This window comes from Ranitomeya imitator, chromosome 2 (assembly GCF_032444005.1).
Source record: "Ranitomeya imitator isolate aRanImi1 chromosome 2, aRanImi1.pri, whole genome shotgun sequence".
Lineage (NCBI taxonomy): Eukaryota > Metazoa > Chordata > Amphibia > Anura > Dendrobatidae > Ranitomeya > Ranitomeya imitator.
Genome location: NC_091283.1, coordinates 258,060,754 through 258,204,932, shown reverse-complemented (window position 1 = coordinate 258,204,932; position 144,179 = coordinate 258,060,754). Strand labels below are relative to the sequence as shown.

General features: G+C 46.6%; 1 protein-coding gene across 2 annotated transcripts; it reads right to left on the bottom strand.

The window, feature by feature from the left end:
• Window positions 1-34,178: 34,178 nt before the first annotated feature.
• On the bottom strand, window positions 34,179-136,564 carry LOC138662981 (oocyte zinc finger protein XlCOF6-like). Of its 2 annotated transcripts, XM_069749008.1 has the most exons (7): window positions 136,520-136,564; window positions 56,599-56,748; window positions 56,290-56,469; window positions 56,084-56,207; window positions 55,903-56,000; window positions 55,614-55,704; window positions 34,179-35,753 (listed from the first exon to the last, which is right to left on the bottom strand). In XM_069749008.1, exons 1-7 carry the CDS (start codon window positions 136,544-136,546, stop codon window positions 34,306-34,308), a joined length of 2,118 nt encoding a protein of 705 aa, XP_069605109.1. In that variant the 5' UTR covers window positions 136,547-136,564; the 3' UTR covers window positions 34,179-34,305. The 2 variants fall into 2 exon arrangements, with proteins under 2 accessions (XP_069605109.1, XP_069605110.1); XM_069749009.1 differs by lacking the exon at window positions 136,520-136,564 and having other exon boundaries at window positions 34,179-35,750; window positions 56,599-56,742.
• Between the last annotated feature and the right edge of the window lie 7,615 nt (window positions 136,565-144,179).

Sequence of the window (144,179 nt, the reverse complement as noted above, 5' to 3'; positions counted from 1 at the left end):
AAATGCAGACCTTGACGAAGTTGATGCATGACAACATGACACAGGCTGATCAGAAGCACTGGTAAGACCAGAATGCCCTGGGAGCGGACCTACCACATGGTTCTAAAGGTGTGGGTGCTGGTCCCGTACCAAAGGATAAGCTTCAGGCAGCCTGGAAAGGCTCGAACGTTGTCCACCAACAGCTCAACCCGGTCACCTACGTGGTCACGCTTGACCACACTCTAGGTAGACGAGAGGCCTTTCATGTCAACATGATGATGGCTCATCACAAATGTGAAGCTTGCGTCCTACCAGTCTGCAGCCTGCCCGAAGACAGGGAGGAAGACCCCCCTCCTGGACATGCTGGCCCAAGCCAAGGCTGGGGGTCCATTGAGGACGTGGAGGTAAGCGCCTTATTAACCGAACCTCAGCGGTTGCAGTTGCGGACCACGCTGGAATCCTTCCGTGCCGTGTTCTACAACCAACCTGGAAGGACCATGTTAGCGGTCCACGAGGTGGACACCAGGAATCATGCCCCACTCCGGCGAACACCCTATCGGATCTCCAACTAGGTGCAGCAGGTTATGCGCCAGATCGATGAGATGTTAATGCGCCAGGAGATCGATGACATGTTACAGCTAGGGGTGATTCAACGGTCAAAGAGCACGTGGGCCTCACCTGTAGTTCTCGTGCCAAAGAAGGATCGAACCATGCGGTTCAGCGTGGACTACAGGGGGCTCAACGCCATCACAGCCTCTGACGCGCACCCAATGCTGCACATCAAGGAACTACTTGAGCTGTCAGCTGGCGCAAAATATCTGACCAAAAATGGATCTGAGTTGAGGATACTGGCAGAGTCCCCTGAGCCCCGAGGCGCAGGAGAAGTCAGCCCCTTCGGACGGTATGAGTCCACGGTAATGCCCTTCGGCATCCCCTGCCACTTCCCAGCGGATGGTCAAGCACCTGCTTCAACTGCTTCAAGGACTGGAGAAGTACGTGGTGGTGTACCTGAATAACATCTTCAGTTCCTCCTGGGATGACCACCTGCAGCATCAGCAGGAGGTGCTCAGGCAAATTCACTGAGCCGGTCTGACCATCAAGCCGGGAAAGTGCCAGATGGGCATGAGAGTGGTCCATTACCTGGGCACCGGGTAGGTGGGATGTCCATAAAGCCAGAACCTGGGAAAGTGGATGCGATCGCGTCCTGGCCCACCTGTTGTGAATTCTGCTTTTGGGCTCCCTCCGGTGGTTGTAGGTGGTAATGCAGTTATCCCTGGGCTGCAGTCTTGGACAGGTGTATCTGCTGATTGCAATTCTGACTGGGGTATTTAGGTTTGCAGGACTCATTAGTCCTTGCCAGTTGTCAATGTTTCTTGGGAAGTGTTGGACCTCTGTCTGGCTTCTCCTGCTTAGCTGCCAATTCAGCAAAGATAAGTGTCTGTTTCTTTTTCTATGGGACACAAGCTGTGTGCTTGTTTTTTTTTTTATTGTATTCCTTCTCTGTGTGTAGTAGTCTCTGGAGTTGCAGATATACGTTCCACGTCTTTAGTTAGATGGAGGAATTTTTTGTATAATCTGCTGTGGATATTTTTGGAAGGGTTTTAATACTGACAGCACAGAACTCTGTCCTATCCTTTCCTATTTTAGCTAGAGTGGCCTCTTGTGCTAAATCCTGTTTTCTGCCTGTGTGTGTCTTTCCTCTCCTACTCACAGCCAATATTTGTGGGGGGCTGCCTATCCTTTGGGGTTCTGCTCTGAGGCAAGGTAGAATTCCTATTTCCATCTTTAGGGGTATTTAATCCTCCGGCTATGACGAGGTGTCTAGGGCTTGTAAGGTACACCCCACGGCTACTTCTAGTTAACAACTGTAAAATATTTTTTGCTCTGAGACCTCGATCCTCTGGTGATTCCATTCAGCAGGTTAAAATCGTCATCTCCCTGCTGCGTGGCGACCCGCAGGATAGGGCGTTTTCCCTGGAATCTGGGAATCCGGCTTTGCTTAATGTAGACTCCTTTTTTCAGGCTTTAGGATTATTATATGATGAACCTAATTCTGTGGATCAAGCTGAGAAGACCTTGTTGGCCCTGTCTCAGGGTCAAAAGGCGGCAGAATTGTATTGTCAGAAATTCAGAAAATGGTCTGTGTTGACTAAATGGAATAATGATGCTTTGGCGGCAATTTTCAGAAAGGGTCTTTCTGAATCCGTTAAAGATGTTATGGTGGGGTTTCCCACGCCTTCCGGTCTGAGTGATTCTATGTCTCTGGCCATTCAGATTGACCGGCGCTTGCGGGAGCGCAGAACTGTGCGCGCTGTGGCGTTGTCCTCAGAGCAGATTCCTGAGCCAATGCAGTGTGATAGGATTCTGTCTAGAATGGAAAGACAAGGATTCAGACGTCAGAATGGGTTGTGTTATTATTGTGGCGACGCTTCTCATGTCATTTCAGTCTGCCCTAAGCGGACAAAGAGGATCGCTAGTTCATTTACCATCAGTACTGTACAATCTAAATTTCTGTTATCTGTGTCCTTGATCTGCTCATTGTCATCATTTTCTTTCATGGCATTTGTGGATTCAGGCGTCGCCTTGAACTTAATGGACTTTGAGTTTGCCAGGCGTTGTGGTTTTCCCTTGCAGCCTTTGCAGAACCCTATTCCTTTAAGGGGCATTGATGCTACACCCGTGGCTAAAAATAAACCCCAGTTTTGGACACAGGTGACCATGCGCATGGCGCCAGCCCATCAGGAAGATTGTCGATTTCTGGTGTTGCATAATTTGCATGATGCTATCGTGCTGGGTTTTCCGTGGTTGCAGGTACATAATCCTGTGTTGGATTGGAAGTCCATGTCTGTGACTATTTGGGGTTGTCAGGGGGTTCATAATGATGTTCCTTTGATGTCAATCTCCTCTTCTTCCTCTTCTGAAATTCCAGAGTTTTTGTCTGATTTTCAGGATGTATTCGATGAGCCCAAGTCCAGTTTCCTTCCACCGCACAGGGACTGCGATTGTGCTATTGACTTGATTCCAGGCTGTAAGTTTCCTAAGGGTCGACTTTTCAACCTGTCTGTGCCTGAACATACCGCCATGCGGAGCTATATTAAGGAGTCTTTGGAGAAAGGGCATATTTGGCCATCTTCTTCACCGTTGGGAGCGGGGTTCGTTTTTGTTGCTAAAAAAGATGGGTCCTTGAGACCCTGTATTGATTATCGCCTCTTGAATAAAATCACGGTCAAGTTTCAATACCCTTTACCTTTGCTTACCGATTTGTTTGCTAGGATTAAGGGAGCTAGTTGGTTTACGAAGATTGACCTTCGGGGGGCATATAATCTTGTTCGTATAAAGCAGGGTGATGAATCGAAAACTGCATTTAACACGCCCGAAGGCCATTTTGAATACCTTGTGATGCCATTCGGGCTCACTAATGCTCCATCTGTTTTTCAGTCCTTCATGCATGATATTTTCCGGACTTATATTGATAAGTTCTTGATTGTATATTTGGACGATATTTTGATTTTTTCCGATGATTGGGAGTCTCATGTGGAACAGGTCAGGATGGTATTTCAGATCCTTCGTGACAATGCCCTGTTTGTGAAAGGGTCTAAGTGTCTCTTTGGGGTGCAGAAGGTTTCTTTTTTGGGCTTTATTTTTTATCCCTCGTCTATAAAGATGGATCCGGTTAAGGTTCAGGCCATTCATGATTGGATTCAGCCCACATCCGTGAAGAGCCTTCAGAAATTTTGGGGTTTTGCAAATTTTTATCGCCGTTTCATTGCTAATTTTTCCAGCGTGGTTAAACCCTTTACCGATTTGACGAAGAAAGGCCCTGATGTGGTGAATTGGTCCTCTGCGGCTGTTGAGGCCTTTCAGGAGCTTAAACATTGATTTACTTCTGCTCCGGTGTTGCGCCAACCGGATGTTTCTCTTCCGTTTCAGGTTGAGGTTGACGCTTCTGAGATTGGGGCAGGGGCCGTTTTGTCTCAGAGGGATCCTGTTGGTTCCTTAATGAAACCGTGTGCCTTCTTTTCCCGTAAGTTTTCGCCTGCTGAATGCAATTATGACGTCGGCAATCGGGAGTTGTTGGCTATGAAGTGGGCATTTGAGGAGTGGCGACATTGGCTTGAGGGAGCTAAGCACCGTATTGTGGTCTTGACCGATCATAAGAATTTGATTTACCTCGAGTCTGCCAAATGGCTGAATCCTAGACAGGCTCGATGGTCCTTGTTTTTTTCCCGTTTTGATTTTGTGGTCTCGTACCTTCCGGGTTCCAAGAACATTAAGGCTGATGCCCTCTCTAGGATTTTTTTGCCTGATTCTCCTGAGGTCTTAGAACCGGTCGGTATTCTGAAAGAAGGGGTGGTCCTTTCTGTCATTTCCCCTGATTTACGACGGGTTCTTCAGGAATTTCAGGCTGACAAACATGACCGCTGTCCTGTGGGGAAACTGTTTGTTCCTGACAGATGGACTAGTAGAGTGATTTCTGAGGTTCACTGTTCTGTGTTGGCTGGTCATCCTGGCATTTTTGGTACCAGAGACTTGGTTGGTAGGTCCTTTTGGTGGCCTTCTTTGTTGCGTTATGTGCGTTCTTTTGTGCAGTCCTGTGGGACTTGTGCGCGGGACAAGCCTTGTTGTTCCCGTGCTAGTGGGTTGCTTTGCCATTGCCGGTCCCTGAGAGGCCCTGGACGCATATTTCTATGGATTTTATTTCCGATCTTCCGGTTTCCCAGAGGATGTCGATTATCTGGGTTGTTTGTGATCGGTTCTCTAAGATGGTTCATTTGGTGCCTTTGCCTAAATTGCCTTCCTCTTTGGATTTGGTTCCGTTGTTTTTTCAGCATGTGGTCCATTTGCATGGTATTCCGGAGAATATTGTGTCCGACAGAGGTTCCCAGTTTGTTTCTAGGTTTTGGCGGGCCTTTTGTGCTAGGATGGGCATTGATTTGTCTTTTTCTTCCGCGTTTCATCCTCAGACAAATGGTCAGACCGAGCGAACTAATCAGACTTTGGAGACTTATTTGAGATGCTTTGTGTCTGCTGATCAGGATGATTGGGTGGCTTTCTTGCCATTGGCCGAGTTTGCCCTTAATAATCGGGCTAGTTCGGCTACTTTGGTTTCGCCTTTCTTTTGTAATTTTGGTTTTCATCCTCGTTTTTCTTCTGGGCAGGTTGAGCCTTCTGACTGTCCTGGTGTGGATTCTGTGGTTGACAGGTTGCAGCAGATTTGGGCTCATGTTGTGGACAATTTGGTGTTGTCTCAGGAGGAGGCTCAACGTTTTGCTAACTGTCGTCGGTGTGTTGGTTCCCGGCTTCGGGTTGGGGATCTGGTCTGGTTGTCTTCCCGTCATGTTTCTATGAAGGTTTCTTCTCCTAAGTTTAAGCCTCGGTTTATTGGTCCTTATAGGATTTCTGAGATTATTAATCCGGTGTCTTTTCGACTGGCGCTTCCGGCCTCTTTTGCGATCCATAATGTCTTCCATAGATCTTTATTGCGGAAATATGTGGAGCCCGCTGTTCCCTCTGTTGATCCTCCGGCCCCTGTGTTGGTTGATGGGGAGTTGGAATATGTTGTTGAGAAGATTTTGGATTCCTGTTTCTCGAGGCGGAAGCTTCAGTACCTTGTCAAATGGAAGGATTATGGCCAGGAGGATAATTCTTGGGTTTTTGCCTCTGATGTCCATGCCTGTTATGATGCGGTGGTTTAGGAACAACATGGAACGAGCTCTGAAGGAAGTGGTATCTGTACTGACCGCAGTCCCTAAGCTCAACACCACACTAGAAGTAGCCAAGGGATGTACCTGTCACTCCCTAGACATTTCGACACAGCCTAAGAGCTAACTACCCCTAAAGATAGAAGCAGGAAAACTATCTTGCCTCAGAGAAAATCCCCAAAGGATAGATTAGCCCCCCACAAATAATGAATGTGAGTGGAGAGGAAAAAGACATACACAGAATGAAACCAGAATGAGCACAGGAGGCCAGTCTAGCTAGATAGATAGGACAGGATGGAATACTGTGCGGTCAGTATAAAACACTACAAAAATCCACGCAGAGTTTACTAAAAACTCCACACCTGACTAAAGGTGTGGAGGGTAAATCTGCTTCCCAGAGCTTCCAGCAAGACAGAATTAATTCATACTGATAAGCTGGACAAACATAGAAAACACAGAACGGATAAGTCCACAATCTGTGGACAGAAAAGCGCAAGCAAGAACTTAGCTTAGCTGAACTGGTCAGGATAACAGGGAAATCCAAAGAGATGTGAATCCAACCAGAAACCATTTACAAGTGGCACAAGCTGAAGGAAAAGCCAGGCTTAAATAGCCGAGAAGAAACGACGATCAGGTGGAAGCAGATGAAGACAGCTAACTCCAAGGAGCAGCCATTGTTAGGGCTAGCGGAACGCACCGAGTAGAAATAGATATTTATTATAAATGGTGCGTTCGCAGCCCGGGGTCCACCGTACAGGAAGAACCTGCTGCTAGTGAATGGTGGCACAATATGGCGGTATAGACTAGCTCTGTTACCTCACAGAGCAGCCGCGAGAGGAAAGTTCTGCGCCCTGTTAGCCTCACAGGAGCACAAGCTTACTGCCAAGCTGATAGCAGTCTGTGGTTAAGCAACATGCAATCTCCTCACCGGAGAAGCCGGTATTCTAGGGGCTTATTTCAGCCGGGTCCCTGAACACTCTCATACAATCTCCTCACCGAAGGTGCCGGTATTCTAGGGGCTTATTTCAGCCGGGTCCCTGAACACACTTATGCATAACCACACTGGCGCAAAGCACATATGACTTGATACTAGCGCATGGCCGTGCGGCCATGCGAGCCTTAAATAGTTGCAGCATGTTTAGGACCTTTCAAAGAAGGACCAATGTAGTGCTGCAGCACCTGAGCATGTGACCCTAGATCTCCACTGAGAGATCTCGCCCTGGGCATGCTCAGAGTGCAAAGCAGGATTTAGTCCTAGCAGCTACAAGGACCTTAGCTGCAGTATCTGATCATGTGACCCTCGATCTCCACTGAGAGACCTTACTCTGGGCATGCTCAGAATGTGAAAAGCAGGACTTAGCCCCAGAAGCGTCCGCTCGCCGCTGCCCAGCACTGACTTCAATGGCAGAAGCAGGAAACGCAGCAGTAACTCTTAGCACAGAGTCAGACTGAGCGAGACGCTGGGATCGACGTCTCCGCTGAGCAGGCTCCACTGCGGCAGGAGAAGAATGGGAGACCGCAGCGGAGATGGCCCGAGATTCCCCCTGTGCAGAGGCAGGAACTCGACCCCTAACATTACCCCCCCTCCTAGGGCCCCCCCTCCTTGGGCCTCGCTACGTTCGAAGGCAGCAATAAGCTGCGGAGCCCGAATGTGGTCAGCAGGCTCCCAGGACCTATCCTCAGGGCCGTAACCCTTCCAGTCCACCAAATAAAATTTTTTGCCACGTACCACCTTGCACCCCAAAATAGCGTTCACCTCGAAATTGTCCGTAGACGAACCCGATGTCTCGGCAGATGACTCAGAAAACCGAGACATGTATACGGGCTTAAGGAGGGACACATGAAAGGTGTCGGTGATACCAAGGCGTGGAGGAAGGGCCAGACGGTAGACCACAGGGTTAACCTGTTCGAGGACCTTGAAGGGACCCAAGTAGCGAGGTGCAAACTTAGTGGACTCTACACGCAGCCTGATGTTACGGGCGGAGAGCCACACTAAATCGCCAGGAGCAAAGGTCGGGGCAGGGCGCCGATGTGCATCGGCGGAGGACCTCATTCTCTCCTTTGAGGCCCGAATGGCATCTTGAGTGCGGTCCCAAATGTCCCGTGCCTCCACTGCCCAGTCTGCCACCCTGGAGTCAGCAGAGGACATGGGCATAGGCACAGGAACCCGCGGATGCTGGCCATAATTAAGGAGGAAAGGAGTCTGACCGGTGGAGTCGGCTACAGCGTTATTAAGGGCGAACTCTCCCAAGGTAATAAAGATGCCCAGTCATCCTGCCTGGCAGAAACAAAATGTCGTAGATATGTGACCAGAGTCTGATTGGCCCTCTCTACCAACCCATTCGTCTCGGGATGATATGCGGAAGAGAGATTTAATTCAATGCTGAGAAGACGACAAAGCTCTCTCCAGAACCGAGATGCAAACTGGGGACCCCGGTCACTGACAATTTTGTCTGGCATGCCGTGTAGGCGGAAAATGTGTCTTATGAACAACGCTGCCAAGGCCCGTGCAGAAGGTAACCGTGGGAGCGGCACCAAATGCACCATTTTCGAGAAATGATCGGTAATAACCCAAATGACTGTACAGCCGCGAGACTTGGGCAAACCCACTACAAAGTCCATCCCGACCATCTCCCAGGGCCTGTCTGCCACCGGCAAGGGATAGAGTAACCCAGACGGCCGTTGTCGAGGAGACTTATTTTTGGCGCATGAGACACACGCCAGAACGTAATCTCTGACATCTCGGAGCATATGCGGCCACCAGTACGTCCTCGCCAGCAGCTCAGATGTCCTTTTTGTCCCAAAGTGTCCACCCACCCTGGAGGAATGAGCCCAAGAGAGAACCTCCGGTCGCAAATTTATGGGCACAAAAGTCTTGCCCGGAGGCACAGACTCAAGCGACACCGGAGCCACGGTTCTCAAGCTCTCAGAAGGAACAATAAGCCGAGGCTCTCCTTCCTCCTCCTCAGATGACACAACAGAGCGAGAAAGAGCATCAGCTCGAATGTTCTTCTCCCCAGCGAGATAATGGAGGGTGAAGTGGAATCGGGAGAAGAATAAGGACCATCTGGCCTGGCGAGAATTTAGCCGCTGGGCTGTTTGCAAATATAGCAAATTTTTGTGGTCTGTAAAAACTTGAAAGGGAAAACGAGCCCCCTCCAAGAGATGTCTCCACTCTGAGAAAGCCAATTTCATCGCTAGCAACTCCCTGTCCCCGATGGAATAATTCCTCTCCGCTCGCTGGTGTGAAGGTCTTGGAGAAGAAGAAGCACGGATGCTTCCGACCTTGAGCATCCTTTTGGAAGAGGACTGCTCCAGCACCAACGGAAGAGGCATCCACCTCCATTATAAACGGCTTATCGACATCGGGACGATGTAGGATGGGAGCGCTAGCAAAATGAGACTTAGTAGAAGAAAAGGCCCTGGAGACCTCTTCAGACCACACTTTGGGATTTGCTCCCTTCTTGGTGAGGGCTACCAAGGGAGCTACCAAAGTTGAGAAATGGGGAATGAACTGGCGGTAATAATTAATGAACCCCATAAAGCGCTGCACCGCTTTAAGTGAATGGGGTTCTTGCCAGTCCATCACAGCCTGTAGTTTGGCAGGATCCATAGCCAATCCCTGGGCAGAGATGATATAGCCCAGGAAAGGTAAAGACTCCTGCTCAAACACACACTTCTCCAACTTTGCGTAAAGAGAGTTTGCCCGTAAGAGGTCGAAGACTCTGCCAACATCTCTCCGGTGGGAGTCAATATCTGGAGAGAAGATGAGAATATCATCCAGATAGACTACGACCGAGGTGGAAAGCATATCCCGGAAGATGTCATTGACAAAGTCTTGGAAAACGGCTGGGGCATTACAGAGCCCGAAGGGCATCACCAGATACTCATAGTGCCCATCTCTGGTGTTAAACGCCGTCTTCCATTCGTCCCCCTCACGGATGCGAATCAGGTTATAAGCTCCCCGCAGGTCTAATTTGGTAAATACCTTAGCTCCCCGTAGCCTATCAAAAAGCTCAGAAATCAGGGGCAGCGGGTACTTATTCTTAACGGTGATGGCGTTAAGACCCCTGTAGTCTATGCAAGGACGCAATTCTCCATTCTTCTTCTGTACGAAGAAGAACCCTGCCCCTGCTGGTGACACTGACTTCCTAATAAACCCTCTTGCCAAATTCTCCTGGATGTATTGGGACATAGCCTCCGTTTCCGGGAGAGAGAGGGGATAGACACGTCCCCGAGGAGGTTCTGCTCCAGGCAAGAGATCTATAGGACAGTCATAGGGACGGTGAGGCGGAAGGGTCTCCGCAACCTTTTTGGAGAAGACGTCTGCATAAGACCAATAGTATTTGGGGAGAGTAGAGAGATCTGCGGGTATCTCAGTGGTGGAAACCTGAACGCACTCTTTCACACATCTGCCCTTACAGGATTCACTCCAACCCAATATCCTCCCAGAGGTCCACTCAATATGTGGGGAGTGGAAACGGAGCCAGGGTATTCCCAGCAGAATCTCATCCATTCCCTCGGGAAGGACAAGAAGGGAAATAATCTCCTGGTGGGATGGGGACATGGCTAACGTGAAAGGGACAGTCTGATGTGTGATCTGTAACGGAAATGTCGACCCATTCACCACTCTAACGGTTACTGGTTTGGCAAGCATAACCAGAGGTATTGCGTGGCGCAGAGCAAAAGCAGAAGACATAAAATTTCCTTCTGCTCCTGAATCCACACAAAGCTCTACTGTAAGAGTGGATGTGCCTAACAGGATTGTCCCTTTAAAGGACAATTTGGAGGAAAATGCCGCTGTGTCCAGTGAACCTCCTCCAATGGTCACTAGACGCGATCGTTTTCCCGACCGCCGTGGACATTTATTAGCGTAATGTCCCGGTTGCTGGCAATTTTTACACACCACAGGTACTCGAGCGGTCTGAGACCTAGGTCCCGCTCGAGAAACCTCCATGGCCTCATGGGAGTCGGACACCATAACAGGAGATTCTAGAGGTTTGGCAAAGGTGGGAGCCAGCCGAAACCTCTGCCTACACTGGGTCCGCTCCAACCTCCGCTCGTTAAAACGGAGATCGATGCGGGTAGCTATAGTAATAAGCTCCTCCAGTGTGGCGGGAATCTCCCTGGTGGCCAAGGCGTCCTTTACATGATCTGCCAATCCTTTCCAGAACACCGGAATAAGGACTTTATCCGGCCATTCCAGCTCAGAATCTAGAGTCCGGAATAGGATGGCGAACTGGCTGACCATGGACGAAGCCTGAGTAATTGCCAACAATTGGAGCGCGGTATCGTGGGTGACACGGGGTCCCAAAAAGACCTGCCTCAGAGCGTTCAGGAAGATAGGAGCACTCTGTACCACACGATCACCACGTTCCCAAAGCGGCGTTGCCTACTCCAACGCCCTGCCCGACAAAAGAGACAAAATGAATCCCACCCTTGCCCGTTCCGTAGGAAAACGTGCAGCCAGCAGCTCGAGATGTATGGAGCACTGGCTCACGAATCCCCGACATAGCTTACTGTCACCAGCAAACTTGTCTGGAAGCGGGAGACGGGATAAGGTCGGAGCAGGGGTGGCAGCGGACAAACTGGCTGCAGCTGCACTTGCAGCCTGAACAGCGACAGCAGTAACGTCCACAGCTGAGGTTGCACGCTCTAGAGCCGCCAACCTACCCTCCAACTGCTGGACGTACCGCTGTAGACGCTGACCGTCCGCCATTTACTAGCCAGACCCTGGCGCTAGTATTATGTTAGGGCTAGCGGAACGCACCGAGTAGAAATATTTATTATAAATGGTGCGTTCGCAGCCCGGGGTCCACCGTACAGGAAGAACCTGCTGCTAGTGAATGGTGGCACAATATGGCGGTATAGACTAGCTCTGTTACCTCACAGAGCAGCCGCGAGAGGAAAGTACTGCGCCCTGTTAGCCTCACAGGAGCACAAGCTTACTGCCAAGCTGATAGCAGTCTGTGGTTAAGCAACATGCAATCTCCTCACCGGAGAAGCCGGTATTCTAGGTATAAAACACTACAAAAATCCACGCAGAGTTTACTAAAAACTCCACACCTGACTAAAGGTGTGGAGGGTAAATCTGCTTCCCAGAGCTTCCAGCAAGACAGAATTAATTCATACTGATAAGCTGGACAAACATAGAAAACACAGAACGGATAAGTCCACAATCTGTGGACAGAAAAGCGCAAGCAAGAACTTAGCTTAGCTGAACTGGTCAGGATAACAGGGAAATCCAAAGAGATGTGAATCCAACCAGAAACCATTTACAAGTGGCACAAGCTGAAGGAAAAGCCAGGCTTAAATAGCCGAGAAGAAACGACGATCAGGTGGAAGCAGATGAAGACAGCTAACTCCAAGGAGCAGCCATTGTTAGGGCTAGCGGAACGCACCGAGTAGAAATAGATATTTATTATAAATGGTGCGTTCGCAGCCCGGGGTCCACCGTACAGGAAGAACCTGCTGCTAGTGAATGGTGGCACAATATGGCGGTATAGACTAGCTCTGTTACCTCACAGAGCAGCCGCGAGAGGAAAGTACTGCGCCCTGTTAGCCTCACAGGAGCACAAGCTTACTGCCAAGCTGATAGCAGTCTGTGGTTAAGCAACATGCAATCTCCTCACCGGAGAAGCCGGTATTCTAGGTATAAAACACTACAAAAATCCACGCAGAGTTTACTAAAAACTCCACACCTGACTAAAGGTGTGGAGGGTAAATCTGCTTCCCAGAGCTTCCAGCAAGACAGAATTAATTCATACTGATAAGCTGGACAAACATAGAAAACACAGAACGGATAAGTCCACAATCTGTGGACAGAAAAGCGCAAGCAAGAACTTAGCTTAGCTGAACTGGTCAGGATAACAGGGAAATCCAAAGAGATGTGAATCCAACCAGAAACCATTTACAAGTGGCACAAGATGAAGGAAAAGCCAGGCTTAAATAGCCGAGAAGAAACGACGATCAGGTGGAAGCAGATGAAGACAGCTAACTCCAAGGAGCAGCCATTGTTAGGGCTAGTGGAACGCACCGAGTAGAAATAGATATTTATTATAAATGGTGCGTTCGCAGCCCGGGGTCCACCGTACAGGAAGAACCTGCTGCTAGTGAATGGTGGCACAATATGGCGGTATAGACTAGCTCTGTTACCTCACAGAGCAGCCGCGAGAGGAAAGTACTGCGCCCTGTTAGCCTCACAGGAGCACAAGCTTACTGCCAAGCTGATAGCAGTCTGTGGTTAAGCAACATGCAATCTCCTCACCGGAGAAGCCGGTATTCTAGGGGCTTATTTCAGCCGGGTCCCTGAACACTCTCATACAATCTCCTCACCGGAGGTGCCGGTATTCTAGGGGCTTATTTCAGCCGGGTCCCTGAACACACTTATGCATAACCACACTGGCGCAAAGCACATATGACTTGAACCTAGCGCATGGCCGTGCGGCCATGCGAGCCTTAAATAGTTGCAGCATGTTTAGGACCTTTCAAAGAAGGACCAATGGAGTGCTGCAGCACCTGAGCATGTGACCCTAGATCTCCACTGAGAGATCTCGCCCTGGGCATGCTCAGAGTGCAAAGCAGGATTTAGTCCTAGCAGCTACAAGGACCTTAGCTGCAGTATCTGATCATGTGACCCTCGATCTCCACTGAGAGACCTTACTCTGGGCATGCTCAGAATGTGAAAAGCAGGACTTAGCCCCAGAAGCGTCTGCTCGCCGCTGCCCAGCACTGACTTCAATGGCAGAAGCAGGAAACGCAGCAGTAACTCTTAGCACAGAGTCAGACTGAGCGAGACGCTGGGATCGACGTCTCCGCTGAGCAGGCTCCACTGCGGCAGGAGAAGAATGGGAGACCGCAGCGGAGATGGCCCGAGATTCCCCCTGTGCAGAGACAGGAACTCGACCCCTAACAGCCATACCACTAGAAACCACAAGAGGGAGCCCAAGAGCCGAACTCACAAAAGTGCCACTTACAACCATCGGAGGGAGCCCAAGAGCGGAATTCACAACACATGCCTCTGATTTGGCTCATGCATTTCATCTGGCTCATGCTGATCGGCCTGGGGGCTCTGGTGAGGGTTCGGTGACCCCTCCTCAAGGGGGGGGGTACTGTTGTGAATTCTGATTTTGGGCTCCCTCCGGTGGTTGTAGGTGGTAATGCAGTTGTCCCTGGGCTGCAGTCTTGGACAGGTGTATCTGCTGATTGCAATTCTGACTGGGGTATTTAGGTTTGCAGGACTCATTAGTCCTTGCCAGTTGTCATTGTTTCTTGGGAAGTGTTGGACCTCTGTCTGGCTTTTCCTGCTTAGCTGCCAATTCAGCAAAAATAAGTGTGTTTCTTTTTCTATGGGACACAAGCTGTGTGCTTGTTTTTTTTTAATGTATTCCTGTTCTGTGTGTAGTAGTCTCTGGAGTTGCAGATATACGTTCCACGTCTTTAGTTAGATGGAGGAATTTTTTGTATAATCTGCTGTGGATATTTTTGGAAGGGTTTTAATACTGACTGCACAGAACTCTGTCCTATCCTTTCCTATTTTAGCTAGAGTGGCCTCTTGTGCTAAATCCTGTTTTCTGACTGTGTGTGTCTTTCTTCTCCTACTCACAACCAATATTTGTGGGAGGCTGCCTATCCTTTGGGGTTCTGCTCTGAGGCAAGGTAGAATTCCTATTTCCATCTTTAGGGGTATTTAGTCCTCCGGCTGTGACGAGGTGTCTAGGGCTTGTTAGGTACACTGTTATGATGCGGTGGTTTAGGAGCAACATGGAACGAGCTCTGAAGGAAGTGGTATCTGTACTGACCGCAGTCCCTAAGCTCAACACAACACTAGAAGTAGCCGTGGGATGCTCCTAACTCTCCCTAGGCACCTCGTCACAGCCTAAGAGCTAACTACCCCTAAAGATAGAAGCAGGAAAACTATCTTGCCTCAGAGAAAATCCCCAAAGGATAGATTAGCCCCCCACAAATAATGACTGTGAGTGGAGAGGGAAAAGACATACACAGAATGAAACCAGGATGAGCACAGGAGGCCAGTCTAGCTAGATAGATAGGACAGGATGGAATACTGTGCGGTCAGTATAAAACACTACAAAAATCCACGCAGAGTTTACAAAAATCTCCACACCTGACTAAAGTTGTGGAGGGTAAATCTGCTTCCCAGAGCTTCCAGCAAGACAGAATAAATTCATAGTGATAAGCTGGACAAACATAGAAAACACAGAACGGATAAGTCCACAATCTGTGGACAGAAAAGAGCCAGCAAGAACTTAGCTTTGCAGAACTGGTCAGGATAATGGAGAAATCCAAAGAGATGTGAATCCAACCAGAAATCATTTACAAGTGGCACTGGCTGAAGGAAAGAGCCAGGCATAAATAGCCGAGCAGAAAAGACGATCAGTGGAAGCAGCTGAAGACAGCTAAATCCAAGGAGCAGCCATACCACTAGAAACCACAAGAGGGAGCCCAAGAGCAGAACTCACAGAAGTGCCACTTACAACCACCGGAGGGAGCCCAAGAGCGGAATTCACAACTGTACACCCCACGGCTACTTCTAGTTGCGATGTTAAGATCAGGATTTGCGGTCAGTATAGTTACCACCTACTCCAGTGAAAGTTTTCATGCTGCTCCAAGGTCACCGGATCATAACACCCACCCCAGGACCAAGAAACAGGTGATATCCTTCTTGGGCACTGCAAGGTACAATAGGTCCTTCGTACAGAACTATAGTAGCCTGGCAAAACCCTTGACGGACCTCACCAGGAAGAAGCTACCCCACATAGTCAACTGGACCAATGGCTGTGAGGGGGCCTTCCAGGCGTTGAAAACAGCCCTGTGTAATGCTCCTGTGTTGAAAGCAGTTGACAGCAGTCAACCGTTCTTGGTGCAGACTGACGCCAGCAAGTTTGCCCTCGGTGCTGTGTTCAGCCAGGTCAACTCGAGGAACCATGACCAACCCATCTTGTAACTGAGCTGGAAGCTTCTGCTGAGGGAAGTGGCCTATTCCACCATCGAGAAGGAGTGCCTGGCCATAGTTTGGACCCTACAACGTTTACAGCCCTACCTGTACGGGTGCACCTTCACTGTGATGACGGACCACCACCCTCTGCACTGGCTACAAGCCATGTGTGGAACCAAAGGAAGGTTGCTACGCTGGAGCCTTGCCCTCCAGCAGTACGACTTTACAGTCACACACAAAATGGACAGGGGGCATAGCAATGCAGATGGGTTATCCCGCTTGGGAGAACCTGCCGAGGTGCGCATGGAGATGTACTGAGAGGTCCTGCCTCCGTAGCGCAGTCCAATAATAATAATAATAATCCTTATTTTTATATAGCGCTAACACATTCCGCAGCGCTTTACAGTTTTGCACACATTATCATCACTGTCCCCGATGGGGCTCACAATCTATCAGTATGTCTTTGGAATGTGGGAGGAAACCGGAGTACCCGGAGGAAACCCACGCAAACACGGGGAGAACATACAAACTCCTTGCAGATGTTGTCCAAGGTGGGATTAGAACCCAGGACTCCAGCACTGCAAGGCTGCAGTGCTATCCACTGAGCCTCCGTGCTGCCCTACCAAAGGGGAGGTGTCAGGAACATGAGGTAGTGGATTGTCTATTATCGCGCAGTGAGCTCTGCCACATCCAAGAACAGAGAACAGTCACCCGCTGCATGTTCGACCTCCCTTCTCTGCTGGCAGCACATTGGAATTCAAGCCACTCGTTCCCCGCTCCCTTCCCCCAGGAATGAAAAACGAGGAAAAAGATTGGAGCGCACTTACCCAGGTAAAATAGTCACCACTTTATTAGGACTTTGTACAAAAAGCAGGGAAGGGAGTGGATAAAGATCGGACGACGGCCGTTTCGTGCAAAGTGGCACTTCAACGGGTCCTACGGCTGAATGAATGCAGGGAGGATTTTATAGGCAAAAAAAAAAAAAAACTCCTCCCTGCACACAGCACATGGGTGGGAGTAACCACCACTGATAGAAACATGAACAAAGGTGCAATAAAAACAACAAAACCAATTAAAATCAAACTCTGAGAGCTACACTTGAAACAACACTGAACAGAACCTATAGTACAATTAACTATCTACAAGAACACAGACATGTCTAGCTTTTCATTCATACCAAGCGGTCCAGCTGCGTCTGCACGAAGAATCCATGTGGCCTCCCTGCGTAGTAGGAGGCGGTGCAGATCTCCTCCCCCCTCTGGCAGAGTAACCTGTTCTAATCCAGCGAACCGCAGCACCTGCACATTGCCTGCGTGGTAAGTCTTGACATGGTCTATTAATCGAGGAGCCCCCTTGCCGGTCCTCACAGAGTTAAAATGCTCTCTAACCCGTATGAACATTGGCCAAATAGTCTTGCCAATGTAAAAGAAGCCGCAAGGGCAGAAAATGACATAGACTACATACGTAGTTCTACAAGATATGAAATTGCGCACTGCGTGTTGTATGTGCCCCACTGTAATCATACTACCGACATGGTGATAAATACAGAAATTGCAACGCCCGCACTTGAAGTTACCTTTTGGTCTATTAAGAGACAGCCAATTGCTGCGATCTGATACAAAACGATTGCGGACCAAACAGTCCTTAATATTTTTGCTGCGGCGACTAGCAAACAGTGGTCCCCTATCCACTATTTCTTTTAAATCGTTATCTTGTCTGAAGATCTGCCAATTTTTCCGAACAGCTGCTCTAATTTGGTTATCTAGTGGTCCAAATTTGAAGCTAAACACAAATTTTTTCTCATATGTCCTCTGTCTAGGAGATTTTAAATCCGCTGCGATTGCTCTATCGTGGGCTTTATTCAGAATTGAACTGGGGTACCCCCGCTTCCTAAACCTATCAAACAGCTTGACTGATTGTCGTGCAAAACCCTCTGGGTCACTATTAATTCTTTTAACTCTCAAGAATTGACTGTATGGTAAAGAGCTTTTAGTATAAGAAGGGTGGGCACTGGCGAAATGTAATAAAGAATTTGATGCCGACGGCTTACGGTACACCTCAGTATAAATACTATTGTCCCTCACTTGTAGTTTGACATCCAAGAACACCAAACTGGCTCCTCCAAATTGCGAGGTAAACCCCATATTCATGGTGTTTGCCGTCCCCAGGTACTCTACAAAATCTGCAAAGGTATCCTGGTGCCCGTCCCACACCATGAATATATCATCAACATATCTAGCATAAAGCTTTATATGCTTGAGAAATGGGTTATTTGAGGAATAAATATATTCTTCTTCAAACCTGGCAAGAAAGAGGTTAGCCAGGGTACATGCGATGGGGGTACCCATAGCGGTACCCACCGTCTGCAGGTACCACTGGTCATCAAACTGGAAGGCATTGTGCTCAAGAATGAACGCCAAGCCTTCACAAATAAACCTGATGGTATCGGTTCCAGTGGGTGTATTACCCAAAATCATTTTGACGGTATCCACCCCCAATTTTTGAGGGATTCTCGTGTACAATCTTTCTATATCTGTAGACGTGAGGGCAAAGGTGTCCTGCCAGTCAAAGTGCTTTATTATTCTTCAGAAATCTCCTGCATCCTTTAAATATGATGGAATATTCTTTAATAAGGGACGTAACAGCCAGTCGATGTAGGATGATAGAGGTTCTGTTAGCGACCCCACCCCTGACACTATTGGACGACCGGGGGGGGGCTACCGCAGATTTATGAAGTTTAGGTATGTGATACCAATGCGGTTTTCTAGGATACTCCGGTAGCAGTTTTTCTGCCTGCTTATGAGAAAAAACCCTTTTCTCGACATACTGTCTCAAAAGGGAGCGCAATAGGTTCTTAAATTTAGTGGTGGGGTCCCCTTTTAATTTTTTATAGGTGCTTTCATCTGATAGCTGTCTCAGCGCCTCTTTTTTATAATACTCTTTAGACATTAGGACCATATTGCCGCCTTTATCGACTCCCCTGATTATAATGTCAGACCACTCCTGTATCTCCTTTAATGCCTTTTTCTCTCTCAACTGTAAATTTTCAACCGGACGTTCGTATATTAGTGCTTCCACATCTTTTAGCACCTGCATCTCAAAAATATCCACAGGATTCCCTGGGGATATAGGGGGCATATATGTGGATTTAACCCCACCTGAGAAATGTGCGGGCAAAGCATCACTAGTATGGATATTAGTGGTCCCTATATTGGTAAGATCAAGAAGCATTTGTGTTTCGGCACGCACATCGTCAAATGGGTCCTCCGTGACAAAAAAGCCCAGGGGACCCACATGACAAGGCGCGTTACCGGGCAGAATCTGTGCGGGGTTCGCTGTAGCTGCGCCTTTATTATTTGAAGCAAAAGATTTAAACAAGTGAATCTTTCTGATCGCTTCAAACAAGTCAATCTTGAAATCAACTATATCGAATTTTTCTGGTATACAAAAATTTAACCCTCTAGACAAAACTGAGAGGTGCGCTTCTCCTAGTGTTCGATCCGTTAAATTAACAACAGTTATTTCATCGGACGCCACGAGACTTGTTTCCTTTTCTTGGCATTTCTGTCTGCCGTTCCGCCTACTCCCTCGGCGCGTCCTGCGTCTAAAGGGGACGCAGCGGCAGTTGTTGATTGTAGTGGGGCTAGAGACGCTGTCGACTCTCCAAGGTCCTCTGTTGCGCTTGAATCGGAGTCAGTTGTGAGATAATCCCTTTTATTCCTGTTATCAGCCTTTCTCCATCCTTGTCTTTTAGTCTGATTTTGTTTCTTTTGATGTTGGCGATGGTTGTATGACAGATCCGTTTTGTTCCAAGTAAATACTTTTCCGGACTCAAAGTCACTTTTGTCTCTAATAAACTTATCTCTTTTTCTTTGTTTGATGTCATTTTGCAAAATCACCAATTTAACATCCAGTTTTTTGTCTATAGTAGTCCATTGTGTTTCTGACAGTCTAGTCTTTAGTTCCTCTTTAGTTTTAATCAATTCAATTTTGGCTGCCTCGTAGTTAATAATGTTTTGCTTTAACACCAATTGTAGCAAGTCCCGAGAACATTGCAGCAGGATTTTCTCCCACTCCTTAATGAACAAATCATTATCCTTAAACTGGGCCATCTCTTTCATGACGCGCAGACCGCGCGGTACTCGGCCGCACTCCACATAGGATTTCAAAGAATTATTCGTCCAAAACAAATTAACTTCTCTCTCCGCAGCCACAAATAACTTGTGTTCAAGTGTTCTGGTACTCAGAGAAAAAATGTCGTCATGCAGTTCACATTCCGAAAAATATGAATCCACATTTTCCCTTCCCGCTAGTAGTCCATGTGACAAGGAAACAGCCTCGGACTCCATGTAATGGAATCACAGCAGGTGAATAATCACCACTGCCTCGATACAGCCCAAAAGTGGTAAGTGGGGGTAATCGACTTGGCATGCTGGAAATATGCAAAAAACGTCTAGTTTATTGAAGTCACAGGGTAAAAGAAAGTTCTACTTCCGCAGTGCCCCGATAATCTGACCCCAATGTGCACAACAGCAAAAACCACATGCAAAGGGCGTATATGGCTGATAATTTCCTTTTCATTACCAACGGGGTGCTGCATCCAACAAAAGCACACAGAGTTCATAAAGGAAAAACGAGGAAAAAGATTGGAGCGCACTTACCCAGGTAAAATAGTCACCACTTTATTAGGACTTTGTACAAAAAGCAGGGAAGGGAGTGGATAAAGATCGGACGACAGCCGTTTTGTGCAAAGTGGCACTTCAACGGGTCCTACGGCTGAATGAATGCAGGGAGGATTTTATAGGCAAAAAAAAAAAAAACGCAAAAAAAAAAAAAACTCCTCCCTGCAGGGAGTTTTTTTTTTTTGCCTATAAAATCCTCCCTGCATTCATTCAGCCGTAGGACCCGTTGAAGTGCCACTTTGCATGAAACGGCCGTTTTTTTTTTTGCCTATAAAATCCTCCTTGCATTCATTCAGCCGTAGGACCCGTTGAAGTGCCACTTTGCACGAAACGGCCATCGTCTGATCTTTATCCACTCCCTTCCCTGCTTTTTGTACAAAGTCCTAATAAAGTGGTGACTATTTTACCTGGGTAAGTGCGCTCCAATCTTTTTCCTCGTTTTTCCTTTATGAACTCTGTATGCTTTTGTTGGATGCAGCACCCCGTTGGTAATGAAAAGGAAATTATCAGCCATATACGCCCTTTGCATGTGGTTTTTGCTGTTGTGCATATTGGGGTCAGATTATCGGGGCACTGCGGAAGTAGAATTTTCTTTTACCCTGTGACTTCAATAAACTAGACGTTTTTTTCATATTTCCAGCACGCCAAGTCGATTACCCCCACTTACCACTTTTGGGCTGTATCGAGGCAGTGGTGATTATTCACCTGCTGTGATTCCATTACATGGAGTCCGAGGCTGTTTCCTTGTCACATGGACTACTAGCGGGAAGGGAAAATGTAGATTCATATTTTTCGGAATGTGAACTGCATGACGACATTTTTTCTCTGAGTACCAGAACACTTGAACACAAGTTATTTGTGGCTGCGGAGAGAGAAGTTAATTTGTTTTGGACGAATAATTCTTTGAAATCCTATGTGGAGTGCGGCCGAGTACCGCGCGGTCTGCGCGTCATGAAAGAGATGGCCCAGTTTAAGGATAATGATTTGTTCGTTAAGGAGTGGGAGAAAATCCTGCTGCAATGTTCTCGGGACTTGCTACAATTGGTGTTAAAGCAAAACATTATTAACTACGAGGCAGCCAAAATTGAATTGATTAAAACTAAAGAGGAACTAAAGACTAGACTGTCAGAAACACAATGGACTACTATAGACAAAAAACTGGATATTAAATTGGTGATTTTGCAAAATGACATCAAACAAAGAAAAAGAGATAAGTTTATTAGAGACAAAAATGACTTTGAGTCCGGAAAAGTATTTACTTGGAACAAAACGGGTCTGTCATACAACCATCGCCAACATCAAAAGAAACAAAATCGGACTAAAAGACAAGGATGGAGAAAGGCTGATAACAGGAATAAAAGGGATTATCTCACAACTGACTCTGATTCAAGCGCAACAGAGGACCTTGGAGAGTCGACAGCGTCTCTAGCCCCACTACAATCAACAACTGCCGCTGCGTCCCCTTTAGACGCAGGACGCGCCGAGGGAGTAGGCGGAACGGCAGACAGAAATGCCAAGAAAAGGAAACAAGTCTCGTGGCGTCCGATGAAATAACTGTTGTTAATTTAACGGATCGAACACTAGGAGAAGCGCACCTCTCAGTTTTGTCTAGAGGGTTAAATTTTTGTATACCAGAAAAATTCGATATAGTTGATTTCAAGATTGACTTGTTTAAAGCGATCAGAAAGATTCACTTGTTTAAATCTTTTGCTTCAATTAATAAAGGCGCAGCTACAGCGAACCCCGCACAGATTCTGCCCGGTAACGCGCCTTGTCATGTGGGTCCCCTGGTCTTTTTTGTCACGGAGGACCCATTTGACGATGTGCGTGCCGAAACACAAATGCTTCTTGATCTTACCAATATAGGGACCACTAATATCCATACTAGTGATGCTTTGCCCGAACATTTCTCAGGTGGGGTTAAATCCACATATATGCCCCCTATATCCCCAGGGAATCCTGTGGATATTTTTGAGATGCAGGTGCTAAAAGATGTGGAAGCACTAATATACGAACGTCCGGTTGAAAATTTACAGTTGAGAGAGAAAAAGGCATTAAAGGAGATACAGGAGTGGTCTGACATTATAATCAGGGGGGCCGATAAAGGCGGCAATATGGTCCTAATGTCTAAAGAGTATTATAAAAAAGAGGCGCTGAGACAGCTATCAGATTTAAGCACCTATAAAAAATTAAAAGGGGACCCCACCACTAAATTTAAGAACCTATTGCGCTCCCTTTTGAGACAGTATGTCGAGAAAAGGGTTTTTTCTCATAAGCAGGCAGAAAAACTGCTACCGGAGTATCCTAGAAAACCGCATTGGTATCACATACCTAAACTTCATAAATCTGCGGTAGCCCCCCCCCCCGGTCGTCCAATAGTGTCAGGGGTGGGGTCGCTAACAGAATCTCTATCATCCTACATCAACTGGCTGTTACGTCCCTTATTAAAGGATATTCCATCATATTTAAAGGATACAGGAGATTTCTGAAGAATAATAAAGCACTTTGACTGGCAGGACACCTTTGCCCTCACGTCTATAGATATAGAAAGTTTGTACACGAGAATCCCTCAAAAATTGGGGGTGGATACCGTCAAAATGATTTTGGGTAATACACCCACTGGAACCGATACCATCAGGTTTATTTGTGAAGGCTTGGCGTTCATTCTTGAGCACAATGCCTTCCAGTTTGATGACCAGTGGTACCTGCAGACGGTGGGTACCGCTATGGGTACCCCCGTCGCATGTACCCTGGCTAACCTCTTTCTTGCCAGGTTTGAAGAGAAATATATTTATTCCTCAAATAACCCATTTCTCAAGCATATAAAGCTTTATGCTAGATATGTTGATGACATATTCATGGTGTGGGACGGACACCAGGATACCTTTGCAGATTTTGTAGAGTACCTGGGGATGGCAAACACCATGAATATGGGGTTTACCTCGCAATTTGGAGGAGCCTTTTTGGTGTTCTTGGATGTCAAACTACAAGTGAGGGACAATAGTATTTATACTGAGGTGTACCGTAAGCCGTCGGCATCAAATTCTTTATTACATTTCACCAGTGCCCACCCTTCTTATACTAAAAGCTCTTTACCATACAGTCAATTCTTGAGAGTTAAAAGAATTAATAGTGACCCAGAGGGTTTTGCACGACAATCGGTCGAGCTGTTTGATAGGTTTAGGAAGCGGGGGTACCCCAGTTCAATTCTGAATAAAGCCCACGATAGAGCAATCGCAGCGGATTTAAAATCTCCTAGACAGAGGACATATGAGAAAAAATTTGTGTTTAGCTTCAAATTTGGACCACTAGATAACCAAATTAGAGCAGCTGTTCGGAAAAATTGGCAGATCTTCAGACAAGATAACGATTTAAAAGAAATAGTGGATAGGGGACCACTGTTTGCTAGTCGCCGCAGCAAAAATATTAAGGACTGTTTGGTCCGCAATCGTTTTGTATCAGATCGCAGCAATTGGCTGTCTCTTAATAGACCAAAAGGTAACTTCAAGTGCGGGCGTTGCAATTTCTGTATTTATCACCATGTCGGTAGTACGATTACAGTGGGGCACATACAGCACGCAGTGCGCGATTTCATATCTTGTAGAACTACGTATGTAGTCTATGTCATTTTCTGCCCTTGCGGCTTCTTTTACATTGGCAAGACTATTCGGCCAATGTTCATACGGGTTAGAGAGCATTTTAACTCTGTGAGGACCGGCAAGGGGGCTCCTCGATTAATAGACCATGTCAAGACTTACCACGCAGGCAATGTGCAGGTGCTGCGGTTCGCTGGATTAGAACAGGTTACTCTGCCAGAGGGGGGAGGAGATCTGCACCGCCTCCTACTACGCAGGGAGGCCAGATGGATTCTTCGTGCAGACGCAGCTGGACCACTTGGTATGAATGAAAAGCTAGACATGTCTGTGTTCTTGTAGATAGTTAATTGTACTATAGGTTCTGTTCAGTGTTGTTTCAAGTGTAGCTCTCAGAGTTTGATTTTAATTGGTTTTGTTGTTTTTATTGCACCTTTGTTCATGTTTCTATCAGTGGTGGTTACTCCCACCCATGTGCTGTGTGCAGGGAGGAGTTTTTTTTTTTGCCTATAAAATCCTCCCTGCATTCATTCAGCCGTAGGACCCGTTGAAGTGCCACTTTGCACGAAACGGCCGTCGTCCGATCTTTATCCACTCCCTTCCCTGCTTTTTGTACAAAGTCCTAATAAAGTGGTGACTATTTTACCTGGGTAAGTGCGCTCCAATCTTTTTCCTCGTTTTTCCTTTATGAACTCTGTATACTTTTGTTGGATGCAGCACCCCGTTGGTAATGAAAAGGAAATTATCAGCCATATACGCCCTTTGCATGTGGTTTTTGCTGTTGTGCACATTGGGGTCAGATTATCGGGGCAGTGCAGAAGTAGAACTTTCTTTTACCCTGTGACTTCCCCCAGGAATAACTTTGTTTGGTGAAGCCAAAACGTAAAGAGTGGAAAGAAGAGTGCATGCCATAACTCAACCCAATCAGTGATGTCACGACGAGGGCATATCATTGATAATTATTATTCCCGCCTGTGTGGGAGTAGTTATATCGCCCTCGCTGCAGCGTGCCCAATAACCAATGCATAGCAGGCAGCCTTTCTGGTGACTAATTACCCTAGATGCAGTACCCTGACTGACCTGAGGTTAAGGGGGGTGCCAAGAGAGTTGCAAGTTTCAAAGCTGAACTGGGAAGTGGGATATAGATAAATCCCCTTCAGAAGGAACGAGGGGCAACCAAAAAACCCCGGTTCATGACAAATTGGTGTGAGTGGTGGGGATGATAAAGGTATCTTCCACGTAAACCTTGACAGAGTGGTGGGATCCCTGACATATCCGGTGGGATTCGTGACATATTGGTGTCAGCACGGTGGGATTCATGACTGCGCCTACATCTGCATGCATCCTACATACCCTAATTTTAACATTGGGTACGCAGGCCATGCAGATGTATGCGGATGCCTCCGCATGTGTCGTCTTGACGCTGCGCTGACCTGCATCAAACTCCACATGTTGCGGTCATTTCAGCTTCAAAACGATGCATGCAGAAGCATCTGCATACATCTGCATGGCCTGCGTACCAAATGTTAAAGATAGGGTATGAAGGGCGCATGCAGACATAGGCGAAGCTGAAGGAAGAGAAGCGGCAGTGGGCGGGGCTTCACGGAGTTAGTAGGCTTTCATTCGCAGCCCTGCCGAATGCTAGTGTGAAACTAGCCTAAAACAATCCCTTTTAACCCCTTTCCGACATCAGGCGTAAATGTACGAAGATGTATGACTCCCTCCCTTTGATGTTGGCTCCAGCACTGAATCCCATCTTTTCTGGCACATGTCAGCAAGTGGACCGGAAATCCCGCGCATCAGTGACCCCGTCACATGATCGCAGGTTACCAATGGGTTGGCATGACAACCAGAGGTCTCCAGCAGAAATCTATGGTTGTCACTGCTGGATTGCTATGAGCGCCGCCCGCTAGCCGAAAAGGCATGAACCCAGGGATCATCTCGCCAAACTCCTGCTCTCCTTTAAACATGGGCAAAACGCTACTCAGGCAACACAGGGTGAGAGTAAAACAGTGTGGCAATGCTTTATTGTACCACAAAATAGGCAGATAACACAGAACTGTCACAGCACAGTACCCAAGATGGTAAACATTAGAGTCTCGCCCTTCCGCTGACTCACCTGGAAAATAGCAGCTGTGACTACAGATCTTCCAGGGTCACTACCTCACCTGTGGTACCCACACAGAGGAGGTAACGACAAGCGTAGGAAGATGCCAGTCCATACAAGGCCAATTGATACGAGGATCACAATTTAGCTTCATATTCCAGGGTTGGTTACTCCACCTGTGGCACGCACACAGACAAGAGGTAACGACAAGCGTAGGAAGATGACAGTCCATTGAGTCCGTACAAGGTACAAGGCCAGTTGATCTGAGGATCACAACCTGGCTTTTCCAAACATATCCATGGTTCAATGATGGTCTATGGAGCAGATCTGTATTCTTGCAACAGAGGCTGAAAACCCCTAGGCTGTTTTCCTATGGAATGATAGATCCGTGTCCCTCGTAATGGAGCCATGATGTAAAATGGCTGCTGTCCTGTCCTTCTCATGTCTTATGATTGCACACATCCCTAGCCTTTATAACGATATTGCATTCCTTGACAGACCGCAGCATGGCCACTAGTTAGAAGCTGCTATTGATCTTTGGAGCAGGTAAGTTTTCCGAGTGGTACATACAGTGGGGCAAATATCGTAGTTACTTACCGATAACGGTATTTCTCTGAACCCATGACGGCACTAACGAGAGAGAGGGATCCGCCCTCAGGGACAGGAAACCCACAGGTTAAAAAGGCGGGACCTCTCCTCCACCTCAGTTGGTTTACAGAGCCTTGCAGGGAATTTCTGCTGTAACTTAATTGGTTATTTTTACACAACAAAATATAACTGTATAACTTATATAAGCTCCTCTATATATATACACATTTTTTTTTTTTATTTTTTTTTTTATGCACACCTCGTGACTTAATTTATAAGTAGTGTGGACACCCATACGTGAAGGGAGGGAATATACAGGTGCCGTCATGGGTTCAGAGAAATACCGTTATCGGTAAGTAACTACGATATTCTCTTACCCCATGACGGCACTAACGAGAGAATTTCAAAGAATGAAAAATTTTAGGGTGGGACTACTGCCTCAAGAACTCTCCTACCAAAAGTTAAGTCTGAGGGAGAAGATAGATTAAGCTGATAGTGCTTGAAGAATGTAGAGGGGGAAGACCAAGTGGCTGCTCTACATATTTGATCTATTGATGCTCCACCACGTTCAGCCCAAGAGGTTGCCACCGACCTGGTTGAATGAGCCTTAATTGTGTCCGGAGCTTGTTCTCCGGAAGAGGTATATGACATCTTGATGGCATCTCTTACCCACCTCGCCAACGTGGCTTTCGATGCCTTGTGACCCTTATTTGGTCCCTGAAAGCAGACAAACAGAGCCCTCCCTTTCCTACACTCCCTTGTGGCTGATAGATAGTGTGTTAGACATCTCTTTACATCTAGAGTGTGTAGAGCCTCCTCTTTTTTGTTTTTTGGATTGGGGCAAAAAGATGGTAACGCTATCTCTTGAGATCTGTGGAATTTTGACGCCACTTTGGGAAGGTAAGAAGGGTCAGTTTTGAGGATTACTCTGTCATCTAATATTTGTGTTAGAGGTGGGTAGGCTGATAAGGCCTGCAGATCACTAATCCTGCGAGCTGAGGTTAGGGCCACCAATAAACAGGTTTTCCAAGATATTATTTTTAGTGAAGCCTGAGATAAAGGTTCGAACGGCGCTTTAGTTAGTGCTGAAAGGACTAGGTTCAGGTCCCAGGGAGAAGCGGTGAGATGTATAACTGGTCTGGACCTAGTAGATGCTCTAACAAATCTTTTTACCCAGTGATTCCCCGCCAAATCCTGGTTGTAAAGGGCACCCAATGCTGCAATCTGAACCTTCAGAGTATTTGTTGCTAGGCCTTTCTCTAAACCTTTTTGAAGAAATTCTAAGATTTCCTGAATTGGCATCTGATTTGATAGGATAACTCCTGACGTGGAGAGGAACTTTTTCCAGACTTTGCCGTAGGCTCTGGTAGTTATAGGTTTTCTACTGGCCAGCAGGGTAGAAATTAGATTTGAAGAAAACCCCCTTTTTGTTAACAGTTCCCTTTCAAAAGCCAGGCCGTCATGTGCAAACTTTTTATTTGAGGGTGATTCACTGGCCCTTGATGCAGAAGGTCTGGGATATCTGGGAGTACCCATGGATCCGCTATGGACATTAGGCGTAGCCATGGGAACCATACTCTTTTCGGCCAGAACGGAGCTATCAGTATCACTTTGGCTCTGTCTTCCCTGATTTTCTTCAAGACTAAGGGAATTAGAGCTATCGGAGGAAACACATAAGCTAGATGGAATTTCCATGGAATTAACAACGCGTCTACGGCCACTGGACTCCCCCGAGGATCTATCGAGCAGAAGGCCTCCGTTTTCCGATTTTGATTGTTTGCAAATAGATCTATATCCGGGGCCCCCCAAAGATCCACTATGCGTTTGAATATACTTGTATTTAACTCCCATTCCCCCTGTTTTAATTGGGTTCTGCTTAGAAAATCTGCAGTTTGATTTTCTGACCCTTTTATGTGAAGGGCTGTTAGGGAGGACAAGTTGGCTTCTGCTTGTGACATGATGAAATTTGTCACTTTCATTAGGGATTGAGACCTCGTCCCTCCCTGATGGTTTAAATATGCTACTACCACCCTGTTGTCCGTCAGTACTCTCACGTGGTGGGAACGGAGGGAAGTTAAAAAATGATTGATGGCGTACTGAACTGCTAAAAGCTCCTTCATGTTTGAAGTAAGGTCTTTTTCTTCTACTGACCAAGGACCTTGGGCAATTTGCCTGTTTAGGTGGGCCCCCCACCCCCCAAGGGCTTGCGTCTGTGGTCAGGATTATCGAGACCGGCCATACCCATGGAACCCCCCTCCTGAGATTGGACGGGTCTGTCCACCAAGCTAAGGAAGTTTTTGTCCGAGAGGATATTTTTAATTGCTTTTCTAAATTTCCTCCTGCGTGGGATACCGCCTCTAGTATTTCCCACTGGAGATCTCTCGAGTGGCTCTGAGCCCACTGTACCGCTGGGATACAGGATGTCATTGACCCCAGTATGGACATGGCTCTCCTTAGAGAGATCAGAGGAGAGATACTCAACTGATTCACTAGATGTATCATGTTGGATACTTTTTCTTCCGGCAGACGACACTCTTGCTTTGTTGAGTCTATTAATATCCCCAAGTACAACTGTACTTGAGATGGGATAAGCCTGGATTTTTCCAGGTTCAGAAACCATCCTAGATTCGATAGGGCTACCATCACTCTGTTTAGTTGCTGGCTGCAATGTAGAGAGGAACTGCCCATCACTAGGAGGTCGTCCAGATAAGGCACAATCAATATGTTTTGTTCCCTTATATGGGCCATTACTTCCGCCATTAATTTTGTGAATACTCTCGGGGCAATGGCTAGACCAAACGGAAGAGCCTTGTATTGGTAATGTTTCAGTTCCCCTTGTATCATTACTGCAACCCTGAGATATTTCCGGAAATCCGGATGGATTGGCACATGATAGTATGCGTCCTTTAAGTCTATAACAGTCATGAAACAAGACGGGATAAGGGATCTGACACATGATTTTATTGTCTCCATTTTGAATTTTTCTATTACCAGGTATCTGTTTAGTTGTTTTAAATTTATAATTACTCTGAAAGTTCCGTCCGGTTTTGTTCGAAGAAAGAGTGGAGAATAAAACCCCCTCGTCTCTTCCTGTTGTGGAACTTCCTGTAAGACTTTCTTCTCCAGAAGACTGAGAACTTCTCTCTGGATGCTCAGCTGCTCGATCTCTGACTTTCTTCGTGGTGTGACCACAAACTGATTGTGTGGCATTGTGTGAAAGCTTAGTTTTAGGCCCGTCTTTATGATGTTTAGAGTCCAGGCACTTCCAGAAATTTTTTCCCAGGTTGGAAGAAAGTGGGTTAGTCTCCCTCCTACCTGGGGCACACCCTCATTGTGGCTGTTTTTTATTATCCGGCTTGTTGAACATGAAACCTCCTCTTTTGAATTTTCTGTCTTCCCACCCCTCCTTTTGATTTTTTGGGGGGCGTCTTTGTGTGAACCTCCTTCCTCGAAAGGGCCGCCTATAAGATTGATTTAGGAATCCTGGAAAGGCTTTCTTTTTATCAACCGCTTTTTCGAGGACATCGTCTAGGGTGGGACCGAACAAATATTCACCTTCACACGGAATGGAACACAACTTAGCTTTAGTTTGCAGGTCCCCCGGCCAGCACTTTAGCCATAATGCTCTCCTAGCCGCATTTGAGAAGGAAGCCGATCTTGCCGTCAGTCTAACTGAGTCTATTGAGGCATCTGCTAAATATGCAGCGGCCCCTTTCATCGCTGACACGGAGTCTAGTATAGACTCTCTCGGGGTTTTATTTTTTAATTGAGTCTCTAAATGATCCAGCCAGACCATTAGTGCTCTAGCTGTACACGTAGCAGCTATACCGGGTTTTAGCCCCCCGCTGGCGGCCTCCCAGGACCCTTTTAGGAAGACATCGGCCTTTTTATCCATAGGATCCTTGAGGGTCCCCATATCTTCAAAAGGCAGAGCGAACTTTTTAGAGGCTTTCGCGATGGCGACGTCTAATTTTGGCGCTTTTCCCCATGAGGCGCAGGCTGGGTCATCAAATGGGTATTTCCTTTTGGGTGTTAACAGTACTTTTTTGTCTGGCCTTTTCCACTCCTTTTTTATAAGGGCTTGAATTTTTTCATTTAATGGGAACACTCTGTACTTCTTTTGTTCCAGGCCACTAAACATAAGATCTTGTACAGATTTTTTGGAACGAGTATCTGCCAGACCCATTGTCGCCCTAACCATTTTCACCAACGCATCCGTTTCATCTATTGGGAAACAGTTGCGACCGCTTTCTGAAGATGCGGAGGAGGATGATGAAGCTGTCGAGCTATCAGAATCCCCACTCGTACTATCTCCCTCGCTGGAGCTGTAATCTGGAGATTTTTCTTTATGTTTTCTTTTACGGTTTTTTACGCTTTTTAATGCGTCTGCTACTTGGGTTTTAATTAAATCTTTTAATTCAGATGTGAAACTTGGTGCCTCCTCATCAATGGTGTTCTTAATACATGACGCACAGAGTTTTTTAACCCACGAATCTGGCAAATCTGCTGAACAAAGTGGGCACACTTTATGTTTACTTTTCCCTTGGCATTTCTTTCCCTAGGAAACAATAAACCCCTATTAGAATATACACTTTCACGGAGGTCACTTACCCTCCTAATGTGAGGAAGATACCGGCTGTGGCTTTGAGGATGCCTCCTCCACTTGAACCACCGTCTCCCTCCTGGATCCACCAGAGCCTCTGCTGCGCTGGGATCCTGAGCTGCTGCGCTGCGTAGGTTTCCGTGACGAATGGCGCTCCTTCGGATTCTTTGTCACAGGGGCCTGTGAAATTTCTTCCACCGACTGCTCTATTCCACTCATGGTGGTAATTACTGAGCAGCGGTATGCCCCTTTTTTTCCGTTTTTTATGCTGACAGAGCGGCGCCAGGTAACTTCCGGATTACCCAGAGGTACCTTGCGCCGACCCCGGAAGTGACCCCAGCGCCTGCGCAGTGAGTTGCCGGACCTCGCGCGCGCGCTCACTACTTGCCGGCTCACAGGAGGGACGGAGCTTCTGCAGCCGCCGCTGCAATCTGCGTCTTGCCGCTTGTCGGTGACCGGCGTCACCACCCCCTGTGCGCCTCATGGACCGGCGGAGGAAACCTCCAGGTAGCCGCCGCTACCTATTACCGACCACTCCATTGAAAAGAGAAGAGGCAGGCTCGGTAACCTCTTCACTGCCTCCCCTCCGCGCATATCCACGAGGCCCGCCGACCCCGGAACGCGCCTTCAGGGAGGAATCCACCTGAACCGTGGCAGGGCCCCCCGCTGCCTGAACTCGGCCCGATGGTCCCTGGACTCCTGGATGGTGAGTTGTGGGATCCCCGTCGGGGACAGGAAACCGAACTGAGGTGGAGGAGAGGTCCCGCCTTTTTAACCTGTGGGTTTCCTGTCCCTGAGGGCGGATCCCTCTCTCTCGTTAGTGCCGTCATGGGGTAAGAGAAAAAGTATTTAGTCAGTCAGCAATAGTGCAAGTTCCACCACTTAAAAAGATGAGAGGCGTCTGTAATTTACATCATAGGTAGACCTCAACTATGGGAGACAAACTGAGAAAAAAAAAATCCAGAAAATCACATTGTCTGTTTTTTTAACATTTTATTTGCATATTATGGTGGAAAATAAGTATTTGGTCAGAAACAAACAATCAAGATTTCTGGCGCTCACAGACCTGTAACTTCTTCTTTAAGAGTCTCCTCTTTCCTCCACTCATTACCTGTAGTAATGGCACCTGTTTAAACTTGTTATCAGTATAAAAAGACACCTGTGCACACCCTCAAACAGTCTGACTCCAATCTCCACTATGGTGAAGACCAAAGAGCTGTCAAAGGACACCAGAAACAAAATTGTAGCCCTGCACCAGGTTGGGAAGACTGAATCTGCAATAGCCAACCAGCTTGGAGTGAAGAAATCAACAGTGGGAGCAATAATTAGAAAATGGAAGACATACAAGACCACTGATAATCTCCCTCGATCTGGGGCTCCACGCAAAATCCCACCCCGTGGGGTCAGAATGATCACAAGAACGGTGAGCAAAAATCCCAGAACCATGCGGGGGGACCTAGTGAATGAACTGCAGAGAGCTGGGACCAATGTAACAAGGCCTACCATAAGTAACGCACTACGCCACCATGGACTCAGATCCTGCAGTGCCAGACGTGTCCCACTGCTTAAGCCAGTACATGTCCGGGCCCGTCTGAAGTTTGCTAGAGAGCATTTGGATGATCCAGAGGAGTTTTGGGAGAATGTCCTATGGTCTGATGAAACCAAACTGGAACTGTTTGGTAGAAACACAACTTGTCGTGTTTGGAGGAAAAAGAATACTGAGTTGCATCCATCAAACACCATACCTACTGTAAAGCATGGTGGTGGAAACATCATGCTTTGGGGCTGTTTCTCTGCAAAGGGGCCAGGACGACTGATCCGGGTACATGAAAGAATGAATGGGGCCATGTATCGTGAGATTTTGAGTGCAAACCTCCTTCCATCAGCAAGGGCATTGAAGATGAAACGTGGCTGGGTCTTTCAACATGACAATGATCCAAAGCACACCGCCAGGGCAACGAAGGAGTGGCTTCGTAAGAAGCATTTCAAGGTCCTGGAGTGGCCTAGCCAGTCTCCAGATCTCAACCCTATAGAAAACCTTTGGAGGGAGTTGAAAGTCCGTGTTGCCAAGCGAAAAGCCAAAAACATCATTGCTCTAGAGGAGATCTGCATGGAGGAATGGGCCAACATACCAACAACAGTGTGTGGCAACCTTGTGAAGACTTACAGAAAACGTTTGACCTCTGTCATTGCCAACAAAGGATATATTACAAAGTATTGAGATGAAATTTTGTTTCTGACCAAATACTTATTTTCCACCATAATATGCAAATAAAATGTTAAAAAAACAGACAATGTGATTTTCTGGATTTTTTTTTCTCAGTTTGTCTCCCATAGTTGAGGTCTACCTATGATGTAAATTACAGACGCCTCTCATCTTTTTAAGTGGTGGAACTTGCACTATTGCTGACTGACTAAATACTTTTTTGCCCCACTGTATTGGGTCGTCTGAAAACTGAGTTTAGTCCAGGACAATTTGTCTGCACTACTAATTACCAGCTGTTACAATACCAAACTGGGGCAGTCCCCATAGGAGAAAAAACACAAGAATTATACTGTACTGTATTTTCACAAACTATCTATTCTGGACACTGCAGTGGCTTATAAACTTACGAAGTATATAGCTTGAGGTCTGGGATCTGCCAAAATGTGGCTGGTTTTCTGACTGTTTCGGATAACATGATACATTTTTTTTGTCTAGTCTCTCTTGAATATAGGTCAATATTAAATAGTCTCCTGTTGAGTCGCCGTTGGTGAGGATGATGAAACACGTAGAAATGAGAGGCTTGGAGAGTGAGTGTTTATATGTCACCTCACCCTATATACTGAACTGTGAGGTACATGTTTTTTCTATTAGTTACCTACTGACTAACCTTCAAGGGGTGAATTATCGGTATAGTTTTACATTTGGAATTAATAAAGTTTAGTTTTACCCTTTTGTCAGCAAACACGAGGAATAACAAGAGACAACCCATTTAACAAGATTTAATTTTGGTTCAAACTTTTCCAACATTATGAACATAAAAAAGGCTTCTCCCCTATGTGACGTCTCTGATGTTTATTAACATTTGATTTTCAATTAAATTATTTCCCACATTAAGAAAATGAAAAAGGCTTCTCCTCTGTGTGACTGCTCTGATGTCTAACAAGAAGCACTTTCCATTTAAAACATTTCCCACAATCTGAACAGGAAAAAGGCTTCACCCCTGTGTGAGTTCTATGGTGCCTAACCAAATCTGATTTTTGGATAAAACATTTCCCACATTCTGAACAGGTAAAAGGCTTCTCCCCTGTGTGGCTTCTCTGGTGAGTAACCAAATCTGCTTTCCGGGTAAAACATTTCCCACATTCTGAACAGGAAAAAGGCTTCTCCCCTGTGTGGGTTCTCTGGTGAATAACAAGATACCCTTTCTGGTTAAAACTTTTCCCACATTCTGAACATGAAAAAGGCTTCTCCCCTGTGTGGGTTCTCTGGTGAATAACAAGATTCCATTTCTCGATAAAACTTTTCCCACATTCTGAACATGAAAAAGGCTTCTTCCCTGTGTGAGTTCTCTGGTGACTAACAAGATTCCTTTCCTGGTTAAAACATTTCCCACATTCTGAACAGGTAAAAGGCTTATCCCCTGTGTGGGTTATCTGGTGAGTAACTAAATCTGCTTTCTGGGTAAAACATTTCCCACATTCTGAACAGGAAAAAGGATATTCCCCTGTGGTGTGGGTTCTTTGGTGAATAACAAGATACCCTTTCTGGTTAAAACATTTCCCACATTCTGAACAGGAAAAAGGCTTCTCCCCTGTGTGCGTTCTCTGGTGAATAACAAGATTCCTTTTCCGGTTAAAACATTTCCCACAATCTGAACACGAAAAAGGCTTCTTCCCTGTGTGAGTTCTCTGGTGACTAACAAGATTCCTTTCCTGGTTAAAACATTTCCCACATTCTGAACAAGAAAAAGGCTTCTCCCCTGTGTGGGTTCTCTGGTGACTAACAAGATAAAATTTATGTGTAAAACATTTCCCACATTCTGAACAGGAAAAAGGCTTCTCCCCTGTGTGGGTTCTCTGGTGAATAACAAGATACCCTTTCTGGTTAAAACTTTTCCCACATTCTGAACAGGAAAAAGGCTTCTCCCCTGTGTGGATTCTCTGGTGAATAACAAGATTCCCTTTCTGGATAAAACTTTTCCCACATTCTGAACAGGAAAAAGGCTTCTCCCCTGTGTGGATTCTCTGGTGAATAACAAGATTCCCTTTCTGGTGAAAACATTTCCCACATTCTGAACATGAAAATGACTTCTTTGCTTTAGGAGCAGTTTGTTTTTTGTTGCCTCTTTTGTGACTTTGATTTTCCTTAGCAGTCAGTAATGAATCAGAAGATGGGACCTGTTTCATAGGATCAGATGACAGATCTTTGGTGTGAATTGATGATGATATATCTGGAGAAACAGCAATCACTTCAGTTGTATCTTGCAGGATCTCAAGATCATCAGATTTAAACATTGAAGATGTCAACTGTCCCTCTGATCTCCTGGTACAGTCATCTGCTAAGATAAACAATTTTTTTTAACACAATATCCTTGAGTTTTATATTATTGAACATTTCTGCTTAAACTGTCCATACAAATGGCAAGCTATGTACAACTTTATTTACTAAGACAATGACTGTTCACAGTCTAATAGAAAACCTTGTTGGATGAACCAGTGGTGTGTGGTGTTCAACTGTTTGTTCATTCTGCCTTCCATATATCGAATAAAAAGAAACCAATCAATGTTATGTAGGCAAAAATAATACCAGTTCTCATCTCACAAAAAACAAGTTCCCACTCAGGTTCATCATCGGTCAATGGAAAAACAGAAGTTTCCACACTATTAGTGGCTCAAAGGCTGTTGAAAAGGAACAGAGTTTCTATAAATCAATCCAGCAAAATCCGCTCTCACTTCTGAGTCTTGCAGTGTGCTCAAACAACATTTAGGGCTTGTGCACACGTTACGGTTTTTGCTGCGGATCCGCAGCGGATTTGACGCTGCAGATCCGCAGCAGTTTTCCATGCGGTGTACAGTACAATGTTAGCCTATGGAAAACAAAAACCGCAGTGCACATGATGCAGAAAATTCCGTGCGGAAACGCTGCGGAAAAAAAGAAGTAGCATGTCAATTCTTTCTGCGGATTCTGCAGCGGTTTTCAACCTGCACCAATAGGAAAGTGCAGTTGAAAACCCGCAGAGGAATCCACAGAAGAAACCGCGTGAAAATCCGCAGTGAAAACCGCAGTGATTTTGCACTGCGGACTTTCCAAATCCGCTGCGGAAAAATCCGCAGCAAAATCCGCATCGTGTGCACATAGCCTTAGGATCCCTGTATTTAGCAATATTATATAGTGAGAAGAATCCACTTAATTTGCGGTGTGTGTCTCCTGGAGCACAATCTGTGCTGGGTAATACAATGGCAAATGTGTAATTTTCACTCTCCAACATCCACTGAGTCTTAATTTCCAGAAAATGGCTGTGGAGTCAAAATATTCACTCCTCCTACACACTTGGTCAAAATTGTTGGTACCCCTCGTTTAATGACTGAAAAACCCACAATGGTCACAGAAATAACTTGAATTTGACAAAAGTAATAAATGAGAGATCTATGAAAATGAACAAATTAAAGTCAGACATTGCTTTTCAACCAGGTTTCCACACATTTAAAAAAAATAAAAAAAATAAAACTCATGAAATAGGCCTGGACAGAAATTATGGTACCCGTAACTTAACCGCTTTGTGACCACCAACCGTAGATAAACGGTGGCGTGCACAAAGCCCTGCTAGCGCCGGCATTTAGCTACCGTTTGTCTACGGTCGGCGGTTTTGTGCTCATCGGGACCCCCACGTACCTTATAACGAGGGGATTCCGGCGCACAACAGTTCCTGTGTGACACCCGACCTCATCAAGACCTGATTGGTTCAGGTCCTGATGACGTCAGCGTCACACCAGCCAATGAGACAAATCACTAGGAAAGTTTGTTGTAGCAACCAACTTTCCCGGGCGATCTGCCTGATAAAAACGCTGTTTCTCTTCACATCTTTGTCAGTGAGAGATTAAAGGAGAAACAGTGTTACAAGTGCTGCTGGCAACAGCTGTGTCAGTCAGCGATCTTGTTATAAAGTTAAAAAACAGATAAGGCAGGTTAGGGTTAGTGCTATAGTTAGGGTTACTGTTAGGCTAAAGTTAGGGTTCATTCTAAAGTTAGGATTAGGCTAAAGAAGTAGGCTTTTCTCAATTGTCTCCCCAATAACTTGGTCACTTTAGAGTTTTCTATTAGCTTGCTAGAGCACACTGTCCTACAAATAAATGTATATGCGTCCCAATTCATCAGCCAGAATCCAAGATCCTATTACATTTTTAGGACTTATATTCGCTATGGGGCTTATTTAAAAAAATGAGCATTCGGTCCTATTGGTCCAACTGCCCTGTTCAAGCCACCCCAATGTTTTCTGCCGTTCTTCCTAAGACCTGTTATGAAATGCTCATGAGATTTTGGCATTTTAATGACAAGAGTCAATGCCTGCTTAGAAATGCTCCAGAACATGACAGACTATTGAAAATCAGACCCATCATAGAAGACTTGACAGGAAAATTCTTAAAGCTTTATACCCCAACAGAAAACATTTCCATTGATGAGTCCCTCTATAAAATGTGTGACAATTCAACAGGATACACATCAGCTTTTTGAATTTATGAAGGAAAGATAGCCAACTAAACCCACCAGGATGCCCTACTTATCTGGGGACATCTGAAAAAACCGTTTGGGAGCTGATAACTCCATTATTACAAAAAGGCTACAATCTGTATCTTGTCAAGTACTACACCAGCATACCCCTATTTACAAGTCTGGTTGAACATAAAAGGGGCTTGTGGGACCATTCGCAAAAACTGTCAGGGGTTTCCACAATCATTGGTCAACGAAAAGTTCTGAAAGGAGCAGATAGGGGCTTTACACAATGGAGAACTGCTTGCCCTTAAGTATAAGGATAACAAAGATATTTTTATCCTGAGCTCGATCCACACAGATGCCACAAGGGCCACTGCAGACCAACAGGGATCCACTACTCCAAAACCTGTGTCTGTCATTGACTACAACAAATATATGGGGGGTGTGGACCTTGCAGATCACGTTCTACAGCCATACTGGGTATCAAAAAATCATATACCTGGTATAAAAAGTTAGTCATTTATTTGTTTCAGGTGGCCTCATATAATTCTTATGTGTTATACAAAAATGCCGGAAATTGCAGATACTTTCCTTGTCAGGAAAAGGTAATTGAAAATCTTTTTGAAAATGTTGCCCCCGCCAATCCTTTAGAATCTGAAGATGTCAGAAGACTCACTGAAGGACATTTTATTGCACTCTTTCCAGCAACTGAAACAAGAAAGGACCCCCAGAGAAGATGTCGTGTATGTTCCAAGAGAGGAATGAGGCATGATACCCGCTATTATTGCCCACAATGCCCATCATTGCCGGACTTATGCCTCCATGACCGATTTATAATCTTCCACACAGAACCACGTTTTTAAACTGTTTTGACATTCAAGCATTTGGTTTATTTAGTGACAGACACATCTGAGTAGAGCTGACTTAATTTCCGGGGGTAGGTGGGGGGATGTCTCCAGAGACACAAGCTGGGCACAATATATTGGGCACTATAATGACATTTTTGCTCTAAAACTTCTACTACATGTTTCTGGAAATCATCCATGTAGTGGAAATGGTCACTACATCCATAGAAGAATTCCCAGAGGGGTGTCATTTTCCATAATGGGGTCACTTCAGGGGAGATTCTGTTGTTCTGGCACATAGCGGCTCTCAAAAGTGCCATAACAGAAGAATCCCCCCTGAAGTGACCCCATTTTGGAAATGACACCCCACTGCGAATTCAACTGTTGGTGTAGTGACCATTTACGTATCTACCTATTTTCCAATGTCAATACCACCAAGAAGAAGAATAAAGACCGACCAGAAAGTCCAAAGAATATATTTCAATATTATTATCATATGATTTTATTGTTAAATAACAGGTTTAAAAACAATGAGATAAAAAAAATAGGGATTTTTGTGTGTACTCACTGTAAAATCCTTTTCTCCAAGCCACTCATTGGGGGACACAGGACCATGGGTGTTATGCTGCTGTCACTAGGAGGCTGACACTAAGCTGAGACAAAAAAAGGTTAGCTCCTCCCCTGCAGTATACACCCTCATGCTGGCTTCCAGAGTCCCAGTTCAGTGCAAAAGCAGTAGGAGAATAATAACAATATATCATGTAACATTAGAGTATAACATGTCAAAGAAAGACAAAAACCGAAAAAGGTAAAGAGCCGAACAGGCTAACAGGGTGGGTGCTGTGTCCCCCAATGAGTGGCTCGGAGAAAAGGATTTTACCGTGAGTACACACAAAAATCCCTATTTCTCCTTCGCCACATTGGGGGACACAGGACCATGGGACGTCCCAAAGCAGTCTCTGGGAGGGGAACAATACAACCAAATAACTCCGTGTACCATCTGACTATAAATGCGCAAAGGCCGCTTGCATAATACGTCTGCCAAGGGTCGCATCCGCAGAGGAATGAATGTGGACATTGTAGTGCTTTGTGAAAGTATGCAGGCTGGACCACGTTGCGGCCTTGCAAACCTGCTCCGCCGTTGCCTGGTGCCGGATGGCCCAGGAAGCACCCATCGACCGAGTGGAGTGTGCTCTAATCCCCGCCGGGATAGGTCTACCCCTGACCCGATAGGATTCTTGGATAGCAGACTGAATCCATCTGGCTATTGTGGCTTTAGACGCAGCCAAACCCTTTCTGTGACCCTCCGGGAGAACGAAGAGGGAGTCCGATTTTCGGAAATGAGCCGTTCTGGAAATGTACCTCCTAAGGGCCCGTACCACGTCCAGGGTATGAAGGGCTTTTTCGACCCTGTGTTTTGGCTGCGGGCAGAAAGAGGGAAGAATGATGTCCTCGTTAAGGTGAAAAGTTGAGACCACCTTAGGGAGAAAGGCCGGAGATGGGCGTAGGACTACCTTGTCCTGGTGGAAGGCAAGAAAAGGAGCCCGGCAGGATAAAGCGGCCAATTCTGAGACCCGTCTGATAGATGACACAGCTACAAGGAAGGCAACCTTCCAGGAGAGGACAGTTAGCGGATGTCCTGAAGAGGCTCAAACGGAGGTTCCTGAAGAACCCCCAGAACCAAGTTGAGATCCCAGGTCTCTAACGGCATTCTGTAGGGGGGTACCACATGGGAGACTCCCTGAATGAAGGTCTTGACTTGTAGGTTGGCAGCGATCCTACGTTGAAATAACACGGATAACGCTGAGATCTGACCCTTGAGGGAACTCAGCGCCAAGCCGGAATCCAAGCCGGACTGAAGGAAATCCAAAATGCAAGGGATTGAGAAAACGAGCGGAGGGCGACCTCGGAGCCTGCACCACGAGAAGAAGGTTTTCCAGGTGCGGTGATAGATGGAAGCGGAAGACGCCTTGTGAGCACTTATCATGGTGGGAATGACCTGCTGAGAGAAACCAGCTCAAGTTAGAATCCAGGTTTCAACAGCCACGCTGTTAAACGTAGGGCCCCTGAGCTCTGGTGGCAGATCGGCCCTTGGCGAAGCAGATCTGGGCGGTCTGGTAACCGCCAGGGGACGTCGGATACGAGCTGAACGAGCTCCGCGTACCAGGCGCGACGTGGCCAATCCGGGGCGACAAGAATGACCGGAACCCCCTCCGTCTTGATTTTCCGGATCACCTTCGGCAAGTAAGGGAAGCGGAGGGAACACGTACGGGAATTGGAACTGATGCCACGGGGATATCAGCGCGTCCACTCTGATAGCCTAGGGATCTCGAGAACGTGCTATGAAATTGTGAACCTTGGCGTACAATCTGGACGCCATCAGATCCACGTCCGGGGTCCCCAAGCGAAGGCAGATTTGCCGGAAAACCTCTGGATGGAGTTCCCACTCCCCCGAGGCAAGGCCCTGACGGCTGAGAAAGTCCGCTGCCCAGTTTTCGACGCTCGGAATGTGCACAGCGGAAATAGTGGAGTGGTTGGCTTCGGCCCAACGAAGAATGTGGGAGACATCCTGCATCGCCACCCTGCTGCGGGTACCCCCTTGATGGTTTATATATGCCACCGCTGTGACATTGTCCGATTGGACTCGAATTGGGTGACCCGCGAGCAGGGGGTAAAAGCGTCTCAGGGCGAGTCTGATCGCACGAATCTCCAGGATGTTTATAGGGAGCCTCGACTCCCGAATTGTCCAACGCCCCTGGGCAGAGTGGTGAAGAAACACCACTCCCCAGCCGAGGAGACTGGCGTCGGTAGTTACCACTAGCCAGCGGATCGGGAGAAAAGACTTCCCCTGGAGGAGAGATGGTCCCAGGGTCCACCAAGTGAGGGATTGCCTGATCCGCAGGGAAAGAGGGCATGGACGATCGAGGGATAAGGGACTCCTGTCCCAGTTGTCCAGCAGAGCCTGTTGTAAGGGGCGGAGATGGAGTTGAGCGAAGGGGACCGCTTCTATTGCGGCTACCATTTTGCCCAGGATCTTCATGGCGAACCGAATGGGTCGTGGGCGAGGATGGCAGAGCGTCCAAGCTCCTTGCTGAAGCTCTTGGGCCTTGGACAGAGGAAGCAAGACCAGTCCCCTTGAGGTGTCCAGGATCATTCTTAGGAAAGAGATCTGTCGGGAAGGAACGGGGGAGGACTTGTCCGAGTTGATCAACCAGCCCAGGCGCGAAAGAGAATCCAAGGTAATGCGGGCGCTTGCTTCGCAGGCCTGATAAGACGGACATTTTATGAGGTCGTCTAAGTAAGGCAACACGACCACTCCTCGAGAGTGAAGAATGGCCATGACAGCCGCCCCATGACTTTTGTGAATACCCTCGGCGCCGTGGCAAGACCGAAGGGTAAGGCCGTGAATTGGAAATGGTCCTCTAGGATGGCAAAACGGAGGAACGTTTGATGTGGCGGGAATATTGGGATATGAAGATAGGCATCTTTGATGTCTATAGATGCCAGGTATTCCCCTCTCTCCATCGAGGAGATGACCGACCAGAGAGATTCCATCCTGAAGTGCCGTACTTTTACGCACTTGTTTAGGAGCTTCAGGTCCAAAATGGGGCGCACCTTCCGGTCCTTTTTTGGCACGACGAAGAGGTTTGAGTAAAAGCCTCTGAACCTCTCGTGTTCCGGAACCGGAACAATGACCCCGCTTTGGCGGAGGGAATGAATGGCGCAATGAAGGGCGCGAGACTGAGCCCCCAAACTCGGGAGACGAGAGGGAAAAAACCGTGCTGGAGGGAAGGCAGAGAACTCTATTTTGTAGCCAGACGACACAAGATCCCTGACCCATTCGTCGTGGACGACGGAGAGCCAGGCTTGCTGAAAAAGAAGCAGACGTCCGCCTACTTTGGAGGTGTCGACTGGAATAGTTCTCGAGTCATTGCGAAGGGAATCTGGCAGGCCTGGACCCTCTGGTTCTGGGTTGCCTAGGCTTTCCTCGCCAGGACTGATTCGGCCTGAAAGAGGGTCGAGAGTCTCTGTCTGAGTGGATCGGTCTGATCTGGATGAGGCAGCAGAATTGGACCAGGATGGACTGCTACGAAAGGGCAGAAAGCGGAAATATTGATGGAGCTGAAAAGCAGCTTTGGGCTTATGTTGGGGGAGGAACCTGCTCTTTCCTCCCTGTGGCGTCGGAAATAAGCTGGTCTAGCTTTTCTCCAAAAAGACGCCCGCTCTGAAAAGGAAGGGAAATCAGAGACTTTTTTGAAGAGGAATCTGCGCGCCACTCTCTGAACCAGATAGCTCTTCTGATGGTGATGGCGTTCGAAGCCGCAGTTGCTGCACAGTCCGCTGCATCGAGAGATGCGTACATCACGTAATCTCCAGCCATGGCAATCTGTTTGGCAAGGTCCGCCACCTCAGACGGGAGATCCTGTTCCTGAATGGATTTTGCTAGGGCATCTGCGCAGGAAACCATTGCCTTGGCAACCCAAGCCGTGGCGAAGGAGGGAGATAGGGAGGAACCTGAGGCTTCATACACTGAGCGAGCTAGGGAGTCTGGCTGGCGTTCTGTGGGATTCTTAATTGAAGCACCATCCGGAACGGATCTAGGCGCGAAATCGGAGGATCTACTAGTGGGGATTCCGTCCAGTCTTTAACTAGATCTGCGGAAAAGGGATACTTCGATTCCAGGGCCTTTTTGCCCATGAAACGCTTATCCGGACGCTCCCTGTGTCGCCTGACTATATCCAGGAAATCTGGGTGAGAGGCGAACGTCTTATGGAGACACTTGGTTCTAGTAAAGGAGACTGAATGGTCCGGAGCAGAATTAGGGTCATCGACCACTTTAAGTGCGTGATTGACTGCCTCAATGAGGGAGCATCCGGGTCTAAGGATGCATCAGACTCATATTGAGAGTCGTGATCGCTACGAGCCCCTAAAGAGGGTGAGCGAGAGGTGGAGCTACCAGAGGCTGACTGACGTGGTGAGTGCTCAGGGGAGGTGGTGCGGATCCGTTTTCTGGATGACCGAGCCTCTTTCCGGAGAGAGCGGCCCCTGCTGGCCGACGATTCCCCTGTTACGGAGGGATCTCTTAAGCCATGAAAAGGATTGCCCCGCTCCCCAGAGGGGTCCTGAAGGGATTTAATAGCTTTGGCTAAAGAATCCACGGACTGTGACAGTGATGCGACCCACTCAGGGGTACTAGATGCACTGGGGTCGGCGGCGGTGGAGGGCTTCTGGGCACTTGGGGCATCGCAGGCTGAGCAGAGGGGGGAACTCTGAGGCCGAGGAAGTGGAGCCTGGCAGGTGGTACACGCAGAAAAAAATGTAGTATGCACCTTTGAGGACTTTTTGGTCTTTGACTGGGACATGATGTACCCTAATGTAAGATAGACCACAGGGTCTATAAACTAAGGAAGCGAGGGCGACGCTGCAAAGGAGAACCTGACGTGGTCTCCTTACCAGTGGTCCTGTGTCCCGCAGAGAGAGAGGCGGCGGTGCTGCAGGGGCGACAGACGGCGTTCAGAGCGCTGCACGTGGAGGAGTGGAGCTGCGGCTGGGAGAGTTGGAGCTGCGGCGTGCAGAGAAGGAAGAAAGATGGCCGCCGGGAGTTGGGAGGGTATTCTCGAAGAGCAAGAAGCGCCAGGACCGGGGGGCGGAGCCGCAAAATGATGCGAAAGGTGGGCAGAGCCTGTCGGGATGCGGCCTGTACTAGGCCGAAGCCGGGGCCTATATTTGCGGCTTCGGACCGGCGCGCAGCCACTGAGCGCTGGAAACTATGGGGACCCTGGAAAAGCGCGCCGCTGCTAAGAGGGAGCCCTCCGGAACCGCAGAACCGCTTCCCCCTGTGGCACTTACCCCGAAGGGGATCTGCAGGAAGCTTCTTGGTGAGCTGCGCCCGGGGTGAGCAGGACGGTGCAGGGTTGGGGAAGCCTCTATCCACCATCCCCATGAGAGGGGGGTGGAGAGGAATCGTCCGCCTCCTTCCATCATCCGCTTTCTCAGTGGTGATGCAGTGGGGGCTGCACGGACGCTACAATGCAGAGTGCCTATGAGCAGCCGAGGGAAAACCTGGTGGGAAGGGCAGATGTATGGCAAAAAAGACCTGGCTGCAGAAGAGGATACGTGGAGAACACTCCATGTGCTTGTCTGTAAGAAGGGGGGGGAGATCGGACCCTAGAAAGGGCCCGTCGCCCCCAAAAATCAGCTCAGGCAGTGGTATCCCACGTCGCAGGAGAGGATACGGAGAGGTAAACTCCCGTGCTCGCCTGTTGTTGTTTCGGGGAGATCGGAGCCTTGAAAGGTTCCGTCGCCCCTTCGTCCGATAAAAAAGGGAAAGAATTAAATCCAGTGTGCCTCCTACGGACACTAAGCTTGAACTGGGTCTCTGGAAGCCAGCATGAGGGTGTACACTGCAGGGGAGGAGCTAACCTTTTTTTGTCTCAGCTTAGTGTCAGCCTCCTAGTGACAGCAGCATACACCCATGGTCCTGTGTCCCCCAATGTGGCGAAGGAGAAATATATATCCATAATAAAGAATGATGGTACTTAAAAGTCCAGTTCATGTAAAGACAGATAGATAGATAGCATAACCTCAAATTCAAAATTGTATGTGACTAGAGACTCAAACACACATACATGTGGTACACAAACTACATACATGTGTTAAAAATATGATATATACAATAATGCTCAAAATGCAAAAATCCAATTTAAAAAAACATTATATATATATATATATATATCTATATATCTACTATATAATTGTCTAAGTGTCACTTCCGCCTTTCTGTCTGCCTGCCCTTCTTTCTGTCACGGTTATTCATTCGCTGATTGGTCTCGCCAGCTGCCTGTCATGGCTGCCGCGACCAATCATTGACAGGCACAGTCCGGAAGAAAATGGCCGCTCCTTACTCCTTGCAGTCAGTGCCTGTCGCCCGCATACGCCCCTCCGGGACCGCGTTATGCCGCGGGTAACGCACTCAGTTACCGCCGCTATTAACCCTGTGTGTCCCCAACTTTTTAATATTGACGTTGCCTATGCGGCATCAATAGTAAAAAATGTAATGTTAAAAATAATTTAAAAAAAATAAACCTGCTATACTCACCCTCCGTAGTCCGCTGAGCCGCTCCCGCTGGCCGCCATCTTCCACCGCAGTTTCCGGTGGCAAAGATGGTATGGCAGAAGGACCTGCCATGACGTCACGGTCATGTGACCGCGACGTCATCACAGGCCCTGCACGCGTGCGCTAGAAAGACCTGCCATGACGTCACGGTCATGTGACCGCGACGTCATCACAGGTCCTGCGCTCTGATACCAACCCTGGGACCGCAAGCTGCCGTGGACTACAAGGGGCCTTCGGAAAGGTGAGTATATGTTTATTTTTTATGTTTTAACCTGTGACAAACCTGGCTGGGCAATATACTACTTCGCTGTGCAATATACTACGTGACTGGCCGATATACTACGTGGCTCTGTGCTGTATACTACTTCGCTGTGCAATATACTACGTGGCTCTGTGCTGTATACTACATCACTCGGCAATATACTACGTAACTGGGCAATATACTACGTGGCTCTGTGCTGTATACTACGTCGATGTGCGATATACTACGTCACTGGGCAATATACTACGTCACTGGGCAATATACTACGTCATTAGGCAATATACTACGTGGCTCTGTGCTGTATACTACACCGCTGTGCGATATACTACATCACTTGGCAATATACTACGTAACTGGGCAATATACTATGTGACTGGGCAATATACTACGTAACTGGGCAATATACTACGTGGCTACGCAATATACTACGTAACTGGGCAATATACTACGTGGCTGCGCAATATACTACGTCGCTAGGCAATATACTACGTGGCTGTGCAATATACTACGTCGCTGGGCAATATACTACGTGGCTGTGCAATATACTACGTGACTGGGCAATATACGTCACTGGGAAATATACTACGTGGCTGGGCAATATAGTACGTGGGCTGTGCAATATACTACGTGGCTGGGCAATATACTACATGACTGGGCAATATACTACATGACTGGGCAATATACTACATAGCTGGACAATATACTACGTCACTGGGCAATATACTATGTGGCTGGGCAATATACTACGTAACTGGTCAATATACTACGTCACTGGGCAATATACTATGTGGCTGGGCAATATACTACGTCACTGGGCAATATACTATGTGGCTGGGCAATAAACTACGTGGCTGTGCAATATACTACGTGACTGGGCAATATACTACGTCGCTAGGCAATATACTACGTGGCTGGGCAATATACTATGTGGCTGGGCAATATACTACGTGGCTGGGCAATATACTACGTGGCTGGGCAATATACTACGTGGCTGGGCAATATACTACATGACTGGGCAATATACTACATGACTGGGCAATATACTACATAGCTGGGCAATATACTACGTCACTGGGCAATATACTGGGCAATATACTATGTGGCTGGGCAATATACTACGTCACTGGGCAATATACTATGTGGCTGGGCAATATACTACGTGGCTGGGCAATATACTACGTGGCTGGGCAATATACTACGTGGCTGCGCAATATACTACGTCGCTAGGCAATATACTACGTGGCTGGGCAATATACTACGTCGCTGGGCAATATACTACGTGGCTGTGCAATATACTACGTGACTGGGCAATATACTACGTCACTGGGTAATATACTACGTGGGCTGTGCAATATACTATGTAGCTGGGCAATATACTACGTCACTGGGCAATATACTATGTGGCTGGGCAATATACTACGTGGCTGCACAATATACTACGTCACTAGGCAATATACTACGTCACTAGGCAATATACTACGTGGCTGTGCAATATAGTACGTCACTACGCAATATACTACGTCACTAGGCAATATAATACGTGGCTGTGCAATATACTACGTAACTGGGCAATATACTATGTGGCTGGGCAATATACTACGTAACTGGGCAATATACTACGTGGCTGTGCAATATACTACGTAACTGGGCAATATACTACGTAACTGGGCAATATACTACGTGGCTGCACAATATACTACGTCACTAAGCAATATACTACGTCACTAGGCAATATAATACGTGGCTGTGCAATATAGTACGTCACTAGGCAATATACTACGTCACTAGGCAATATACTACGTGGCTAGGCAATATTCTACGTGACTGGGCAATATACTACGTGGCTGGGCAATATACTACGTCGCTGGGCAATATACTACGTGGCTGTGCAATATACTACGTGACTGGGCAATATACTACGTCACTGGGCAATATACTACGTGGGCTGTGCAATATACTACGTAGCTGGGCAATATACTACGTCACTGGGCAATATACTATGTGGCTGAGCAATATACTACGTGGCTGCACAATATACTACATCACTAGGCAATATACTACATCACTAGGCAATATACTACATCACTAGGCAATATACTACGTGGCTGTGCAATATAGTACGTCACTAGGCAATATACTACGTGGCTGTGCAATATACTACGTAACTGGCCAATATACTATGTGGCTGCGCAATATACTACGTCACTGGGCAATATACTACGTGGCTGGGTAATATACTACGTAACTGGCCAATATACTACGTGGCTGCGCAATATACTACGTTACTGGGCAATATACTACGTGGCTGGGCAATATACTACATCGCTGTGCGATATACTACATCACTAGGCAATATACTACGTCACTGGGCAATATACTACGTGGCTGCGCAATATACTACGTCACTAGGCAATATACTACGTCACTAGGCAATATACTACATCACTGGGCAATACAATATGTGGCTCTGTGCTGTATACTACGTCGCTGTGCGATATACTACATCACTGGGCAATATACTACGTCACTGGGCAATATACTACGTGGCTGGGCAATATACTACGTCACTAGGCAATATACTACGTGGCTGGGCAATATACTACGTCACTAGGCAATATACTACGTGACTGGGCAATATACTACGTGGCTGGACAATATACTACGTGGCTGGGCAATATACTACGTGGCTGTGCTATATACTACGTGGGCTGTGCAATATACTACGTGGACATGCATATTCTAGAATACCCGATGCGCTAGAATCGGGCCACCATCTAGTATATATATATATATATATATATATATATATATATATATATATACACACACACAGTCATGGCCAAAAGTATTGACACCCCTGCAATTCTGTCAGATAATACTCAGTTTCTTCCTGAAAATGATTGCAAACACAAATTATTTGGTATTATTATCTTCATTTAATTCGTTTTAAATGAAAAAACACAAAAGAGAATGAAGCAAAAAGCAAAACATTGATCATTTCACACAAAACTCCAAAAATGGGCCAGACAAAAGTATTGGCACCCTCAGCCTAATACTTGGTTGCAAAACCTTTAGCATAAAACTGCAATGAACCACTTCCGGTAACCATCAATGAGTTTCTTACAATGCTATGCTGAAATTTTAGACCATTCTTTTTTGGCAAACTGCTCCAGGTCCCTGATATTTGAAGGGCGCCTTCTCCAAACTGCCATTTTTAGATCTCTCCACAGGTGTTCTATGGGATTCAGGTCTGGACTCATTGCTGGCCACCTTAGAAGTCTCCAGTGCTTTCTCTCAAACCATTTTCTAGTGCTTTTTGAAGTGTGTTTTGGGTCATTGTCCTGCTGGAAGAGCCATGACCTCTGAGGGAAACCCAGCTTTCTCACGCTGGGCCCTACATTATGCTGCAAAATTTGTTGGTAGTCTTCAGACTTCATAACGCCATGCACACGGTCAAGAAGTCCAGTGCCAGAGACAGCAAAGCAACCCCAAAACATCAGGGAACCTCCGCCATGTTTGACTGTAGGGACCGTGTTCTTTTCTTTGGATGCCTCTTTTTTTCTCCTGTAAACTCTATGTTGATGCCTTTGACACAAAGCTCTACTTTTGTCTCATCTGACCAGAGAACATTCTTCCAAAATGTTTTAGGCTTTTTCAGGTAAGTTTTGGCAAACTCAAGCCTGGCTTTTTTATGTCTCGGGGAAAGAAGTGGGGTCTTCCTGGGTCTCCTACCATACAGTCCCTTTTCATTCAGACGCCAACGGATAGTACGGGTTGACACTGTTGTACCCTCGGACTGCAGGGCAGCTTGAACTTGTTTCGATGTTAATCGAGGTTCTTTATCCAACATTTGCACAATCTTGCGTTGAAATCTCTTGTCAATTTTTCTTTTCTGTCCACATCTAGGGAGGTTAGCCACAGTGCCATGGGCTTTAATCTTCTTGATGACACTGCGCACTGTAGACACAGGAACATTCAGGTCTTTGGAGATGGACTTGTAGCCTTGAGATTGCTCATGCTTCCTCAAAATTTGGTTTCTCAAGTCCTCAGACAGTTCTTTGGTCTTCTTTCTTTTCTCCATGCTCGATGTGGTACACTCAAGGACACAGGACAGAGGTTGAGTCTGTCAACTGGCTGCAAGTGTGATTTAGTTATTGTCAACACCTGTTAGGTGCCACAGGTAAGTTACAGGTGCTGTTAATTACCCAAATTAGAGAAGCATCACATGATTTTTCGAACAGTGCCAATACTTTTGTCCACCCCCTTTTTTATGTTTGGTGTGGAATTACATTTTCTGGGCTCTTTTGTTACCATTTGTATTATCCATCTCTTTGGTTTGCCATCAATTTACTCCTGTGGCCACGTCCAGAGAGGTTGGTTACAGTCCCATGGAGCTTACATTTCTGAATAATATGTGCAACTGTAGTCACAGGAACAACAAGCTGCTTGGAGATGGTCTTATAACTTTTACCTTTAACAGGTGTGTCTATAATTTTCTTTCTGATCTCCTGAGACAACTCTTTCCTTCGCTTCCTCTGGTCTATGTTGAGTGTGATACACACCATGTCACCACACAGCACAGTGAGTATCTGGAGCCCTATATACCGGCCACTCACTGATTCTAAGACTGTAGACCCCTGTGATGCTAGTTAGTGGACACACCGCGATTTAACATGTCCCTTTGCCACACTATTTTCAGGGGTACCATCATTTCTGTCCAGGCCTATTTCATGAGTTTTATCTTTTTACATTCTGTGGAAGCATGGTTGAAAAGCAATATCTGACTTTCACTTGTTCATTTTCATAGATCTTATATTTATTATTACTTTTGTCAGATTCAAGTTATATCTGTGACCATTGTGAGTTTCCTGTCATTAAACGAGGGGTACCAACAATTTTGACCACATATGTATAGATTATAACCCTCAGTGAATTAATTTATAAAATGGAATCACTTTATGGGGATTTCGGCTCTTCTGGTTTTCTGTCATTTAGTCATATTAGGGCTTCTGCATATGGTGTGTCCAATCTCATCTGGGATCTGTTCCTGCTGTCCAGCTGGAGTAATCTGCTCCCTACTTCAGCCAATTGGAAAGTACCACACCCTACTAAAGCTCAAAGGACATGACCGGAATCTGCCAGAAACAGCGTTGTTCTCCTCTGGTTCAGTCCTCTGTGCTCAGCTTGTGGCTTGTGTATTTGTTTCCTGTTGTGACCGTGGCCCGTTTACTGACTACTCTTGTGTCTTCTGATTCTGTATTCTGTCCTTCTGGTTCTGACCCAGCTACCTGAATATTCTTCTTGCCATCCAATATGACAGAATAGCAGGTAACACCATGGACCAAACCTAGGGGTCCCAGTGTAAGTCCAGATCCATGTAATGGTGTTAACCCCTTCACGACCCAGCCTATTTTGACCTTAATGACCTGGCCGTTTTTTGCAATTCTGACCAGTGTCCCTTCATGAGGTAATAACTCAGGAACGCTTCAACGGATCCTAGCGGTTCTGAGACTGTTTTTTTCGTGACATATTGGGATTCATGTTACTGGTAAATTTAGGTCGATAATTTTGGCGTTTATTTGTGGAAAAAATGGAAATTTAGCTAAAATTTTGAAAATGTCGCAATTTTTAAATTTTGAATTTTTATTCTGTTAAACGAGAGAGTTATGTGACACAAAATAGTTAATAAATAACATTTCCCATATGTCTACTTTACATCAGCACAATTTTGGAAACAAATTTTTTTTTTTGCTAGGAAGTTATAAGGGTTAAAATTTGACCAGCGATTTCTCATTTTTACAACAAAATTTACAAAACCGTTTTTTTAGGGACCACCTCACATTTGAAGTCAGTTTGTGGGGTCTATATGGCTGAAAATACCCAAAAGTGACACCATTCTAAAAAATGCACCCCTCAAGGTACTCAAAACCACATTCAAGAAGTTTATTAACCCTTCAGGTGCTTCACAGCAGCAGAAGCAACATGGAAGGAAAAAATGAACATTTAACTTTTTAGTCACAAAAATGATCTTTTAGCAACAATTTTTTTATTTTCCCAAGGGTAAAATGAGAAACTGGACCCCAAAAGTTATTGTACAATTTGTCCTGAGTACGCCGATACCCCATATGTGGGGGGGGGACCACTGTTTGGGCGCACGACAGAGCTCGGAAGGGAAGGAGCGCCATTTGACTTTTTCAATGAAAAATTGGCTCCAATCTTAAGCGGACACCATGTTGCGTTTGCAGAGCCCCTGTGTGCCTAAACATTGGAGCTCCCCCACATGTGACCCCATTTTGGAAACTAGACCTCCCATGGAACTAATCTAGATGTACAGTGACCACTTTAAACCCCAAAGTGCTTCACAGAAGTTTATAACGCAGAGCCGTGAAAATAAAAAATAATTTTTCTTTCCTCAAAAATGATTTTTTTAGCCCGCAATTTTTTATTTTCACAAGAGTAACAGGAGAAATTGGACCCCAAAAGTTGCTGTCCAGTTTCTCCTGAGTACGCTGATACCCATATGTGGGGGGAACCACTGTTTGGGCACACGTCGGGGCTCGGAAGGGAAGTAGTGACTTTTGAAATGCAGACTTTGATGGAATGGTCTGCGGGCATCACGTTGCGTTTGCAGAGCCCCTGATGTGCCTAAACAGTAGAAACCCCCCACACGTGACCCCATTTTTGAAACTAGACCCCCCAAGGAACTTATCTAGATATGTGGTGAGCACTTTGAACCCCCAAGTGCTTCACAGAAGTTTACAATGCAGAGCCGTGAAAATAAAAAATCATTTTTCTTTCCTCAAAATTTTTTAGCAAGCATATTTTTTATTTTCACAAGGGTAACAGGAGAAATTGGACCCCAATGATTGTTGCCCAGTTTGTCCTGAGTATGCTGGTACACCATATGTGGGGGTAAACTACTGTTTGGTTGCACGTCGGGGCTCGGAAGTGAGGGAGCACCATTTGACTTTTTGAACGCAAGATTGGCTGGAATCAATGGTGGCGCCATGTTGCGTTTGGAGACCCCTGATGTGCCTACACAGTGGAAACCCCTCAACTCCAACACTAACCCCAACACACCCCTAACCCTAATCCCAACTATAGCCATAACCCTCATCACAACCCTAACCCCAACACACCTCTAACCCCAACCCCCCCTAATCCCAACCCTAACCCCAACACACCCCTTACCCTAACCATAACTCTAACCACAAGCCTAATCTTAATCCTATTTCCAACCCTAGCCCTAATTACAACCCTAACCCTAAGGCTATGTGCCCACGTTGCGGATTCGTGTGAGATTTTTCCACACCATTTTTGGAAAATCCGCAGGTAAAAGGCACTGCGTTTTACCTGCGAATTTACCGCGGATTTCCAGTGTTTTTTATGCGAAGATTCCTATTGAGGAACAGGTGTAAAATGCTGCGGAATCGGCGCAAAGAATTGACATGCTGCGGAAAATACAACACAGCGTTTCCGCGTGGTATTTTCCGCACCATCGGCACAGCGGATTTGGTTTTCCATAGGTTTATATGGTACTGTAAACCTGATGGAAAACTGCTACGAATCCGCAGCGGCCAAATCCGCACCGTGTGCACATAGCCTAATTCTTACCCTAACCCTAGTTCTAACCCTAATTCTAACCCTAGCCCTAACCCTAGTGGAAAAAAATATATATATTTTCTTTATTTTATTATTGTCCCTACCTATGGGGGTGATAAAGGGGGGGTTCGTTTACTATTTTTTTTTATTTTGATCTCTGTGATAGGTTTTATCACAGTGATCAAAATGTACATGGAACGAATCTGCCAGCCGGCATTTTGGAAGATGGCTACGCCCATGGAGAAGATGGACGGACGGACACCGGGAGGCTCGGTAGGTATGAGGGGGTGGGATCGGAGCACGGGGGGGTGGATTGGAGCACGGGGGTGGATTGGAGCTCGGGGGGTGGACAGAAGAATGGGGGGAGCGGACCACAGTACGGGACAAAACGGAGAACTGGGGAGGGTGGCGGTGGCAGGGGGCAGATCAGGGTTTCCAGCCATGGCCGATGATATTGCAGCATCGGCCATGGCTAGATTGTAATATTTCTCCACTTTTCATAGGTGAAATATTACAAAGTGCTCTGATTGGCTGTTTCACTTTCAACAGCCAATCAGAGCGATCGTAGCCATGGGGGGCGAAGCCACCCCCCAGGGTTGAAGTACCACTCCCCCTGTCCCTGCAGATCAGGTGAAATTGGAGTTATCCCTTTCACCCGATCTGCAGGGACGCGATCATTCTGTGACACAGCATATGCGTCACAGGTCAGATTGGCACCAACTTTCATGACGCATACGCTGTGTCACAGGTCGAGAAGGGGTTAAAGGGCGATGAGCAAGGCAATCCTTGGGATATGGAAAGCAAAGATAGTGCCAAGCATGTTCATGGTGGAGATCTTTTGAGCTGCCAGTTGACCACGAACAGTGCTCCCAATACGTTGTGTCTGCAAACTATTCCAGCTAGATCTGCAATCAAACAGCTAAATGGCGCTCCTTCCCTTCTGAACACGGCCATGTGCCCAGAGAGTAGTGTACAATCGCATGTAGGGTATTGTGAGAAGGCAACAGGCAATACTCGCTTTTAAATCTGCTCTCACCTCTGCTAAACAGGTCTACTTCACACCCCTCGCATCTTCCCTATCCTACAACCCCAAACAGTTATTCAAAACCTTTAACTCCCTCCTCCGCCCCCCACTGCCCCCTGCAACCTCCCTCATCTCTGCTGAGGACTTTGCCACACACTTTAAAAATACGATTGACCAAACAAGCCAAGTCTTCATTGTTCAACCACCATAACCCCTTCTTGTTGGGTCCTGAACCAGTTGTGAAAGGTAATTGTCTCTCATAGTTATCAAAACCGATTACCTTTGCTTGAACTGCAGGTTTCTGTTCCCCAATCTATTTCAGGGTAGTTCAAGTCCCCGATAATAATGACTTCAATTTAATGTTGTCGATCATAAAAGTGAAGTTTGGCCAGAAAGACTGGACCTGGTCTTGTAGGGACCATATGATCACATTCAGCAGCACAGAAGGGAGAGAAGGTAGATTCATCCGATAAGATCTCAGGGTTCTAGGAAGCCAACAGCATCATTACCCTCCGCTTTCTCTTACAGCCCATCAGAATATTTTTCTTCAAGTGATTTTCTATCTTGTCAGCACATTCTACATACGCTGTCACTTGGCTTTATAGTTTACAGATCTGGGCAGGTAACAGCGTCTCCTAAACCCAGGGGGTAGGTGGATCTACCAGGTTGTAAGTTCTATAGAAAAGGGCTTTCAATGAACAAAGTCATTAGAACAGTTTTGGGTGGAGGAGAATGTTGTGGTCTAGAGGTAAAATGGCGATCATGGTAATACAGCTGGACTACACCACCGATAAAGCAGCCACAGCCGGGGATGAGAAGAATGTGTGACCTCTCTGCATTTAGTGGTTACTACTCACCTGGGTAGCCATATGTGGGAATCTCCTCTTTACACCACTCATCCCCCCTCACACATGTCTCTGTAGTATTAATATGGGTCAGATCTTCACCCTGAAACAAATATTATAAAAGTCACCGACAGATGGAGAAGTCCCATCTATGACCAGCTCTAATCCTGCCATCTCCACCGTTCTCATTACACAAGTATAAAACATATAAAACTGGTGGATAAAACAAGACTGAGCACAAGACCTTCACCGGCGTCTACACATCATAGGGGAGATCCCCTGACACCTTCTCTCCATCTACCTGATGATCCTGAGGAGCATTGGGATCTTCTTGGTTACAGTCCTGTGGAAGAAGAGGACGGGGACATCTCTCTGGTGTTGTCCTCTTACTGGATAGATCTGGAGGAAACACATACAGGGAGTGAATTCATTCTTTACATACAGATAATTATAGGCCGTGTGTATTTAGTCCTGTCTATTACCTGGAGATGTGAGGGGCTGGGGAACCTCCATTATGACGTTCTTGTACAGATCTCTGTGTCTTTCTAAATACTCCCACTCCTCCATGGAGAAATAGACAGCGACATCCTGACACCTTATAGGAACCTGACACATACAATGATACCGTCATCCCCCGATCCCTCCATAGCGTTACTGTATAATGTCCCAGCATTCCCAGCAGTGTCACCTCTCCAGTCAGCAGCTCAATCATCTTGTAGATGAGTTCTAGGATCTTCTGGTCATTGATGTCCTCATGGATCTGGGGGTGAGGTGGAGGCCCCGTGATTGGGCTCAGGGGTCTTCCCCATCCCTCAGACACAGGGTCCTGACAGCGATCACTAGAGGTCTTCTTCACCACTGTGTAATCCTGGTAATGGAGATACACATTAATAAATCTCACTACAGACATTTCCAGAGTCCTCACCTCTCCAGTTCTGTCCATCTGTTATTCCCATAGATAAGAATGATGTAATGTGACGTCATCAGAATCTCTCACCTCTCCAGTAAGCCGGAAGAGGATCTCTAGGGTGAGGTGTAATATCCTCTCCGCCATCTTGTCTCTGTCCATATCCATCTTTGATGGGTAAATCAGGAAAATGTTCTTTTGTAGAAGATCTTCACTGGGAGGATCCGATATTGTAGAGACCTGAATGAGAAGATGAGCCGATGTAACATCATAAGAATCCTGTGTAATAATACAATTACTGGAGATAATAAGGGAAACATATGAGGAGATTTATTATTTTACAGTATTTAGTTTCCTTCTTTACATCTACTAATAAATCCTATATATTTAGGCCACAGACAACAAGCAGTTTCTTCCTCGGAGTCGGCAGCTGAATACTTTTCTTATAGACTCATCTTCCATAACGCTAATTCTCGTCTCATTTACCGACCCTTGAATCGGCATTAGCAATACTGCAGGAGATATTCATTACACGCGACATGAGAAATAACTACTTCATGATGAGGACGACATCTTCATCTTCTACTACGGCTCTAGAGACATATGTGGCCAGAGTCGGTCACTGACTCCATCACCACCGGCAGTCTACATGAAGGTTTCCCGTCTTCCCCGCACTGTAATCTTCTATCACGTTTGATCTCAGCTCTGACAGAGTTTGGCTGAATGCCCCCCACCCCCAAGTACTCAATAGTATGGGGCGGCCTAGTTATTACGATACTTACATGCCTAATAACGGTGTCTGGGCTGCAATGTATGAAGGTCTATTAGGCCGGGCCAGAGGCAGCATCCAATAAGTTACCTTTTACCGCCCCCAAACACATACATATAGTTCCATGAAATCACTGATTTCGAGGGTTTGGGCGACTATATAATGTATTTGGGGGCCTCCCGACAGATGATGTCAGGGCAGAGAAGGATCTGACATCCTGAATTTCAGAGGATAATCCGTTTGTTCTTCCTGTAGATAATCCTCCGCTAGAGGAGTCTGGAGGCGACTCTCTCATACCGACCCCAGGAAAGCTGGAATATTTGTGTGTATGGGGGAGTCGGGAGAGATGGCCGTCTGACCAATGACCGTTCAGCCAACTCTTATCTCATGTGTATGGGGCCGTTAGTATTACACTGACAGCAGTGATGATACACGGCACTACAGTAGTACAGGGCATCCCCGGAGCCATCAGAGGCTTGTATGTTGCATGATCACACTGACCAGAGGGGTTTAACAAAGGGTTAAAGTGAAAAACATCATAGTTTCAGCAACAAGAAATATCTGTCACTAGGGTTGAGCGAAACGGATTGGTCATTTTCATAAGTCGCCGACTTTTGGCAAATTCGGGTTTCATGAAACCTGACCCGATCCCTGTGTGGGGTAGGCCATGCGGTACGCGACCTTCGCGCCAAAGTCGCGTTTCATATGACGCGTTCAGTGCCATTTCTCAGCCAATGAAGGAGGACGCAGAGTGTGGGCAGCTTGATGACATAGTTCTCGGTCCCCACCATCTTAGAGAAGGGCATTACAATGATTGGCTTGCTTTCTGCGGCGTCACAGGGTCGCGCCAAAGTCGCGTTTCATATGACACGTTCAGTGCCATTTCTCAGCCAATGAAGGAGGACGCAGAGTGTGGGCAGCGTGATGACATAGTTCTCAGTCCCCACTATCTTAGAGAAGGGCATTACAGTGATTGGCTTGCTTTCTGCGGCGTCACAGGGGCTATAAAGGGGCGTGCACGCCGACCGCCATCTTACTGCTGCTGATCTGAGTATAGGGAGAGGTTGCTGCCGCTTCGTCAGAAGCAGGGATAGCGTTAGGCAGGGAATATAAACCCCCAAACCGCTTGTGCTGTAGCGATTTCCACTGTCCACCACCACCTTTTCCTTGCAGGGACAGTGGAGGCTAGATTTCTGTGCATCAGCTCTGTAGCTTATAAGGCTCCCTGATAGCTGCATTGCTGTTTGTATGCCACTGTGCAAACCAACTGCTTTTTTCAAAGCACAAATCCTGTTGTTCCTTCCTTTCTGCACAGCTATCTTGTTTGTTTGTCCACACTTTTGTGTGCAGCAGTCCTTTTTAATGCTGCCTGCCATACTTTTCTGAGATTACTGTAGGGAGATAGTAATTGTAGTACAGTCCCCTTTTTTTTTATATATCTTCAAGCCACTTTCTGCCCCTGAAACTGTGTAGTGTGAAACAGTGGGCCTGTATTTTTCTGCACTGTCCCACACCTAAAAAGGGAGATTTATATTGCCAATCAGTGCATCTGTGCCAGTCCAGTCTGTTGTATCTGTCAGTCATTTTGTGCCACAGAAACAATACTGTAAAACAGTGGGCCAGATTTATTCACTAGTCTTCCATATAAAAACAAAAAGGGGAGATTAATATTGGCAAATCTGTGCATCTGTGCCAGTTCAGTCTGTGGTATCTGTCAGTCATTTTCTGCCACAGAAACTATACTGTAAAACAGTGGGCGAGATTTATTCACTAGTCTTCACTATGTCTGGGTACATACACTGGGGATCCTTTCTTACGAAAAAAAAATCAAAAACAGACAAGTGAACATGCAAAACCTTCACTGCCTGTGAGCCTGTCGTGGTGACTTTTTTTATTTTAATTTTAAGGGGAGATTAATATTGGCAAATCTGTGCATCTGTGCCAGTCCAGTCTGTGGTATCGGTCTGTCATTTTGTGCCACTGAAACACTACTGTAAAACTGTGGGACAGATTTATTCACTAGTCTCCCATCAAAAAAAAAGAAAGAAGGGGAGATTAATATTGGCAAATCTGTGCATCTGTGCCAGTCCAGTCTGTGGTATCGGTCTGTTATTTTGTGCCACTGAAACACTACTTAAAAACTGTGGGCCAGATTTATTCACTAGTCTCCCGTCAAAAAAAAAAAAAGAAGGGGAGATTAATATTGGCAAATCTGTGCATCTGTGCCAGTCCAGTCTGTGGTATCTGTCTGTCATTTTCTGCCACAGAAAATATACTGTAATACAGTGGGCCAGATTTATTCACTAGTCTTCCATATAAAAAAAAGAAGGGGAGATTTTTATTTCCAGTGTGTGTATCTGCGTCAGTCCTGTTGGTGGCATATCTGTCAGCCACTGTCTGCCACTGAAACTGTGTACTGTAATACAGTGGGCCTGATTTTCCCTGCACTCTCACACCGCTATAAAGGGAGATTTAAATTCACAACAATTTTGCGTACACCTTGTAACTGGTTTTACAGTACCAAATACCGTTTGTTAGTTTGGTTACATTTTTCCAAGAATGAGGAAGTCTGGTGGAAGAGGTCGTGGCCGTGGGCGGTCATTGCCAGCTGGTAATGATGGTAGTGGTGGTGGAGCATCAGGTGGTCGTGGGAAAAGCAATATAGCACCTAAGTCTCGAGTTGTTCAGCCACAGTCATCGTCTGGCTACACAAGGCCTCGAACGCTCCCTTTTCTGGGAGTAGGAAAACCGCTTTTAAAGCCGGAGCAGCAGGAACAAGTTTTGGCTTTCCTTGCTGACTCTGCCTCTAGCTCTTTTGCCTCCTCTTCGGAAAGTGCAAAATGTAAATGCAGCGCGTCGTCAGTGGATGTTCCCGGTCAGGGACAAGTCCCTTCCTTGTGTTCTTCACCCAGAACAACAGAGAAGGATGCGTCAGGCGACACAACGAGTTACTCCATGGAGCTCTTTACACATACCGTTCCTGGGTTAGAAAGGGAAATTGATAACAAGCCATGCCCATTACAAGATGAATCGGACATGGAGTGCACAGATGCACAGCCACATTATTATGCTGTTCCTTTGACTTAGATCACAACATTGCCCTGGCAGTGTACTGATCCAGAATCTGACCCAGATGAGACTATGGAGCCCTGTCACGAACGCTATAGCACCGGCTTACACGGTGACACAGAGGAAGGTGCACAGGACATAGAAGAGGACGTCATAGATGACCCAGTTGTTGACCCCGATTGGCAGCCATTGGGGGAACAGGGTGCAGCTGGCAGTAGCTCTGAAGCGGAGGAGGAGGAGCCGCAGCAGGCATCAACATCGCAATAGGTTCCATCTGGCAGGCCCGTATCTGGCCAAAAACGTGTGGCAAAACCAAAACCAGTTGTAGGACAGTGTGGCCATCCGGTTAAAGTAGCTCACTGTGCAAGAGCTACTTTAGGAAGAGTGCAGTCTGGCATTTTTTTAACCAACATCCAAATGATCAGTGCAAAGTTATCTGTAAGAAATGCTCAAGGACCTTCAGCAGAGGTCAGAATGTTAAAAATCTAAATACAAGTTGCATGCGTAGACATTTAAACACCATGCACTTGCAAGCCTGGACTAACTACCAAACGTCCCTTAACGTTGTTGTACCCTCTCACAATGAAGCTAGTCAGCAACGCTACATCCCTTCCCTCACTGTAAGCCCAACGTTTACCACACCACCTGCAGCAAATGTGGAGGTTTCGTCGCAAGGCCAAAGCAGTCAGGGAATCACCAGGTTCTTGGTAGGAAACACTGTATGTAGGCCAACAGCAAGAATACCAACACCAACCCTCTCTCAGTCTGCCATGTCCACCGGCACCCCCGTTAGTACCACCATATGCAGCTCTCCAGTCCAGCTCACCCTACAAGAGACTCTCGTTAGGAAATGGAAGTACTCATCCTCTCATCCGCGTACACAGGGTTTGAACGCCCACATTGCTAGACTAATCTCGTTAGAGATGATGCCCTACCGGTTAGTTGAAAGCGAAGCTTTCAAAGCCCTGATGGACTACGCTGTACCACGCTACGAGCTACCCAGTCGACACTTCTTTTCGAGAAAAGCCATCCCAGCCCTCCACCAGCAGGTAAAAGACCGCATTGTCCATGCACTCAGGCAATCTGTGAGTAGAAAGGTGGACCTGACAACAGATGCATGGACCAGTAAGCATGGCCAGGGGCGTTACGTGTCCATCACGGCACACTGTTTTAATGTGGTGGATGCAGGGTCCACAGGGGACAGCAATATTGGGACAGTTCTGCCTAGCCCACGGTCTAGGAAACAGTTGGCTGTAGGCGTTCGCCACCCCTCCTCCTCCGACCACTCCATCCGCAGCTGCCACTGTTGCACACGAGGTGTCCCATTATGGAACAGCTAGTGGCAAGCGTCAGCAGGCTGTATTGGCAATGAAGTGTTTGGGCGACAACAGACACACCACGGAAGTTCTGTCCGAGTTCTTGCAGAAAGAAACTCAGTCATGGCTGGGCAGTGTACATCTTGAGGCAGGCAAGGTAGTGAGTGATAACGGAAGGAATTTTATGGCTGCCATAGCCCTTTCACAACTGAAACACATTCCTTGCCTGGCTCACACCTTAAACCTGGTGGTGCAGTGCTTCCTGAAAAGTTATCCGGGGTTACCCGACCTGCTCCTGAAGGTGCGCAGACTTTGCTCGCACATCCGCTGTTCGCCCGTACACTCCAGCCGTATGCAGAACCATCAGCGATCTTTGAACCTTCCCCAGCATCGCCTAATCATCGACGTTGCAACAAGGTGGAACTCCACACTGCAATGCTTCAGAGACTGTGCAAACAGAGGCGTGCTGTTATGTATTTGTGGGAGGATACACATACACGGGCAGGCAGTTGGATGGCAGACATGGAGTTGTCAGGTGTGCAGTGGTCGAAGCTACAAGACCTCTGTCAAGTCCTTCAGTGTTTTGAGGAATGCACACGGCTGGTTAGTGCAGACAACGCCATAATAAGCATTAGCATCCCCCTAATGCGTCTGCTGATGCAAAGTTTGACGGACATAAAAGAGCAGGCGTCTGCAGCCGAGGACGATGGAAGCCATGATGACAGTCAGCCATTGTCTGGTCAGGGAAGTCTACTGGACGAGGTGGCGGGCGAAGAGGAGGAGGACGAGGAGGATGATGGGGATGAGTATTTTTTGGATGAGGAAGCTTCTCAGGGAGGCAAGTGACGTTTATTTGCCCGAAAGTGCTCCTCAACCCAGCACAAGCAGTGAATTGACAACTGGAACATTGACCCACATGGCGGATTATGCCTTGCATATCATAAAAAGGGACCCCCGCATTATAAAAATGATAACCGATGACGATTACTGGTTGGCCTGCCTCCTGGATCCACGCTATAAGGGGAAACTGCAAAACATCATGCCACATGAGAACCTTGAACAAATATTGGCAACCAAACAAGCAACTCTTGTTGACCGTTTGATTCAGGCATTCCCAGCCCACAGCGCCGGTGATGCTTCTCACACGAGCTGCAGGGGGCAACAGGGCAGAGGTGTTAGAGGTGCACAAATCAGAAGTGGTGTTGGACGGAGGGGTTTTCTGACCAGGTTGTGGAGTGATTTCGCAATGACCACAGACAGGAGAGGTACTGCAGCATCAATTCAAAGTGACAGGACACAACATTTGTCCAGTATGGTTACTAACTATTTTTCCTCCCCTATCAATGTTCTCCCTCACCCGTCATTCCCATTTGATTACTGGGCATCCAAAATAGACACCTGGCCTGAATTGTCCGAATATGCATTGCAGAAGCTCGCTTGCCCAGCAGCTAGTGTGCTATCAGAAAGAGTATTCAGTGCTGCTGGTTCAATACTGACCGAAAAAAAAACTTGTCTGGCTACCCAAAATGTTGATGATCTAACCTTCATTAAAATGAACCACTCATGGATTTCTAATTATTTTGCCCCACCTTTCCCGGCTGACACATAGCTTTCCTTTAAAAAGGTCTTGCTTTTGGACTGGTCTTACTGAGTGTTCCAATTTCTCCATTTGCAACTGCTGTATGTCCAGCATACGACATGTTTACACCTCCCTAAATGGGCTAACTGCCCCCATGTGGCCGTGGTCTCGCCACTTGGTGGAAGCACCCGTGAGAGTGCCTTTTTTTTCTGAAGAGGTTGGTGTGCCCACTTTTGGTCGACAGCACTGGCACTGGGTCCCTCATAGTACAATGAAGTGCCTCTGGCGGTGGTGGTGCGCACCCAATGTCAGACACACCGTTGTAACATGAGGGGCCTTGGGTCAGTACCGCCGGGCACGAGACAGCTCAAACGGTGCTCTACCACTTGCAAAATTATCTGTCACTGCTCCACCGCTGTTTAGTCTATGCGGTGAAATCCTTCAATGCCTGGCACTGACAATACCAATTTGTTGACATGTATGATGCTACTTAAAATATTCAGTGGCCCTGTCCTACATTTACACCTGTAAATACTTTGCACCAAATAACAATGTCTGAAAGTCATCAGAGGAGCCCACCCCTGTACCCAAGTATGCCACCCTTTTTTTGTTTGTTTTGTTTTTTTGCGAGACATTAACATCTATGTATTATTTTGGAGTACTAACTGTGTCAGACACTCCTTCCAATTGTCCTCCGCTGACCACACCAATGCTGCCTGTGTACCCCTGCAAGATAATTGAAACTGCATTGAGCCAACTTTTTTTTATGTTAGGCCTACTAAGTCTGTCTGCGGTCCCTCCTTCCAATAGTCCTCCGCTGACCACACCAATGCTGCCTGTGTACCCCTGGAACCTATTTAAAAGTGCATAGAGCCTACTTTTTTTAATTTTAGGCCTACTAAGTCTGTCTGCGGTCCCTCCTTCCAATAGTTCTCCGCTGACCACACCAATGCTGCCTGTGTACCCCTGGAACCTACTTTTGTATTTGGGAAAATATCTGTGTTTCCTCCTCATCCTGCCCATTGCCCAGCCAGTGCTAGATGACTCTGCTGGTACATTGACCCAGACCGCTACATTCCCCTTGCACGCTACACAGCCAGATTCTGACCCTGCTGAAAGTGAGGTTCCCCGTCCACCTAACACGGAGACAAAGAGGAAGGTGCAGATGAAAGTGCAGGTTCCTTCATCAGGTGGGGGGATACTAGTTGGCGACGTCACTGGCACAGGGCCCCTCATAGTACGCAAAAGTGTCGCTGCCGGTGGGAGGCGCCCCCACAGTGCAAACACACCGCCGTACTTTGAGGGGAACTGCGCCAGTGCCAATGCGAACGAGTGGGCCACCCCTGCTTGCTCAGGATCACAGCACTTGCAAAGTTGAAATATTTACCTGTCCCTGCTCCACTCCCGTGACATGGACCACGTTTCCTGGGCCCACTAAATACTTGACCCATTCATACCCCCACAACTTTAGCCAAATGACCCCCAATGTCCAATGCCTAACTATTATTATAAGGTAAATTAAGATTGACAAGCTTCAGTACCAAGAATGGATGTGTTTTCCTGGGCTCCACTCACTGCCGACTATGCTTCCCCATTGACTTGCATTGGGTTTCGTGTTTCGGTCGATCCCCGACTTTTCCCGATAATTGGCCGATTTCACTCGACTCGACTTTTGAGATAGTCGGGTTTTGCAAAACCCGACTCGACCCTAAAAAAGTAAAAGTCGCTCAAACCTATCTGTCACTATATGGAAAGCAGAGTCATTGCACCATGTTAGTTAAGTCTCGTCCATAACTACTTTATTATACTCTATTATCCTGTACACAGTGGAGGAGATAGAAATCACAGGTCCGACAGCAATAGCTGCAATTGGGCGCTCCAACAGAAAGAAAAAAATATCTATATATATAAAGCTGAGTGTATGTATGTATGTATGTATGTATGTATGTATGTATGTGTGTGTGTGTCAAGCCACACCCATTCCACATAGCAACCAATCACTAAGAATCTTTCATTTCACCAGAGCGGTTTAAAAGAAGCTGAGCTGTGATTGGTTGCTATGAGCAGCGGTTTTCCCACTCCACAACACCTCAGCAGACACTGACCGGGTGCGAGAAATCTAGCATCCCAGGGAACATAAGCTCCAGCCATTGTCTGCCCCCCAGAAAGGAGCAGAGAGCACATGACAGAAATGAATCCCCCTCCTCTATTACTGCCGCGCTCTATTGTTACCGGCGTAGAAAATCGCATAATCAGCGGCCGCACACAGAGCCGCACTGCCAGGTTACATAACAGCACATCTCCAGGAACTCCCTGCCCAGCGCCACCCAGCTCGGGACTATGGGATGGAGGATGTGTGATGGGTATATGGGCTAGGGATTATGGGATGGAGGATGTGTATGATGGGTATATGGGCACTGCTCTGGGATGGAGGATGTATGATGGGTATATGGGCACTGGACTATGGGATGGAGGATGTGTGATGGTATATGGGCACTGGACTATGGCATGGAGGATGTGTGATGGGTATATGGACACAGGACTATGGGATGGAGGATGTGTGATGGGTATATGGGCACTGGACTATGGGATGGAGGATGTGTGATGGGTATATGGGCACTGGACTATGGGATGGAGGATGTGTATGATGGGTATATGGGCACGGGACTATGGGATGGAGGATGTGTGATGGGTATATGGGCACTGGACTACGATACGATACACTTTATTGATCCCATGGGAAATTATGGTATCACAGCAGCACAACTTAAATCATAAAAATCATAAAGGAATTACATAGTTGACATGACAGTGGAGGTGACAGAAGAACATTATACTTATACATTAGAATAGGACATACACAACGAGTGAACTGAGATGTAGAGAAATAAGTAGACATTCACCTTGGTGGTTTAACCCTAATGTTATTGTTGTACATTCCCATGGCAGTTGGCACAAACGATTTCCTATATTTTTCCTTCTTACACCTCAGAAGTATTAGCCGGTTACTGAAGGTGCTCTTCTGTCTCATGAATAGCTCATATAATGGATGTGCATTATTGTTCATAATTGCCATACACTTTTTCAGAGTTCTTTTCTCCACTACCTCCCCAAAAGAGTCCAGCTTACAGCCCACAGCAGAACTTGCCTTCTTAATAATCTTATTCAGCTTATTAGCATCAGAGGCCCGCACACTATTACCCCAGCACGTGATTGCAAAAAAGATGGCACTTGCCACTACAGATTGGTAGAACATTTCTAACATTTTGCTACACACATTAAAAGACCTCAGTTTCCTTAGGAAATACAATCTGCTCATCCCCTTCTTGTAGACAGTCTCTGAGTGGCATCTCCAGTCCAGTTTGCTATCCAAATGGACCCCCAAATATTTGTAACTCTCCACCTGCTCCACCTCCTGACCAGCAATAGTGATCGGTAGTGTTGAGCATTCCGATACCGCAAGTATCGGGTATCGGCCGATACTTGCGGTATCGGAATTCCGATACCGAGATCCGATATTTTTGTGATATCGGGTATCGGTATCGGAAGTGTAAAATAAAGAATTAAAATAAAAAATATTGTTATATTCACCTCTCCGGCGGCCCCTGGACATCAGCGGGAGGATCCGGCGTCCGGCACGGCTTCTTTCTTCAAAATGCGCGCCTTCAGGACCTGTGGAATGACGTCCCGGCTTCTGATTGGTCGCGTGCCGCCCATGTGACCGCCACGCGACCAATCAGAAGCCGCGACGTCATTCCTCAGCTAAAGTCCTAGAATGAGCGCCTTCTAGGACCTGAGGAATGACGTCGCGGCTTCTGATTGGTCGCGTGGCGGTCACATGGGCGGCACGCGACCAATCAGAAGCCGGGACGTCATTCCACAGGTCCTGAAGGCGCGCATTTTGAAGAAAGAAGCCGTGCCGGACGCCGGATCCTCCCGCTGATGTCCAGGGGCCGCCGGAGAGGTGAATATAACAATATTTTTTATTTTAATTCTTTATTTTACACTTTAATATGGATCCCAGGGCCTGAAGGAGAGTTTCCTCTCCTTCAGACCCTGGGATTCATGAGGATACATTCCGATACTTGATGTCCCATTGACTTGTATTGGTATCGGATATCGGTATCGGCGATATCCGATATTTTTCGGGTATCGGCCGATACTATCCGATACCGATACTTTCAAGTATCGGACGGTATCGCTCAACACTAGTGATCGGTAAGCATTCTATCTTTATCCGGGCGGCACGGTGGCGCAGTGGTTAGCACAGTAGCCTTGCAGCGCTGGAGTCCTGGGTTCAAACCCCGCCAAGGACAACATCTGCAAAGAGTTTGTATGTTCTCTCCGTGTTTGCGTGGGTTTCCTCCGGGCACTCCGGTTTCCTCCCACATTCCAAAGACATACTGATAGGGAATTTAGATTGTGAGCCCCATCGGGGACAGTGATGATAATGTGTGCAAACTGTAAAGCGCTGCGGAATATGTTAGCGCTATATAAAAAAATAAAGATTATTATTATTATTATCCTGCTATAGTTGGCCACCAACTCCTTAGTTTTCTTAACATTTAGTTGTAGATAGTTACCATTGCACCAATCCACGAAATTCGACACCACCCTTCTGTATTCCTCATCCCCCTGATCTCCCCTAATGCATCCCACAACCACGGAGTCATCCAAAAAATTTTGAAGGTGGCAAAGTTCAGATTTATACTGAAAGTCTGAAGTATAGAGTGTGAATAGAAAGGGTGCAAGCATCGTTCCCTCGGGGGCACCTACACTGCTCAATAATCTGCTTGACACCACTGCTCCCATCTGTACAAACTGTGGCCGATCTGATAGGTAGTCAGTTATCCAATTTCTCATCCCCACCTCCACCTTCATATCAGTCATTTTTTGTGTAGTAAAAGTGGCTGCAGGGAGTTAAATGCACTCGAGAAATCGAAGAACATCGCTCGCACCATGGTTCCGTCAGTCTCCAGAAATGAATGTACCCTATGTAACAGAGAAAGAATAGCATCATCCACCCCCAATCTATGTCGGTAAGCAAACTGAAGGGGATCGATAAAAGGGATGGAGGATGTGTATGATGGGTATATGGGCACTGGACTATGGGATGGAGGATGTGTGATGGGTATATGGGCACGGGACTATCGGAAGGAGGATGTGTATGATTTGTATATGGGCACTGGACTATGGGATGGAGAATGTGTGATGGGTATATGGGCATGGGACTACGGGATGGAGGATGTTTGATGGGTATATGGGCACTGGACTATGGGATGGAGGATATGTATGATGGGTATATGGGCACTGGACTATGGGATGGAGAATGTGTGATGGGTATATGGGCATGGGACTATGGGATGGAGAATGTGTGATGGGTATATGGGCACGGGACTATGGGATGGAGGATATGTATGATGGGTATATGGACACTGGACTATGGGATGGTGAATATGTGATGGGTATATGGGCATGGGACTATGGGATGGAGAATGTGTGATGGGTATATGGGCACGGGACTATGGGATGGAGGATATGTATGATGGGTATATGGGTACTGGACTATGGGATGCAGGATGTGTAATCATCTCCCAGTTCAACTACTGCAACATCCTTTTCTGTGGCCTCCCTGCTAAAACCCTTGCACCTCTCCAGCCCATCCTTAACTCTGCTGCCCGACTAATTCATCTCTCTCCTTGCTACTCCTCTGCTTCTTTCCTCTGCAAATCTCTTCACTGGCTCCCATTCCCTCTTGCCTTGTCCTTGTATGGTTTGGACCAGTAGCCCATGTATCATGTATCATCAGATTGTCCTGGTTCCTCGACATCTGACATGGACTTAGTTAACCCAGGCGACGTCTGAGCTGGCATGACTCTCTTTGTTCGTGAACCTCTCATGTTTATTCAGGTAGGCACCATAGTGTTATGGACCACTACTGGTATATTATGTCCCACAGGGCAGAGCCAGGAATTGAACCCCAGTCTCCCACATTGGTGGCTGTGATTTTCCTAAAAGTGGCACATGTATTGCCGGCTTCTATTATATCTTTTACCGAATGTTATCGACATTTTCCGATCTTAAGAAAAATGCTCGTGTTACCGATCATGAATCCGAATGTACCATATTCGTGCAGAATTTATGTTTGGCGATCGTTTTCCAAACATATTCGCTCATCTAATTATGGCCACCACAACGTGCTACACAAAATAAAACCCACACTCAGTCCACCACAACCCCAGTATAATGGCCCCTACCAGCCACACATTCAGTATGAGAGTCCCAACAGCTCTCCTCTTAATATGATGCCTCCACAATTCCTGATATTTGAAAAACTAAACCACACACTACTCAGCCAACCTGGTTCCTGAGGTGCGCTACTCTGGTCTGTGCGTTGTGAGTACTGAGGCTCCACACTACAGGTGTGATGTAGTGACGTCATTGTGCCTGCAGTGCACGGAGTCTCAGACTCAGAAGTGAAGGCTGAATGGTGGATCAGGAGCTTTCCACTCCCTGATTCACTAATCTATTCAGCGGTATCACCGTCATGGGAATGTGGATATCGCTGAAATTGTGATGATGGGAAGGAGGGTGACCAATACCACACCCTACCGAGCCCTGTCAATTCATAGGCATCATAGCAACCGAGTGGGCTACCTTTATGGATGATACACTCCTGCCTATCCATCTACTGTATGGTAAATATCTCATAGTTCCTGGGTTCATTAGTATCTGCACCAAGAATGAGGCTAAGTGAGTATTTATTAATTGTCAGTGGTCGGAGGTAGTCAGTGAGGTGGATGGTACCATATTGTGCATGTAGGGGCCGTACTGTGGGGACACACTGTGTGTGAGGGGGATGCCAGTCCTGTGGAAGTACAACACCCCAGGTAACAGGTTGTTGCAGTGATGTTGCCTTCCTTTTGGGGTGGGCGATGTCATGCGTGGAGGCAAGGAGGATTCTCTTTACCTGGTACGAACACTCATTCAACACATTCTGAATCCAGGCCAGGAGGGGGAGCTCAGGACCCGGATTCAGGGGAGCTTCCCTCAAATATGGATATATATCCTGGTCTGGAGGAGGAGTTAGACAGTCAGAGAGACACAGATGGAGAAGAAAGTCTGAGATAGCAGACATTGGAGCTGGCAGCCAGGATTGTGCTGCGTCTCCAGGGAAAAGAGAGAACCAGAAAGGTTGTTGCATGCAGTGGAGCATTGATGAAAGGAGCACAGGAGTGGAAAAGGGCTCAGAGGGGAACTGTGACCGGGCACCCTCAGAGCCAAAACACAGAAAACGGGTACCGGGAGCCCGAGGCTTTTGTGGGACTCTAAGACACAAAGCAGAACCGGAGGGCACTAAACTACACGTTAACTGCCCACACCAAGCATGAGGTACAGCAGTACTCTAAGAGCCCGGGTCGTGGTAGAGACCCTATAAAAAGGCTCAAACTGCCCACCGTGCAGGCAACTGTCCCAGGACAGGAGAGAGAGGATTCCTTGCCAGCAAGCTACAAGCAGCAGGGACCTCGCCATCTTAGCGCAAGTAGGAAAGGCTTATGGACCTCACCTAGGAGAGGGATCACCTTTGCCTCCAAGCCGGCTGGACCACACCACCACCCGTGCCTGGTATCCTGGATTGTGGCCTGCTAATAACAGTAAACCAGGTAATGACTTTACAACTTGTGTCCTCCACTTATTTGTTGGCATAAAGTCAGAAAAATCACTGCACTCGTATGGTTTTCAAATGCATTAATCAACAAGTTTATTAGATTTGCTTTCAAAATATTTTAATAAATTTTTAACTTTAACCGGTAAGGATTGGTTAGGGAAGGGAGGAGGGGAAAGGGTGGGGTATGGAAGTAGGGAAAAACAAATCCCCTGGCAATAGGGGAGACAGGCGATCATACAGTAGAAGTACTTTGTGCAGTTTCGCTAAAACATAGTAGTTTAGGTTGGAATAACGCAATAGGCTGTTAAACTGACTTAGGTAAACATAATAAGATAATAAGTACTTTGTGCAGTTTTGCTAAAACATAGTAGTTTAGGATGGAATAACGCAATAAGCTATTAAACTAACATAGGTAAACTTTTATGTAGAATCGTTGAGTAAGCATCTAATACCATAATGATTAACTAGTAGGTAGTAGTATACGAAAGCCTGTTATAAATTTTAGCTTAATGTATGGTATGTATCAACTCTGAAACTGCTCAGTAAAAATGGATAGTATGTAAAGGTCTGTCGACGCGAGGTCATCTCCATATAACCCTCGGTCCGTTGGTGGGGCAATGTCCGGTTCAAATCAGTAAGATTAGTAAGTGGAGAATTAGCAAACAGCATGAGGACTGTTAGTTGGCTGGACTACTTGTAGGCCAAGAAGAGATATTACATGGGATAAGAAGAGTCTGTTGAGGGTGAGAACGAGCGGTTATGAGAGCCCGAAGAGTGAAGTATGCCGATTTTTTTCAAAAAGACGATTCCTTCTTCCGGAGTTGCGATGAGATTTAGTTTTGATGCATATTTGACTCGTATGGTGGAAGTCTGAGACCAATAATAGGGAATTCCTGTGCGTAGTAGTTCTCTAGTAACGCAGTCAAATGATTTCCTTTTTTGGATCGACAAGTCTTTAAACAGAGTTATTTTGTCATATGGGCTTGGGAGGGTTTTTGAATTCTTTGTCAAGTCTAAAAGGTCATTCCTAACCCACCCAGGGTAAAAGGATACTATAACGTCTCTTGCAACGTCTGGAGGGAGAGATGGTGGCCTTGGGATTCTGTATGACCTCTCAACCAGATTCGTCACTCTTGAGGTTGGTAACAGTTTGGATATCATGGTGGAGATGTAGTTTTTTAATTGGAAGGGTTGGATCGCCTCAGGGATCCCTCTGATTTTTAAGTTGTTTTTTCTTTTAAAGTCCTCATATTTGGTTAGGTCTTCCCTAAATGAGAGGATGTCGTTTTTTATCCTTTCCATGGAGTCTGAGTATAGGGACGGGTTGTTAGTCTCCTTTGGAGGTGGGGTTTTACCGTTTTGTGGTATCTTGTCTGCTCTTTTTGAAGTGAGTGAAGAGAGGTTGTGGGCCTTAGTGGGAATAGGTTTGGGGGCTTTTACAATGGCTGACAGTGTGTCTGTTAGTAGTTTTTTGATGAAAGCCTCTGAGGCCGTTGTTTCAAGGTCAGATGTCATACTGTATTTGATGCCAAAGTCTCCTCCTGTGGTGTTCACTGATGATAAAAAGGCCTCACATATTTTAACCATAAATCCGACAGATGGAGAATTTTTTGAAGCGGGAATGCTGTCCATTGTGAGCAAATTATGGGAGTTTATCCCAGACTCCCTCGAAGTATGCCTCAGATTAGGGTTCTCTGTAGTAGAGTGTTGTGAGAGAGAACCCTGAGAGTTGGGATTTTGGGGATCGTTAGGGCCCTCTGAGTAAGAGTGTAAAGAGGAGGAACAGGAAGACTCTTCCCCATACAAAAACTCACTCCCCTCCTGAGAAGAGGACTCTGCCGTATCTGAGAGGTCCTCCGAGTAGATACTCCCCATCTCCCCCACAGAGTCAGAAAGGACGTCGAAGTCAGGGTGTGCGACCTGGCATGAAGTCACTAGCTCCAAATGTTCCTCCATATCATTTCCATCTCCTATAGTAGGGACCGACTCCTTTCCAGAGACCTGAGATGATTTAAAATTCAAATTTCTAAGCAGTTCTGTGAATGATGCCTTCCATTCGTCAAGGTTAAACTCATTAAGGCCACAGGAAGAGTCAGGAGGGGAAAGGGTGACGTCCTCCCCTGTTGTAGAGTAAGTGTGAGGTCCTACATAGGGCTCAGTAGGAGATCCAGCATCTGCCATTAGCTGCATTTCTTTATGATTATAGTTGTGATTGTCATCTCCAGAATTTTCTGTATATTGTCTTTTGACTGATATGTCCCTGTAGGTCTTGTCCCCCTGTAAATTCCCTGTGAGTTTCAGGCTCCTATTAGGGGATTTAGGGGTGGCACACCTCGTTTGAAGTTTATGGGGCTGCACTATACCTTCGCGTTGTTGGAGCGGTGTGGAGTACACTGTGTCAGATGTGCACCGTGCAGCGCTGTCTTCCCCATTAGATTTCAAGTGTGTGGGCATGTTGTGAGCCTTTAGTCCGTTAGTATGCTGACCATTTGCCGGTGCAGATAGCTTGCGCCGGTCTCCATAAGAAAACTTCTTCCTCTTCGAGGATGACTTCTTTGTGCAGACGTGCGGCACCGCCATGGGGTCCAATGTGGCCCCGGCGTACGCAAATCTGTACATGGATCGCTTTGAGAGGGAGCATGTATATACCAACCCCATCTTTCAACAAAACGGACTAATTTGGTACAGCTATATCAACTATATATTCTGTATCTGGCAGGGGAACCACACCAGCCTTCAGGAATTCTACGATGCCATTAACACCACCCGACCGGAGCTTACCTTCACACTTGCATATCATGACAGTGAAGTCACCTTTCTAGACACCAAAGTCCTCAAAAACTGATTGTAATAGCCTTCTGCTCTACAACAGTTGCCACCCTAAATCCACGAAAGATAGCCTTCCAAGGTCCCAGTTCAAGAGAGTATCAAGAATTGTCTCTGATCCTGATTTGAAAGCTACCAGACTACAGGAAATGTCTAATAAGTTCAGGGCCCGCAATTACCCCGCTGACCTTCTCAATACTGAGTCCACCAGGGTTCTTAACGAAACAGAGAATGGTACAATAAAAATTCAGAAAAACCCAAGACTTCCATTTGGACATAGTCACCATCCTACAATGCGTAGAGTACATAATCTAATCAGAGCACATTGGCCACTTCTAAATAGAGCATATCCTACCATTCCCGTATTCAAAGAACCCCCACTGATGTGCACTAGAAGGCCTAAGAACATAAGGGACAGGGTCGTCAAAGCGGACCTAGGCACACAAAAAACACTGGTACATAGAACGTTCTCTGGTCAGAAACGTACAGGGACCTTCCCGTGTTTGGGCTGTATGAGCTGCTCAAACGTGATTAAGGGTAGTGAAGTAGTACACCCACGGACAGGCAAATCATACAAAATCAAGGACTATTACACTTGTGAAACGAACTTTGTGGTCTATATCATAAAGTGCCCTTGCGGGTTACTTTATGTGGGGGAGACCACCCAAGCGGTTAGAGATCGGATCTCTAACCATAAATCGACTATTCGCTGTGGCAAAGTGTGGCTCCCCCTCCCCCTTCATTTTAAAGAAGCCAACCACAACGTAGCACAATTAAGATTTCAAGTCATAGAGAAGGCCCCCCATCCCAGGCGAGGAGGGAATCATGTGAAATTATTAAAACAGCGAGAGACCTTTTGGATATACACGCTTGACACCCTACATCCACGTGGCTTGAACCGCGAGATAGACTGGCTAACCTAATTTTTCTCCTATATAGGCCAATTGACCCCTTGCACAACCAACCTCAATGATAAATGCGTTTTGGCTGGTAAGACGCATACCCCATTAGTCCTTATATAAGTTTCCTTATATTAGTTCCCCATTTTTTCTTATTTTCTTTTATTTTTTCCTTTTTTTCAATTTTTTATATACGGTATCTTTTTTTCATTTTATTCATTTTTCATTATTTAGCTTTTCCAGTTGTCAGTTCATTTAATATTATTTCTCTTATTTTCCATTCCATTTTTTTATTATTTCATTAATTTTTCATTATTTTTTTTTCATTTTGTCAGGTTCTGTTTTTTTCCATTTCATTTCTTTGCTTTTATTTGTATTTCTTATTTATTTCTTTTTTAAGTTTGGACTCCTACCATTACAGATGTCGTTATACTGTATCACATGTGATTATATGTATTATGGTGATGTGTTTTCTTGTGCAGCTTGGGGCGCTCTAGGGTCAGCGCCTATTGCACCCCGATAGAATATCTGTTATTGTTTAGCCATTTCTTTTTTCCCCCTCCCCCCTGTCTTTAGATAGGGGGTTTATCTAGGCACCATTCCTATACTGTTGGGGACATACTGGGAGGCATTTAACACAGGCGCTGATACCCTTTCTCACTACCTAGTACGCCGATTAGTGGGGTCACATAACACAATGCGCAAGCGCCGAACTTCCATGTCCATACACACGCGAACGATGTGCTGTGCGCAGGCGCCGGTTTGGTCCCGCACACAGCAGGAGGAACATTCAGACGCAGGCGCCGTACACAAGTGCCCTGCCAGATGCGGTGTGCGCAAGTGCCAATTTGCCTACCCATACACAGTAGGAGGAACTCTCATGCGCAGGCGCCGGCGTCCCCTTGAACTTCCGATCACATGACCGGCCGGGGAATCAGATAAAACCATGAATTACGCTGAGCTGTTCCACCGCCGCGACACTGGATTGTGTCGGCTTCCTCCACTACGCCACCAACGCTTGCCCTTTGCCTGCACATACGACAGAGACGTGAGACGCCAGCATAATAAGCAGATAAGTGTATCATCACCCTGATGAGTTGTTTAGACTGTACCATAATCTCTTCTAACAGGGATGTGATTCCTCTATCTACTGGCAGTATACCATATTACACAGGGAGGTCACCTCTACAAGTATTTGACAGAACGTGTCTGGTCTCCTGCATATATAAGTTACACAGGTACCTAGTAGTGCCACGAACGTGCACAGTATTTTTTCCAGCTTACTATTCCCCATATGAGGCATGGTCCTACATGTATCCCCCTTTTTTCTCTGCCCACAGCACTATACCTTTATGTTCCCTCCGGGACACTTCAGAATATACAGGACGGACACAGCCTGAAATTTATTGCTTACTGTATCCGCAGGACAGGTATTTCAGTGACTTTGTATGCTTCACAGTCGAGCCAGTTCACAAAATTGTGCCTTATCCCCATATATGTATATGTATATATTTCAGCCACAAGTCTCGTTCCAGCCGAAGATACGGCTTTAGTGCATGGGCTTACGTTCTCTAGCATTCCAGCTAGGTCAGTATCTCTATGATGTACTACTCACTCGGGGGTTGGGATATATGTAACCGGGCACTATTGAGGGAATTACAGTCAACACTATACTGTATATATGTTGTCCAGGGGACACCCGTTCTGTACTATTAGATAACCCTAGGGGTTCTATGCAGGCCCTCAATCTTGTAGACATAGGGTCTCAGCTGCTACCTTACGCTACATTGTTCCTTTCAGGTTATGCTTCTACATCACTTTATCTGACTCACCAAACGTAAAGGGTCCTTTCTTTGTATGCAACAGAGTTCTAACAGGGTATGTTCTTCCTCCACAATTGGTTGTTAAAAATCCAGTATAAATTCCTCCTTTAAACTTCTCTCCGTTGTGTAACTCTTTTTGAACCTTCCCCTTGTGACACAATGTTTAGTCTTTATTCTTTACGAAATATGTCCGATCAATGGCAGCGAAATCATCTTGATATGGATTTTTTCCTTTTTATGTATAATTGTAAATATGTATATACTGGTTCCCTAAAAAATGCCCACAGGAAAATTGCCCACATGAAAAATGCCCACAGGAAAATTCCCCACACGGAAAATTGCCAATTACAGCATCACAAAACTTTCAGATCTATATGACACCTCATACACACACGGCTCCTCTCCGTACACCTCATACACACACGGCTCCTATCCATACATCTCGTACACACACGGCACCACTCCGTACACCTCATACACACACGGCTCCTATCCATACATCTCGCACACACACGGCACCACTCCGTACACCTCATACACACACGGCTCCTCTCCATACATCTCGTACACACGGCTCCTCTCCGTACACCTCGTACACACACGGCTCCTATCCATACATCTCGTACACACACGGCACCACTCCGTACACCTCATACATACACGGCTCCTCTCCATACATCTCGTACACACGGCACTACTCCATACACCTCTTACACACACCGCTCCCCTCCATACACATTACACACGCTGCTCCATTCTGTATACTTTGCACATACACGGCTCCGCTGCATACACCTCATACACATACGGCTCCTCTCCATACACCTCGTACACACACGGCTCCGCTACGTACACCTCTTACACACACAGATCCGCTCCGTACACGTCTAACACACACGACTCCGCTCCGTACACGTCTTACACACACGACTCCGCTCCGTACACGTCTTACACACACGACTCCGCTCCGTACACGTCTTACACACACGACTCCGCTCCGTACACCTCGTACACCCACGGCTGCGCTCGGTACACCTCATGCACACGGCTCCGTACACCTCTTACACGACTCCGCTCTATACCCCTTTCAGGCAGTACAAGAGATGTGGTGCACTCCGCATGGAAAAAAGGTGCAGGCTGAACACAAAGTCACAGTGTCTATAGACTGCGGCTGTTTTTTCTATAGAGACTATACACCTTTCACACGCTGCTCCGATCCATACACCTCGTACACACACGGCTCTGCTACATCCACACTGTACACACCTCATGGCCTCACACATACACTTACCCTCCTCTGGCGCCATGGCAACCAGTAGAGTCCTGTACACGGAGGTCCTCCCGATCTATCATGTGACCGCTGACTCCTCCCATCCTGTGACCTCATCACAGGTTCTGTTCGCACAGAGCAGCCATTACGTGGTGTGCTGCTCTGCGGGTGCAGCCTGTGCAGGGACTCAGGGAGCTCTCAGCTGACTGGGTGATATCACATACCTCCCAACCAGTGCGGGACAATTAATGTCTCGCCCGGGATCGCGGGGCTGACTGTCAAAATCAGGACAGTCCCGCTGGATCAGGGACGGTTGGGAGGTATGCTAGTGTATGTGTCCCCGTTCTGACCCTAATGCATAATTAAAAACAATAACATTCTACTCACCTTTCCTCTGCTCCCACGTCGCCCAGTGTCTTTTGCAGCCACTGCACAGCCCGGCAGCTGACATCGGAGTGTGCGCCATTTCCTGCACAGCTCCCTGTGGCTGCACCTCTGATGTCAGCTCACAGCCAACGCGCCGGCAGCATGTATCGCAGTGCTGGGATCCCACGGGTCTCTGCAACATGATGCATGTCATCTGGATCTGCATCTTCAGTGAAGACGCAGATCCAGCAGAAGCAGGCACCTGTACCCCCTGTAATAATTATATATTGTTCTCCTGCCCTGCAGAGTATCTCACCTATAATTCTATATTATTCTCCTGATCTGCAGAGCATCTCACCTATAATTCTATATTATTCTCCTGCTCTGCAGAGCATCTCACCTATAATTCTATATTATTCTCCTGTCCTGCACAGTATCTCACCTATAATTCTATATTGTTCTCCTGCCCTGAAGAGTATCTCACCTATAATTCTATATTGTTCTCCTGCCCTGCAGAGCATCTCACCTATAATTCTGTATTATTCTCCTGCCCTGCAGAGCATCTCACATATAACTGCATACTATCCCTCTGTCCTGCAGAGCATTTAGCCTATAGCTCTATGCTATTCTCTGTTCTGCAGAGAATCTCACCTACAACTCTCTACTGTTTTCCTGTGGGTATTCATGTCTGTGGGCACTTTTCACATATCATTTGAACACCTTGCACCTGAAATATCATAGATCTGAATCTTTGTGATGATGCAATTGGCAATTTTCCGTGTGGGGAATTTTCCTGTGGGCATTTTTCCTGTGGGCATTTTTCATGTGGGCAATTTTCCTGTGGGCATTTTTCTGGTCACTGTATATACTTACTTGCTAGTGATATTGTTTTGTCCTTTGCTTGTTACAGCGATTTTGTGAACAAGGCCACGGGTTGGCCGAAACGTCAATTCGCCAAGTACCTCTTTCCACTGATTCAAATCTAAAAAACTTGTTGATTACTGCATTTGAAAACCATACGAGTGCAGTGATTTTTCTGACTTTATGACATGTGGGACTGAATATCCCGTTCACTGGCACCGTCAACTGTATTGATTGAGCGCTAGCTTTCATTACTTTCCATATTTGTTGGCATACACCATCTTTGCCACACACCTTGGGAGCGCTGTGGACCCCGCTTCACCTGTGGGAAGCGTCACAATCATTGCTGTAACAATATCCCCCAGAGGACCCCTTTAAAGCAGCGCCGGTCACCCAGACCGAAAACCACAGGTGGCGTCACGACAGACTTTATCACAATTCCTCTTTAAAGCAGGTTCCCCTTTTGCAGTGAGTCCCAGGGCAACGGACCGGGTCGCAGCCACCGTGACATCCCCTTTACCAGCGACCGCCCGATGTCGAGTATCCCGTTGCCCTGTGTCTGTGGTTTTGTGGGAACAAAATACTAAGTTTGGTGGGATGATGGTACTGTGGGAACTTTATACTGTGTGCGGGGGTATAGCGGCACTAAGAGAACATTACACTGTGGGTGGGTATGGCGGTACTGTAGGAACATTATACTGTGTGTTGGGGTATGGCAGTACTGTAAGAACATTATACTGTGTGTGGGGGTATGGTGGTACTGTAGGAACATTATACTGTGTGTGGGGGTATGGCGGTACTGTAGGAAGATTATACTGTGTGTGGGGGTATGGCGGTACTGTAGGAACATTATACTGTGTGTGGGGGTATGGCGGTACTGTAAGAACATTATACTGTGTGTGGTATGGTGGTACTGTAGGAACATTATACTGTGTGTGGGGGTATGGTGGTACTATGAGATTATACTGTGTGTGGGGGTATGGCGGTACTGTAGGAACATTATACTGTATGTGGGGGTATAGCGGTACTGTGAGGACATTATTCTGTGTGTGGGGGTATGGCGGTACTATGAGAACATTATACTGTGTGTGGTGGTATGGCGGTACTATGAGAACATTATACTGTGTGTGGTGGGATGGCGGTACTGTAGGAACATTATACTGTGTGTGGGGGTATGACGGTACTGTAGGAACTATAAACATAAAGATGAATGACCTCAGGGAGATCAAAACATCCAACACCGCGGAGACACCATCACGCGTTTCTCAACGCAGTGATCCAGAACACTGCCCCCATCCCTTATGGGAAATATGCAAATGCATGTAGAAAAGCCGCGGAGACACCATCACGTGTTTCTCAACACACGCAATAAATAGCCAGGTCTTTCACCGGGAAGGAACAACTACGGGAAGGGCAGCATCCAAAAAGGAAAACCACCTATGCCAAAACATGGTATCCATCCACAACACGTGATGTTGTCTCCGCGGTTTTTCTACATGCACTTGCATATTTCCCATAAGGGATGGGGGCAGTGTTCTGGATCACTGCGTTGAGAAACACGTGATGGTGTCTCCGCGGTGTTGTATGTTTTGATCCCTCCGAGATCATTCATCCTTATGTTTATAGTCCTTTTACTAGGCACTACTCCTAACAGCCCAGTTTCCTACTCCACACTGATGAGGGGCAAATACCCTGAAACAGCTGTCTGTGGATGGATACCATGTTTTGGCATAGGTGGTTTTCCTTTTTGGGTACTGTAGGAACATTATACTGTGTGTGGGGGTATGGCGGTACTATGAGAACATTATACTGTGTGTGGTGAGAACATTATACTGTGTGTGGGGGTATGGCGGTACTATGAGAACATTATACTGTGTGTGGGGGTATGGCGGTACTATGAGAACATTATACTGTGTGTGGGGGTATGGCGGTACTATGAGAACATTATATTGTGTATGGTGGTATGGCGGTACTATGAGAACATTATACTGTGTGGGGGTATAGCGGTACTATGAGAACATTATACTGTGTGTGGGGGTATGACGGTACTGTGATAACATTATAATGTGTGTGTGGGTATGGCGGTACTATGAAATTATACTGTGTATGGGGGTATGGCGGTACTATGAGAACATTATACTGTGTGTGGGGGTATGACGGTACAGTGAGAACATTATTCTGTGTGTGGGGGTATGGCGGTACTATGAGATTATACTGTGTGTGGGGGTATGGCGGTACTATGAGAACATTATACTGTGTGTGGGGGTATGGCGGTACTGTGAGAACATTATTCTGTGTGTGGGGGTATGGTGGCACTATGAGATTATACTGTGTGTGGTTGATGGACGTACTGTAGGAACATTATACTGTGTGTGGGGGTATGGCGGTACTGTAGGAACATTATACTGTGTGTGGAGGTATGGGGGTACTATGAGAACATTATACTGTGTGTGGGGGTATAGCGGTACTATGAGAACATTATACTGTGTGTGGGGGTATGACGGTACTGTGAGATCATTATTCTGTGTGTGGGGGTATGGCGGTACTGTAGGAACATTATACTGTGTGTGGGGGTATGGCGGTACTATGAGAACATTATACTGTGTGTGGGGGTATGGTGGTACTATGAGTATATTATACTGTGTGGGGGGGTATGGTGGTACTATGAGAACATTATACTGTGTGGGGGGGTATGGCAGTACTATGAAAACATTATACTGTGTGTGGGGGTATGGTGGTACTATGAGAACATTATACTGTGTGGGGGAATATGGAGGTACTGTAGGAACATTATACTTTGTGTGGGGGTATGGCGGTACTGTAGGAACATTATACTGTGTGTGGGGGTATGGGGGTACTATGAGAACATTATACTGTGTGGGGGGGTATGGCGGTACTATGAGAACATTATACTGTGTGTGGGGGTATGGTGGTACTATGAGTACATTATACTGTGTGGGGGGGTATGGTGGTACTATGAGAACATTATACTGTGTGGGGGGTATGGCAGTACTATGGAAAACATTATACTGTGTGTGGGGGTATGGCGGTACTATGAGAACATTATACTGTGTGTGGGGGTATGGTGGTACCGTGAGAACATTATGCTGTGTGTGGGGGTATGGCGGTACTATGAGAACATTATACTGTGTGTGGGGGTATGGCGGTACTGTAGGAACATTATACTGTGTGTGGGGGTATGGCGGTACTATGAGAACATTATACTGTGTGTGGGGGTATGGGGGTACTATGAGAACATTATACTGTGTGGGGGTATGGCGGTACTGTAAGAACATTATACTGTGTGTGGTGGTATGGCGGTACTATGAGAACATTATTCTGTGTGTGGGGGTATGGTGGTACTATGAGGACATTATACTGTGTGTGGGGGTATGGCGGTACTATGAGAACATTATACTGTGTGTGGGGCTATGGCAGTACTATGAGAACATTATACTGTGTGTGGGGGTATGGCGGTACTATGAGAACATTATACTGTGTGTGGGGGTATGGGGGTACTATGAGAACATTATACTGTGTGGGGGTATGGCGGTACTGTAGGAACATTAAACTGTGTGTGGTGGTATGGCGGTACTATGAGAACATTATACTGTGCGTGGGTGTATGGCGGTACTATGAGAACATTATGCTGTGTGTGGGGGTATGGCGGTACTATGAGAACATTATACTGTGTGTGGGGGTATGGTGGTACTGTAGGAACATTATATTGTGTGGGGGTATGGCGGTACTATGAGAACATTACACTGTGTGGGGGTATGGCGGTACTGTAGGAACATTATACTGTGTGTGGGGGTATGGCGGTACTGTAGGAACATTATACTGTGTGTGGGGGTATGGCGGTACTATGAGAACATTATACTGTGTGTGGGGGTACGGCAGTACTGTAGGAACATTATACTGTGTGGGGGTATGGTGGTACTATGAGAACATTATACTGTGTGTGGGGGTATGGCGGTACTGTAGGAACATTATACTGTGTGTGGGGGTATGGCGGTACTGTAGGAAAATTATACTGTGTGTGGGGGGTATTTCGGTACTGTAGGAACATTATACTGTGTGTGGGGGTATGGCGGTACTATGAGAACATTACACTGTGTGTGGGGGTATGGCGGTTCTATGAGAACATTATACTGTGTGTGGGGGTATGGCGGTACTGTAGGAACATTATACTGTGTGTGGGGGGTATGGCGGTAATGTAGGAACATTATACTGTGTGTGGGGGTAGGGCGGTACTATGAGAACATTACACTATGCGTGGGGGTATGGCGGTACTATGAGAACATTATGCTGTGTGGGGGGGGTATGGCGGTACTATGTGAACATTATACTGTGTGTGGGGGAATGGCGCTACTGTAGGAACATTATACTGTGTGGGAGTATGGCGGTACTATGAGAACATTATACTGTGTGTTGGGGTATGGCGGTACTGTAGGAACATTATACTGGGTGTGGGGGTATGGCGGTACTGTAGGAACATTATACTGTGTGTGGGAGGTATGGCGGTACAGTAGGAACATTATACTGTCTGTGGGGGTATGGCGGTACTATGAGAACATTACACTATGCGTGGGGGTATGGCGGTACTATGAGAACATTATGCTGTGTGGGGGAGGTATGGCGGTACTATGTGAACATTATACTGTGTGTGGGGGTATGGCGGTACTGTAGGAACATTATACTGTGTGGAGGTATGGCGGTACTAGGACAAAATTATACTGTGTGTGGGGGTATGGCGGTACTGTAGGACCATTATACAGTGTGTGGGGGTATGGCGGTACTGTAGGAACATTATACTGTGTGTGGGGGGATGGCTGTACTGTAGGAACATTATACTGTGTGTGGGCGTATGGCGGTACTATGAGAACATTATACTGTGTGTGGGGGTAGGGCGGTACTATGAGAACATTACACTGTGTGTGGGGGTATGGCGGTACTATGAGAACATTATGCTGTGTGTGGGGGTATGGCGGTACTATGAGAACATTATACTGTGTGTAGGGGTATGCTGGTACTATGAGTACATTATACTGTGTGTGGGGGTATGGTGGTACTATGAGAACATTATACTATGTGGGGGGGTATGGTGGTACTATAAGAACATTATACTGTGTGGGGGGGTATGGTGGTACTGTAGGAACATTATACTGTGTGTGGGGGTATGGTGGTACTATGAGTATATTATACTGTGTGGGGGGGTATGGTGGTACTATGAGAACATTATACTGTGTGGGGGGTATGGCTGTACTATGAAAACATTATACTGTGTGTGGGGGTATGGTGGTACTATGAGAACATTATACTGTGTGGGGGAATATGGAGGTACTGTAGGAACATTATACTTTGTGTGGGGGTATGGCGGTACTGTAGGAACATTATACTGTGTGTGGGGGTATGGCGGTACTATGAGAATATTATGCTGTGTGTGGGGGTATGGCGGTACTGTAGGAACATTATACTGTGTGTGGGGGTATGGCGGTACTGTAGGAACATTATACTGTGTGTGGGGGGTATGGCGGTACTGTAGGAACATAATACTGTGTGTGGGGGTATGGCGGTACTATGAGAACATTATACTGTGTGTGGGGGTACGGCAGTACTGTAGGAACATTATACTGTGTGGGGGTATGGTGGTACTATGAGAACATTATACTGTGTGTGGGGGTATGGCGGTACTATGAGAACATTATGCTGTGTGTGGGGGTATGGCGGTACTATGAGAACATTATACTGTGTGTGGGGGTATGGGGGTACTGTAGGAACATTATACTGTGTGTGGGGGTATGGCGGTACTATGAGAACATTATACTGTGTGTGGGGGTATGGGGGTACTATGAGAACATTATACTGTGTGGGGGTATGGCGGTACTGTAGGAACATTATACTGTGTGTGGTGGTATGGCGGTACTATGAGAACATTATACTGTGTGTGGGTGTATGGCGGTACTATGAGAAAATTATGCTGTGTGTGGGGGTATGGCGGTACTGTAGGAACATTATACTGTGTGTGGGGGTATGGCGGTACTATGAGAACATTATACTGTGTGTGGGGGTATGGTGGTACCGTGAGAACATTATGCTGTGTGTGGGGGTATGGCGGTACTATGAGAACATTATACTGTGTGTGGGGGTATGGCGGTACTGTAGGAACATTATACTGTGTGTGGGGGTATGGCGGTACTATGAGAACATTATACTGTGTGGGGGGTATGGCAGTACTATGGAAAACATTATACTGTGTGTGGGGGTATGGCGGTACTATGAGAACATTATACTGTGTGTGGGGGTATGGTGGTACCGTGAGAACATTATGCTGTGTGTGGGGGTATGGCGGTACTATGAGAACATTATACTGTGTGTCGGGGTATGGCGGTACTGTAGGAACATTATACTGTGTGTGGGGGTATGGCGGTACTATGAGAACATTATACTGTGTGTGGGGGTATGGCGGTACTATGAGAACATTACACTGTGTGTGGGGGTATGGCGGTACTATGAGAACATTATGCTGTGTGTGGGGGTATGGTGGTACTATGAGAACATTATACTGTGTGTGGGGGTATGGTGGTACTATGAGTACATTATACTGTGTGTGGGGGTATGGTGATACTATGAGTACATTATACTGTGTGGGGAGGTATGGTGGTACTATGAGAACATTATACTATGTGGGGGGGTATGGTGGTACTATAAGAACATTATACTGTGTGGGGGGGTATGGTGGAACTGTAGGAACATTATACTGTGTGTGGGGGTATGGCGGTACTATGAGAACATTATACTGTGTGTGGGGGTATGGCGGTACTATGAGAACATTACACTGTGTGTGGGGGTATGGCGGTACTATGAGAACATTATGCTGTGTGTGGGGGGTATGGCGGTACTGTAGGAACATTATACTGTGTGTGGGGGGTATGGCGGTACTGTAGGAACATTATACTGTGTGTGGGGGTATGGCGGTACTATGAGAACATTATATTGTGTGTGGGGGGGTATGGCGGTACTATGAGAACATTATACTGTGTGTGGGGGTATGGCGGTACTATGAGAACATTATACTGTGTGTGGGGGTATGGCGGTACTATGAGAACATTACACTGTGTGTGGGGGTATGGCGGTACTATGAGAACATTATGCTGTGTGTGGGGGTATGGCGGTACTATGAGAACATTATACTGTGTGTGGGGGTATGGAGGTACTGTAGGAACATTATACTGTGTGGGGGTATGGCGGTACTATGAGAACATTATACAGTGTGGGGGTATGGCTGTACTATGAGAACATTATACTGTGTGTGGGGGGTATGGCGGTACTGTAGGAACATTATACTGTGTGTGGGTGTATGGCGGTACTATGAGAACATTATATTGTGTGTGTGGGGGTATGGCGGTAATATGAGAACATTATACTGTGTGTGGGGGTATGGCGGTACTGTAGGAACATTATACTGTGTGTGGTGGTATGGCGGTACTATGAGAACATTATGCTGTGTGTGGGGGTATGGCGGTACTATGAGAACATTATACTGTGTGTGGGGGTATGGAGGTACTGTAGGAACATTATACTGTGTGGGGGTATGGCGGTACTATGAGAACATTATACAGTGTGGGGGTTTGGCTGTACTATGAGAACATTATACTGTGTGTGGGGGGTATGGCGGTACTGTAGGAACATTATACTGTGTGTGGGGGTATGGCGGTACTATGAGAACATTATATTGTGTGTGTGGGGGTATGGCGGTACTATGAGAACATTATACTGTGTGTGGGGGTATGGCGGTACTGTAGGAACATTATACTGTGTGTGGTGGTATGGCGGTACTATGAGAACATTATACTGTGTGTGGGTGTATGGCGGTACTGTAGGAACATTATACTGTGTGTGGGGGTATGGCGGTACTGTAGGAACATTATACTGTGTGTGGGGGTATGATGGTACTATGAGAACATTATACTGTGTGTGGGGGTATGGCGGTACTATGAGAACATTATACTGTGTGTGGGGGTATGGCGGTACTATGAGAACATTACACTGTGTGTGGGGGTACGGCAGTACTGTAGGAACATTATACTGTGTGGGGGTATGGTGGTACTATGAGAACATTATACTGTGTGTGGGGGTATGGCGGTACTGTAGGAACATTATACTGTGTGTGGGGGTATGGCGGTACTGTAGGAACATTATACTGTGTGTGGGGGGTATGGCGGTACTGTAGGAACATTATACTGTGTGTGGGGGTATGGCGGTACTATGAGAACATTATACTGTGTGGGGGTATGGCAGTACTATGAGAACATTATACAGTGTGGGGGTATGGCTGTACTATGAGAACATTATACTGTGTGTGGGGGGTATGGCGGTACTGTAGGAACATTATACTGTGTGTGGGTGTATGGCGGTACTATGAGAACATTATATTGTGTGTGTGGGGGTATGGCGGTAATATGAGAACATTATACTGTGTGTGGGGGTATGGCGGTACTGTAGGAACATTATACTGTGTGTGGTGGTATGGCGGTACTATGAGAACATTATGCTGTGTGTGGGGGTATGGCGGTACTATGAGAACATTATACTGTGTGTGGGGGTAGGGCGGTACTATGAGAACATTACACTGTGTGTGGGGGTATGGCGGTACTATGAGAACATTATGCTGTGTGTGGGGGTATGGCGGTACTATGAGAACATTATACTGTGTGTAGGGGTATGGTGGTACTATGAGTACATTATACTGTGTGTGGGGGTATGGTGGTACTATGAGAACATTATACTATGTGGGGGGGTATGGTGGTACTATAAGAACATTATACTGTGTGGGGGGGTATGGTGGTACTGTAGGAACATTATACTGTGTGTGGGGGTATGGTGGTACTATGAGTATATTATACTGTGTGGGGGGGTATGGTGGTACTATGAGAACATTATACTGTGTGGGGGGGTATGGCTGTACTATGAAAACATTATACTGTGTGTGGGGGTATGGTGGTACTATGAGAACATTATACTGTGTGGGGGAATATGGAGGTACTGTAGGAACATTATACTTTGTGTGGGGGTATGGCGGTACTGTAGGAACATTATACTGTGTGTGGGGGTATGGCGGTACTATGAGAATATTATGCTGTGTGTGGGGGTATGGCGGTACTGTAGGAACATTATACTGTGTGTGGGGGTATGGCGGTACTGTAGGAATATTATACTGTGTGTGGGGGGTATGGCGGTACTGTAGGAACATTATACTGTGTGTGGGGGTATGGCGGTACTATGAGAACATTATATTGTGTGTGGGGGGGTATGGCGGTACTATGAGAACATTATACTGTGTGTGGGGGTATGGCGGTACTATGAGAACATTATACTGTGTGTGGGGGTATGGCGGTACTATGAGAACATTACACTGTGTGTGGGGGTATGGCGGTACTATGAGAACATTATGCTGTGTGTGGGGGTATGGCGGTACTATGAGAACATTATACTGTGTGTGGGGGTATGGAGGTACTGTAGGAACATTATACTGTGTGGGGGTATGGCGGTACTATGAGAACATTATACAGTGTGGGGGTATGGCTGTACTATGAGAACATTATACTGTGTGTGGGGGGTATGGCGGTACTGTAGGAACATTATACTGTGTGTGGGTGTATGGCGGTACTATGAGAACATTATATTGTGTGTGTGGGGGTATGGCGGTAATATGAGAACATTATACTGTGTGTGGGGGTATGGCGGTACTGTAGGAACATTATACTGTGTGTGGTGGTATGGCGGTACTATGAGAACATTATGCTGTGTGTGGGGGTATGGCGGTACTATGAGAACATTATACTGTGTGTGGGGGTATGGAGGTACTGTAGGAACATTATACTGTGTGGGGGTATGGCGGTACTATGAGAACATTATACAGTGTGGGGGTTTGGCTGTACTATGAGAACATTATACTGTGTGTGGGGGGTATGGCGGTACTGTAGGAACATTATACTGTGTGTGGGGGTATGGCGGTACTATGAGAACATTATATTGTGTGTGTGGGGGTATGGCGGTACTATGAGAACATTATACTGTGTGTGGGGGTATGGCGGTACTGTAGGAACATTATACTGTGTGTGGTGGTATGGCGGTACTATGAGAACATTATACTGTGTGTGGGTGTATGGCGGTACTGTAGGAACATTATACTGTGTGTGGGGGTATGGCGGTACTGTAGGAACATTATACTGTGTGTGGGGGTATGATGGTACTATGAGAACATTATACTGTGTGTGGGGGTATGGCGGTACTATGAGAACATTATACTGTGTGTGGGGGTATGGCGGTACTATGAGAACATTACACTGTGTGTGGGGGTACGGCAGTACTGTAGGAACATTATACTGTGTGGGGGTATGGTGGTACTATGAGAACATTATACTGTGTGTGGGGGTATGGCGGTACTGTAGGAACATTATACTGTGTGTGGGGGTATGGCGGTACTGTAGGAACATTATACTGTGTGTGGGGGGTATGGCGGTACTGTAGGAACATTATACTGTGTGTGGGGGTATGGCGGTACTATGAGAACATTATACTGTGTGGGGGTATGGCAGTACTATGAGAACATTATACAGTGTGGGGGTATGGCTGTACTATGAGAACATTATACTGTGTGTGGGGGGTATGGCGGTACTGTAGGAACATTATACTGTGTGTGGGTGTATGGCGGTACTATGAGAACATTATATTGTGTGTGTGGGGGTATGGCGGTAATATGAGAACATTATACTGTGTGTGGGGGTATGGCGGTACTGTAGGAACATTAAACTGTGTGTGGTGGTATGGCGGTACTATGAGAACATTATGCTGTGTGTGGGGGTATGGCGGTACTATGAGAACATTATACTGTGTGTGGGGGTAGGGCGGTACTATGAGAACATTACACTGTGTGTGGGGGTATGGCGGTACTATGAGAACATTATGCTGTGTGTGGGGGTATGGCGGTACTATGAGAACATTATACTGTGTGTAGGGGTATGGTGGTACTATGAGTACATTATACTGTGTGTGGGGGTATGGTGGTACTATGAGAACATTATACTATGTGGGGGGGTATGGTGGTACTATAAGAACATTATACTGTGTGGGGGGGTATGGTGGTACTGTAGGAACATTATACTGTGTGTGGGGGTATGGTGGTACTATGAGTATATTATACTGTGTGGGGGGGTATGGTGGTACTATGAGAACATTATACTGTGTGGGGGGGTATGGCTGTACTATGAAAACATTATACTGTGTGTGGGGGTATGGTGGTACTATGAGAACATTATACTGTGTGGGGGAATATGGAGGTACTGTAGGAACATTATACTTTGTGTGGGGGTATGGCGGTACTGTAGGAACATTATACTGTGTGTGGGGGTATGGCGGTACTATGAGAATATTATGCTGTGTGTGGGGGTATGGCGGTACTGTAGGAACATTATACTGTGTGTGGGGGTATGGCGGTACTGTAGGAATATTATACTGTGTGTGGGGGGTATGGCGGTACTGTAGGAACATTATACTGTGTGTGGGGGTATGGCGGTACTATGAGAACATTATACTGTGTGTGGGGGTACGGCAGTACTGTAGGAACATTATACTGTGTGGGGGTATGGTGGTACTATGAGAACATTATACTGTGTGTGGGGGTATGGCGGTACTATGAGAACATTATGCTGTGTGTGGGGGTATGGCGGTACTATGAGAACATTATACTGTGTGTGGGGGTATGGGGGTACTGTAGGAACATTATACTGTGTGTGGGGGTATGGCGGTACTATGAGAACATTATACTGTGTGTGGGGGTATGGGGGTACTATGAGAACATTATACTGTGTGGGGGTATGGCGGTACTGTAGGAACATTATACTGTGTGTGGTGGTATGGCGGTACTATGAGAACATTATACTGTGTGTGGGTGTATGGCGGTACTATGAGAAAATTATGCTGTGTGTGGGGGTATGGCGGTACTGTAGGAACATTATACTGTGTGTGGGGGTATGGCGGTACTATGAGAACATTATACTGTGTGTGGGGGTATGGTGGTACCGTGAGAACATTATGCTGTGTGTGGGGGTATGGCGGTACTATGAGAACATTATACTGTGTGTGGGGGTATGGCGGTACTGTAGGAACATTATACTGTGTGTGGGGGTATGGCGGTACTATGAGAACATTATACTGTGTGGGGGGTATGGCAGTACTATGGAAAACATTATACTGTGTGTGGGGGTATGGCGGTACTATGAGAACATTATACTGTGTGTGGGGGTATGGTGGTACCGTGAGAACATTATGCTGTGTGTGGGGGTATGGCGGTACTATGAGAACATTATACTGTGTGTCGGGGTATGGCGGTACTGTAGGAACATTATACTGTGTGTGGGGGTATGGCGGTACTATGAGAACATTATACTGTGTGTGGGGGTATGGCGGTACTATGAGAACATTACACTGTGTGTGGGGGTATGGCGGTACTATGAGAACATTATGCTGTGTGTGGGGGTATGGTGGTACTATGAGAACATTATACTGTGTGTGGGGGTATGGTGGTACTATGAGTACATTATACTGTGTGTGGGGGTATGGTGATACTATGAGTACATTATACTGTGTGGGGAGGTATGGTGGTACTATGAGAACATTATACTATGTGGGGGGGTATGGTGGTACTATAAGAACATTATACTGTGTGGGGGGGTATGGTGGAACTGTAGGAACATTATACTGTGTGTGGGGGTATGGCGGTACTATGAGAACATTATACTGTGTGTGGGGGTATGGCGGTACTATGAGAACATTACACTGTGTGTGGGGGTATGGCGGTACTATGAGAACATTATGCTGTGTGTGGGGGGTATGGCGGTACTGTAGGAACATTATACTGTGTGTGGGGGGTATGGCGGTACTGTAGGAACATTATACTGTGTGTGGGGGTATGGCGGTACTATGAGAACATTATATTGTGTGTGGGGGGGTATGGCGGTACTATGAGAACATTATACTGTGTGTGGGGGTATGGCGGTACTATGAGAACATTATACTGTGTGTGGGGGTATGGCGGTACTATGAGAACATTACACTGTGTGTGGGGGTATGGCGGTACTATGAGAACATTATGCTGTGTGTGGGGGTATGGCGGTACTATGAGAACATTATACTGTGTGTGGGGGTATGGAGGTACTGTAGGAACATTATACTGTGTGGGGGTATGGCGGTACTATGAGAACATTATACAGTGTGGGGGTATGGCTGTACTATGAGAACATTATACTGTGTGTGGGGGGTATGGCGGTACTGTAGGAACATTATACTGTGTGTGGGTGTATGGCGGTACTATGAGAACATTATATTGTGTGTGTGGGGGTATGGCGGTAATATGAGAACATTATACTGTGTGTGGGGGTATGGCGGTACTGTAGGAACATTATACTGTGTGTGGTGGTATGGCGGTACTATGAGAACATTATGCTGTGTGTGGGGGTATGGCGGTACTATGAGAACATTATACTGTGTGTGGGGGTATGGAGGTACTGTAGGAACATTATACTGTGTGGGGGTATGGCGGTACTATGAGAACATTATACAGTGTGGGGGTTTGGCTGTACTATGAGAACATTATACTGTGTGTGGGGGGTATGGCGGTACTGTAGGAACATTATACTGTGTGTGGGGGTATGGCGGTACTATGAGAACATTATATTGTGTGTGTGGGGGTATGGCGGTACTATGAGAACATTATACTGTGTGTGGGGGTATGGCGGTACTGTAGGAACATTATACTGTGTGTGGTGGTATGGCGGTACTATGAGAACATTATACTGTGTGTGGGTGTATGGCGGTACTGTAGGAACATTATACTGTGTGTGGGGGTATGGCGGTACTATGAGAACATTATACTGTGTGGGGGTATGGCGGTACTGTAGGAACATTATACTGTGTGTGGGGGTATGATGGTACTATGAGAACATTATACTGTGTGTGGGGGTATGGCGGTACTATGAGAACATTATACTGTGTGTGGGGGTATGGCGGTACTATGAGAACATTACACTGTGTGTGGGGGTACGGCAGTACTGTAGGAACATTATACTGTGTGGGGGTATGGTGGTACTATGAGAACATTATACTGTGTGTGGGGGTATGGCGGTACTGTAGGAACATTATACTGTGTGTGGGGGTATGGCGGTACTGTAGGAACATTATACTGTGTGTGGGGGGTATGGCGGTACTGTAGGAACATTATACTGTGTGTGGGGGTATGGCGGTACTATGAGAACATTATACTGTGTGGGGGTATGGCAGTACTATGAGAACATTATACAGTGTGGGGGTATGGCTGTACTATGAGAACATTATACTGTGTGTGGGGGGTATGGCGGTACTGTAGGAACATTATACTGTGTGTGGGTGTATGGCGGTACTATGAGAACATTATATTGTGTGTGTGGGGGTATGGCGGTAATATGAGAACATTATACTGTGTGTGGGGGTATGGCGGTACTGTAGGAACATTATACTGTGTGTGGTGGTATGGCGGTACTATGAGAACATTATGCTGTGTGTGGGGGTATGGCGGTACTATGAGAACATTATACTGTGTGTGGGGGTAGGGCGGTACTATGAGAACATTACACTGTGTGTGGGGGTATGGCGGTACTATGAGAACATTATGCTGTGTGTGGGGGTATGGCGGTACTATGAGAACATTATACTGTGTGTAGGGGTATGGTGGTACTATGAGTACATTATACTGTGTGTGGGGGTATGGTGGTACTATGAGAACATTATACTATGTGGGGGGGTATGGTGGTACTATAAGAACATTATACTGTGTGGGGGGGGTATGGTGGTACTGTAGGAACATTATACTGTGTGTGGGGGTATGGTGGTACTATGAGTATATTATACTGTGTGGGGGGGTATGGTGGTACTATGAGAACATTATACTGTGTGGGGGGGTATGGCTGTACTATGAAAACATTATACTGTGTGTGGGGGTATGGTGGTACTATGAGAACATTATACTGTGTGGGGGAATATGGAGGTACTGTAGGAACATTATACTTTGTGTGGGGGTATGGCGGTACTGTAGGAACATTATACTGTGTGTGGGGGTATGGCGGTACTATGAGAATATTATGCTGTGTGTGGGGGTATGGCGGTACTGTAGGAACATTATACTGTGTGTGGGGGTATGGCGGTACTGTAGGAATATTATACTGTGTGTGGGGGGTATGGCGGTACTGTAGGAACATTATACTGTGTGTGGGGGTATGGCGGTACTATGAGAACATTATACTGTGTGTGGGGGTACGGCAGTACTGTAGGAACATTATACTGTGTGGGGGTATGGTGGTACTATGAGAACATTATACTGTGTGTGGGGGTATGGCGGTACTATGAGAACATTATGCTGTGTGTGGGGGTATGGCGGTACTATGAGAACATTATACTGTGTGTGGGGGTATGGGGGTACTGTAGGAACATTATACTGTGTGTGGGGGTATGGCGGTACTATGAGAACATTATACTGTGTGTGGGGGTATGGGGGTACTATGAGAACATTATACTGTGTGGGGGTATGGCGGTACTGTAGGAACATTATACTGTGTGTGGTGGTATGGCGGTACTATGAGAACATTATACTGTGTGTGGGTGTATGGCGGTACTATGAGAATATTATGCTGTGTGTGGGGGTATGGCGGTACTGTAGGAACATTATACTGTGTGTGGGGGTATGGCGGTACTATGAGAACATTATACTGTGTGTGGGGGTATGGTGGTACCGTGAGAACATTATGCTGTGTGTGGGGGTATGGCGGTACTATGAGAACATTATGCTGTGTGTGGGGGTATGGCGGTACTGTAGGAACATTATACTGTGTGTGGGGGTATGGCGGTACTATGAGAACATTATACTGTGTGGGGGGTATGGCAGTACTATGGAAAACATTATACTGTGTGTGGGGGTATGGCGGTACTATGAGAACATTATACTGTGTGTGGGGGTATGGTGGTACCGTGAGAACATTATGCTGTGTGTGGGGGTATGGCGGTACTATGAGAACATTATACTGTGTGTCGGGGTATGGCGGTACTGTAGGAACATTATACTGTGTGTGGGGGTATGGCGGTACTATGAGAACATTATACTGTGTGTGGGGGTATGGCGGTACTATGAGAACATTACACTGTGTGTGGGGGTATGGCGGTACTATGAGAACATTATGCTGTGTGTGGGGGTATGGTGGTACTATGAGAACATTATACTGTGTGTGGGGGTATGGTGGTACTATGAGTACATTATACTGTGTGTGGGGGTATGGTGATACTATGAGTACATTATACTGTGTGGGGAGGTATGGTGGTACTATGAGAACATTATACTATGTGGGGGGGTATGGTGGTACTATAAGAACATTATACTGTGTGGGGGGGTATGGTGGAACTGTAGGAACATTATACTGTGTGTGGGGGTATGGCGGTACTATGAGAACATTATACTGTGTGTGGGGGTATGGCGGTACTATGAGAACATTACACTGTGTGTGGGGGTATGGCGGTACTATGAGAACATTATGCTGTGTGTGGGGGGTATGGCGGTACTGTAGGAACATTATACTGTGTGTGGGGGGTATGGCGGTACTATGAGAACATTACACTGTGTGTGGGGGTATGGCGGTACTATGAGAACATTATGCTGTGTGTGGGGGGTATGGTGGTACTGTAGGAACATTATACTGTGTGTGGGGGTATGGTGGTACTATGAGTATATTATACTGTGTGGGGGGGTATGGTGGTACTATGAGAACATTATACTGTGTGGGGGGGTATGGCTGTACTATGAAAACATTATACTGTGTGTGGGGGTATGGTGGTACTATGAGAACATTATACTGTGTGGGGGAATATGGAGGTACTGTAGGAACATTATACTTTGTGTGGGGGTATGGCGGTACTGTAGGAACATTATACTGTGTGTGGGGGTATGGCGGTACTATGAGAATATTATGCTGTGTGTGGGGGTATGGCGGTACTGTAGGAACATTATACTGTGTGTGGGGGTATGGCGGTACTGTAGGAACATTATACTGTGTGTGGGGGGTATGGCGGTACTGTAGGAACATTATACTGTGTGTGGGGGTATGGCGGTACTATGAGAACATTATACTGTGTGTGGGGGTACGGCAGTACTGTAGGAACATTATACTGTGTGGGGGTATGGTGGTACTATGAGAACATTATACTGTGTGTGGGGGTATGGCGGTACTATGAGAACATTATGCTGTGTGTGGGGGTATGGCGGTACTATGAGAACATTATACTGTGTGTGGGGGTATGGGGGTACTGTAGGAACATTATACTGTGTGTGGGGGTATGGCGGTACTATGAGAACATTATACTGTGTGTGGGGGTATGGGGGTACTATGAGAACATTATACTGTGTGGGGGTATGGCGGTACTGTAGGAACATTATACTGTGTGTGGTGGTATGGCGGTACTATGAGAACATTATACTGTGTGTGGGTGTATGGCGGTACTATGAGAATATTATGCTGTGTGTGGGGGTATGGCGGTACTGTAGGAACATTATACTGTGTGTGGGGGTATGGCGGTACTATGAGAACATTATACTGTGTGTGGGGGTATGGTGGTACCGTGAGAACATTATGCTGTGTGTGGGGGTATGGCGGTACTATGAGAACATTATGCTGTGTGTGGGGGTATGGCGGTACTGTAGGAACATTATACTGTGTGTGGGGGTATGGCGGTACTATGAGAACATTATACTGTGTGGGGGGTATGGCAGTACTATGGAAAACATTATACTGTGTGTGGGGGTATGGCGGTACTATGAGAACATTATACTGTGTGTGGGGGTATGGTGGTACCGTGAGAACATTATGCTGTGTGTGGGGGTATGGCGGTACTATGAGAACATTATACTGTGTGTCGGGGTATGGCGGTACAGTAGGAACATTATACTGTGTGTGGGGGTATGGCGGTACTATGAGAACATTATACTGTGTGTGGGGGTATGGCGGTACTATGAGAACATTACACTGTGTGTGGGGGTATGGCGGTACTATGAGAACATTATGCTGTGTGTGGGGGTATGGTGGTACTATGAGAACATTATACTGTGTGTGGGGGTATGGTGGTACTATGAGTACATTATACTGTGTGTGGGGGTATGGTGATACTATGAGTACATTATACTGTGTGGGGAGGTATGGTGGTACTATGAGAACATTATACTATGTGGGGGGGTATGGTGGTACTATAAGAACATTATACTGTGTGGGGGGGTATGGTGGAACTGTAGGAACATTATACTGTGTGTGGGGGTATGGCGGTACTATGAGAACATTATACTGTGTGTGGGGGTATGGCGGTACTATGAGAACATTACACTGTGTGTGGGGGTATGGCGGTACTATGAGAACATTATGCTGTGTGTGGGGGGTATGGCGGTACTGTAGGAACATTATACTGTGTGTGGGGGGTATGGCGGTACTGTAGGAACATTATACTGTGTGTGGGGGTATGGCGGTACTATGAGAACATTATATTGTGTGTGGGGGGGTATGGCGGTACTATGAGAACATTATGCTGTGTGTGGGGGTATGGCGGTACTATGAGAACATTATACTGTGTGTGGGGGTATGGAGGTACTGTAGGAACATTATACTGTGTGGGGGTATGGCGGTACTATGAGAACATTATACAGTGTGGGGGTATGGCTGTACTATGAGAACATTATACTGTGTGTGGGGGGTATGGCGGTACTGTAGGAACATTATACTGTGTGTGGGTGTATGGCGGTACTATGAGAACATTATATTGTGTGTGTGGGGGTATGGCGGTAATATGAGAACATTATACTGTGTGTGGGGGTATGGCGGTACTGTAGGAACATTATACTGTGTGTGGTGGTATGGCGGTACTATGAGAACATTATGCTGTGTGTGGGGGTATGGCGGTACTATGAGAACATTATACTGTGTGTGGGGGTATGGAGGTACTGTAGGAACATTATACTGTGTGGGGGTATGGCGGTACTATGAGAACATTATACAGTGTGGGGGTATGGCTGTACTATGAGAACATTATACTGTGTGTGGGGGGTATGGCGGTACTGTAGGAACATTATACTGTGTGTGGGGGTATGGCGGTACTATGAGAACATTATATTGTGTGTGTGGGGGTATGGCGGTACTATGAGAACATTATACTGTGTGTGGGGGTATGGCGGTACTGTAGGAACATTATACTGTGTGTGGTGGTATGGCGGTACTATGAGAACATTATACTGTGTGTGGGTGTATGGCGGTACTGTAGGAACATTATACTGTGTGTGGGGGTATGGCGGTACTATGAGAACATTATACTGTGTGGGGGTATGGCGGTACTGTAGGAACATTATACTGTGTGTGGGGGTATGATGGTACTATGAGAACATTATACTGTGTGTGGGGGTATGGCGGTACTATGAGAACATTATACTGTGTGTGGGGGTATGGCGGTACTATGAGAACATTACACTGTGTGTGGGGGTACGGCAGTACTGTAGGAACATTATACTGTGTGGGGGTATGGTGGTACTATGAGAACATTATACTGTGTGTGGGGGTATGGCGGTACTGTAGGAACATTATACTGTGTGTGGGGGTATGGCGGTACTGTAGGAACATTATACTGTGTGTGGGGGGTATGGCGGTACTGTAGGAACATTATACTGTGTGTGGGGGTATGGCGGTACTATGAGAACATTATACTGTGTGGGGGTATGGCAGTACTATGAGAACATTATACAGTGTGGGGGTATGGCTGTACTATGAGAACATTATACTGTGTGTGGGGGGTATGGCGGTACTGTAGGAACATTATACTGTGTGTGGGTGTATGGCGGTACTATGAGAACATTATACTGTGTGTGGGGGTATGGCGGTAATATGAGAACATTATACTGTGTGTGGGGGTATGGCGGTACTGTAGGAACATTATACTGTGTGTGGTGGTATGGCGGTACTATGAGAACATTATGCTGTGTGTGGGGGTATGGCGGTACTATGAGAACATTATACTGTGTGTGGGGGTATGGAGGTACTGTAGGAACATTATACTGTGTGGGGGTATGGCGGTACTATGAGAACATTATACAGTGTGGGGGTATGGCTGTACTATGAGAACATTATACTGTGTGTGGGGGGTATGGCGGTACTGTAGGAACATTATACTGTGTGTGGGGGTATGGCGGTACTATGAGAACATTATATTGTGTGTGTGGGGGTATGGCGGTACTATGAGAACATTATACTGTGTGTGGGGGTATGGCGGTACTGTAGGAACATTATACTGTGTGTGGTGGTATGGCGGTACTATGAGAACATTATACTGTGTGTGGGTGTATGGCGGTACTGTAGGAACATTATACTGTGTGTGGGGGTATGGCGGTACTATGAGAACATTATACTGTGTGGGGGTATGGCGGTACTGTAGGAACATTATACTGTGTGTGGGGGTATGATGGTACTATGAGAACATTATACTGTGTGTGGGGGTATGGCGGTACTATGAGAACATTATACTGTGTGTGGGGGTATGGCGGTACTATGAGAACATTACACTGTGTGTGGGGGTACGGCAGTACTGTAGGAACATTATACTGTGTGGGGGTATGGTGGTACTATGAGAACATTATACTGTGTGTGGGGGTATGGCGGTACTGTAGGAACATTATACTGTGTGTGGGGGTATGGCGGTACTGTAGGAACATTATACTGTGTGTGGGGGGTATGGCGGTACTGTAGGAACATTATACTGTGTGTGGGGGTATGGCGGTACTATGAGAACATTATACTGTGTGGGGGTATGGCAGTACTATGAGAACATTATACTGTGAGTGGGGGTATGGCGGTACTATGAGAACATTATACTGTGTGTGGGGGTATGGCGGTACTATGAGAACATTATACTGTGTGTGGGGGTATGGCGGTACTATGAGAACATTATACTGTGTGGGGGGGTATGGCGGTACTATGAGAACATTATACTGTGTGGGGGTATGGCGGTACTGTAGGAACATTATACTGTGTGTTGGGGTATGGCGGTACTGTAGGAACATTATACTGTGTGTGGGGGTATGGCGGTACTATGAGAACATAATACTGTGTGTGGGGGTATGGCGGTACTATGAGAACATTACACTGTGTGGGGGTATGGCGGTACTATGAGAACATTATGCTGTGTGTGGGGGTATGGCGGTACTATGAGAACATTATACTTGTGTGGGGGGTATGGCGGTACTGTAGGAACATTATACTGTGTGTGGGGGTATGGCGGTACTACAAGAACATTATATTGTGTGTGGGGGTATGGCGGTACTATGAGAACATTATACTGTGTGTGGGGGTATGGCGGTACTGTAGGAACATTATACTGTGTGTGGTGGTATGGCGGTACTATGAGAACATTATACTGTGTGTGGGTGTATGGCGGTACTGTAGGAACATTATACTTTGTGTGGGGGTATGGCGGTACTATGAGAACATTATACTGTGTGGGGGTATGGCGGTACTGTAAGAACATTATACTGTGTGTGGGGGTATGATGGTACTATGAGAACATTATACTGTGTGTGGGGGTATGGCGGTACGGTAGGAACATTATACTGTGTGTGGGGATATGGCGGTACTATGAGAACATTATACTGTGTGTGGGGGTATGGCGGTACTATGAGAACATTATACTGTGTGGGGGTATGGCGGTACTGTAGGAACATTATACTGTGTGTGGTGGGATGGCGGTACTATGAGAACATTACACTGTGTGTGGCGGTACGGCAGTACTGTAGGAACATTATACTGTGTGGGGGTATGGTGGTACTATGAGAACATTATACTGTGTGTGGGGGTATGGCGGTACTGTAGGAACATTATACTGTGTGGGGGTATGGCGGTACTATGAGAACATTATATTGTGTGTGGGGGTATGGCGGTACTATAGGACCATTATACTGTGTGTGGGGGTATGGCGGTACTGTAGGAACATTATACTGTGTGTGGGGGGTATGGCGGTACTGTAGGAACATTATACTGTGTGTGGGGGTATGGCGGTACTATGAGAACATTATACTGTGTGTGGTGGTATGGCGGTACTATGAGAACATTATACTGTGTGTGGGTGTATGGCGGTACTGTAGGAACATAATACTTTGTGTGGGGGTATGGCGGTACTATGAGAACATTATACTGTGTGGGGGTATGGCGGTACTGTAAGAACATTATACTGTGTGTGGGGGTATGATGGTACTATGAGAACATTATACTGTGTGTGGGGGTATGGCGGTACTGTAGGAACATTATACTGTGTGTGGGGATATGGCGGTACTATGAGAACATTATACTGTGTGTGGGGGTATGGCGGTACTATGAGAACATTATACTGTGTGGGGGTATGGCGGTACTGTAGGAACATTATACTGTGTGTGGTGGGATGGCGGTACTATGAGAACATTACACTGTGTGTGGCGGTACGGCAGTACTGTAGGAACATTATACTGTGTGGGGGTATGGTGGTACTATGAGAACATTATACTGTGTGTGGGGGTATGGCGGTACTGTAGGAACATTATACTGTGTGGGGGTATGGCGGTACTATGAGAACATTATATTGTGTGTGGGGGTATGGCGGTACTGTAGGACCATTATACTGTGTGTGGGGGTATGGCGGTACTGTAGGAACATTATACTGTGTGTGGGGGGTATGGCGGTACTGTAGGAACATTATACTGCGTGTGGGGGTATGGCGGTACTATGAGAACATTATACTGTGTGTGGGGGTATGGTGGTACTATGAGTACATTATACTGTGTGGGGGGGTATGGTGGTACTATGAGAACATTATACTATGTGGGGGGGTATGGTGGTACTATAAGAACATTATACTGTGTGGGGGGGTATGGTGGAACTGTAGGAACATTAAACTGTGTGTGGGGGTATGGCGGTACTATGAGAACATTATACTGTGTGTGGGGGTATGGCGGTACTATGAGAACATTATACTGTGTGTGTGGGGGTATGGCGGTACTATGAGAACATTATACTGTGTGTGAGGGTATGGGGGTACTATGAGAACATTATACTGTGTGTGGGGGTATGGAGGTACTGTAGGAACATTATACTGTGTGTGGGGGTATGGCGGTACTATGAGAACATTATACTGTATGTGGGGGTATGGCGGTACTATGAGAACATTACACTGTGTGTGGGGGTATGGCGGTACTATGAGAACATTATGCTGTGTGTGGGGGTATGGCGGTACTATGAGAACATTATACTGTGTGTGGGGGTATGACGGTACTGTAGGAATATTATACTGTGTGTGGGGGTATGGCGGTACTATGAGAACATTATACTGTGTGTGGGGGTATGGCGGTACTATGAGAACATTACACTGTGTGCGGGTATGGCGGTACTATGAGAACATTATGCTGTGTGTGGGGGTATGGCGGTACTATGAGAATATTATACTGTGTGTGGGGGTATGGCGGTACTGTAGGAACATTATACTGTGTAGGGGTATGGCGGTACTATGAGAACATTATACAGTGTGTGGGGGTATGGCGGTACTATGAGAACATTATACTGTGTGTGGGGGGTATGGCGGTACTGTAGGAACATTATACTGTGTGTGAGGGTATGGCGGTACTATGAGAACATTATATTGTGTGTGTGGGGGTATGGCGGTACTATGAGAACATTATACTGTGTGTGGGGGTATGGCGGTACTGTAGGAACATTATACTATGTGTGGTGGTATGGCGGTACTATTAGAACAGTATACTGTGTGTGGGGGTATGGCGGTACTATGAGATCATTATACTGTGTGTGGGGGTATGGCGGTACTGTAGGAACATTATACTGTGTGTGGGGGTATGGCAGTACTATGAGAACATTATACTGTGTGTGGGGGTATGGCGGTACTGTAGGAACATTATACTGTGTGTGGGGGTATGGCGGTACTGTAGGAACATTATACTGTGTGTGGGGGTATGGCAGTACTGTAGGAACATTATACTGTGTGTTGGGGTATGGCGGTACTGTGAGAACACTATACTGTGTGTGGGGGTATGGCGGTACTATGAGAACATTATACTGTGTGTGTCGTGGTATGGCGGTACTATGAGAACATTATACTGTGTGTGGGGTATGGCGTACTATGAGAACATTATACTGTGTGTGGCGGTATGGCGGTACTATGAGAACATTATACTGTGTGTGGGGTATGGCGGTACTATGAGAACATTATACTGTGTATTGGTATGGCGGTACTATGAGAACATTATACTGTGTGTGGGGGTATGGCGGTACGGTAGGAACATTATACTGTGTGTGGGGGTATGGCGGTACTGTAGGAACATTATACTGTGTGTGGGGGTATGGCAGTATTGTAGGAACATTATACTGTGTGGGGGTATGGCGGTAGTGTGAGAACACTATACTGTGTGTGGGGGTATGGCGGTACTATGAGAACATTATACTGTGTGTGGGGGTATGGGGGTGGTGTGAAAATTCCTTTTTTATGAGAGATGCCAGTACCGTGGAAACATTATACTGTGTGTGGCGGTATGGCGGTACTATGAGAACATTATACTGTGTGTGGGGTATGGCGGTACTATGAGAACATTATACTGTGTGTGGGTATGGCGGTACTATGAGAACATTATACTCTGTGTGGGGGTATGGCCGTACGGTAGGAACATTATACTGTGTGGGGGTATGGCGGTACTGTAGGAACATTATACTGTGTGTGGGGGTTTGGCGGTACGGTAGGAACATTATACTGTGTGGGCGTATGGCGGTACTATGAGAACATTATACTGTGTGGGGGTATGGCGGTACTATGAGAACATTATACTGTGTGGGAGTATGGCGATAGTGTGAAAATCCCTTTTTTACGAGAGATGCCAGTACTGTGAGAACATTATACTGTGTGTGGGGGTATGGCGGTACTATGAGAACATTATACTGTGTGTGGGGATATGGCGGTACTATGAGAACATTATACTGTGTGTGGGGGTATGGCGGTACTGTAGGAACATTATACTGTGTGTGGGGATATGGCGGTACTATGAGAACATTATACTGTGTGTGGGGGTATGGCGGTACTATGAGAACATTATACTGTGTGGGGGTATGGCGGTACTGTAGGAACATTATACTGTGTGTGGTGGGATGGCGGTACTATGAGAACATTACACTGTGTGTGGCGGTACGGCAGTACTGTAGGAACATTATACTGTGTGGGGGTATGGTGGTACTATGAGAACATTATACTGTGTGTGGGGGTATGGCGGTACTGTAGGAACATTATACTGTGTGGGGGTATGGCGGTACTATGAGAACATTATATTGTGTGTGGGGGTATGGCGGTACTGTAGGACCATTATACTGTGTGTGGGGGTATGGCGGTACTGTAGGAACATTATACTGTGTGTGGGGGGTATGGCGGTACTATGAGAACATTACACTGTGTGTGGCGGTACGGCAGTACTGTAGGAACATTATACTGTGTGGGGGTATGGTGGTACTATGAGAACATTATACTGTGTGTGGGGGTATGGCGGTACTGTAGGAACATTATACTGTGTGGGGGTATGGCGGTACTATGAGAACATTATATTGTGTGTGGGGGTATGGCGGTACTGTAGGACCATTATACTGTGTGTGGGGGTATGGCGGTACTGTAGGAACATTATACTGTGTGTGGGGGGTATGGCGGTACTGTAGGAACATTATACTGTGTGTGGGGGTATGGCGGTACTATGAGAACATTATACTGTGTGTGGTGGTATGGCGGTACTACGAGAACATTATACTGTGTGTGGGTGTATGGCGGTACTGTAGGAACATAATACTTTGTGTGGGGGTATGGCGGTACTATGAGAACATTATACTATTATACTGTGTGGGGGTATGGCGGTACTGTAAGAACATTATACTGTGTGTGGGGGTATGATGGTACTATGAGAACATTATACTGTGTGTGGGGGTATGGCGGTACTGTAGGAACATTATACTGTGTGTGGGGATATGGCGGTACTATGAGAACATTATACTGTGTGTGGGGGTATGGCGGTACTATGAGAACATTATACTGTGTGGGGGTATGGCGGTACTGTAGGAACATTATACTGTGTGTGGTGGGATGGCGGTACTATGAGAACATTACACTGTGTGTGGCGGTACGGCAGTACTGTAGGAACATTATACTGTGTGGGGGTATGGTGGTACTATGAGAACATTATACTGTGTGTGGGGGTATGGCGGTACTGTAGGAACATTATACTGTGTGGGGGTATGGCGGTACTATGAGAACATTATATTGTGTGTGGGGGTATGGCGGTACTGTAGGACCATTATACTGTGTGTGGGGGTATGGCGGTACTGTAGGAACATTATACTGTGTGTGGGGGGTATGGCGGTACTGTAGGAACATTATACTGTGTGTGGGGGTATGGCGGTACTATGAGAACATTATACTGTGTGTGGGGGTATGGTGGTACTATGAGTACATTATACTGTGTGGGGGGGTATGGTGGTACTATGAGAACATTATACTATGTGGGGGGGTACGGTGGTACTATAAGAACATTATACTGTGTGGGGGGGTATGGTGGAACTGTAGGAACATTAAACTGTGTGTGGGGGTATGGCGGTACTATGAGAACATTATACTGTGTGTGGGGGTATGGCGGTACTATGAGAACATTATACTGTGTGTGTGGGGGTATGGCGGTACTATGAGAACATTATACTGTGTGTGAGGGTATGGGGGTACTATGAGAACATTATACTGTGTGTGGGGGTATGGAGGTACTGTAGGAACATTATACTGTGTGTGGGGGTATGGCGGTACTATGAGAACATTATACTGTATGTGGGGGTATGGCGGTACTATGAGAACATTACACTGTGTGTGGGGGTATGGCGGTACTATGAGAACATTATGCTGTGTGTGGGGGTATGGCGGTACTATGAGAACATTATACTGTGTGTGGGGGTATGACGGTACTGTAGGAATATTATACTGTGTGTGGGGGTATGGCGGTACTATGAGAACATTATACTGTGTGTGGGGGTATGGCGGTACTATGAGAACATTACACTGTGTGCGGGTATGGCGGTACTATGAGAACATTATGCTGTGTGTGGGGGTATGGCGGTACTATGAGAACATTATACTGTGTGTGGGGGTATGGCGGTACTGTAGGAACATTATACTGTGTAGGGGTATGGCGGTACTATGAGAACATTATACAGTGTGTGGGGGTATGGCGGTACTATGAGAACATTATACTGTGTGTGGGGGGTATGGCGGTACTGTAGGAACATTATACTGTGTGTGGGGGTATGGCGGTACTATGAGAACATTATATTGTGTGTGTGGGGGTATGGCGGTACTATGAGAACATTATACTGTGTGTGGGGGTATGGCGGTACTGTAGGAACATTATACTATGTGTGGTGGTATGGCGGTACTATGAGAACAGTATACTGTGTGTGGGGGTATGGCGGTACTATGAGATCATTATACTGTGTGTGGGGGTATGGCGGTACTGTAGGAACATTATACTGTGTGTGGGGGTATGGCAGTACTATGAGAACATTATACTGTGTGTGGGGGTATGGCGGTACTGTAGGAACATTATACTGTGTGTGGGGGTATGGCGGTACTGTAGGAACATTATACTGTGTGTGGGGGTATGGCAGTACTGTAGGAACATTATACTGTGTGTTGGGGTATGGCGGTACTGTGAGAACACTATACTGTGTGTGGGGGTATGGCGGTACTATGAGAACATTATACTGTGTGTGTCGTGGTATGGCGGTACTATGAGAACATTATACTGTGTGTGGGGTATGGCGTACTATGAGAACATTATACTGTGTGTGGCGGTATGGCGGTACTATGAGAACATTATACTGTGTGTGGGGTATGGCGGTACTATGAGAACATTATACTGTGTATTGGTATGGCGGTACTATGAGAACATTATACTGTGTGTGGGGGTATGGCGGTACGGTAGGAACATTATACTGTGTGTGGGGGTATGGCAGTACTGTAGGAACATTATACTGTGTGTGGGGGTATGGCAGTATTGTAGGAACATTATACTGTGTGGGGGTATGGCGGTAGTGTGAGAACACTATACTGTGTGTGGGGGTATGGCGGTACTATGAGAACATTATACTGTGTGTGGGGGTATGGGGGTGGTGTGAAAATTCCTTTTTTATGAGAGATGCCAGTACCGTGGAAACATTATACTGTGTGTGGCGGTATGGCGGTACTATGAGAACATTATACTGTGTGTGGGGTATGGCGGTACTATGAGAACATTATACTGTGTGTGGGTATGGCGGTACTATGAGAACATTATACTCTGTGTGGGGGTATGGCGGTACTATGAGAACATTATACTCTGTGTGGGGGTATGGCCGTACGGTAGGAACATTATACTGTGTGGGGGTATGGCGGTACTGTAGGAACATTATACTGTGTGTGGGGGTTTGGCGGTACGGTAGGAACATTATACTGTGTGGGCGTATGGCGGTACTATGAGAACATTATACTGTGTGGGGGTATGGCGGTACTATGAGAACATTATACTGTGTGGGAGTATGGCGATAGTGTGAAAATCCCTTTTTTACGAGAGATGCCAGTACTGTGAGAACATTATACTGTGTGTGGGGGTATGGCGGTACTATGAGAACATTATACTGTGTGTGGGGATATGGCGGTACTATGAGAACATTATACTGTGTGTGGGGGTATGGCGGTACTGTAGGAACATTATACTGTGTGTGGGGATATGGCGGTACTATGAGAACATTATACTGTGTGTGGGGGTATGGCGGTACTATGAGAACACTATACTGTGTGGGGGTATGGCGGTACTGTAGGAACATTATACTGTGTGTGGTGGGATGGCGGTACTATGAGAACATTACACTGTGTGTGGCGGTACGGCAGTACTGTAGGAACATTATACTGTGTGGGGGTATGGTGGTACTATGAGAACATTATACTGTGTGTGGGGGTATGGCGGTACTGTAGGAACATTATACTGTGTGGGGGTATGGCGGTACTATGAGAACATTATATTGTGTGTGGGGGTATGGCGGTACTGTAGGACCATTATACTGTGTGTGGGGGTATGGCGGTACTGTAGGAACATTATACTGTGTGTGGGGGGTATGGCGGTACTATGAGAACATTACACTGTGTGTGGCGGTACGGCAGTACTGTAGGAACATTATACTGTGTGGGGGTATGGTGGTACTATGAGAACATTATACTGTGTGTGGGGGTATGGCGGTACTGTAGGAACATTATACTGTGTGGGGGTATGGCGGTACTATGAGAACATTATATTGTGTGTGGGGGTATGGCGGTACTGTAGGACCATTATACTGTGTGTGGGGGTATGGCGGTACTGTAGGAACATTATACTGTGTGTGGGGGGTATGGCGGTACTGTAGAAACATTATACTGTGTGTGGGGGTATGGCGGTACTATGAGAACATTATACTGTGTGTGGTGGTATGGCGGTACTATGAGAACATTATACTGTGTGTGGGTGTATGGCGGTACTGTAGGAACATAATACTTTGTGTGGGGGTATGGCGGTACTATGAGAACATTATACTGTGTGGGGGTATGGCGGTACTGTAAGGACATTATACTGTGTGTGGGGGTATGATGGTACTATGAGAACATTATACTGTGTGTGGGGGTATGGCGGTACTGTAGGAACATTATACTGTGTGTGGGGATATGGCGGTACTATGAGAACATTATACTGTGTGTGGGGGTATGGCGGTACTATGAGAACATTATACTGTGTGGGGGTATGGCGGTACTGTAGGAACATTATACTGTGTGTGGTGGGATGGCGGTACTATGAGAACATTACACTGTGTGTGGCGGTACGGCAGTACTGTAGGAACATTATACTGTGTGGGGGTATGGTGGTACTATGAGAACATTATACTGTGTGTGGGGGTATGGCGGTACTGTAGGAACATTATACTGTGTGGGGGTATGGCGGTACTATGAGAACATTATATTGTGTGTGGGGGTATGGCGGTACTGTAGGACCATTATACTGTGTGTGGGGGTATGGCGGTACTGTAGGAACATTATACTGTGTGTGGGGGGTATGGCGGTACTGTAGGAACATTATACTGTGTGTGGGGGTATGGCGGTACTATGAGAACATTATACGGTGTGTGGGGGTATGGTGGTACTATGAGTACATTATACTGTGTGGGGGGGTATGGTGGTACTATGAGAACATTATACTATGTGGGGGGGTATGGTGGTACTATAAGAACATTATACTGTGTGGGGGGGTATGGTGGAACTGTAGGAACATTAAACTGTGTGTGGGGGTATGGCGGTACTATGAGAACATTATACTGTGTGTGGGGGTATGGCGGTACTATGAGAACATTATACTGTGTGTGTGGGGGTATGGCGGTACTATGAGAACATTATACTGTGTGTGAGGGTATGGGGGTACTATGAGAACATTATACTGTGTGTGGGGGTATGGAGGTACTGTAGGAACATTATACTGTGTGTGGGGGTATGGCGGTACTATGAGAACATTATACTGTATGTGGGGGTATGGCGGTACTATGAGAACATTACACTGTGTGTGGGGGTATGGCGGTACTATGAGAACATTATGCTGTGTGTGGGGGTATCGCGGTACTATGAGAACATTATACTGTGTGTGGGGGTATGACGGTACTGTAGGAATATTATACTGTGTGTGGGGGTATGGCGGTACTATGAGAACATTATACTGTGTGTGGGGGTATGGCGGTACTATGAGAACATTACACTGTGTGCGGGTATGGCGGTACTATGAGAACATTATGCTGTGTGTGGGGGTATGGCGGTACTATGAGAACATTATACTGTGTGTGGGGGTATGGCGGTACTGTAGGAACATTATACTGTGTAGGGGTATGGCGGTACTATGAGAACATTATACAGTGTGTGGGGGTATGGCGGTACTATGAGAACATTATACTGTGTGTGGGGGGTATGGCGGTACTGTAGGAACATTATACTGTGTGTGGGGGTATGGCGGTACTATGAGAACATTATATTGTGTGTGTGGGGGTATGGCGGTACTATGAGAACATTATACTGTGTGTGGGGGTATGGCGGTACTGTAGGAACATTATACTATGTGTGGTGGTATGGCGGTACTATGAGAACAGTATACTGTGTGTGGGGGTATGGCGGTACTATGAGATCATTATACTGTGTGTGGGGGTATGGCGGTACTGTAGGAACATTATACTGTGTGTGGGGGTATGGCAGTACTATGAGAACATTATACTGTGTGTGGGGGTATGGCGGTACTGTAGGAACATTATACTGTGTGTGGGGGTATGGCGGTACTGTAGGAACATTATACTGTGTGTGGGGGTATGGCAGTACTGTAGGAACATTATACTGTGTGTTGGGGTATGGCGGTACTGTGAGAACACTATACTGTGTGTTGGGGTATGGCGGTACTATGAGAACATTATACTGTGTGTGTCGTGGTATGGCGGTACTATGAGAACATTATACTGTGTGTGGGGTATGGCGTACTATGAGAACATTATACTGTGTGTGGCGGTATGGCGGTACTATGAGAACATTATACTGTGTGTGGGGTATGGCGGTACTATGAGAACATTATACTGTGTATTGGTATGGCGGTACTATGAGAACATTATACTGTGTGTGGGGGTATGGCGGTACGGTAGGAACATTATACTGTGTGTGGGGGTATGGCGGTACTGTAGGAACATTATACTGTGTGTGGGGGTATGGCAGTATTGTAGGAACATTATACTGTGTGGGGGTATGGCGGTAGTGTGAGAACACTATACTGTGTGTGGGGGTATGGCGGTACTATGAGAACATTATACTGTGTGTGGGGGTATGGGGGTGGTGTGAAAATTCCTTTTTTATGAGAGATGCCAGTACCGTGGAAACATTATACTGTGTGTGGCGGTATGGCGGTACTATGAGAACATTATACTGTGTGTGGGGTATGGCGGTACTATGAGAACATTATACTGTGTGTGGGTATGGCGGTACTATGAGAACATTATACTCTGTGTGGGGGTATGGCCGTACGGTAGGAACATTATACTGTGTGTGGGGGTATGGCAGTACTATGAGAACATTATACTGTGTGTGGGGGTATGGCGGTACTGTAGGAACATTATACTGTGTGTGGGGGTATGGCGGTACTGTAGGAACATTATACTGTGTGTGGGGGTATGGCAGTACTGTAGGAACATTATACTGTGTGTTGGGGTATGGCGGTACTGTGAGAACACTATACTGTGTGTGGGGGTATGGCGGTACTATGAGAACATTATACTGTGTGTGTCGTGGTATGGCGGTACTATGAGAACATTATACTGTGTGTGGGGTATGGCGTACTATGAGAACATTATACTGTGTGTGGCGGTATGGCGGTACTATGAGAACATTATACTGTGTGTGGGGTATGGCGGTACTATGAGAACATTATACTGTGTATTGGTATGGCGGTACTATGAGAACATTATACTGTGTGTGGGGGTATGGCGGTACGGTAGGAACATTATACTGTGTGTGGGGGTATGGCGGTACTGTAGGAACATTATACTGTGTGTGGGGGTATGGCAGTATTGTAGGAACATTATACTGTGTGGGGGTATGGCGGTAGTGTGAGAACACTATACTGTGTGTGGGGGTATGGCGGTACTATGAGAACATTATACTGTGTGTGGGGGTATGGGGGTGGTGTGAAAATTCCTTTTTTATGAGAGATGCCAGTACCGTGGAAACATTATACTGTGTGTGGCGGTATGGCGGTACTATGAGAACATTATACTGTGTGTGGGGTATGGCGGTACTATGAGAACATTATACTGTGTGTGGGTATGGCGGTACTATGAGAACATTATACTCTGTGTGGGGGTATGGCCGTACGGTAGGAACATTATACTGTGTGGGGGTATGGCGGTACTGTAGGAACATTATACTGTGTGTGGGGGTTTAGCGGTACGGTAGGAACATTATACTGTGTGGGCGTATGGCGGTACTATGAGAACATTATACTGTGTGGGGGTATGGCGGTACTATGAGAACATTATACTGTGTGGGAGTATGGCGATAGTGTGAAAATCCCTTTTTTACGAGAGATGCCAGTACTGTGAGAACATTATACTGTGTGTGGGGGTATGGCGGTACTATGAGAACATTATACTGTGTGTGGGGATATGGCGGTACTATGAGAACATTATACTGTGTGTGGGGGTATGGCGGTACTGTAGGAACATTATACTGTGTGTGGGGATATGGCGGTACTATGAGAACATTATACTGTGTGTGGGGGTATGGCGGTACTATGAGAACATTATACTGTGTGGGGGTATGGCGGTACTGTAGGAACATTATACTGTGTGTGGTGGGATGGCGGTACTATGAGAACATTACACTGTGTGTGGCGGTACGGCAGTACTGTAGGAACATTATACTGTGTGGGGGTATGGTGGTACTATGAGAACATTATACTGTGTGTGGGGGTATGGCGGTACTGTAGGAACATTATACTGTGTGGGGGTATGGCGGTACTATGAGAACATTATATTGTGTGTGGGGGTATGGCGGTACTGTAGGACCATTATACTGTGTGTGGGGGTATGGCGGTACTGTAGGAACATTATGCTGTGTGTGGGGGGTATGGCGGTACTATGAGAACATTACACTGTGTGTGGCGGTACGGCAGTACTGTAGGAACATTATACTGTGTGGGGGTATGGTGGTACTATGAGAACATTATACTGTGTGTGGGGGTATGGCGGTACTGTAGGAACATTATACTGTGTGGGGGTATGGCGGTACTATGAGAACATTATATTGTGTGTGGGGGTATGGCGGTACTGTAGGACCATTATACTGTGTGTGGGGGTATGGCGGTACTGTAGGAACATTATACTGTGTGTGGGGGGTATGGCGGTACTGTAGGAACATTATACTGTGTGTGGGGGTATGGCGGTACTATGAGAACATTATACTGTGTGTGGTGGTATGGCGGTACTATGAGAACATTATACTGTGTGTGGGTGTATGGCGGTACTGTAGGAACATAATACTTTGTGTGGGGGTATGGCGGTACTATGAGAACATTATACTGTGTGGGGGGTATGGCGGTACTGTAAGAACATTATACTGTGTGTGGGGGTATGATGGTACTATGAGAACATTATACTGTGTGTGGGGGTATGGCGGTACTGTAGGAACATTATACTGTGTGTGGGGATATGGCGGTACTATGAGAACATTATACTGTGTGTGGGGGTATGGCGGTACTATGAGAACATTATACTGTGTGGGGGTATGGCGGTACTGTAGGAACATTATACTGTGTGTGGTGGGATGGCGGTACTATGAGAACATTACACTGTGTGTGGCGGTACGGCAGTACTGTAGGAACATTATACTGTGTGGGGGTATGGTGGTACTATGAGAACATTATACTGTGTGTGGGGGTATGGCGGTACTGTAGGAACATTATACTGTGTGGGGGTATGGCGGTACTATGAGAACATTATATTGTGTGTGGGGGTATGGCGGTACTGTAGGACCATTATACTGTGTGTGGGGGTATGGCGGTACTGTAGGAACATTATACTGTGTGGGGGGTATGGCGGTACTGTAGGAACATTATACTGTGTGTGGGGGTATGGCGGTACTATGAGAACATTATACTGTGTGTGGGGGTATGGTGGTACTATGAGTACATTATACTGTGTGGGGGGGTATGGTGGTACTATGAGAACATTATACTATGTGGGGGGGTATGGTGGTACTATAAGAACATTATACTGTGTGGGGGGGTATGGTGGAACTGTAGGAACATTAAACTGTGTGTGGGGGTATGGCGGTACTATGAGAACATTATACTGTGTGTGGGGGTATGGCGGTACTATGAGAACATTATCCTGTGTGTGTGGGGGTATGGCGGTACTATGAGAACATTATACTGTGTGTGAGGGTATGGGGGTACTATGAGAACATTATACTGTGTGTGGGGGTATGGAGGTACTGTAGGAACATTATACTGTGTGTGGGGGTATGGCGGTACTATGAGAACATTATACTGTATGTGGGGGTATGGCGGTACTATGAGAACATTACACTGTGTGTGGGGGTATGGCGGTACTATGAGAACATTATGCTGTGTGTGGGGGTATGGCGGTACTATGAGAACATTATACTGTGTGTGGGGGTATGACGGTACTGTAGGAATATTATACTGTGTGTGGGGGTATGGCGGTACTATGAGAACATTATACTGTGTGTGGGGGTATGGCGGTACTATGAGAACATTACACTGTGTGCGGGTATGGCGGTACTATGAGAACATTATGCTGTGTGTGGGGGTATGGCGGTACTATGAGAACATTATACTGTGTGTGGGGGTATGGCGGTACTGTAGGAACATTATACTGTGTAGGGGTATGGCGGTACTATGAGAACATTATACAGTGTGTGGGGGTATGGCGGTACTATGAGAACATTATACTGTGTGTGGGGGGTATGGCGGTACTGTAGGAACATTATACTGTGTGTGGGGGTATGGCGGTACTATGAGAACATTATATTGTGTGTGTGGGGGTATGGCGGTACTATGAGAACATTATACTGTGTGTGGGGGTATGGCGGTACTGTAGGAACATTATACTATGTGTGGTGGTATGGCGGTACTATGAGAACAGTATACTGTGTGTGGGGGTATGGCGGTACTATGAGATCATTATACTGTGTGTGGGGGTATGGCGGTACTGTAGGAACATTATACTGTGTGTGGGGGTATGGCAGTACTATGAGAACATTATACTGTGTGTGGGGGTATGGCGGTACTGTAGGAACATTATACTGTGTGTTGGGGTATGGCGGTACTGTGAGAACACTATACTGTGTGTGGGGGTATGGCGGTACTATGAGAACATTATACTGTGTGTGTCGTGGTATGGCGGTACTATGAGAACATTATACTGTGTGTGGGGTATGGCGTACTATGAGAACATTATACTGTGTGTGGCGGTATGGCGGTACTATGAGAACATTATACTGTGTGTGGGGTATGGCGGTACTATGAGAACATTATACTGTGTATTGGTATGGCGGTACTATGAGAACATTATACTGTGTGTGGGGGTATGGCGGTACGGTAGGAACATTATACTGTGTGTGGGGGTATGGCGGTACTGTAGGAACATTATACTGTGTGTGGGGGTATGGCAGTATTGTAGGAACATTATACTGTGTGGGGGTATGGCGGTAGTGTGAGAACACTATACTGTGTGTGGGGGTATGGCGGTACTATGAGAACATTATACTGTGTGTGGGGGTATGGGGGTGGTGTGAAAATTCCTTTTTTATGAGAGATGCCAGTACCGTGGAAACATTATACTGTGTGTGGCGGTATGGCGGTACTATGAGAACATTATACTGTGTGTGGGGTATGGCGGTACTATGAGAACATTATACTGTGTGTGGGTATGGCGGTACTATGAGAACATTATACTCTGTGTGGGGGTATGGCCGTACGGTAGGAACATTATACTGTGTGGGGGTATGGCGGTACTGTAGGAACATTATACTGTGTGTGGGGGTTTGGCGGTACGGTAGGAACATTATACTGTGTGGGCGTATGGCGGTACTATGAGAACATTATACTGTGTGGGGGTATGGCGGTACTATGAGAACATTATACTGTGTGGGAGTATGGCGATAGTGTGAAAATCCCTTTTTTACGAGAGATGCCAGTACTGTGAGAACATTATACTGTGTGTGGGGGTATGGCGGTACTATGAGAACATTATACTGTGTGTGGGGATATGGCGGTACTATGAGAACATTATACTGTGTGTGGGGGTATGGCGGTACTGTAGGAACATTATACTGTGTGTGGGGATATGGCGGTACTATGAGAACATTATACTGTGTGTGGGGGTATGGCGGTACTATGAGAACATTATACTGTGTGGGGGTATGGCGGTACTGTAGGAACATTATACTGTGTGTGGTGGGATGGCGGTACTATGAGAACATTACACTGTGTGTGGCGGTACGGCAGTACTGTAGGAACATTATACTGTGTGGGGGTATGGTGGTACTATGAGAACATTATACTGTGTGTGGGGGTATGGCGGTACTGTAGGAACATTATACTGTGTGGGGGTATGGCGGTACTATGAGAACATTATATTGTGTGTGGGGGTATGGCGGTACTGTAGGACCATTATACTGTGTGTGGGGGTATGGCGGTACTGTAGGAACATTATACTGTGTGTGGGGGGTATGGCGGTACTATGAGAACATTACACTGTGTGTGGCGGTACGGCAGTACTGTAGGAACATTATACTGCGTGGGGGTATGGTGGTACTATGAGAACATTATACTGTGTGTGGGGGTATGGCGGTACTGTAGGAACATTATACTGTGTGGGGGTATGGCGGTACTATGAGAACATTATATTGTGTGTGGGGGTATGGCGGTACTGTAGGACCATTATACTGTGTGTGGGGGTATGGCGGTACTGTAGGAACATTATACTGTGTGTGGGGGGTATGGCGGTACTGTAGGAACATTATACTGTGTGTGGGGGTATGGCGGTACTATGAGAACATTATACTGTGTGTGGTGGTATGGCGGTACTATGAGAACATTATACTGTGTGTGGGTGTATGGCGGTACTGTAGGAACATAATACTTTGTGTGGGGGTATGGCGGTACTATGAGAACATTATACTGTGTGGGGGTATGGCGGTACTGTAAGAACACTATACTGTGTGTGGGGGTATGATGGTACTATGAGAACATTATACTGTGTGTGGGGGTATGGCGGTACTGTAGGAACATTATACTGTGTGTGGGGATATGGCGGTACTATGAGAACATTATACTGTGTGTGGGGGTATGGCGGTACTATGAGAACATTATACTGTGTGGGGGTATGGCGGTACTGTAGGAACATTATACTGTGTGTGGTGGGATGGCGGTACTATGAGAACATTACACTGTGTGTGGCGGTACGGCAGTACTGTAGGAACATTATACTGTGTGGGGGTATGGTGGTACTATGAGAACATTATACTGTGTGTGGGGGTATGGCGGTACTGTAGGAACATTATACTGTGTGGGGGTATGGCGGTACTATGAGAACATTATATTGTGTGTGGGGGTATGGCGGTACTGTAGGACCATTATACTGTGTGTGGGGGTATGGCGGTACTGTAGGAACATTATACTGTGTGGGGGGTATGGCGGTACTGTAGGAACATTATACTGTGTGTGGGGGTATGGCGGTACTATGAGAACATTATACTGTGTGTGGGGGTATGGTGGTACTATGAGTACATTATACTGTGTGGGGGGGTATGGTGGTACTATGAGAACATTATACTATGTGGGGGGGTATGTTGGTACTATAAGAACATTATACTGTGTGGGGGGGTATGGTGGAACTGTAGGAACATTAAACTGTGTGTGGGGGTATGGCGGTACTATGAGAACATTATACTGTGTGTGGGGGTATGGCGGTACTATGAGAACATTATACTGTGTGTGTGGGGGTATGGCGGTACTATGAGAACATTATACTGTGTGTGAGGGTATGGGGGTACTATGAGAACATTATACTGTGTGTGGGGGTATGGAGGTACTGTAGGAACATTATACTGTGTGTGGGGGTATGGCGGTACTATGAGAACATTATACTGTATGTGGGGGTATGGCGGTACTATGAGAACATTACACTGTGTGTGGGGGTATGGCGGTACTATGAGAACATTATGCTGTGTGTGGGGGTATGGCGGTACTATGAGAACATTATACTGTGTGTGGGGGTATGACGGTACTGTAGGAATATTATACTGTGTGTGGGGGTATGGCGGTACTATGAGAACATTATACTGTGTGTGGGGGTATGGCGGTACTATGAGAACATTACACTGTGTGCGGGTATGGCGGTACTATGAGAACATTATGCTGTGTGTGGGGGTATGGCGGTACTATGAGAACATTATACTGTGTGTGGGGGTATGGCGGTACTGTAGGAACATTATACTGTGTAGGGGTATGGCGGTACTATGAGAACATTATACAGTGTGTGGGGGTATGGCGGTACTATGAGAACATTATACTGTGTGTGGGGGGTATGGCGGTACTGTAGGAACATTATACTGTGTGTGGGGGTATGGCGGTACTATGAGAACATTATATTGTGTGTGTGGGGGTATGGCGGTACTATGAGAACATTATACTGTGTGTGGGGGTATGGCGGTACTGTAGGAACATTATACTATGTGTGGTGGTATGGCGGTACTATGAGAACAGTATACTGTGTGTGGGGGTATGGCGGTACTATGAGATCATTATACTGTGTGTGGGGGTATGGCGGTACTGTAGGAACATTATACTGTGTGTGGGGGTATGGCAGTACTATGAGAACATTATACTGTGTGTGGGGGTATGGCGGTACTGTAGGAACATTATACTGTGTGTGGGGGTATGGCGGTACTGTAGGAACATTATACTGTGTGTGGGGGTATGGCAGTACTGTAGGAACATTATACTGTGTGTTGGGGTATGGCGGTACTGTGAGAACACTATACTGTGTGTGGGGGTATGGCGGTACTATGAGAACATTATACTGTGTGTGTCGTGGTATGGCGGTACTATGAGAACATTATACTGTGTGTGGGGTATGGCGTACTATGAGAACATTATACTGTGTGTGGCGGTATGGCGGTACTATGAGAACATTATACTGTGTGTGGGGTATGGCGGTACTATGAGAACATTATACTGTGTATTGGTATGGCGGTACTATGAGAACATTATACTGTGTGTGGGGGTATGGCGGTACGGTAGGAACATTATACTGTGTGTGGGGGTATGGCAGTACTGTAGGAACATTATACTGTGTGTGGGGGTATGGCAGTATTGTAGGAACATTATACTGTGTGGGGGTATGGCGGTAGTGTGAGAACACTATACTGTGTGTGGGGGTATGGCGGTACTATGAGAACATTATACTGTGTGTGGGGGTATGGGGGTGGTGTGAAAATTCCTTTTTTATGAGAGATGCCAGTACCGTGGAAACATTATACTGTGTGTGGCGGTATGGCGGTACTATGAGAACATTATACTGTGTGTGGGGTATGGCGGTACTATGAGAACATTATACTGTGTGTGGGTATGGCGGTACTATGAGAACATTATACTCTGTGTGGGGGTATGGCGGTACTATGAGAACATTATACTCTGTGTGGGGGTATGGCCGTACGGTAGGAACATTATACTGTGTGGGGGTATGGCGGTACTGTAGGAACATTATACTGTGTGTGGGGGTTTGGCGGTACGGTAGGAACATTATACTGTGTGGGCGTATGGCGGTACTATGAGAACATTATACTGTGTGGGGGTATGGCGGTACTATGAGAACATTATACTGTGTGGGAGTATGGCGATAGTGTGAAAATCCCTTTTTTACGAGAGATGCCAGTACTGTGAGAACATTATACTGTGTGTGGGGGTATGGCGGTACTATGAGAACATTATACTGTGTGTGGGGATATGGCGGTACTATGAGAACATTATACTGTGTGTGGGGGTATGGCGGTACTGTAGGAACATTATACTGTGTGTGGGGATATGGCGGTACTATGAGAACATTATACTGTGTGTGGGGGTATGGCGGTACTATGAGAACACTATACTGTGTGGGGGTATGGCGGTACTGTAGGAACATTATACTGTGTGTGGTGGGATGGCGGTACTATGAGAACATTACACTGTGTGTGGCGGTACGGCAGTACTGTAGGAACATTATACTGTGTGGGGGTATGGTGGTACTATGAGAACATTATACTGTGTGTGGGGGTATGGCGGTACTGTAGGAACATTATACTGTGTGGGGGTATGGCGGTACTATGAGAACATTATATTGTGTGTGGGGGTATGGCGGTACTGTAGGACCATTATACTGTGTGTGGGGGTATGGCGGTACTGTAGGAACATTATACTGTGTGTGGGGGGTATGGCGGTACTATGAGAACATTACACTGTGTGTGGCGGTACGGCAGTACTGTAGGAACATTATACTGTGTGGGGGTATGGTGGTACTATGAGAACATTATACTGTGTGTGGGGGTATGGCGGTACTGTAGGAACATTATACTGTGTGGGGGTATGGCGGTACTATGAGAACATTATATTGTGTGTGGGGGTATGGCGGTACTGTAGGACCATTATACTGTGTGTGGGGGTATGGCGGTACTGTAGGAACATTATACTGTGTGTGGGGGGTATGGCGGTACTGTAGGAACATTATACTGTGTGTGGGGGTATGGCGGTACTATGAGAACATTATACTGTGTGTGGTGGTATGGCGGTACTATGAGAACATTATACTGTGTGTGGGTGTATGGCGGTACTGTAGGAACATAATACTTTGTGTGGGGGTATGGCGGTACTATGAGAACATTATACTGTGTGGGGGTATGGCGGTACTGTAAGGACATTATACTGTGTGTGGGGGTATGATGGTACTATGAGAACATTATACTGTGTGTGGGGGTATGGCGGTACTGTAGGAACATTATACTGTGTGTGGGGATATGGCGGTACTATGAGAACATTATACTGTGTGTGGGGGTATGGCGGTACTATGAGAACATTATACTGTGTGGGGGTATGGCGGTACTGTAGGAACATTATACTGTGTGTGGTGGGATGGCGGTACTATGAGAACATTACACTGTGTGTGGCGGTACGGCAGTACTGTAGGAACATTATACTGTGTGGGGGTATGGTGGTACTATGAGAACATTATACTGTGTGTGGGGGTATGGCGGTACTGTAGGAACATTATACTGTGTGGGGGTATGGCGGTACTATGAGAACATTATATTGTGTGTGGGGGTATGGCGGTACTGTAGGACCATTATACTGTGTGTGGGGGTATGGCGGTACTGTAGGAACATTATACTGTGTGTGGGGGGTATGGCGGTACTGTAGGAACATTATACTGTGTGTGGGGGTATGGCGGTACTATGAGAACATTATACTGTGTGTGGGGGTATGGTGGAACTATGAGTACATTATACTGTGTGGGGGGGTATGGTGGTACTATGAGAACATTATACTATGTGGGGGGGTATGGTGGTACTATAAGAACATTATACTGTGTGGGGGGGTATGGTGGAACTGTAGGAACATTAAACTGTGTGTGGGGGTATGGCGGTACTATGAGAACATTATACTGTGTGTGGGGGTATGGCGGTACTATGAGAACATTATACTGTGTGTGTGGGGGTATGGCGGTACTATGAGAACATTATACTGTGTGTGAGGGTATGGGGGTACTATGAGAACATTATACTGTGTGTGGGGGTATGGAGGTACTGTAGGAACATTATACTGTGTGTGGGGGTATGGCGGTACTATGAGAACATTATACTGTATGTGGGGGTATGGCGGTACTATGAGAACATTACACTGTGTGTGGGGGTATGGCGGTACTATGAGAACATTATGCTGTGTGTGGGGGTATCGCGGTACTATGAGAACATTATACTGTGTGTGGGGGTATGACGGTACTGTAGGAATATTATACTGTGTGTGGGGGTATGGCGGTACTATGAGAACATTATACTGTGTGTGGGGGTATGGCGGTACTATGAGAACATTACACTGTGTGCGGGTATGGCGGTACTATGAGAACATTATGCTGTGTGTGGGGGTATGGCGGTACTATGAGAACATTATACTGTGTGTGGGGGTATGGCGGTACTGTAGGAACATTATACTGTGTAGGGGTATGGCGGTACTATGAGAACATTATACAGTGTGTGGGGGTATGGCGGTACTATGAGAACATTATACTGTGTGTGGGGGGTATGGCGGTACTGTAGGAACATTATACTGTGTGTGGGGGTATGGCGGTACTATGAGAACATTATATTGTGTGTGTGGGGGTATGGCGGTACTATGAGAACATTATACTGTGTGTGGGGGTATGGCGGTACTGTAGGAACATTATACTATGTGTGGTGGTATGGCGGTACTATGAGAACAGTATACTGTGTGTGGGGGTATGGCGGTACTATGAGATCATTATACTGTGTGTGGGGGTATGGCGGTACTGTAGGAACATTATACTGTGTGTGGGGGTATGGCAGTACTATGAGAACATTATACTGTGTGTGGGGGTATGGCGGTACTGTAGGAACATTATACTGTGTGTGGGGGTATGGCGGTACTGTAGGAACATTATACTGTGTGTGGGGGTATGGCAGTACTGTAGGAACATTATACTGTGTGTTGGGGTATGGCGGTACTGTGAGAACACTATACTGTGTGTTGGGGTATGGCGGTACTATGAGAACATTATACTGTGTGTGTCGTGGTATGGCGGTACTATGAGAACATTATACTGTGTGTGGGGTATGGCGTACTATGAGAACATTATACTGTGTGTGGCGGTATGGCGGTACTATGAGAACATTATACTGTGTGTGGGGTATGGCGGTACTATGAGAACATTATACTGTGTATTGGTATGGCGGTACTATGAGAACATTATACTGTGTGTGGGGGTATGGCGGTACGGTAGGAACATTATACTGTGTGTGGGGGTATGGCGGTACTGTAGGAACATTATACTGTGTGTGGGGGTATGGCAGTATTGTAGGAACATTATACTGTGTGGGGGTATGGCGGTAGTGTGAGAACACTATACTGTGTGTGGGGGTATGGCGGTACTATGAGAACATTATACTGTGTGTGGGGGTATGGGGGTGGTGTGAAAATTCCTTTTTTATGAGAGATGCCAGTACCGTGGAAACATTATACTGTGTGTGGCGGTATGGCGGTACTATGAGAACATTATACTGTGTGTGGGGTATGGCGGTACTATGAGAACATTATACTGTGTGTGGGTATGGCGGTACTATGAGAACATTATACTCTGTGTGGGGGTATGGCCGTACGGTAGGAACATTATACTGTGTGTGGGGGTATGGCAGTACTATGAGAACATTATACTGTGTGTGGGGGTATGGCGGTACTGTAGGAACATTATACTGTGTGTGGGGGTATGGCGGTACTGTAGGAACATTATACTGTGTGTGGGGGTATGGCAGTACTGTAGGAACATTATACTGTGTGTTGGGGTATGGCGGTACTGTGAGAACACTATACTGTGTGTGGGGGTATGGCGGTACTATGAGAACATTATACTGTGTGTGTCGTGGTATGGCGGTACTATGAGAACATTATACTGTGTGTGGGGTATGGCGTACTATGAGAACATTATACTGTGTGTGGCGGTATGGCGGTACTATGAGAACATTATACTGTGTGTGGGGTATGGCGGTACTATGAGAACATTATACTGTGTATTGGTATGGCGGTACTATGAGAACATTATACTGTGTGTGGGGGTATGGCGGTACGGTAGGAACATTATACTGTGTGTGGGGGTATGGCGGTACTGTAGGAACATTATACTGTGTGTGGGGGTATGGCAGTATTGTAGGAACATTATACTGTGTGGGGGTATGGCGGTAGTGTGAGAACACTATACTGTGTGTGGGGGTATGGCGGTACTATGAGAACATTATACTGTGTGTGGGGGTATGGGGGTGGTGTGAAAATTCCTTTTTTATGAGAGATGCCAGTACCGTGGAAACATTATACTGTGTGTGGCGGTATGGCGGTACTATGAGAACATTATACTGTGTGTGGGGTATGGCGGTACTATGAGAACATTATACTGTGTGTGGGTATGGCGGTACTATGAGAACATTATACTCTGTGTGGGGGTATGGCCGTACGGTAGGAACATTATACTGTGTGGGGGTATGGCGGTACTGTAGGAACATTATACTGTGTGTGGGGGTTTGGCGGTACGGTAGGAACATTATACTGTGTGGGCATATGGCGGTACTATGAGAACATTATACTGTGTGGGGGTATGGCGGTACTATGAGAACATTATACTGTGTGGGAGTATGGCGATAGTGTGAAAATCCCTTTTTTACGAGAGATGCCAGTACTGTGAGAACATTATACTGTGTGTGGGGGTATGGCGGTACTATGAGAACATTATACTGTGTGTGGGGATATGGCGGTACTATGAGAACATTATACTGTGTGTGGGGGTATGGCGGTACTGTAGGAACATTATACTGTGTGTGGGGATATGGCGGTACTATGAGAACATTATACTGTGTGTGGGGGTATGGCGGTACTATGAGAACATTATACTGTGTGGGGGTATGGCGGTACTGTAGGAACATTATACTGTGTGTGGTGGGATGGCGGTACTATGAGAACATTACACTGTGTGTGGCGGTACGGCAGTACTGTAGGAACATTATACTGTGTGGGGGTATGGTGGTACTATGAGAACATTATACTGTGTGTGGGGGTATGGCGGTACTGTAGGAACATTATACTGTGTGGGGGTATGGCGGTACTATGAGAACATTATATTGTGTGTGGGGGTATGGCGGTACTGTAGGACCATTATACTGTGTGTGGGGGTATGGCGGTACTGTAGGAACATTATGCTGTGTGTGGGGGGTATGGCGGTACTATGAGAACATTACACTGTGTGTGGCGGTACGGCAGTACTGTAGGAACATTATACTGTGTGGGGGTATGGTGGTACTATGAGAACATTATACTGTGTGTGGGGGTATGGCGGTACTGTAGGAACATTATACTGTGTGGGGGTATGGCGGTACTATGAGAACATTATATTGTGTGTGGGGGTATGGCGGTACTGTAGGACCATTATACTGTGTGTGGGGGTATGGCGGTACTGTAGGAACATTATACTGTGTGTGGGGGGTATGGCGGTACTGTAGGAACATTATACTGTGTGTGGGGGTATGGCGGTACTATGAGAACATTATACTGTGTGTGGTGGTATGGCGGTACTATGAGAACATTATACTGTGTGTGGGTGTATGGCGGTACTGTAGGAACATAATACTTTGTGTGGGGGTATGGCGGTACTATGAGAACATTATACTGTGTGGGGGGTATGGCGGTACTGTAAGAACATTATACTGTGTGTGGGGGTATGATGGTACTATGAGAACATTATACTGTGTGTGGGGGTATGGCGGTACTGTAGGAACATTATACTGTGTGTGGGGATATGGCGGTACTATGAGAACATTATACTGTGTGTGGGGGTATGGCGGTACTATGAGAACATTATACTGTGTGGGGGTATGGCGGTACTGTAGGAACATTATACTGTGTGTGGTGGGATGGCGGTACTATGAGAACATTACACTGTGTGTGGCGGTACGGCAGTACTGTAGGAACATTATACTGTGTGGGGGTATGGTGGTACTATGAGAACATTATACTGTGTGTGGGGGTATGGCGGTACTGTAGGAACATTATACTGTGTGGGGGTATGGCGGTACTATGAGAACATTATATTGTGTGTGGGGGTATGGCGGTACTGTAGGACCATTATACTGTGTGTGGGGGTATGGCGGTACTGTAGGAACATTATACTGTGTGGGGGGTATGGCGGTACTGTAGGAACATTATACTGTGTGTGGGGGTATGGCGGTACTATGAGAACATTATACTGTGTGTGGGGGTATGGTGGTACTATGAGTACATTATACTGTGTGGGGGGGTATGGTGGTACTATGAGAACATTATACTATGTGGGGGGGTATGGTGGTACTATAAGAACATTATACTGTGTGGGGGGGTATGGTGGAACTGTAGGAACATTAAACTGTGTGTGGGGGTATGGCGGTACTATGAGAACATTATACTGTGTGTGGGGGTATGGCGGTACTATGAGAACATTATCCTGTGTGTGTGGGGGTATGGCGGTACTATGAGAACATTATACTGTGTGTGAGGGTATGGGGGTACTATGAGAACATTATACTGTGTGTGGGGGTATGGAGGTACTGTAGGAACATTATACTGTGTGTGGGGGTATGGCGGTACTATGAGAACATTATACTGTATGTGGGGGTATGGCGGTACTATGAGAACATTACACTGTGTGTGGGGGTATGGCGGTACTATGAGAACATTATGCTGTGTGTGGGGGTATAGCGGTACTATGAGAACATTATACTGTGTGTGGGGGTATGACGGTACTGTAGGAATATTATACTGTGTGTGGGGGTATGGCGGTACTATGAGAACATTATACTGTGTGTGGGGGTATGGCGGTACTATGAGAACATTACACTGTGTGCGGGTATGGCGGTACTATGAGAACATTATGCTGTGTGTGGGGGTATGGCGGTACTATGAGAACATTATACTGTGTGTGGGGGTATGGCGGTACTGTAGGAACATTATACTGTGTAGGGGTATGGCGGTACTATGAGAACATTATACAGTGTGTGGGGGTATGGCGGTACTATGAGAACATTATACTGTGTGTGGGGGGTATGGCGGTACTGTAGGAACATTATACTGTGTGTGGGGGTATGGCGGTACTATGAGAACATTATATTGTGTGTGTGGGGGTATGGCGGTACTATGAGAACATTATACTGTGTGTGGGGGTATGGCGGTACTGTAGGAACATTATACTATGTGTGGTGGTATGGCGGTACTATGAGAACAGTATACTGTGTGTGGGGGTATGGCGGTACTATGAGATCATTATACTGTGTGTGGGGGTATGGCGGTACTGTAGGAACATTATACTGTGTGTGGGGGTATGGCAGTACTATGAGAACATTATACTGTGTGTGGGGGTATGGCGGTACTGTAGGAACATTATACTGTGTGTTGGGGTATGGCGGTACTGTGAGAACACTATACTGTGTGTGGGGGTATGGCGGTACTATGAGAACATTATACTGTGTGTGTCGTGGTATGGCGGTACTATGAGAACATTATACTGTGTGTGGGGTATGGCGTACTATGAGAACATTATACTGTGTGTGGCGGTATGGCGGTACTATGAGAACATTATACTGTGTGTGGGGTATGGCGGTACTATGAGAACATTATACTGTGTATTGGTATGGCGGTACTATGAGAACATTATACTGTGTGTGGGGGTATGGCGGTACGGTAGGAACATTATACTGTGTGTGGGGGTATGGCGGTACTGTAGGAACATTATACTGTGTGTGGGGGTATGGCAGTATTGTAGGAACATTATACTGTGTGGGGGTATGGCGGTAGTGTGAGAACACTATACTGTGTGTGGGGGTATGGCGGTACTATGAGAACATTATACTGTGTGTGGGGGTATGGGGGTGGTGTGAAAATTCCTTTTTTATGAGAGATGCCAGTACCGTGGAAACATTATACTGTGTGTGGCGGTATGGCGGTACTATGAGAACATTATACTGTGTGTGGGGTATGGCGGTACTATGAGAACATTATACTGTGTGTGGGTATGGCGGTACTATGAGAACATTATACTCTGTGTGGGGGTATGGCCGTACGGTAGGAACATTATACTGTGTGGGGGTATGGCGGTACTGTAGGAACATTATACTGTGTGGGCGTATGGCGGTACTATGAGAACATTATACTGTGTGGGGGTATGGCGGTACTATGAGAACATTATACTGTGTGGGAGTATGGCGATAGTGTGAAAATCCCTTTTTTACGAGAGATGCCAGTACTGTGAGAACATTATACTGTGTGTGGGGGTATGGCGGTACTATGAGAACATTATACTGTGTGTGGGGATATGGCGGTACTATGAGAACATTATACTGTGTGTGGGGGTATGGCGGTACTGTAGGAACATTATACTGTGTGTGGGGATATGGCGGTACTATGAGAACATTATACTGTGTGTGGGGGTATGGCGGTACTATGAGAACATTATACTGTGTGGGGGTATGGCGGTACTGTAGGAACATTATACTGTGTGTGGTGGGATGGCGGTACTATGAGAACATTACACTGTGTGTGGCGGTACGGCAGTACTGTAGGAACATTATACTGTGTGGGGGTATGGTGGTACTATGAGAACATTATACTGTGTGTGGGGGTATGGCGGTACTGTAGGAACATTATACTGTGTGGGGGTATGGCGGTACTATGAGAACATTATATTGTGTGTGGGGGTATGGCGGTACTGTAGGACCATTATACTGTGTGTGGGGGTATGGCGGTACTGTAGGAACATTATACTGTGTGTGGGGGGTATGGCGGTACTATGAGAACATTACACTGTGTGTGGCGGTACGGCAGTACTGTAGGAACATTATACTGTGTGGGGGTATGGTGGTACTATGAGAACATTATACTGTGTGTGGGGGTATGGCGGTACTGTAGGAACATTATACTGTGTGGGGGTATGGCGGTACTATGAGAACATTATATTGTGTGTGGGGGTATGGCGGTACTGTAGGACCATTATACTGTGTGTGGGGGTATGGCGGTACTGTAGGAACATTATACTGTGTGTGGGGGGTATGGCGGTACTGTAGGAACATTATACTGTGTGTGGGGGTATGGCGGTACTATGAGAACATTATACTGTGTGTGGTGGTATGGCGGTACTATGAGAACATTATACTGTGTGTGGGTGTATGGCGGTACTGTAGGAACATAATACTTTGTGTGGGGGTATGGCGGTACTATGAGAACATTATACTGTGTGGGGGTATGGCGGTACTGTAAGAACATTATACTGTGTGTGGGGGTATGATGGTACTATGAGAACATTATACTGTGTGTGGGGGTATGGCGGTACTGTAGGAACATTATACTGTGTGTGGGGATATGGCGGTACTATGAGAACATTATACTGTGTGTGGGGGTATGGCGGTACTATGAGAACATTATACTGTGTGGGGGTATGGCGGTACTGTAGGAACATTATACTGTGTGTGGTGGGATGGCGGTACTATGAGAACATTATACTGTGTGTGGGGGTATGGCAGTACTATGAGAACATTATACTGTGTGGGGGTACGGCAGTACTGTAGGAACATTATACTGTGTGGGGGTATGGTGGTACTATGAGAACATTATACTGTGTGTGGGGGTATGGCGGTACTGTAGGAACATTATACTGTGTGGGGGTATGGCGGTACTATGAGAACATTATATTGTGTGTGGGGGTATGGCGGTACTGTAGGACCATTATACTGTGTGTGGGGGTATGGCGGTACTGTAGGAACATTATACTGTGTGGGGGGTATGGCGGTACTGTAGGAACATTATACTGTGTGTGGGGGTATGGCGGTACTATGAGAACATTATACTGTGTGTGGGGGTATGGTGGTACTATGAGTACATTATACTGTGTGGGGGGGTATGGTGGTACTATGAGAACATTATACTATGTGGGGGGGTATGTTGGTACTATAAGAACATTATACTGTGTGGGGGGGTATGGTGGAACTGTAGGAACATTAAACTGTGTGTGGGGGTATGGCGGTACTATGAGAACATTATACTGTGTGTGGGGGTATGGCGGTACTATGAGAACATTATACTGTGTGTGTGGGGGTATGGCGGTACTATGAGAACATTATACTGTGTGTGAGGGTATGGGGGTACTATGAGAACATTATACTGTGTGTGGGGGTATGGAGGTACTGTAGGAACATTATACTGTGTGTGGGGGTATGGCGGTACTATGAGAACATTATACTGTATGTGGGGGTATGGCGGTACTATGAGAACATTACACTGTGTGTGGGGGTATGGCGGTACTATGAGAACATTATGCTGTGTGTGGGGGTATGGCGGTACTATGAGAACATTATACTGTGTGTGGGGGTATGACGGTACTGTAGGAATATTATACTGTGTGTGGGGGTATGGCGGTACTATGAGAACATTATACTGTGTGTGGGGGTATGGCGGTACTATGAGAACATTACACTGTGTGCGGGTATGGCGGTACTATGAGAACATTATGCTGTGTGTGGGGGTATGGCGGTACTATGAGAACATTATACTGTGTGTGGGGGTATGGCGGTACTGTAGGAACATTATACTGTGTAGGGGTATGGCGGTACTATGAGAACATTATACAGTGTGTGGGGGTATAGCGGTACTATGAGAACATTATACTGTGTGTGGGGGGTATGGCGGTACTGTAGGAACATTATACTGTGTGTGGGGGTATGGCGGTACTATGAGAACATTATATTGTGTGTGTGGGGGTATGGCGGTACTATGAGAACATTATACTGTGTGTGGGGGTATGGCGGTACTGTAGGAACATTATACTATGTGTGGTGGTATGGCGGTACTATGAGAACAGTATACTGTGTGTGGGGGTATGGCGGTACTATGAGATCATTATACTGTGTGTGGGGGTATGGCGGTACTGTAGGAACATTATACTGTGTGTGGGGGTATGGCAGTACTATGAGAACATTATACTGTGTGTGGGGGTATGGCGGTACTGTAGGAACATTATACTGTGTGTTGGGGTATGGCGGTACTGTGAGAACACTATACTGTGTGTGGGGGTATGGCGGTACTATGAGAACATTATACTGTGTGTGTCGTGGTATGGCGGTACTATGAGAACATTATACTGTGTGTGGGGTATGGCGTACTATGAGAACATTATACTGTGTGTGGCGGTATGGCGGTACTATGAGAACATTATACTGTGTGTGGGGTATGGCGGTACTATGAGAACATTATACTGTGTATTGGTATGGCGGTACTATGAGAACATTATACTGTGTGTGGGGGTATGGCGGTACGGTAGGAACATTATACTGTGTGTGGGGGTATGGCGGTACTGTAGGAACATTATACTGTGTGTGGGGGTATGGCAGTATTGTAGGAACATTATACTGTGTGGGGGTATGGCGGTAGTGTGAGAACACTATACTGTGTGTGGGGGTATGGCGGTACTATGAGAACATTATACTGTGTGTGGGGGTATGGGGGTGGTGTGAAAATTCCTTTTTTATGAGAGATGCCAGTACCGTGGAACCATTATACTGTGTGTGGCGGTATGGCGGTACTATGAGAACATTATACTGTGTGTGGGGTATGGCGGTACTATGAGAACATTATACTGTGTGTGGGTATGGCGGTACTATGAGAACATTATACTCTGTGTGGGGGTATGGCCGTACGGTAGGAACATTATACTGTGTGGGGGTATGGCGGTACTGTAGGAACATTATACTGTGTGTGGGGGTTTGGCGGTACGGTAGGAACATTATACTGTGTGGGCGTATGGCGGTACTATGAGAACATTATACTGTGTGGGGGTATGGCGGTACTATGAGAACATTATACTGTGTGGGAGTATGGCGATAGTGTGAAAATCCCTTTTTTACGAGAGATGCCAGTACTGTGAGAACATTATACTGTGTGTGGGGTATGGCGGTACTATGAGAACATTATACTGTGTGTGGGGATATGGCGGTACTATGAGAACATTATACTGTGTGTGGGGGTATGGCGGTACTGTAGGAACATTATACTGTGTGTGGGGATATGGCGGTACTATGAGAACATTATACTGTGTGTGGGGGTATGGCGGTACTATGAGAACATTATACTGTGTGGGGGTATGGCGGTACTGTAGGAACATTATACTGTGTGTGGTGGGATGGCGGTACTATGAGAACATTACACTGTGTGTGGCGGTACGGCAGTACTGTAGGAACATTATACTGTGTGGGGGTATGGTGGTACTATGAGAACATTATACTGTGTGTGGGGGTATGGCGGTACTGTAGGAACATTATACTGTGTGGGGGTATGGCGGTACTATGAGAACATTATATTGTGTGTGGGGGTATGGCGGTACTGTAGGACCATTATACTGTGTGTGGGGGTATGGCGGTACTGTAGGAACATTATACTGTGTGTGGGGGGTATGGCGGTACTATGAGAACATTACACTGTGTGTGGCGGTACGGCAGTACTGTAGGAACATTATACTGTGTGGGGGTATGGTGGTACTATGAGAACATTATACTGTGTGTGGGGGTATGGCGGTACTGTAGGAACATTATACTGTGTGGGGGTATGGCGGTACTATGAGAACATTATATTGTGTGTGGGGGTATGGCGGTACTGTAGGACCATTATACTGTGTGTGGGGGTATGGCGGTACTGTAGGAACATTATACTGTGTGTGGGGGGTATGGCGGTACTGTAGGAACATTATACTGTGTGTGGGGGTATGGCGGTACTATGAGAACATTATACTGTGTGTGGTGGTATGGCGGTACTATGAGAACATTATACTGTGTGTGGGTGTATGGCGGTACTGTAGGAACATAATACTTTGTGTGGGGGTATGGCGGTACTATGAGAACATTATACTGTGTGGGGGTATGGCGGTACTGTAAGAACATTATACTGTGTGTGGGGGTATGATGGTACTATGAGAACATTATACTGTGTGTGGGGGTATGGCGGTACTGTAGGAACATTATACTGTGTGTGGGGATATGGCGGTACTATGAGAACATTATACTGTGTGTGGGGGTATGGCGGTACTATGAGAACATTATACTGTGTGGGGGAATGGCGGTACTGTAGGAACATTATACTGTGTGTGGTGGGATGGCGGTACTATGAGAACATTACACTGTGTGTGGCGGTACGGCAGTACTGTAGGAACATTATACTGTGTGGGGGTATGGTGGTACTATGAGAACATTATACTGTGTGTGGGGGTATGGCGGTACTGTAGGAACATTATACTGTGTGGGGGTATGGCGGTACTATGAGAACATTATATTGTGTGTGGGGGTATGGCGGTACTGTAGGACCATTATACTGTGTGTGGGGGTATGGCGGTACTGTAGGAACATTATACTGTGTGGGGGGTATGGCGGTACTGTAGGAACATTATACTGTGTGTGGGGGTATGGCGGTACTATGAGAACATTATACTGTGTGTGGGGGTATGGTGGTACTATGAGTACATTATACTGTGTGGGGGGGTATGGTGGTACTATGAGAACATTATACTATGTGGGGGGGTATGTTGGTACTATAAGAACATTATACTGTGTGGGGGGGTATGGTGGAACTGTAGGAACATTAAACTGTGTGTGGGGGTATGGCGGTACTATGAGAACATTATACTGTGTGTGGGGGTATGGCGGTACTATGAGAACATTATACTGTGTGTGTGGGGGTATGGCGGTACTATGAGAACATTATACTGTGTGTGAGGGTATGGGGGTACTATGAGAACATTATACTGTGTGTGGGGGTATGGAGGTACTGTAGGAACATTATACTGTGTGTGGGGGTATGGCGGTACTATGAGAACATTATACTGTATGTGGGGGTATGGCGGTATTATGAGAACATTACACTGTGTGTGGGGGTATGGCGGTACTATGAGAACATTATGCTGTGTGTGGGGGTATGGCGGTACTATGAGAACATTATACTGTGTGTGGGGGTATGACGGTACTGTAGGAATATTATACTGTGTGTGGGGGTATGGCGGTACTATGAGAACATTATACTGTGTGTGGGGGTATGGCGGTACTATGAGAACATTACACTGTGTGCGGGTATGGCGGTACTATGAGAACATTATGCTGTGTGTGGGGGTATGGCGGTACTATGAGAACATTATACTGTGTGTGGGGGTATGGTGGTACTGTAGGAACATTATACTGTGTAGGGGTATGGCGGTACTATGAGAACATTATACAGTGTGTGGGGGTATGGCGGTACTATGAGAACATTATACTGTGTGTGGGGGGTATGGCGGTACTGTAGGAACATTATACTGTGTGTGGGGGTATGGCGGTACTATGAGAACATTATATTGTGTGTGTGGGGGTATGGCGGTACTATGAGAACATTATACTGTGTGTGGGGGTATGGCGGTACTGTAGGAACATTATACTATGTGTGGTGGTATGGCGGTACTATGAGAACAGTATACTGTGTGTGGGGGTATGGCGGTACTATGAGATCATTATACTGTGTGTGGGGGTATGGCGGTACTGTAGGAACATTATACTGTGTGTGGGGGTATGGCAGTACTATGAGAACATTATACTGTGTGTGGGGGTATGGCGGTACTGTAGGAACATTATACTGTGTGTGGGGGTATGGCAGTACTGTAGGAACATTATACTGTGTGTTGGGGTATGGCGGTACTGTGAGAACACTATACTGTGTGTGGGGGTATGGCGGTACTATGAGAACATTATACTGTGTGTGTCGTGGTATGGCGGTACTATGAGAACATTATACTGTGTGTGGGGTATGGCGTACTATGAGAACATTATACTGTGTGTGGCGGTATGGCGGTACTATGAGAACATTATACTGTGTGTGGGGTATGGCAGTACTATGAGAACATTATACTGTGCATTGGTATGGCGGTACTATGAGAACATTATACTGTGTGTGGGGGTATGGCGGTACGGTAGGAACATTATACTGTGTGTGGGGGTATGGCGGTACTGTAGGAACATTATACTGTGTGTGGGGGTATGGCAGTATTGTAGGAACATTATACTGTGTGGGGGTATGGCGGTAGTGTGAGAACACTATACTGTGTGTGGGGGTATGGCGGTACTATGAGAACATTATACTGTGTGTGGGGGTATGGGGGTGGTGTGAAAATTCCTTTTTTATGAGAGATGCCAGTACCGTGGAAACATTATACTGTGTGTGGCGGTATGGCGGTACTATGAGAACATTATACTGTGTGTGGGGTATGGCGGTACTATGAGAACATTATACTGTGTGTGGGTATGGCGGTACTATGAGAACATTATACTCTGTGTGGGGGTATGGCCGTACGGTAGGAACATTATACTGTGTGGGGGTATGGCGGTACTGTAGGAACATTATACTGTGTGTGGGGGTTTGGCGGTACGGTAGGAACATTATACTGTGTGGGCGCATGGCGGTACTATGAGAACATTATACTGTGTGGGGGTATGGCGGTACTATGAGAACATTATAATGTGTGGGAGTATGGCGATAGTGTGAAAATCCCTTTTTTACGAGAGATGCCAGTACTGTGAGAACATTATACTGTGTGTGGGGGTATGGTGGTACTATGAGAACATTATACTGTGTGTGGGGATATGGCGGTACTATGAGAACATTATACTGTGTGGGGGTATGGCGGTACTATGAGAACATTATACTGTGTGGGAGTATGGCGATAGTGTGAAAATCCCTTTTTTACGAGAGATGCCAGTACTGTGAGAACATTATACTGTGTGTGGGGGTATGGCGGTACTATGAGAACATTATACTGTGTGTGGGGATATGGCGGTACTATGAGAACATTATACTGTGTGTGGGGGTATGGCGGTACTATGAGAACATTATACTGTGTGGGGGTATGGCGGTACTATGAGAACATTATACTGTGTGTGGGGGTATGGCGGTACTATGAGAACATTATACTGTGTGGGGGTATGGCGGTACTATGAGAACATTATACTGTGTGTGGGGGTATGGCGGTACTATGAGAACATTATACTGTGTGGGGGTATGGCGGTACTATGAGAACATTATACTGTGTGTGGGGGTATGGCGGTACTATGAGAACATTATACTGTGTGGGGGTATGGCGGTACTATGAGAACATTATACTGTGTGTGGGGGTATGGCGGTACTATGGGAACATTATACTGTGTGTGGGGGGGTATGGCGGTACTATGAGAACATTATACTGTGTGTGGGGGTATGGCGGTACTATGAGAACATTATACTGTGTGTGTTGGTATGGCGGTACTATGAGAACATTATACTGTGTGTGGGGGTATGGCGGTACTATGAGAACATTATACTGTGTGGGGGTATGGCGGTAGTGTGAAAATACCTTTTTTACGAGAGCTGCCAGTACTGTGGAAACATTATACTGTGTGAGCGCCATCATATATATTACATAAGGGGTGTAAAAAGGAGAGTCATAAAAAAGACTCCTCAGGGCTGTGCTGCATTTGTACAGACTGCTATCTGCCGTCCAGACGGGACCATGTGACATCAATGGGAAGAGGGAGGTTTCCGGAGGGAAGAGTCTAGAGGGTGCACCTGGTCAGGAGACCTTGATGACGCAGTTACTGATATTATAAAGGCCGGAGCCCCAAAGGCAGAACAGATTTGGCGCAAAACAAAGGAAAGGGGTGCGGGGAAGAATCTGAGGTACCAGCTGATGGTAAAGTGCCCGAGGCAGCTGGGTGTGGGGCAGAACCTGCTTACAGGGCATAATGGGGGCATTACACTGTGTGGGGCCAAGAAAGGGGCCCTGTACTAGGAGAACAATCCGCTCCCTCACTTCCTGTCCTCCATAGTTGGCTCGTATGTATCTATTACAGGAAACAGAACAACAACGTTATGATTCTTATAAAGAGTCTCAGTGCAGAAGGGGTTAATGTCCCCCCCGCGCTCAGTAATGGGGAATCTCCACATACCTCCACCTGCAGAGCCGCACTCCACATATATGGCTGCTAGAGGCTAAAGGACCTGTGATGACGTCATGCCCATGTGACCGGAGGGGGCGGAGCCTCTCCCTCCATAGAGCAGACAGGAGGAGGCTGTGGATGTCAGGGCGGATTTGGGGTATTTTTGGGTCATTCTCCAAAGTCACATATCAGGTTAGTGGGGGTCTGCCTGGGGAGAAGGGGGTGATGCTTGCATGGGGCTGCATGTACATGCTGGACGGGGGTCTGCCTGGGGAGAAGGGGAGATGTTGCTTGCATGGGACTGCGTGCTGGAGGGGCCTGCCTGGGGAAGGGTGACTGCATGCTGGAGTCTCTGTGGGAAGGGGGTCATGTTGCATGCGTGGGGGGTCTACCTGCAGAGTGGGGCTGATGTTACTCGCATGGGTCTGCATGGTGCGGGGGGCTGATGCCACATACTGTGCAGGTCAGTGTGATGTCACTTGCGGTGGGGGGTACCGGGAAGTATAGTGCTACGTGTAAGGGCAGTCCCACACGTCCAGATAATTCCGGTACCGGGAAAAATCGGTACCAGAATTATCCATGTCCCTTATGTTTCTGTGGTACATCAGTGTGGCACACTTGTGCCGCCCGTGTGCCCACTGGCTAATACACGCACGGTGCTGGGTACCACACGTACCAGCATCTGGTGCTGAAGCCGCTATTAATCCCAAAGGGGCGGAGCCGCATAATTACTGTAATCGGCGGCCCCACGTGACCGCATACAGGAGACGCTGCGGCCAGGGGAGGACGCTACAGCGAGGGATCCGGAGGCTAGGTGAGTATTTTAATCACAGCGGGGGGGGGGAGGGGCGCACATGGGGGGACCTGGATCTGCATTGTAAACACTAATATTCATATGTTCCCTGCAGCAAACGCTGCTGCAGGGAACATATGAATCGCGGCTTCAGCACCATGTGAGGGGGGTACAGCGCTTAATGGAGCGCTGTCTCCTGCACTGCACACGGACGTGTTTTACACGGACCCATTGACTTTAATGGGTCCGTGTAATCCGTGCGCTCCCACGAACACTGACATGTCTCCATGTTTGGCACATGGAGACACGGTCCGCAAAAAATCACTGACATCTGAAAAGATGCATTGATTTTTGTGTCTACGTGTGTCAGTGGCTCCGGTACATGAGTAAACTGTCACCTCACGTACCGGAGCCACTGACGTGTGAAACCGGCCTGAGAGGGCGAACAGGGGAGGGGATGAATGATGATGGAGATCTGAGGGATTCATATTACTTACCATGAGAATCTCTGCCTGATGGTGCGGGGTCCGTCCTGTTTTTTTTTTACATAAAACGTTTTCTCATTAATATTATTGGGCGCACATGACGTCAGGTTGATGACTGACCTATGACCTCTGGGAGCGACCCTGCGTGATAATAATGTCTCCAGACCCCGGGCTTTATTCTATGCTGTTCAGTATTATCCCGGTGGCCACTGGTGTCAGCCACTGCTGGTATCCAGTTTTCTGCATGATTTTTTCTGTTTTATTTTAGGTATTGTGGCTTTTCCCCATCCTGTGCCCCCCGGAGCAGTGACCTCCCTGCAGATGTCATCTCATCACTGGACGTCTCTTCACCAAGTGGAGCTGGAGCCCCCACAATCCATGTGAGGACCCAAAGGGATGACAATGTGGGCGTCTGATAATGTCAGATAGATGAGTATAATTACTTAAAAAAACACAAAACCTCCATTCTCTCGATTTATTCTGTCTCCCCCCCGCCCCTCTGTCTCCCGCGCCCCTCTTAATTGTTTTGATTTCTAAAACTCTTTATTATTCATTTGTATGTATGCATATATTTATATATCTCTTTTTTATTTCTAACTATTTGACTTGTAATAAACTTGTGTGACAGCTATGAGTTGACTTTTCATTTCTATAATTCTTAAGCGCTGGGTGATATTAGTGGAGGGTAACGCAGTTGGATCTGTATCAGGCTGAGTTCACATATTGCAGGTTATTGGGGAAACGATCTGTAGGGGCGTCCTCACCAGTAGACCGGACCGCACTGCCATGTAGCCCATACAGCCGGACTAGCTGTATGTTGTGTTTTTTTTTTTTTTTTAAATCTATAATTGTCTTTTCTTAATAAGACATAAGCTGGTTTTCTATGAGGGTCTGACTGCTGCTGCCACCACTGATGGGACAGGCGATGGCAGATTTTCCAGAGGAATAATGTATCTCTGTAATGTTAGGCAATATTAGAATTTTGTAAAATATTCATACAAATAAAAACGTTGACGACCTGTGACAGAGCTGGAATGAATGTGTCGCATGTATTTGTCTTGCTCCATCAATGAAGGAATGTTCCCCTCAGACCTCCTGGAGACTTCACAACCCTGGATCAGACCTAAATCTCAGGACAATAAAACCTCACCCTCCTCATCTATGAGCTGCCCCAATATTTATGGCCACAACTGTTTCCCCCTCCCATATTGATAGTTCTGCATCACTTGTCTTATTTATGGCCAGTTCTGTATAATATGTGACTCTTCGCATTTTATCTCGCTTTTGTTAGCATAACAATCAGATGAGGGCAATCCTGTAAATGTCGGCTGCCCTCGGAGCAATGTTCTTCTATCAGGCCGGGCAGATCTGTATTCAGCTGCAATGTGACTGAGATCAGATGGGTGTGAGCAGAAAACATTGGACGCCATACGGCCCATCAGTGCGACATTTATAAAGATACAATTCTGTAATATGGAAAACTGGAAATGGTCCTGTAAGATTAATAAAAAACTGGGCGAGCTCAGCAATAAGAAGTGAGAACAAAACATCCCGTTCTCCTGGATGAGAGTGGGAGCGCTTTATGTATCCACTGCTGTAAGTGTCCACCTATACTGAGCCTGATAAAGACCGGAGGAGACGCCGGCTACAATCATTGTTACACTTCTCCTTTAAAAGGGTATCGACCACTGATGATTCTCAAATTTTAATATTTTACTGATTCTTTTTTTTAAAGAAAAATGTAGACAATTACCGTATCCTGTTTATTTACCACCCTTGTGCAGCATGCCGTAACAACCTGATGCATGCTGCCAGTAATGAAGCATGGTTGTGTGCCCTAATTCAGCCTCTTCTCTACTGGGAATTATTGTTGGGGGGGACATGAGGAGATCATCAAATGAAGGTCGTGGTGGAGGTGTACCTGCTTCAAGGAGGCCGGCGTCACACTAACAAGTTTTACGAACGTATGAGCGCATAAAATACGTCCTTAACTCCTTCAAGTCGCGGCCCTTTTTCATTTTTGCGTGTTCGTTTTTCGCTTCCCTCCTTCCCAGAGCCATAACTTTTTTTATTTTTCCGTCAATATGGTCATGTGAGGGCTTATTTTTTGCGGGACTTTTGAACGACACCATTGGTTTTACCATGTCTTTTACTAGAAAACGGGAAAAAAATTCCAAGTGCGGTGAAATTGCAAAAAAAGTGCAATCCCACACTTGTTTTTTGTTTGGCTTTTTTGCTAGGTTCACTAAATGCTAAAACTAACCTGCCATTATGATTCTCCAGGTCAGTACGAGTTCATAGACACCTAACATGACTAGGTTATTTTTTATCTAAGTGGTGAAAAAAAATTCCAAACTTTGCTAAAAAAAAAAAAAGTGCCATTTTCCGATACCCGTAGCGTCTCCATTTTTCGTGATCTGGGGTCGGGTGAGGGCTTATTTTTTGCGTGCCGAGCTGATGTTTTTAATGATACCATTTTTGCGCAGATACGTTCTTTTGATCGCCCGTTATTGCATTTTAATGCAATGTTGCAGCGACCAAAAAAACATAATTCTGGCGTTTCGGATTTTTTTCTCGCTACGCCGTTTAGCGATCAGGTTAATATTTTTTTTAATTGATAGATCGGGCGATATTGAACAGGGCGATACCAAATACGTGTAGCTTTGGTTTTTTTTTTTTATTGTTTTATTTAGGATGGGGCGAAAGGGGGGTGATTTAAACTTTTATATTTTTTTCATATTTTTAAAAACATTTTTTTTTTTACTTGTGCCATGCTTCAATAGCCTCCATGGGAGGCTAGAAGCTGGCATAGCCTGATCGGCTCTGCTACATAGCAGCGATCATCAGATCGCTGCTATGTAGCAGAAATGCAGGTGTGCTGTGAGCACCGACCACAGGGGGGCGCTCACAGCAGACCTGCATCAGTAACCATAGAGGTCTCAAGGACCTCTATGGTTACCTTCCTGATGCATCGCCGACCCCCGATCATGTGACGGGGATCGGCGATGACATCATATCCGGCCGCCCGGCCGGATGCGGTAGTTAAATGCCGCTGTCTGTGTTTGACAGCGGCATTTAACAGGTTAATAGCGGCGGGTGAATAGCGATTTCACCCGCCGCTATTGCGCGCACATGTCAGCTGTACAAAACAGCTGACATGTCGCGACTTTGATGTGGGCTCACAGCCGGAGCCCACATCAAAGGGGATTCACGGCATGCGCAGTAGATGTACGGCGCATGTCGTGAAGGGGTTAAAACACGCCTAACAAACGTCCCAATTATTCTCTATGCCCCTGCTCCTATCTGCAGTATTTTACTGATCCGTATTATACAGCTTTCTACGGCCGTAGAAAATCGCAGCATGCTGCGTTTGTCACCATATTGCGCAAAAAAACGCTAGTGAAAGTCTATGGAAGCCAGAAAAATACGGATTACACACGGACCAGCAGTGTGACTTGCGAGAAATACGCAGCGCTGTTAGAGAGAAAAGCCAGCAATTCAGTGCGGTGTACAGTAAAATCACACTGACAGCTTACAGTAGAATAAATGTGTACACATAGAATGTGTGAATATGTGTATATATATATATTATATCAGTGAGACACATATATGTATATATATTATTACTTCAGACAGCGCTAGATAGCTTAAAAGCCGGTAATTCAATTACCGGCTTTTGCTTTCTCCTTCACAAACCCGACATGATATGAGACATGATTACATACAGTAAACCATCTCATATCACCATTTTTTTTGCATATTCCACACTACTAATGTTAGTAGTGTGTATATGCAAAATTTGGCCGTTCTAGCTATTAAAGGGTTAAATGGCGGGAAAAATTTGGCGTGGGCTCCCGCACAATTTTCTCCGCCAGAGTAGTAAAGCCAGTGACTGAGGGCAGATATTAACCCCATTCCCGACCTTTGACGCATACGCTGCGTCATGAAAGTCGGTGCCATTCCGACCCATGACGCAGCGTATGCGTCATGGCAGAATCGCGTTCCTGCAGGCCGGGTGAAAGGGTTAACTAATTTCACCCGGCGTGCAGGGACTGGAGGAGTTGTACTTTAGCCCAGGGGGGGTGGCTTCACCCCCTCGTGGCTACGATCGCTCTGATTGGCAGTTTCACTTTCAACAGCCAATCAGAGCGATTTGTAATATTTCACCTAAAAAACTGGTGAAATATTACAATTGCTGCAATATCATCGGCCATGGCTGGAAACACTAATGTGCCCCCACCCCACCGATCGCCCCCCCAGCCCTCCGATCTGTGGTCCGCTCCCCTCCGTCCTGTGCTCCGCTCCCCCGTCCTCCTGTCCGCTCCCCCTGTGCTCCAATCCCACCCCCGTGCTCCAATCCCATCCCCCCTGCACTCCGATCCACCACCCCCGCACTCCGATCCACCCCCCCGCACACCGATCCACCCCCTGCACACCGATCCACCCCCCCGCACACCAATCCACCCGACCGCACACCGATCCACCCCCCCCCCCCATGCTCTGATCCCTCCTCCCCGTGCTCCGATGCCCCCCCCCCCCCCCCCCCGTGCCCTGATCTCCCCCCCCCCTTATACTTACCGAGCCTCCCGGGGTCCGTCCGTCTTCTTTCCTGGGCGCCGCCATCTTCCAAAATGGCGGGCGCATGCGCAGTGCGCCCGCTGAATCTGCCGGCCGGCAGATTCGTTCCAGAGTGAATTTTGATCACTGTGATAAAACCTCACAGTGATCAAAATAAAAAAAAAAAACAGTAAATGACCCCCCCCCCACTTTGTCACCCCCATAGGTAGGGACAATAATAAAATAAAGAATTTTTTTTTTCCCCCACTAAGGTTGGAGTTAGAACCAGGGTTAGGGGCAGGGTTAGGAATGTGCACACGTATTCTGGTCCTCTGCGGATTTTTCCGCAGCGGATTTCATAAATCCGCAGTGCTAAACCGCTGTGGATTTATCGCGGATTTACCGCGGTTTTTCTGCGCATTTCATTGCGGTTTTACAACTGCGATTTTTCTATTGGAGCAGTTGTAAAACTGCTGCGGAATCCGCAGAAAGAAGTGACATGCTGCGGAATGTAAACCGCTGCGTTTCCGTGCAGTTTTTCTGCAGCATGTGTACAGCGATTTCATAAATCCGCAGTGCTAAACCGCTGTGGATTTATCGCGGATTTACCGCGGTTTTTCTGCGCATTTCATTGCGGTTTTACAACTGCGATTTTCTATTGGAGCAGTTGTAAAACTGCTGCGGAATCCGCAGAAAGAAGTGACATGCTGCGGAATGTAAACCGCTGCGTTTCCGTGCAGTTTTTCTGCAGCATGTGTACAGCGATTTTTGTTTCCCATAGGTTTACATTGAACTGTAAACTCATGGGAAACTGCTGCGGATCCGCAGCGTTTTCCGCAGCGTGTGCACATACCTTTAGAATTAGGCTATGTGCACACGGTGCGGATTTGGCTGCGGATCCGCAGCGGATTGGCCGCTACTGATTCGCAGCAGTGTTCCATCAGGTTTACAGTACCATGGAAAACCAAATCCGCTGTGCCCATGGTGCGGAAAATACCGCGCGGAAATGCTGCGTTGTATTTTCCGCAGCATGTCAATTCTTTGTGCGGATTCCGCAGCGTTTTACACCTGTTCCTCAATAGGAATCCGCAGGTGAAATCCGCACAAAAAACACTGGAAATCCGCGGAAAATCCGCAGGTAAAACGCAGTGCCTTTTACCCGCGGATTTTTCAAAAATGATGCTGAAAAATCTCACACGAATCCGCAACGTGGGCACATAGCCTTAGGGTTAGGGGTGTGTTGGGGTTAGGGTTGTGATTAGGGTTACGGCTACAGTTGGGATAATGGTTAGGGGTGTGGGGGGTTAGTGTTGGAGGTAGAATTGAGGGGTTTCCACTGTTTAAGCACATCAGGGGGTCTCCAAACGCAACATGGCTCCACCATTGATTCCAGCCAATCTTGTATTCAAAAAGTCAAATGGTGCTCCCTCACTTCGAGCCCCGACGTGTGCCCAAACAGTGGTTTACCCCCACATATGGGGTACCAGCATACTCAGGACAAACTGCGCAACAATTACTGGGGTCTAATTTCTCCTGTTACCCTTGTGAAAATAAAAAATTGCTTGCTAAAACATCATTTTTGAGGAAAGAAAAATGATTTTTTATTTTCACGGCTCTGCGTTGAAAACGTCTGTGAAGCATTTGGGGGTTCAAAGTGCTCACCACATATCTAGATAAGTTCCTTTCGGGGTCTAGTTTCCAAAATAGGGTCACTTGTGGGGGGTTTCTACTGTTTAGCCACATCAGGGGCTCTGCAAACGCAACGTGACGCCCGCAGAGCATTCCATCAAAGTCTGCATTTCAAAACGTCACTATTTCACTTCCGAGCCCCGGC

Coding starts and splice junctions, on each gene's coding strand:
- LOC138662981 (XM_069749008.1), bottom strand. CDS start 136,546: ATGTGGAGTGCGGCTCTGCAGGTGGAG. Junction 56,470..56,598: donor TCTTCCGGCTTACTGGAGAG/GTGAGAGATTCT, acceptor CTCCATTACCAG/GATTACACAGTGGTGAAGAA. Junction 56,001..56,083: donor CCAGCCCCTCACATCTCCAG/GTAATAGACAGG, acceptor TGTTTCCTCCAG/ATCTATCCAGTAAGAGGACA.